The sequence below is a fragment of the Eublepharis macularius genome, chromosome 2, assembly GCF_028583425.1.
Source record: "Eublepharis macularius isolate TG4126 chromosome 2, MPM_Emac_v1.0, whole genome shotgun sequence".
NCBI classification, from domain to species: Eukaryota; Metazoa; Chordata; class Lepidosauria; order Squamata; family Eublepharidae; genus Eublepharis; species Eublepharis macularius.
Window position 1 is genome coordinate 144,131,651 of NC_072791.1, and position 125,820 is coordinate 144,257,470.

The window sequence follows — 125,820 nt, forward strand, 5'->3', positions numbered from 1 at the left end:
AACTGAGCTTGTATGCAATTCAGAACTATGTTGTCAGCAGGGAATTCCCAGAACACATCTGTTGAAAGTCCATGTGAAGGACATACAGACTTACATATCAACTGAACCACTGCTTGGGAGAGACATCTCAGATGTGTAAAAGTGTGGTCCTTGATATTCACAGCTATGCAAACAGCAATTTCCTTCTGTAGTAAGTCTCCCCTCCACCTCCTACTCCATAATGATTCTTCAGAATGTGCAAAGCAGTAGTGATCAGGAGGGAATTTTTTGTAAAGGAAATAGAACTATAATATAATGAAGCAGTCTAGGAGGTCCCTTTATAAGGGATAGGTTTGTAGTCTATTGCAATGTTTCCCCCCCCCTCCCCCATGTATCACCCTCCTTTTATTGCATTGTTTTCTGCCTTTGTTACTCACTTTCTGTATTATGTTATGCCATATCTGTTTTTCTAAATTGTTGTTTGCATTGTTGTCTCATTCTGTAACCCTAGTCTTCCTGCACTGTTAATTGGCGTTCTCTAATTGTTTTATATTCTCTAATCCACCTTGCGAGCTATAAATAAAGTAAATAGGAATAAAAATAATGTTATTGAGTGAGTGGGTTCCACAAAGGCTGGCTGCCATTGCTTCAGAGAACAATAGTTTGAACACACTTTTAAAGCGTCCTCCCTTTAGGTTGCATCAAGCAGATGTACCATGAGGGGGCTCCAAAGCATGAAGAAAGATGGTTGTAGCAGGAAATATGAGGATTAACTGTACATTTTCACTCACATTGCAGCATACATAACACCAGGAGAGGATGAATTAATAAAAGCATTTTCCTGATGACCAGAACACACCAGGTTGTGCTCCAAAGGAACAGGAATGTGCTGTACATACAGCTTAAGTGGTTTTAATATTTTCCATTAGATGCCTTTCAATTTCTCGGTCTTCCTTTCCTTAATGCTGCGGGTGATATTATCTGCACCCTGTATCTACCCCCCTGAAGTCAGTTGTGCATTCTCTCCAAGATGTAGACAAAAGCATCTTAAGGCCATAAGTCTGGAAGATCTCCCCACACCCTTTTGAACTTCCAACAGAGTTCTGAAGAACTCAAAAGCTTGCACATTTTGTGGTGTTACTTTGCTTGGACTTAATTAAAGGTATTACATGGCTTTTAATTTTATTTATTTTGCTAAGGACTGTGTGGTTACCTGTGATTTTGTATGATGCTGCCGCTTTCAGGTTAGCTTTCTTCCTTGGTGAGGTGCTGGTGCTGGGACAAGATGAAAGGACGGGAGGGGAACAACATCTCCCCCTTCAAATTTTGCCATGTCTTCTTGCTTTGTTGGATTCCAAGCTCTGGAAGGAAGCTTTGTAAGTAGGATATTTATGTGAGAAACATGGTACTTCAAAAAGAACAACTTCCTCAATAAGCCAGAATGTCCAGAGAATGCTCCTCCAACCTGTATCATAGCTTTTTTGAAGACTGAAATAAGTACCTGAAAATCTGGCAGCATTGTGTAGTGGTCAGACTGCTGAACTAGGAGCTTGGTCAGAGGGCCGGATGTGAAGCTGCGCTCTGACATGGAAGCTTGCTGGGCGACCTGAGCCAGCCACTTCCTTTCTCAGTGTAACCTGCCTCACAGAGTGATTGTTGTGAGGACAAATGGGGGCTGAGAGAACATCACGGGTCCCCAGTGGGAAGAAAAGCAAACATCTAAATACATCTCATATGGGGGCCAGGACTGACACAGCTTTGAAAACCTATAGATGTCATTTTACATGGTCTAGTTTCACACACTAGCCATTAAAAAAAACCTTTTAAGCTAAAAACTGCTCATAGCTTAACACTCGTGGCTATATGAAAGCACAGACCACCCAGCATTACCATTATTCTTTTTAAAAATCTCTCTACATTCTTTGAGGAGATTATTTGTTTTCCCAAATAAGCTTTCCCTTATATAGGGGACAGAGGAAACATCCAAAATGGCCTTTTCCCATCTGAATGATGAAGTGATACAGATTTAGGAGATCTGCACTATGTGATATTTCTGAACATGCCTTCTAATAATAAATAATTGCTGCAATGCTGTTTTCTCCATGAGCTTCATGCTGTGCAGAGGGGCTCAGCAAACAAACACCTCGCTGATCAGAGGCAGTTGTCCCTTCCTCTGGACATACTAAGACAGTGGGCTGAGGAGATAAGGATCCTCCCATGTAAATTCCTTTTCTGCCCTGAGACTCACTGGGTAGCCTTGAGTTATCTTACAATCAGTTACCTTGCTATAAATTCTAGAGAAGCAACCATGTTAGCTTGTTGCAGCAAAACCAAGAAAAAATTGTTTATTGTGGAATAATTGTTGGTTATACAGCCTACTTTCATCAGTCACATGAAGAATTATCCTCAGTTAGTACACACACTGCGCATAGAGAGGGGGAAAAGGAGGACTATGGTCAGAAAGCCACAAAATGAAAGAAGTTCTGTCTGTGACATTTCTGTGCACAGAACTACCTCCAGTTATGCCTCTTACATTTTACATCCTCTTGGCTACTATGCTGACAACTTTTTTCTCTGTACAGGGCTGTTTCACTACCCAAGCAATCCAGGGGGCCCTGCAGCTCCATGAAACGTGTGGTTGGATCCTGCCTTGGTCTCAGCTACAGGAAGGGTGGAAAGAGGTGGTGAGTATGGCTGTCTCCTGTCATTGCCACCCAGACTCATGTGGCCACCTCCAGGTTCAAAGCTGGACTGCAGAGGTCCTGGCAGCTCATCTTGCTCCAAGATGATTATGGTGTGGCAGCTGGGAGGTAGCAGTGACATGGCTTGCAGGCATCTGTTATCACCCACACTACTTGGGAGGGCAAAATTCCTTGAGCTGGCCTTCTTCCTATATGTCTATCCCATAGGAGGCACTCCAGGCATCTGATAAAATGGACCCTAATCAACAGAAACTTATATATCACAAAACAGTGCGATCTTAAAGAGTTACACCCTTCTAAGTCCATTGCCCTCAACAGAAAAGTGTAGCTCTGCTTAGGTCTGTAGTGTAAATCTGTTTACTGTTAAGGGGCCACATGACTCAAGTTGAAAAGTGGCTGAGAAAAAGGCATTCAAGACAACGGCCTGGTGGATTAGTTTAAGAAATCCAGAAATCATTGTCAATGTCAGACTCTACCTAATTTCCATCCAGATCTTCCAAAGTTATATTTATTTGGGTGTTTCTTATTCAGTTTCATTTACATATTTAAGAAAATAAGTAGAAAAAATACAGCTACATCTGTGTCTAAATAAGCTCTCAGATGGCATGATGCAAGCCATATTACTGGAAAGGAGCCCTTCAGGAAAACTTTTGTGTATTCTCACAAGATATACAATTACCTCCTTTTCTCCTGCCCACCAATGCCCTGAAAGAGCCATTCACTGTCTTGCACTCTACCTTGGTTAACCAGGTGAGTGAAAGACTTCTACCTGATAGGAAATGCTTCACATGGTTAATTGTAGTATTTCAGGCTGCTGGTAAAAGGCTCATGACAAGTAATGAAAGCTGGCAAAATCCAAGCTAACTTTGAATTTGGCACTATGGCCAAAAAAAACCCCAATCAAGGTCAGGGATGGTATCATAACACCCCCCCCCCCAAACCCAAACACTGAAGATGGAATTAGAGAACCTTATTGCTGTTTTTTTTAATAAAGTTTCAAAAACATGCAAACCCTGTTTGACCAGAGGTAAAGGGAATGTATATGCACACTAATGATGAAGATGCCTCTGTCAAACTACCTTCTACTCCTTAAAAGCTGTCCTCTCTTGCTAGCCCCCAACTCACCATTTCCCCTCCCCTCTTCCCAACCAGATCTGCACGATCAGATTAAACCATGGCCAATCTGTTTTTGCATTTCACCTTCTTCCCCCCTCCCTAGTTCCAGCCAGTCCCTTTTCCTGTATTTCTTTTGTAGTGAAAGTAAATTCTTTCATGCTGACTATGATATAATATTGTATTCCTTTCCTTATAGCCCCCCTTTGAAACTGGAGATCTTTAGATTCAGGGATCCCTTGAGGATTCTCAGTTAAAACATTCAAACCAGTTGTGCAAACATTCCACACAGCTGAATGAGGGGAACATGTGGGCGGTAGGAGCCTATGTTTCCAAGATCCTTGTTTTTGTTCTCTCTTTCTCTTTTTTGGCAGTTGTGCCTTTGTGAGATTTTAAGTTTGGGGAGACAATCTGCATCTCCTGACCCAAATCAGATGCTCTGCACTTCCAGGATCCACACAACATTCCTGCATTGTTTGAGCCTCAAGCCTCGATATGAGAGGGTCATGATTGCAATACGGCAGGAAAAAAACATAGTAGGTTCTGCAGGCCAAGCTTTGCCTGGCTTCGGATCAGTGGCTGATGTGTCACGCAATATGTCCTGGCTCAGCACAGGGTCTCTGGTTGTCTTCTCCAGCAAGTAATAGATTCTGCTGCTCTGTCTCATCCGAGTTGGATGGCTCATGCTGTGTTACAGAGAAATTGGAGCAAGCACATTTTATAAACACAGGCTTCAGACTTGTGCGTATGATATTTCAGAGCTAAAATCTGGAACATGAGAAGAAAGAACTCAGAAGGTGCCAAGATTCTGTTTTCCATCAGCTGTTTCCACACCTTGCATGGGTATGTGTGTGCATGCACAGCCTCCAAAAGCTGAACTGCTCATGCTGAGGTGAGCCCTGGTTCCTAATCCTATCAGAACCTCATAAGGCTGATGAGGGGACAATGGGTGCTCAATCTTCCCCCTGTTGATGCTTCCCTGCAAATGTTCTCCAGGCTGCTTTGGGCCTGCTTTCTCCCCAGCTGAACTCCTGCTGTACAGGGAGGGAACAGATGCGAAATGGCCTGGAGGTATTTTCTGGGGAGAATCATCATCCTTAGAATGGGGTAGGTAATGTCCTTCTGCACATCAATTCTCCCCTGCCTTCTGCTCTGCTGAGTTTACTCAGCAAACACATGTTTGGGAATGTGTGAGAGACAATAGGTAGGACCCCCAAGTTTGATAAGTGAAACGTTTAAGAACATAAGAACATAAGCAAAGCCATGTTGGATCAGGCCAGTGGCCCATCCAGTCCAACATTCTGTCACACACAGTGGCTAGAAATCCAGTGCCATCTAAAGGACTGTCAGTGAGACTGTCAGTTTCCCTCTCCCCATCCTGCTGTATCTTGTTTGTGGTCCCCAAAATGCAGAGAGAGAGTGTGAGTGTGTGTGTGTGTATGCTTGGAGACAGTGTAGATGCCACAGAACATGAGGGTCTGTAATGAGAGGGAGAAATTGCCAGAAATCCCCTCCCCTCACACAAGTAGAAATGTGACTTGCATTAACTGAAGAGGAGTTAGGATTCAATCCAATGTTTAGTCCCATTGTCCTCACAACAATCTTGCTTTTCTCAGAGTCAAAACAGACATGACTAAGATCATGGATCTCCATTCCTCATTAAAAGGTAAATTACAGGTTTAAAGCCCACCCATCCTTTCAGATCAGGGCAACATGGGGGAGGAATAGGGCATTAAACACTTCAACCCTGCCTGGTTCACTAATCAGAATCAGCCCTTCTCCTTTGTGCTGTTATTGGCACTTTTAACCCTCCCTTTTCTTCTTGAAAGTACTAATAGTATAGAGGGAAGGAATGTTTTTATTAGTAAAAACAATGTGGGGCCTGAAGGGTTAAATTCCCCCTCCTTTCCTGTGTGGCTGTAGTGTGCATCTGAAACTCACCCTTAAAAGGTATCTGTGATTTTCAGCATATTTATTTGTGCTAACGTGCATTAATAAAGCCAAGTCGAGTATGTGTGTCTGTGCAGTCATGTTTTTGTAGTTGTGTTGACCTTTTTAAAAAAAATCCTCTCTGAATGTAGTAAGCCAGCACATCATGGAGAAATGCTTATTACAGTAGTTTATTATTTGGAGGTTGGTAAAGTTTTTGTTGGCATGGGGGAGCATTCAAAAATATGCCCCCCACCAGCAGACTAAAAAGGTCCAGTCTGAAATTCTTCCAATGTATTCTCATTAATGCACAGAAAAGCTCTGAAAGCCATGCCTGGTGTTTACTGCAGTGGGGTGAGAGTAGCAGTGACAGAGCGACTTGTTTCCTCCCCTCAGAATATTACTTTGGAACATCCAAAGCGACTCTCTGATTCAGAGACATTATTTTGCCCAGGCCAGGCCACAGTGAGTCCAAGAATGGGATCAGAACTCATTTCTGCTCATTCTAAACCTAACACTCTCTCTCTGACTGTGGCTTTGAGACTATAGCCAGATTACTCTGTTTCTCATTTTCCACAAAGCAAACGTAATCCACCCACTTTATGTACAATTGGCTTCTTATCCTTCTCCTGTGAGCAGTCATTGCTAATATCATAAGCACATGGGGATGTAGTGAAGGGGGGAGGCTGAACCTATTGACTTTCTTCCTGCCATGCAGCTATTCCTTCCTTCCATTTTTATCCTTCCTCCAAGGAGCTCAAAGTGGCGTACATGGTTCTCCCCTTCTCCATTTCATCCTTACAACAACATTGTGAGGTAATGGCAGAGAGCTTCTGTCAGGGAAAAAAGAGACTGCAACCCAAATGCAAACCCAAGTTATGCTTTTGTTAACATTTGCATTTTACTTGCAGGTGTGGGAAGCCACTTGGATTATCTATAAATAATCAGTGGCCAGGACAATATTGTTCAGTCTTTTCTTGAGTACTGCAATACATTGAATACCAGATCTGTCCTATGGGCCTCCCACCAAATTCACTTGGATGCCAGTACTTTCATAATGTATCCATTCCACATCCTTCATCCATGCACTTTGGGGCCTTGGTGGTCACCAGTGTTTCAGGACTGCAGTATCGCTAATACTATAACACAGTCTCTCACTCTCCTCTTTTTGCAAATACTTAATTTTCCACATTCTTAAGTCCCAGGATCCTCCACTATGATAGCTAAGTTCTGGGAGTTAATTATTACATAGGAGTAATAAGTTACAGGATTGCTTTCTGTGGTGCTGATTCATTTCCCTTCTTTTCCACGGGTACTTGAAAAGTAGTCTGGAGTCATGTGCTGCAATTAGGGTTGCCAGGTATCTATACCCTCCCAGCAGGAGGGGTGGGGACCCAGCATTTACCTGCAGGTCTCTCTTCACACGTGGGCCAATTCAGTCCGTTTGGGGCCAAAATTGTTCCCTGTGGAGCATGGAATCATGCTTGCTGGCAGTGCAATAACATCACTTGAGGAAGCGATGTTGTTGTGCCTTGTCAGGACAGAAGCACACCCACTACATGCTTGCCTGGGTTACCTGTTAGTGGCAGGTGATCACCAGGGGGTTTGCCACCTCTTGCCAATTGCCAGTGATCAATGGGCAACGGGGCAAATCCCCGGGAGATTGCCTGCCACCAGCGGGCACCAGTGGAGAACTGAGAATCAGTGAGGAACTGGGAACCAGCAGGCTATTGGGAATCCTAGCTGCAATCCACCCAGGAAAACATGCAAGACAATAGGCTTAACTGTGTGCACTTGATACAGATGCATGTTTAAATGCCCATCAACATCATGATGCTCATCTGTGCCTCACTGGACCTAGATACAACTTTTGATGCAGATGGAGATTTGAATCTCTTTTCAAGGCTAATCACTACTGAATGAATAAAGCCGATCAGAGGCACAGGTTCTCAGCAAATAGGCCAATGCTTTCTGTCTATCCTATTTTGTCTGCTCTACCCTTCTCCCAAGGAACTTAGAGTTATGTACTTGGTTCTCCCTCACTTCATTTTATCCTCACAACAATCCTATGAGGTAAGTTAGACTGAAAGAGGGACTGCACCAAGACCACCCTGTATCCCAATCTACTCATTTGTCAAAATTTAGATTGCAAACAAGCGCAGTCTTCATGATTCTGGGGTCCTTGGGTCCTCATTCAAAGATGGGGCCTCAGAATCTCATGGGGGGCATGCCCCCTACACTGCAAAGCCACAAAAGGGGGGGCTGCACACTCTGAGGCATGCTCCTTCTCCTCCCCACCAGGCCCCCTGCCAAGCAGCTGGAAAGGGACGAACACTTGCTGGCTCCGCTCCCTGTTTTCTTGGCTTGGGCTGCATCTCCACTGTGTCAGGGTGCCAGAGGAGGTAGAGGCAGTGGTGAAGAAGTGGAGGTGTGTTGCGTGCTTGAGGAGCTGCTTTCTTCTCCCTCAAGGCCCTTTACTAGATGGAAAACAAATGAGGCCTTGGAAAGACCCCCCATCCCACCCGCATCTGCAACAGAGGGGGAGAAGGAAGAAAAGCAGGCTTCCCACCAATGGCTAATTCACCAATGGTAGCCACTCTACCTCGCACCCAGCCTGCATGATCATTTGTCACCAGGATGGCTGATCTCCTGCCCAGCCAGCTAGCTGGCTCACCAGCACAGTGGCTGCTTTCCCACTCAACCAGCCAGCCAGCCTATCCATCACCACAGCCCCATGTCTCTGGGGAGGAGCACTCTCCACCCCCACCCATATTATTATCTGGTGAACAGCAGCGCGTTTCAGATAAGCTGCAGAGCGTCCTGAGAGACTGAAACAAAATCCTACTGATTTCTGAATGCTGCCATGTTTATGTCCCATTCATGCCATTTACTATTTTATCCAGAGACTGATCTACTTGTCCTATGTGGACAGGATAGCAGAAAGCCATTGCTGGCAGGTGGTGGCATATATCACATTGTAGGGAAAGCATGTGAATGAGTCTAGCTGATGGTACAGCTGATGCTATTAGGTCCTGTATTATATTGTCCAAGTGGATATAGGGACACAGTTGGCATCTGAGTTTACTGCAGAGATTCCTGGGTTTATGTCTTTACTAGATGGTTTATTATTGCTGCTGGGTAGTTGTTTTAAATTTGAAAGTTACCTATAAGCAAAGATGGACCTACTAGCCAAGGCCAGTGACAGAAAGATGTGCCTCTACCTTTACCATAAGGGGCTATGCCAAATGAGATGTTGGGAGTCCCATGAGTGGAGTTCCTAAATTTAATTTTTAAATAACAATTATACAGTGCCCTGATTTGGATCAAGCCCATAGCACGAAGGTGTTTTTTTTAGCCTTCTCTTCCACATAGATTTTATGATCTGAAATGGCATCAGAGTTTGCCCTCATGCAGGTACTTGCAAATTTGCTCCACTGGGGCAAACAGTGACTCCCCATGGCAGGTTCAAGTTGGAAAAATGGTGCAGAGGGAAGACTTAACCTCTCTCTTTTTGTTCTATGATACAATCCAAATTGGATCCCCGCACACCTGCTATTTAAAGGAAAAAATGTTGGAAGCTCCTTTCACAGAATTCCCTGTACCGAAACTAGCTTTATCTTTAGAATGCAATTTGGTCCTCCTTTCCTTTAATAACTAACACCCTACAAACATGCTGGAAGTTGAGAGAATTTCCCAGCTGCAGCTGAAGTTATCAAGTTGTAAGTTTATCACATCTCAGCCTGTCTTGTCTTAGTCGCTATTGTGTCTAAATGATAAGGCCCCTCTAGTGATGATAACTGATCTTTGGCAGCCAGTTTCATATAAGCCACCAGAATTGTAGCTAGCTTACCCATAGCTATAGGTTTAGGTGGAACTAAACCCATCCCAATTAATTGGTATAGGGGGAAGAAATGTCATAACTTGAGAGTTCTCCTCTCTCACACTCATTCACTCACTCATGCACACATACATTGTTCTGACTCTAAAAACAGGTTTCTGTAATTGAAAACTGTTATGTCACAAATTTAAACTTTTGTTTTGTTTTCAGTCTTACATGGGACAAAACAGATGGGATAGCACACCCTCTAGCCATAACCTGACTATCATCCTGCCAAGTTTGGTTGCTGTCAAGTTGTTATTGTCTCACAACCAACGTTAGGCTGAGAATCAATGCCCATCAAGAAATATCATTATGTATGTTTTCTGGTAAAAGTAAATGACGCATACATCACAAAAGGTTGCAGTCACTCCATTGGCTACTTATTAGTTACCGTGCTCAGTTCAAGGTATTGGTTATCTCTTACAAAGCTCTTTATGACCTTGGTCCGGCATACCTACGGGGCCACCTCCCTCCCTATGTTCCTCCACGGAAGCTTTGCTCATCTGAACAGGGTCTCCTGCAGGTACCATCCTGCACATGGGCGAAATCAACAGCAGCCTGTACATGAGCTTTCTCTGTGGTGGCCCCTACCTACTCTGTGGAACTGCCTGCCTGATGAGATCAGGAGAGCCCTCATTCTCCTGACTTTCTGAAAACAATGCAAAACTGAATTATTCAAAAAGGTTTTTTACTCAGATAGGAGGGCTGTATTGTAGCGAGAGGGTCTCAGATGCTTCACTAATGAGTTAGGAACCATAGACTTCACCACTATGTTGTACTGGATTCCTGCTAATGCTATGTCTTTGTGAACCTGTATCCATTTACTCTATAGCATTGTTTATGGAAATGTTCTTGATAATAACTGTACTAATCTCCACCTTAAGTCTCCACCTTAAGTCTCAGTGAGAAAGGCAGACTATAAATGACATAAATAAATACAGAAACACGTTTATTTCCACTGATAAATTTCAGGAGCCATATGGTTAGCAGTTCTAGATTTCTACAGAGGCTAGCTTAGAAATGAAGCAATGCAAGCTTTCTAGGTTTCTATAAAGTCTCAATTGTCCAGAGCGTTTCAATTCATGACCACCTAACTTTTAAGCCTCCTTATGAATATTCAGGTTTCACCCCTGTGCATTATCCAAACTCCAGTCTTTCCCGCTGAACCTGTTCAAGCTGTCTCAGCACCAGGCTGAGGGGATCCTACATTCCAGTTGTGATGTATTCATGTGTGCATTGGGGGAGGGGCTGCACTATGTGATGCCCATTTAAGTCCCTAGCCATATGTTATTGCAATAGATTGCCTCCTCCAGCTATGTTTTAACTGCTCTGGCTGGCTTCTGCAAAGCTGTTTCCTGAATAAAAGACCCTTCCCTTTTCCCTTCAGATTTTTGGCCACTGAAAAAAGGCTTCTTTCTTTAACTAATACACCTTCCTCTGAACTGTCACCTCTTGGTTTTCTGGCTTAGAGAAATTTTGTTTATTGTGTTAAGTTATATAGTTTTAGTGTTTTACTGAAATGTTTTGGGGGTTATTATTAAGCTACTAGCCATGGTGATGGAAGACAGCCTCCATCTGCAGAGGCAGAAAACTTCTTAATACTAGGCAAATTTACACTGTACCATTGCCAATGGTCTTACCACTGTTTCTCACTTTTAAATAAAGCATTGTATGGCAAATCTTGTCATTTCTCCAAGTGAAGTGTGTGCATGACTGCCCAGCAGGAGTAGCAATCAAAAACATAACTGAAGTCTGAATGTACTAGAATTACAGTGCAATCCTATGCAGAATAAATCCAATATAAACCCATTGGTCATATATACCGAACGGCTAGATTTACCACGATGTGAAGTGACACTCACACGCCCCATCTTTGCTTTTTCCTTGACTAGTCAGCTTATGGTAGCTTGAACTGCCATTGCACAATTCCTAAGGTACACTCAGTGGTAAAAAGGCCTTATCTGGCATGTGATGTTCGGTTCCAAAAATTACAATTCAAGAAGGATGTTGACAAATCGGAAAGGACTGTAGGCAGAACTGTGAGGCTAATAAAAGGTTTAAGAGACAAATCAAATGAATAAACATTGCACAAACATGGTATGTTCAAGGGGTTTGACAGTTTTCCAGATGTCCATAAGTATGTCAAGGGGGAAACAGTTGATAAGAAGCAATGCCCCTAATCCAGAGAGGTGTGTGGGATGGATCTATAAACTACGTGAAGCTTTCTTCCTCCCCACTACCATAATCTAAACAGTATCTTAAACTCCTGGAAGAAAACTGTTTGGAAAAAAAAGATCGGCTTTGCATTCACATATACCCATCTGTGGACATAAAAGGGCTCTCTAATTTGCGGTTATTATGGTTTAAATCACAAGCAAACAGACATGGCTCATATCCTATACATACTTACTTGGAAGTAAGTTCCTCTAAATTTCCTTCTAAGATTTCCTTCTAAGAACAGATGTCCGGTTTGATTATCAGGCTTTAATTCTATGCATGGTTATTTGGGAATAATCTCCACTGAACTCAGTGGGATTTATTTCTGAGTGAACAAGCATGAGATTTTGCTATACATCCCTCATCTCTGTTTACCAGTATATGAGTCCAGAAAGGTTGAAGACACAGTAAAACTGCAAAAAAGGGGCAGGAAATCATGTGATATTGGAGTCATAGGAAGGGAGAGGCACTGGTATCAAGCCCCAGAACCATGGCCAGCAGACCAAAGTAGATGGGGGACAGGAAACCCAAGCCAAGAACTAGAAGGTGTACCATAGTGAGGAATAAGCCACAGGTAAGAGCCATGGAAAAATACTCTCCATCAGCCAGTGACCTGCTGCTCTTGTTTGAATGATTGCAGAGAGGCAGAAAGCATGACACCCTTGCTCTCTAGGCAGCAGGTCCTTCAAAAAGGCATCAACTTTGGCAACACTACTAATGCCCATGAGCCAGCAAAAAGGACTTCCTTACTCACTTGAGGCTCCTGCCCATGAGTTGAAGAAGAGCCAGTTTGGTGTAGTGGTTAAGAGCAGCAGAACTCCAATCTGGAGAACAGGGTTTGATCCCCCATTCCTCCACTTGAAGCCAGCTGGGTGACCTTGAGTCAGTCACAGCTTTCTCAGAGCTCTCTCGGCTCCACCTACCTCACAGGGTGTTGTTGTGGGGATTAAATTTGCAGAATATACTAAATTGGGACGAATACCAAATATGGTAGAAGACAGAGTCAAGATACAAGATGATCTTGACAGGCTGGCAAACTGGGCTAAAACAAATAAAATTAATTTAAACAGAATTGAAATGTAAAGTTCTGCATTTAGGTAGAAAAAAAGGAAATGCATAATTCTAAAATGGGAGAGACTTGTCTTGGCAGTACTATGTGCGAAAAAGATCTAGGGGTCTTAGTAGACCATACACTGAACACGAGTCAGCAGTGTGATGTGATAGCTAAAAAGGCAAATGCAATTTTGGGCTGTATCAACAGAAGCATAGTGTTAACAGATCAACAGAAGCATAGTGTCCAGATCACGAGAAGTTATGGTATTGCTCTACTCTGTTCTGGTTAGACCTCACCTCGAGTATTGTGTTCATCTTTGGGCACCACAATTTAAGAAGGATATAGACAAGCTGGAACGTGTCCAGAGGAGAGCAATGAAGATGGTGAGGGGACTGGAGACCAAGTCCTATGACGAAAGGTTGAAGGAGCTCAGTATGTTTAGCCTGGAGAGGAGACAACTGAGAGGTGATATGATAACCATCTTGAAGTACTTGAAGGGCTGTCATATAGAGGATGGCAGAAAGTTGTTTTCCGTTACCCCAGAAAGTCGAACAGAAGCAACAGGTTGAAATTAAATCAAAAAAGTTTTCAGCTAAACATCAGGATCCTGTTTTTAGCTAAACATCAGGGATCCTGACAGTGTTTTGCCATCTTCTGGGCATGGAGCAGGGGTCACAGGGTGGGTGTGGAGGGGAAGGTAGTTGTGAATTTCATGCATTACGCAGGGGGTTAGACTAGATAACCCTGGAGATCCCTTCCAACCCTATGATTCTATGATGATAATAACATACTTTGTAAACTGCTGAGTGGGCATTGTTGTCCTGAAGGGCGGTATATAAATCAAATGTTGTTGTTGTTAATATTATTATAAGACCACTGTGACAGGGACTGCTTTATGGGCAAGAAATTGAACTACATGACAAGCTGGAGTCCCTCCAATTCTGTAATGTTATCATTAGTATGATTTGAGAGAAAGAACTCTGGCAGTTCTGTACTAGAAAGGACATATGGCTTACAGAGAAATCCTGTGCAGCATTACTCCAGGCTAAGCCTCTTGATTTCACTGCATAAATATATGTTTATTATTACCAAAAACCTTAATACCAGCTCCTCACTGAGATGTTAAAGGAGCTCTGAGACAGTTTAGAATTTAATAAAGATTGGAATAACTGTGGATAGGATTCTAGTATTTGGGTGCAATTCTATGCACACTTACATGGAACTAAGCACCACTGACCATTATCAAACTTACTTTTGCACATACATGTTATGATTACACTGTTAGTCAGCAATCCTACCCAGACCTGCCTCACATATATTTCTGAGCAATCTTGCATATAATTGTGCTGCATATGTTTAACAAAGTCCATTCAGAGGGGGAAAAATATTTACTGCTATGTATAGTTGCCAAAAAGCTTGGAGAAAAAAATGTCCTGTACTTTTAATAGAGGATTAATATGATGTTATTTGCTCTGATCTGGATAGCCCAGGTGAACCTCATCTTGTCAGATCTCAGAAGTTATGCAGGGTTGGCCTTGGTTAGTAATTGGAGACATCCAATGAAGACCAGGGCTGTAGAAGTAGGCAATGGCAAACCACCTGTTAGTCTCTTGCCATGAAAGCCCTGCCAGGGGTCGCCATAAATCAGCTGTGACTTGAGGTTACTCTCTGCCATATGATGTTATTTATCTCCATGCCATGAAAACTGCCCATTTCAATTTCATGGGCTTCAACTACCCATTTCTACACACAATGCCCTTGTTAATGGGACACGGCATTTCCCCCCAACCCCCCAGCTGGCAACCCTAGCTAGTGATCTCTGGTTCTATTTCCATCCTTGCTATATAAGAGATTGGCTGGCCTTGGCTTTGTTCATGCATCCTATAAAATAGCAACCTAAGCCTTGGTTTGATCAGAGTGTGAATTTAACAAATGAGAGACATGACATTTATTATCAACTGAATCATGCCTAAAACTTGTCCAGCAGGAGTTAATGAAAATGTGGGCAAGGAGCCACTGGAATCAGCTCTGAGCTAAATGAGGGAGGAGGGAGAAACTGTCCATTGCATTAAAAGCCTGATGTTTTCACCTGCAGATGTTTTCTCCCTCAACATCTGAACAAAACAAATCTGCCTTAAACTACCTTCAAGGACATCTTGAAATGCTAAAGCCAGTCTATGGCTTACATAGCATGCATGTCCCACTGCGTTTCTCACTACTTGCTACTCTTTATTTTCACAGTTCTCCAGGGCAACAAAAGCAGTGCTCTTGGTGTTGATGCTGGGCAGGATAGGAAAATAGGCTTTGTAGTAAAGGCTTGCCAAAAGAAAAGCATGAGCAGTGTTTTTGCTACAACAGCAAAACCAGCATATCCTGATTCTAAATTTCCAAATGGTAGCTACAAAAGTCTGCTGCAGCAAGAAAAAACAAGAGTCCAATGGCTCCTGAAAGACTAACAAATTAATTCTAGTACTTCAAAAGGAGTAGCCATTTTACTTTGTTGCATCAAAATAAATAGGATTCCTATTTACATTCTTTGTAATGAGGTTTGGCAGATATGTATCAGCTTCATCCAATGCCTCTTTCTCCACTGGGTGTCCCAAGGTTTTATATGACCGGGATAATTTCTCCAGGTCTATCGGTGATCCTAGGTACAATTCAGAATACACCCTTGAAGATGGCTTCTGTACAATATTAATTCAATGGACACTTACTTGGGAGTAAGCCCCACTGATGTAAGTGGAGCTTACTTCTAAGTAAACATGCACATGGTTTAATTGTTCATCTCTATTCTTGAAAGTTCAGGATCTTTGAACACCTAAAAATGGTATTTTAAAAATATATCCAGCACTGAACGATAATCCATTGATACCAAATGCCTAGCCAGTTTGGTGTAGTGGTTAAGAGCGTGGGACTCTAATCTGGAGAGCCAGGTTTGATTCCCCACTCCTCCACTTAAAGCCAGCTGGGTGACCTTGGGCTAGTCACAGCTCTCGGGAGCTCTCTCAGCCCCACCCACCTCACAGGGTGTTTTGTTGTGGGGATAATAATGGCATAGTTTGTAAAATGCTCTGAGTGAGCATTAAGTTGTCCTGAAGGATGGTATATATATCGAATGTTGTTGTTGTTGTTATTATTATTATTATCCAGTGTTTTAAGATGGTTTCAGCTGCACAGAAGCAGAGCTAAAGAATGGAGAGGCTCCAAATTCATTGCTATGATACATCTTTTGACATATCAAAAACAAAATAGAAATGTTTTCTTTCACAATTGTATGTATAAGATGCAATTAGTTTTCAGGAAGCCATGCTGGTCTATCTGAAGCTTATGCTACAATAAAATTGGTTAGTCTTAAAGGTGCTACTGGACTCTTTTTGGTTTTGCTACCACAGACTAACAGGGCTAACTCCTCTGCATATCTGAAGAAGTGTATCTGAAAAAGGGAGGTTTGACTCTCGAAAGCCTTTACCCTGAAAATCTTGTTGATCTCTAAAGTGCCGCTAGACTCACATCCTGAGATGGGAGTTGTGAACGTAGAGAGAACAGTATTCCAAGTCTGAACTGGGCTCAGATAAGTGATGCTCTAGCCCTGCACAGAAAGGCGCAACCCAGTGGTGCAGTGGCTTAGCCTCATGTTCAAATCCCCAGTCATAAAGCTGCTTTCCATCAGTCAATGTCTCTCAACCTAACCGACCTAGGTGGGCCATTCTGAGAATCACATGGAGAGACGATAGCCAGGATTGCCTTCCAGCGCTCCCCCTCCCGCAGAGTGGGATAAAAATGTACCAGATATTCAGAGCTTCCTGACAGCGTGCCGCATCTTTTCCTCGAGTCGCTACACTAAGTGAAACGGGAACCCTGAAGGAGAACTAGAGGATACGGTCGGAGCGTGCGCATGCAAGGAAGAGCTGGCGTAGCTGCGAAGCCAAGAGATGCGGCCCAACGTCTTGGAGCCCGCAGAAATCAGCAACACCCTCCGCAGCCGGGCGCAGAACGGGAGCGAATGGGACGTCACGTGACTAGCCGCTGCGCCGGGTGTGCACGTGCATCCCTAAGGGGGGGGGGGAGGAGACGAGGCTTCCGAGAGGTCACGTGACCCCTTGGGCTCCCTTTCCCTTCCAGCTGCGGAGGGAGACGGGCAGCTGGCTGGAAGGCTTTCCAGCGAATGCCGCAGCAGAGCTCGGGAGGAAAGGGAAGGAGAGGAGAAGACAAGACAGGCGGGCGGGCTGCTTGGATCCACCACTGCTGCCAAGCCTTGCTTGTGGGAGATCGATGGCTGCACCGTCCTCCTCCTAAGGGCTGCCCGAACCTTTCTGGGTGACGTCCTTGGAACTGCAGAGGAGCCAGCATGTGGGGGTAGGTCGCCTCTCCGGAATGAAGTTTCCGCGGGGTGGTCACCCTTCCGAGGGGAGGGGCGCGTGCCATTGTCCTGCCTTTTGTTTTATTTCGCTTTACGCTGCTTCTCTTGTAGCCCGATCATGTGCACTGCTGCCTACCTGGTCAGTCCCATTTAACTTTAGCGAGCTGCTCCCAAGTAAGTGCGCCCAGGATTGCCGCAGAGCTAGAACTGGCTGGCCGGCGTGACGCCCCTTCTTTTCCGTGTGCCTTTACCCTGTGCTTTGCATGCCTTCGCTCTCCCCATCACGCATCAGCCCGACCCACAAACTTTCTGCAGGGCTTGTGATGCTGCTGGCCAGAAAACAAGGGGGCGGGGAGCCGGCACGGGGTTGAAAAAGCGAAATGCTATTGATGTGCCATTGCCTTCTAGTGCCAGGACACCATTAGGAAGTAAGTATTAATCGTTCAGTTTTCCAGAAGCTCAAATATCTCCCTACAACCTTGTGAGATGGGCTACTATTCCCCCCATTTTATAGAGAACTATGTAGCTGAGAGAAAGATGACTATCCAAGTGGAGCCTTGTTTGAGCTGAAGACCCAGTGACTGTTCATTTGTCGATGCTGTGGAAAAGATCAGAAGTTTTAGCTTAAACTACAGGGAGATACAGCATTAAGGAGAAAATCTTCATAATGAGAACAGTAATGGAATATGGTTCCCAGGGAAAATGGAGAAATTCCAGGTCTCTGCCCCAAGAAGCTTGCAATCTTACTCTCAACAGTGGGGGTGGAGAGAAGGGAGAATTAAGGCTCCTAAGGCACCTGTGTGGGCAAATGTAGTTGTATGCACTTTCGTTTCATGTCAACAGTAGATGAGGTGATGGTGGGGTTACAGCTCAGTTGTAAAGCATCTTGTTGGCATGCAGAAGGTTCCAGGTTCAGTTTCCAGCATCCTGGGTCAATCAAGAAGTAGGTGATACAAATAACTGTATCTTGATACCCTGGAGAGCCACCTCCACTCAGCATGGACAATACTCATCTCAGTGGACCTGTGTCTGACTCAATATAAGCCTGTTTCCTGTGTATGTATTCATGAATACTGAGGGGTTGACCAGATCTTAAGCATTCCCAGGGTCTGCTGTGAAGTGTGTACTTTTAATAAAGAACTAACAGGCATGTGTCAGGCAATGAAGTATATGGAGACAGCTTAAAGATTACAAACTTATTATTGCATACACTTTGATAGGCAAGAGGCCACTTCAGAAGTTTATGGCAGAGAACACCTGCTAGGCGTAAGGTGCTATGAGTAAAGATTTAAATGTTGAGGGGGGGTGGGGACTAAACCAGATGACTTTTTCTGCTGGTTTTTTTCCTGAGTCTTTGCCCTATTTTTCCAATGGGAAAACTGGAATTAGGGAATCATTGAAAAATAAAACTACAATAACATATTTTTTTTCTTGGGGTGAGTGAAATTCTGTTAAATACTAGCTTTTATTAATTAAAATGTATATCATGAAGATTTTGTATGTAAAACAATCTGCAGCATTAGAAAATGAATGATAAATTTCTATATAAAGTAGATGCAATAAGTATATCCTTGACAATATGTTGTACATTCATATGTGACTAATTTTGTCCACAGTTATTTATTACAGTGCATGTGATGAAGAGTTCAATGCTAGAAAGTTTAACAATATCCAGGAAGGTTGCCAGTCCTATTATGACTGTATGTGTCTGTATCTGTCCAAATAAAGTAAAACACTTTCTTCTCTTTATACACAACATGTGTTTTCTATTTAAACTTTTATTTTCCCCTACCACCTCTGTAGCAGAGATACACAAGCTAAGGTAGCACATTCTCTGTGGTATTGATTATATTAACAGTTTTGCTTATGGAAAATAAAGGCATTTATACTTTTAAATTTCATAAATATGCCAAATATTGCAATTTTATATATTATGATATAAAATATGCATACTATGTTTTTAAAGTAGTAAAATAAGTTTGATAAGAGTGTACGAGTGCATACATTTCAGTTACTCCCCCAATTTCCACTCCTACCCCATGAACTAATTTCCCCCCCACAGAATTTTCCTTCTCTGCTTACTAGACTTGTTGTTGTTGCAACAGACTTTGTAAGCTGTCATTGTAGGTAAAGGGCATCTTGTCATGTCTGGTCTTCAATTGCCCAACCTGAAGTGGTAGGTTGTATCAGGAATGTTGTCATCATTTCCTTTTTGTCTTTTTAAAATGGTGATATTCTTTTTGGGAAACAAAGAAAATGGGAAAATCAAATGGAGAAACAGGGGTTTTGATTAAAGATGATCCACAGCCTGGAAAGGTTGGTGTCTTATTAGGCAAACCAGTCCAAGGAGCCTCTCATGTTCTAGTGCCTCAGGTTTATAACCACACGCTGGACAATATTGGCTCTCAAGTTGTTCTAGGCCGTAGCTTTGAAGAAATGGATTATCTTTGATCCAAGACTGTTTGATCATGTTAGCAGTTTTGCTCAAAGGCATTTTCATACATTTTTGCATTTTAAAAGCCATTGCCAAGTATTAGAGTGTCACCCTAGGACTGTAGAGACTGTCATTCAAATCTACTCAGTTATGAAGCTTGCGGCTTGATTTTGAACCAGTCATTTCCCCTCATCCTAAATGACCTCTCAGGTTTGTTGGGAGGCTGAAATGGAGGAAAGGCAGAAAAGGATTGCTGTGTATACTTCCCAAGAAGGTTTTAAATAGGAAAGAGCCTCAGGTTTGCTGTAGAAAAATCAGCAGCAGTGTTCAGGCCATATCTTGGGTAAAAAGGTCACCATGAGGTGACCTGAGTTTGTCACCATGCTTCTGAAGTTACTGGAACATCTGAGGTGACTACCTCTCTTGTAATAACCAGATACTGGTGGCTCTGCCTCTGAGAAATAGGGAATTTATTTCTGGAAACCTATGAAAGAGACTCAAGTATGGTAAATTGCTATTTATAAGTGTGGGGACCCTATATTTTTTAAAATGGGTCGCACTTAAGTACTTGAGAAATATGTGGACATTTTTAAAGAAAAGTAGACGTGAATTGTGGCGAGTATGTGTGTTGGTGAGGGATTCAATTCACTGTAACCATTCATTCTGCAATTGCAGAGGGTTGTCAAAGGATTCCCTTTCTAAACCTGTTGTTTTATAGTTTTTAGTTAAATAATGATTTGGGAATGTGTATAATAAATTTGCTGAAGAGTCTGTGAATGTGTAAGAGCAATAATCTTGATAGTAATTAGATTACTATTTAGCCTGATAAAAGGACAGAAAATACCATGGAAATATATCAATGTAAGCATTCCTACAGAACATAGCCAATAGAAGTCTGACCTTAAAAGTCAGCTCATTAGTAGGGGTGTGTATCTAGAAAAATTTTGTTCTGGTTTTGTATCCAGGGCTGTTGAGTGAAATGTTTAATGTAATTGGGTAGTTTTCTGTAGAGGCATTGCCAGGTTGGGGTCAAAATTCATCATTTCCCCCCCATTCTCTTAATTTTCGTGGCCATTCTTTTCAATTGGGAAGGTGAAAGGGGACCAAATGGAGGCTCTGGGGCAGCTGTTTTTGCACTTAATGGCACCAAAATCACACAGAACACAGTTCCCCCTCTGCATTGATTTAATTTCCCTACTCTTACAGTGACTGACAATATTTTTTTAACCTTTCCATTGAAAACTCTGCATTTGTCTTCCTTCCTTGTGTTTTTTTGTTTGTTACTTTTCAGAAAGCGAGGAAGGTTTCTCTTGCAGGACACCCCCCTCCCCCAACACCTTGCGCTTTCATTATTCCTTATGGGGGACTTCCCAGGCAGAAATGGAGTTGTTGTTTCTTAACCAAATGTCACCAAAATTGCAGTGGAATGTCTTCTGCCTCTCCTTCAAAGAACCCCCTTCAAGCAAATGGGGCAAAGCATTCCTGTTCTATGGACTTCTGAATAAGTAGCCCTCCTCATTGTACTTCCATTATTTCTTATGGGAGACTTTGGGGGTGGGGGGTTTGGACTTGTTGTTTTTCAACCAAATGCCACCAAAGTTGCAGTGGGGTGACTGTCCCCCAAAGAACTCCCAAGTTCTTTGTACATTGGCAAAGTGTTTGAATTCTAAGGGCTCTTGAGCAAGCCCCCCAACAATCAATGAACTGTCATTATTCTTTATGAGGGACTTTGGTGGGGGGATGCCAAATGTTACCAAAATTGCAATGGAGTGTCTTCTGCCTGTCCTTCAAAGAACTGCCAAGTTTCAAGTAAATTGGGCAAAGTGAATTCTATGGGCCCCTGAGCAAGCCTCCTCCAGCCATCAGGCTTTTCTACTTACACAAGAAAAAAAGTCTCTCTTCAGCCCACAAGGAAGGGGGAAGGGGGAAAGGAGAATGGCAGCTTTCTTTAGGATTGGCTGGGAGTGCTCTTTGCTCTTCCCTTGCAACGATCTGATTGGAAGGAAGACATTCAGGACAGATTCAAAGTGAAATGTGAGCTCATGCTGCATTGCTGGTAAATGCTGGAACTTGGAAAAAAAACCCTGTTGATTTTGTGATGGGGGGAGTGGTATAAAATTCCCAGTTGCCCTCCAGTTTGCTCCGTTGCCCACCCATCATTGGCAATCTGTGAGAGGTGGCACGCTCCCCTGTTTTGTAGGGGCCAATTTTGGCCCCAAATGGGCTGAACTGGCCCCACACGAATTTCGGGAGTATCCCTGCTGATGGCACGATGATGTCACTTCCCGGAGGATACCAGGAAGTAACATAAGTTGGGAGAATCTCACAAAAACATGCTGAAATGAATACATTTTTTTGCAGGGTTCAGGACTCAGCAGGTACCAATTCCCTACCCACATCAGGATCCTAGTGGTGGGTGGGAGGGACGGGAAAAGGTGATCATTGTACCACCATGTGCTGGCTGTGGAAGGAGATCTTTAATGGTCTGGAAAATTGGAACTGTTTCTTCTTTCTCTGTAATTTGACAGGAGTATCCCTTGGGTGTTTAGAATCCTTGATAATTTCATCTCAGTTGGATGAGGTATGAGTGAGAGTTAGAGTCCAAACTGTTATCTTCCATTGCATCTAGATCTGGAGGAAAGATGCTGTGGTTGAAGTATACAGTCCCTAAGATTCTCTCAAATTGGGGAGGGTGGATTTATCTGGCAGAAATGTGTTTTCAGTTCAGATCAGTGGGAATGATCAATCTGAATTTGTCTTTATGCACTTAAAGAATCAAACAAAATTACTGATCTGATCTCAAATAAAATTTCTATATATATCACTAGGAACCATTATTCTTCTAAAATGATGTTTTGTTACTCTAATACCGTCTATATTCAGAGAACTTCTATTAATGTTGGAGAGTTTGGGTAAGAAAGATGATGGTTCTGTCCTAGCTAATAACTGTCTCTGCAGGTAAATGGAAAACGGAGAGCTTATGTAGCTGAAAACTAAGAACAACTATTATTAAAATGAGTAGCAACAGAGCCTATTTTTTAAAAAACAGGCTCTATAAAATGAAGTGCAGGAACCCTGCTGGGGCAGTGTGACAGGCCCTGGAGTGCTCCTGTGCTTCACAGCGGGCCCCAAATGGGCCAGATTCAGCCTCAAACAGGCCGAAATCGAGCTGCTGCAGAGTGCAGGAGCACTCCACATCTCATCACACCGCGCCAGCAGCGCTCCTATGCTCTGCAGTGGCCCGATTGAGACTGAATTAGGCCCATTTGGACCTGGAGGGATACACAGCCTTGCCTGCCTTTCCCATCACGGTGGCCTCTGGAGGTCATGTTGCCGACAACTCAGTATTTATCTTGGTGTGCCAGCACAGGTGCACCAGGATAAAAAGTGAGTTGTCGGCAACACAGTTTGCCTTTTATATAATAGAATAATAAACAGAAGGATATTTAAATAAAACTGTAAAGCTAGGAATATAGGTATATCATTTACCTATATGATTTAGATGTGTTTAGGATTATAAATGACTTAGATGATTACTGATGATTGAAGTAGTTGATGATTGTAGAAACAGGATCTGGATGATTGTATGAAGTAGTTATGTTTATTGTGTATATGTATGATTTTATCTGAAATTAATAAATAAACTAATATTTTTTAAAAGGAAAATGGAGAGCAGCTGTGTTGATTGCATCAGTTGTTCTGGGTGCGACTTCTAGCAAAATTGCAAAAATAGGTTTGTTTCTCACATCACTGTGAATGTTTCTTTTCTTGAACCTGCAATGCTGATGTGGATTCTAGGCAGATTTCTGGGGAAATGATGAGGTTGAAGCATTCTTTGTTCTGCACATTCCCCACAGTTCTGCTGAAAGAGACCCACAGGCATTTCATACAGGAAACAGCCTTGTCAAATTGGCTTCACAGGAAATTGGCAGGGTCTGCTGGTAAAAGTGCAGATCCTGCACATTTTTCTCCTTTTGTGGCAGGATCTGATTTTTAAAAAATAATCTAGCTAACATGTCCCTTTGCAAAGAACTTTTATATTTCATTCTGGTTTCCTTAACTAGATTTGGAGAATTTGGTTGCTACAAGCAGTTTCCTTGTATGCTATCTGTTGAGGCTTTTCAGAGTGTGTCAGGATGGGAGGAGGTAACTGATTTTTCTTGTTGTGGAACATATGGGAAGTTTTCCACTCTCTTAAGACACAAATAGCAACTGACAAATTCTAACAGAGGAGAGTTTTCACATCAGTGGAAAGGCAACCATGTTCTGAACACTAACACCACTGCAATGAATATGCTTTTGCTCTCATATATTTTATTGCAGGATTTGAGTCCAGTGACACCTTAGAGACTAACAAGATTTTCATGGTAGAAGCTTTCAAGAGCCAAACTTCCCTTCTTCAGATACCTGAAGAATCTGAGTATCTGAAAAAGGGAGTTTTGACTCTCAAAAGCTTATATCCTGAAAATCTTGTTCATTTCTAAGGTGCCACTGGACTCAAATCCCTTGGCTACCCACCTGAAAATATATTTTATTGGTGCTCCAAATTTCCAGAGGATAATGTGGTCTTTGCAGGAGATGTAAGGCTAAAGGAGTGGGGAGGGCAGAGTAAAAGGAATATCATGGCTACCAGCTTGAACATCTCAAAGATGCACTTTTTCCTGCTTTTCCTGTTTAAACTTGGGCATGGTCAGAGGCACAAGCCCTTGGGCAGGAGCCAAAGTGCTCTTGGTTCTTGGCTCTTAGCCCATAGCTCTTGCCATGTGATTTTGAATGAACTTACCCATGGACTCAAGAGCAGTCGATGTTATAGTTGGCTACTTTCTGTTTGTTTTATTTAAATTATGTGCTTTTCTATTGTGTTTTATTAATGTTGTGAGCCACTTTCCATCCCTCTGAAGAAAAAAGAAGAAATACATACACTAAGTAAATAAGTGAAGGTAGAAAAGCAGGGAGGAAAAATGGGGAGGCTTGCGAGAGGGAAAGAAGGAAAAATGTATTTCTGATGGCAAAGAAATAGGCCGGCTTGGCTGGAGTCTGTATGAATTGTGGATAAGCACTGCCATTGTGAGAGTGAATCCATAGCTTGCAGTACATGTGCTGCTGCTGCTGCTAAGCATTCCAACCAATTAAGCTTATGTGACCCATCTGCAGTTTGCAAGGGAAGGTGCTCATGGTAATGCTGTGTGGGCTTGGCTAACTGCTCGCATGCAATTGCAGGGTTAGTGAGATCTAGGCAATTGGAAATAATTTGAGAAAGTCAGTGTTTGCTTTGGTCGTTCCCATGCTGTCTTTCATTGGGATCTTTTCAAGTCCCTCTTGGCCTGCTTTAGTTATGGGTACTTTCTCATTTTCAGATTAGAACTTTGACTTGATGCCTTGGACCTAGAAACTTCCGATACTGACTAAGAATGCTGAGTGACACCTACAGGTTACCATCATGTCTTAAAATGACAAGAGACTCTGCCTGATGTAAATAGTGTTAGGTCTAGTTAAAACTTTTTTGTTTACATTTATGATAAAATATTCTCTGTAATTGTGTAATGTTTCTTTGATCCTTGGCTTCAGCCTAAACCAGTGCTCAGATTGGTTTGGTCCAGCAACCTTTGTAACTTCTGTGAAGACTCAGTAGAGCTGACTGTCAGCTAATGTCAGGTAAAGTTAGAGGCTTGTTTCCCCAGCTTCTGAGCTAGGACAAGTTTGGAAGAAGTGGTGGTAGTACTACCAGTGCCGAGTTCCGTGGTATTCATTGAGGATTGGATCGCTGATTCTACTGACTCACCCTCTGAACCAGTGGGCTTGTTTTCTTTACTGGGCATTTCTTCACATTATCACTAGGGCTGCTCCTAATTGCATAAAAAGCTTCTATTTCCCTGTGGAAGTCACACTTCTGTGTTTATGGTGTAAACAAATTAATGGAACTAAGGTTAAATATTCAACACCACAATGATAATAATAGAATTCTTAGTGTTCTTTGTAACCCTTGTGTAAAAACTTAGATTTTGCCCCTTAACTTGAAAGATGCTGCCTGTTTTCTACTTTTGCAACACTGGTCAGACAGACCAGTTGCTAAGAAAAGTCCATCCTCTGTATATTTGCAATGCATCACCTGATTTCCATTTGCAAGAATGGATGTATGTATGAAAGACAGTCAAATTGCTGTTGAGATAGAAGGGAGGCTTTCAGCATGAGCTGTATATTCCCAAGCTTGCCCTAGCCCTCAGCTACTTTGCTCAGCTGGCAGTGCTGTGCAGAAAGCTGTTGCTGAATGACTCTTAAGCTAGTTTAAGACAGTTACTATGTTGCCATTCTAATTTCTTTTTGAGTAAGTGATCATGCTGGCTGTGCTTTTGTGTCTAGGAAAGATAGCAGGTATAGGTTTCAAGGCTAAATTAGCTTTAAGCATTTCCTTGCCTAGTTTGGATCACTTACTATTGTGCCTGAAGTTTCTTATTTATTTATTTATTTAATTTATATCATATTTGTATTCCGCCCTCCCCGCAAGCGGGCTCAGGATGGATAACAACCTCAAAATCATGATATACAGAACAGGGAGTGGCAGTCAGTCTTGGCAACTTGAGCCCTTAATTAGGAATCAACTCCCTACAGGATCTTTGCCATATGCGATTGAAGAATGAAATCTGATGTACTTGTTTTGGTTCTGTACCTGTCACTGGTAAGAGGGGTCATGGGGAGCTTGTCTACCATGGGTATTCCTCTATGGGTCCTTTAGTCCCTCCTCCACACCCCTCTTCCAGGGGTTGCCAGGTACCCATCACCTCCCGTCAGGAGGGTGGAGTCCCTGGCACTTACCTTGTGTGGAGCATGAGGTCTTCTTTTGCATGCGTGAGAAGTGCATGCGTGCCCCAGACCCAGCATGATGACAGCACTTCCGGAAGGAACATCCCCACACCAGCTGCACAAGTTCTCCTGCGCTCCACACGGGGCCAATTCGGCCCATTTGGAGCCCAATTGGGCCCAAACAAAGCGCAGGAACACTCCTGCTGGCGGTGTGGTGGCATCACTTCTGGAAGTGACGTTGCTGTGCTGGTTGGGAGCACGCGCACAGTACACGCTCCTGAGGTGCCTGCTGGTGGGGGGGAAGCTCAAGGAGCTTGCTCCCTACCACTGATCACTGGGTGATTGGTGGAGAAGGGGGCAAATCCCTGGGAGTTTGCCTGCCAATGGCAGGCACCTGGGAACCCTATCTCTTCCTCCTGCTCCCTTCAGCCCTGAGGCAGGCAAGGGCCTTATGGCTGCCACCACTCTGGACTGGGAGTTCAACTAGGGATGGCTTAAGAGCACCCCACCATTCCCTTCACCCTTCCTAACAATGCCCTTCTACTGACGAGGGCATTGCCAGGATCCTGGTCAAGCTTGAGAAAGTAAGGCAGTGTTAAATAGATACAATTGCTAAACAGGTGGGGAAAAAAACACTTGGGAGAAACAGTTTAATGGGATACATTTACAACAAGCAGGGCAAAATGAACACATAATAGAGATGGCAGAAAACAATTAACCCTCCTAAAGTGGCTACCTAACTGGTCCCTACAATACCTGGTCCTTCCTAGGTCCAGCCAGAAAATAAAAATAAAGCAAGCTTCATCCTCTGAATTTATTGGCTTGGATCCAAAGGAATGCTTCCTTGGGGAGAAGAATTTAGTCATACAGCATGAATTTCTTGTCTACCTTCTCTAGCTGCAGCTCAAAGTTCTTTGTGTGTTCTGGGGGCAGTATTTTGCACGGCAGAGAGGTGTGTGTGCATGTGTGTGAAACAGAAAATCCCACTCCACCGATGGAAATCCTTCCATTTCCATAAACTTCCATTGGATCCAAGCCATTATTTGGGCAATAAGAGTTCTTGAATTTCTCAAACGTATAACTGGGCCATAAGTAAATTTGTAAAACAATAAAAGTTTAATGTATTGTCGAAGGCTTTCACGGCCGGAGAACGATGGTTGTTGTGGGTTTTCCGGGCTGTATTGCTGTGGTCTTGGCATTGTAGTTCCTGACGTTTCGCCAGCAGCTGTGGCTGGCATCTTCAGAGGTGTAGCACCAAAAGACAGAGATCTCTTTATGCTGAGAGATCTCTGTCTTTTGGTGCTACATCTCTGAAGATGCCAGCCACAGCTCCTGGCGAAACATCAGGAACTACAATGCCAAGACCACGGCAATACAACCCGGAAAACCCACAACAACCAATAAAAGTTTACTCTTCCAGGGGAGGGGATGAACCATTGGCAAGTTAGTTAACTTTCCTTTGTGGTATTTGGTATAAACATGCCTTATTTCCACAGGGACCAATTTTGTCTTACTCATTCTACATTTTCCTATATAAACATCTTGAGTTTTTTTTTAATTTTAGTTTTCAGCTAAAATGTCCATCGTTTCATAAAAACTTACATTTTGACAAAAACACACAAAATTGATAAAATATCAAAGGTCTGATCTAGAATATGACTGTATGCTATTTAATGATACTCTGCAAACCTTACCAGATCCCATTCTTTTCCAGGTTTTCTGTATATGTTAGGATGCTGGAATGGAAAGACTCCCAAACTTACATCTACTGATCCTTGGCTTTGGGAATCATATTTAGTTTCCAGTTTCTGGTTAGAATACACTATCCTCCCAATATTGGCCAAACATTCAATTCTGTCAATTATATTTCAAAGGATCCTAATTGTTGATCAGAATTCGAACTAGTGGAGGACTGAAGTCAGTAGAGAAATATCTGGACTACAGAAACTGTAGCATTTGTCTCATACTTTTCTAAACTGAGATGCAGTTAACTTTCCTGTATTTCCTGTTGAAACACAGAGCTTCCTAATAATGCTTTTAGTGTCTTGTTGTTCTGATCTGTATCGAGGGTTTTCTTTACTCACTTCGGATTGGGTGTTGAACCAAACTATTGGATTTATAAACCAGCATAAAGTTTAGGACATTTTATCCTCAGTTACACTTGGTCTGATAATTTTTTCCTGTCTGAATGTTCCTGTCTTACAAAGTGATATGTTTGCTATTTTCCTCCACCCTTTTATCAAAGACATTAATCAAACGAGGAAGGGAAGAGTTCTTTTTATAATGCCTTGGGTGATCACAATTAGACTTCTGATCCCTGTCATCAAAGTCATTCAAGCAACCAAGAGATGAATGGGAAGTTATAATGTGCAAGGTGTGTTTGCTACCCAACCAAAAGAACCACTACTTCCCTTGTTTAGGAGACTATGATGATTCTTTGTCCTAGTTCTCACAAAGTGTGTCTGGGGTGTATCATTTCATGCAAGGTCTCACCAACTGATGGACAGAATATGCCTCCATAGAAAAGGGGAGGAGAGGGGATATTCTTCATGACGAAAATTGGCAGGTCATGGAGTTCTAGCCTGGTCATCCTCCAGAAATGCTAATTTTCTATGTACAGTGATTGGGGGGTCTGGACAAACTGTTATGTGGGCCCGTTCCTGCCTCACAGACACAAATGTTGCCACCTCATGAAAACTGGGTCTTTGAATTCAGCTCTAAATGCTCTTCCAATGACTCCAGATGTGTACAGTTTAATACTCTCTTTATGCCTGATCTAAAACATGCTGTCCAAATATCTGACTTCTCTCTATGTTTGGATTAGTCTTCCTCAGTGATATTAGCTTTTATTCTTCCTGGCAAACGAGATGTTTGTTTCTTGGCCATTCGTCCCTGATTTCCTTCTTTCTTTGGCTGATGGTTTCAACAGTTTCCAATTTTGTTTAGTTTGCAGAGAGAGAGAGAGTACAAATGGGCTTATTGGCAGTGGTCAGCTGTTTTTGTCCCAGATTCTTAGATCAAGTTGTGCTTTTGAAGATGAGTTAGCCAAAGGTGAGAGCAAGATGGAAGACTGTTATGTAGGAATGCATCAACTTGGAGATGAAAAAAAGGTGGGAGGGAAATAAGAGAAGAGGAAGTCTATCCATTTGCCACTCCAGTTGTTATTAGAAACAGCTAAACTTCCTTATATGGAGATTTCTTGTAGTTTCTACCACTTAATTTATCAAATGGGTTTTACAAAAAAGTCATCAAATGCCAAAGGAGTATCCATGTTTATCAGCAAATACAATTGGGAATTCCGTGGTGCCCTAAAGGTTAATATTTTTATTCCAGTGTAAGTTTTGGGGAACTAGTCCATAAAAGCTTAAATAAAAATAAACATTTCTAGTTTTTAAGGCCACAGGACTGGAGGAAAGAGTATTGCTAACGGATGGTCCTGTGACCACCCAGACTAATGCTTCTCCCTTACATAAAGCTGCCTTCTACTGAATCAGATCATTGGTCTATCAAAGCCACTATTGCCTGCTCTGACTGGCAGTGGCTCTCCATGGCCTCAAGTTGCAGTCTTTCTTGTCACCTGCTGCCTGTTCCTTTGAGCTGCAGATTCCCAGGATTCAATCTGGGACCTTCTGTATGCAAAGCAGATATTCTGCCACTGAATCACAGCCCCTCCAGCTTTGCAAAAGGATCCAAGTATTGCTAGCTTGAGAGAATCTTATAGTGCATTCCTAAACATAGCTAGACCCTTCGTGGTCTCAAAGAGTTGATGTATCATATGTAATCTCACTTTCACTACAAACTCACAAAGTGGCCTTTGGTATTCCACTCTTTCTATCTGCCTCAGCACCCCCCTCCGCACACATTAACTGGGAGAGAGCAGAGTAAGAACAGGGTACCACATATCTTTCTGGTCGTCGTCGTCGACATCATCATCATCATCATCATCATCATCATCATCATCATCATCATCATCATCATCATCATGTCAATTGTGGCCCTCAGGCTCAGAGCAGATCACATCCAGTTAAAACACATACAATATACAATATAGACAATATGGACAATTAAAACTGTAGCATTAAAAGAGCAGTTGCACAGCTTACCCTCAGCAGCGCATATTGCACAATTCTGCATGTAGTCATTTGGGCCCATGGTGGCCGATGGTAAACAACAAATAAAAACAAGCCAGGAGGGGGTACTCCCCTCCAGGTAGGAGGCCGGGGAGTAGGGATCCCAGACCCCCGGTGGGGGCGGGGGATCCTCCACCCCCGCTCCCCACACCCCGCCCCCACTTACCTGAGCAGTGGGGGGGCGCACCTTCCTTGTGTGCTCCCCTGCGGCACGGCGCACTCCCGTGTGCCGCAGCTGTCGGGACTGGGCCCGTTTTGGCCTGGATCGGGGCTGCTGTGCAGTGCAGGAGCGCTCCTGCGCTTTGCAACACTCAAAACGGGCCCGATCCATGGCAAACTGGGCCCGTTTTCAGCAGCTGCAGAGCACAGGAGTGCTCCTGTGTGCTGGGGTGCCCCCAAATGGGCCTGTTTCGGTGCGGATTGGGCCCGTTTTGAGGTGCGCAGGAATGCTACTGCGCTCTGCAGCGCCCAAAGCGAGCCCGTTCTGCCACGGATTGGGCTCATTTTGAGGCGCTGCAGAGTGCAGGAATGTTCCTGTGCTCTGCAGCGCCACAAAAATGGGCCCGATCTGTGGCAGAACGGTCTGTTTCCGGCGCTGCAGAGTGCAGGATTGCTCTGCAGTGCCTGAAAATGGGCCTGCCCAGGGGCCGCACGATGATGTCTCTCCTGAAGTGATGCCATTGCGCCTGTGGGGGCGCGTGTGCGTGCTCTGCGCACACTCATCCCTCTCGCCCCAAAGTAAGTGCCAGGCCCCTGTCCCCTGCCAGGAGGTTGAGGGAGCCTGGCAACCCTTCCGGGGAGGAAGCCCACTCACCTCAAACACTAAAGGCCTGACAGAACATCTCTGTCTTGCAGGCCCGGTGGAATGATGATAAATTCTGCAGGGCCCAGGTTGTGTCAGACAGAGAGTTCCACCAGGTTGGGACCAGGGCTGAAAAGGCCTGGGCCCTGGTCAAGGCAAGATGAACCTCCTTGGGGCCAGGGACCACCAGTAGATGTTTTCCTGTGAAATGGAGTGCTCTCCAGGGAATATAGGGTGAGAGGTGGTTCCACAAGTATGCTGGTCCCAGTCTGCTAAGGACTTTAAAGGTCAGAACCAAAACCTTGAACCTGATTCGGAACTCCACTGGGAGCCAGTGCAGCTGGGCAGAACAGGTGTCACATGTGACTGCAATGGAGTCCTGGTCAAAAGATGCACTGCTGCGTTCTGGACTCAGCTTAAGGGCAGCCAAGCATAAAGTGAGTTACAGTAGTCTAACCTGGAGGTGACCATTGCATGGATCACTGTTGCTAGGCCACAGGGTGAACAGTAGGGGGTAAGCTGCCTGAACTGATAAAGATAGTAAAACGCCGATCTGGCAACTGCCGTGACCTTAGGCCTCCATCAATAAGGAGGCATCCAAGACCACACCCAGACTCCTTACCAATGAAACAGGCACAAGTGGCACCCGATTGAGGGATGAGAGCCGTGTCCCCATACCCGACAGCCCATGACCCAAATACAGGACCTCTGTCTTCATTGGATTTAATTTCAGTCTGCTCTGCTTTAACCATCCAGTCATGGCCTCCAAAACCCTGGCCAGATTGTCTGGGGTGGTATCTTACTGGCCTTCCATCAGCAGATAAAGCTGGGTGTCATCCGCACCCATGAGGAAGACGTTCTTTTTCCCTCAGGTTATATTTATTTTTGCTAGATGTTGTTAATGATGTCTAAATTATTTATTTATACCCCACTTTTCTTGCTGAGACTCAAGGCAGTTTACAAACCTCCCCACAATATTCTAATGCGGCATAAGGTATCCAATGAACAATTCAATAGTATAGAATTAAAACACAATGCAAATTGCCTAAAGCAAGATATGATGTAGACAATGCAGCAAGTGAAGTTGCAAAGACAGAAGAGAATGTGTTAAAGGCAAGGTAACACCTACTTACTATTATAGACTACAATCCTCTTCCATTATAAAACTGTCCTCCTGGACTGTCCCATTCTGCTACAGTTCTAACCGCTTTGTAAAAATGGCTTCCTGAATGTATGCCTTTTGCACCTGCTGCAGAATGGTGTAAGTGTGGGAGCCTTCCTGACCTTAGGCAGGCCATCCCAGAAGGAGAGGCCACAACAGAGAATGCACACATATGGGCCATTACTAACTTTACCCATTTGCAGGATGGCACCTTCAGAAGGCTTTGCTCAGGTAAGTGAAGCTGTTCTGGGGGAACATAGCAGGAGAAGCAGTATGTGGGTCCAAGGCCATGAAGGGCTTTGTAGGTGATCACCAGTACCTTGAACTGAACCCGTTAACAGATGAGTAACCAATGGAGTGACTGCAGAATTATTCCACCCCAAAGTGGAATCAGCAAAGACAATACCTATGTGAGTCATGTGGATTAATATTTGGTATCTAATGTATGGTTGCCTGCTTAACAAGTGTTCTTAACATGGCAACGAATCCTTATTGAGGTTTGTATGTGTATGAGCATGCCTGGATAGCTTTCTGTGGTTAATGGTGCTATCAATGTGATCCATTAACTGCAGTGAAGAGGATAGTAGGAATATGCTCTGGAAAGGTGAGGGGCCTGTAGGGAAAAGACAGCATGAGTCTGCTGTAGGTCTGGGGATTGCTCCTATTATATTTGACTGAGTGCCAAGATATTGATGTTTAGGGCTAATATTCATCTGTATGTTAGATGTAGTGATCTCCCTCTCATTTGCTAATAAGCTGCATGCTGCAAAGTAAACTTTTTGGTGTGATTTGGTAAGTTTCCACTCATTTTCTTTGGCTGTCTTGATGCTATTTTATTTGGAATTGAAGTTAGATTTGTAGAGCAACAATGGCCATAATATGTATTGTCGAAGGCTTTCACGGCCGGAGAACGATGGTTGTTGTGGGTTTTCTGGGCTGTATTGCCGTGGTCTTGGCATTGTAGTTCCTACAATGGAACTACAATGCCAAGACCACGGCAATACAGCCCGGAAAACCCACAACAACCAATGGCCATAATAATCTTCCTCCTCCTCCTCCTCCTTTTTTGTCCTCCTCCTAATGGTTATTTGTCTCCCTACAGTGCAGTTCAGTTCATATCTCCCAAACCTGCCACTTGTCCTCTCAGGTATTTATTTACTGCTTAATCATCTGTTTCAGGGAACTGAGGCTGATGATCTTTTGAACGTCTTAAAAAAAAACAGACCATGTGAATCTGAATCCGAAGCTAAATCAAAGAGATGCTCTGCTGCTTGCTGTTTGAGTGTGTGTGTGAGGGAGAGGGGAAGGTATATATCACACTCCAGATATACATAATAACATTTTTTGTGCTTTGTACTATTCTTGTCCACACCATGCCTCTTTTAAAGAAACTGCTCTTTGGTTAGTAAAGTTAACAGTGCAATCCTATGAAGAGTTACTCCAGTCTTAACCCGTTGAAATCAATAGCCTTAGACTGGAGTAGCTCTTCATAGGATTCCACTGAAAGTAAAGTAAAGCCTGAGCTTTCTTATAGTTACTTAATGAATGGCTTACATCCTATAGGTATCACTGCAGCTTAACTGTACAAATGCTTCTCTGGATCACAGCCATTCCCTCTTCTTGCTCTCCGGTTCTCTTTCCTGAGGGACTTCTCCTCTCCCCCTGCTGCTAAATATTTCCTTAGCAATAAGTGTATTGCTGTTAATTATTTATGCATCTCTCTTAACAAAGAGCTTTAAAGCCTTTGCATACATCATGTGAGAGAGACCACGGTTATGCCTCTTCTGTACTTCGAAATCTGAGGCAGAGAGAAGCTGTCCTTCAGGATGGAATTTCATTTCAGATCTCTCTAGCCAAGTTCAGTATTCCATCTCTGCCTCTTTGGTTCATAGCTCATTTTTTGTTTTCTTCATTCAGACAAAGGATTGTTATTGTTATTTATGCATAAAATACACACCCAGAAAGGAATCAGTGTGTTCTTTCAGGAGTTGATAGAAGCAAGGTCAGGCTTTGCATGTCCAAAGTTTGCTTCCCTCACTTGAAACTTATTTTTGTATTTTGACAACCTTTTTATCTTCTGCTCACAAATCAGGCAAAGGCATGTGTTAATCACATGCCTCTGTTTTTTCCCCTTTCCCCATCTCTGTACTGCACATGTTCTGTATTTTTTTCTTAGAAAGTAGGCTTCAGGTTAGCTGTTTATCAGCTCGTGCAACTTTCAGAGCTATTTGGGCCTTTCTCATTCTGTCTCTTCTACTTTCTCACCCATATTTTTCTGCATGTTTGTGGTAAGCTATTTTTTCTTCCATCTAGTCCATTCTTTCTAAAGCTCTGCTGAAGTTGTATAGCAAGGTCTCTCAAACAGGGTGGTGGGATGGTAAATTGGAATTGTACCACTGACTGTCAGTAGGAGCCATAGGTCTGAATTTTCCTCCATATTAAAAAAAAAGTCGTTTCATACAGAAAACTAGCATGTCAAGGGTATAACGTTTAATATTCTAGTCTTCATAAAGGTACTACACTTGATATTCTTGTTTTCTTTTTGTATGGAGGAGCATTCAGATATATGAAGCCTTACTGTTCTCAGTGAATAAAATTTTCCTTGGATTTGACTGTGTGTGGTGGTACAGCTGCAGATACAATTGCTTTTTGTGAGAATTTGCAAGCAATTGGAGCTGACATAGCAGTAACAGTTTTACAATTCAGGTATCAAAGGGCTTTTGCTTTAAATTTCCCCCCACTACAATGAGGAATACAAGGAAAGGGCAGAGATCCTTCCCAGTTCTGGAATGCATACTGTCAGTCAGTGCTGCTGCTGCCAGTCACTGTGCAACCTTTCTTCCATACACTGCTTGTGATCTTTGAGCACCCATCCTGTTGGGATAACTTCATGCAGTCCAATTCAATGCATATTTATTCACTGAGGTCAATAAACATGCAGGTAAGTGCATCTGAAGCCCACTTGGGCCACTACTGTCCTGCTTGTTGGACAGCTGAGATATTTATCCCAGACAATGGACTAAGTAATACTGAATATTGTCCAGTGATTCACTTCTGCTTGGCTTGCATTGGTCTCCCTTTCTGCAGCTTAGACTTAGACGTCCTCTTTTTACCTTTCTAACTACACAGCATTTTGGGATAGAATCCCATATTCCCTAGAAAGGAGGAAGTGGTATCTCCACCCAATTTGTTGTCCTTCCAGGGTTTGTTAATATGCTTTAGTCCTATTTGGAGTTGCAGACTCTCCCAGATTTGGAACATTGCCTGAATAAAGCAATGAAAAGCTGCCAAGGAACCACCCATCCTGTCCAGCTGTGTGTGCATGTGTAGAACACTTCCAATACAAAGTTTTCCAGTGTTAGGCTGCACTATTCTCAGTTTAGGGGGAAGTAGTGTTTTTTATGGTATGGTTCTTAAAGATAGACATGTCGTTTGCAGCTGCTGTCTCCTGGAAACAATCTATACGGTGAGAAATAATTTGACTTACTAACAATCTCTATTGTGAGAAACCATGTGCATCTAGTGACACTGTGGCTAGGTACACAGGTATTCAGCGTATGTATCATCTATAGTATAAAATCTAAAAACCAGATTGGAATTTGACTTCCTCATTTTTATGGAGTGATTTCTTCTCCATGATAGTAGAAGGTCAGTTTTTCATAACGGTAGTGTAACACTGTACAAATCAAAGGGGGTGACAGCTTTCTGCTGTGGAGACAGTCCTGCCAAGCATGGAGGAGGGGACTGGTGGAAGAAGGGCAGATGAACAAGTAACCATGCTTAAGCTAGATGTATCTAGCTCTGACCAATACCTGATGGGAAGCCACCTAGTGGTGCTGCTGGGGAAGAATAGCCTTGAAATACTTGGTTTTTCAAGAGCTTCTCTTTTTGCTGATAAAGCATCTCACATACAAAAAGAAGAATGTTTTATTGTCTGTCTAATCTGTACAACTCTTATATATCATCTCTTTCTTTCGGGGGTAAATTCCCAACCTTCCTAATTTCTGGGATTGGTTTGAAAACAGTACAGGTAGGAACCTCAGAAAGCCAGTATGGTGGTTCATCAAGGGAAAGAACTTCTTTGACCAGCACAACTTTCTAATTTGTCTTCCTTCCCTGTTGTGTACACCCTTACAGTGTGCCTCACCTCACTTCTGCCCTTGGCCATTTCTGAACTCATCTTGTAAAATCAAGTGTTTAAAATTGGTGTGAAATGAAATCACACAAGTAGAGAAATCTATAGGACTTGAATGCAGCATCAAGTGGAGAAAGTGGGAACACATTCTCTATGTTTGATGGATATTTTCTACAGCCAGGCCCAGTTTGAGGAGACCAGGCATCAAGTCCAAAAGCAGGCAGTGGTGGGACAATGGAGGCCACTTGCAACAGCCACCAGAGGACAGGAGCTGCAGCAGCCAGAGCCTGCTGCCAAGGACTGTGTCAGTATGGATGAGAACCAATCCATTGCTCAACTGAACGTCTCCCGCTTGCGCAGTTCCTCTGTGGAGATCCGTGAGAAGGGGTCAGAGTTCCTGAAAGAGGAGCTTCGCAGAGCTCAGAAGGTACATTTTTGCAAAGTGAGAACAACAAAAGTTGTGAGTAGAGTCATGTGTGCTCTCATACCTATGGCTGCGTGATTCTGTATGAGCTGCTTCTGAATTGCTCATCAATAAGTGTTTTGAGTATACCTTAGGAAACTGCTCTTTGGGGCCACTGAAATGTTGTTGCCTTCCAGTTTTTGAGATCTGCATTGATTATCCTCTGTTAAGCTAATGTCTATTAATGAATAAGGCACTGAGTGTGGAAGAAACCAGAAACCCACTGGAGAGACAAGCCATACAAACCATCTTTTAGTATTTAGTGCATTTAAGTTTCCTTTAACATATTATTGCACAGTATTTTATGAGTTTATAAGCTTTATGTGAGCTGTTTACTTGGAAGTGCATTTTATGCCTCTAATAACTGGTGGGTCATTTCCACACGTCCTGGCATAGCACTATACTCATGCAACGAAGGCACCTTCCTAGCATGATTTCTGTTTTTGTGGCATGATGACATCAGGAATCACGCCAGGAAGGCACTTTCGTTGCATGAATTTAGCGATATGCCAGGATGTGTGGAAACGACCGTGGTCTTGGATTTTATACTCATGACAAATGTGTATAATTAATCTTTCTGAGTATTTCTTTAATTACTTCTTGTTTAAAAAGTGTGGTTGATATATCAATACAACTATTTTTCATGTGTTTGATGCTTAATAAAGATTGAGATAAGTCTATGTTCCCTTAATACTTATTAGTTATTACAAAAATGAAACCTCTAAATTCAGAGGCAGAATACTTCTGACTTACAGATGACTGGGACATAAATGTTTGCTTCTGGGCAAAATTCAGAGTACTAGTTTTTACCTTGATAATTTTATGGTTGGTTTTATTATTTTATTGTATTAGTTATGTATTTATTTAAGAGATTTCTATGTTGCATCATCAGAATCCTGCTTGAGGCATCTTGCAATTCAAATAATAAATTAACAATATAAAAACAAGCTAGTAAAACAAGTCCAGGGGCATAAAATAGCATACAATAGACCTCAGACCTGAAGCCGTTCATTTTAAAGCTGAAAAGATTGAACCGCTAATTAAAAATCTAGGTAAAAGGATACATTTTGGCCTTGCAGCTGAAGTAGGTGTCATGTGAACCTCAAGGGGGACAGCATTCCAAAGGTCAGGTGCTACTACAGAAAATACTCTCACACACACCTTTTTATTTTGTGAGCTGCCTCAAGAAGGTCTCTGAAGTGGAAAAATATTAAATTTCCTAGTAGGTATGTGTATACTGCCATGATGCCCTTCTTGTGTCTTTTCCCAGAGAATCTGCTTGGGTTGAGACTGAATTAGACAGGTGGCCCTTGGTCTCATTCTGCAAGAGTGGCCTTATTATGCTTTTATCCTAATAGACCATGACATTGGTAGTTAGTTCATTCTGAGACCCAAAGCAGCTTACATTGTTCACCCAGGAAGATTCCATGACAAAGTGAGGATTTGAACCTGGATCTCCCAGATCCTAGTCTGACACTCTAACCACTACACTACACTATCATAAACATAGGCTGGCAAGAGATCTGTAGTTTTCAAGGTGTGACAGACCTCCCTAAGGAGTTACGAGATGCACTAGAAGAGAGGTGAGCTCTGAGCTAACTTTCCTACTTCCCCATCTAGATGTACCTCAGGGCCAAGCTACAAGTGATGAATGACACAGGTTGGACACTTGCCAGCTTCCCTCAAGTTTTGATGGGAAATGTAGGCAGCTTGGCAGAATGTTGGACAAGTGACAGTTGAAAAGTCCATTGGACAGCAGTCAGAGAGCCAAGCTGCAAGACCAGGATGCCTACGTTTCCCATCAAAACTTGAGGGAAGCTGACAAGTGTCCAACCTGTGTAATTCGTAGCTTGGCCCTCAGTCTGCTTCCAGTCCCTGTTATGATCGGTCATTCTCTAGGCCCATTAACACGGCTAGCTGAACATATTTTTGTGTGGTGTACTTTCTTCTTGGTTTCAGGAAGCTCAGATTATGACTCCTACCACCTCCACTTTCATAATATATTCTGAGAATCTTAGAATCTGGAGAATCAGTAGCCGTAGGGAATGGGGCTGTAGCTCATTGGTAGAGTTCTAGGTTGTATCCCTGGTTTCTCCTGTTAAAAGGATCTCCAAGTATCAGGGATGTGAAAAACCTTTGGCCTTTGAAAATATTGTTGCTTGTTAGTTAAGATAATACTGGCATAGGTGGGCAACTGGTATAAGGGAACTCCTTACATGAGAGTGTCTGTGGGGGAGTTCTACATCCTTATGGTTATATGGGGGGAGGTCCTTGCCGTATGCATGCAGTTTTGGTTTCTCATGTTTTGCCCTCTGCAGGAGTTGAAGTTGAAAGATGAAGAATGTGAAAGACTTTCAAAAGTGAGAGAACAGCTGGAACAGGAACTGGAAGAGTTAACAGCAAGTTTGTTTGAGGTATTGCCCCATTCTTAATCTGAGATCAGAACCTCAAAGGATGTTACTAATCTTGCAGAACCAAATTTAAGACCTCTTTTAAATGACCAGTATACACATGAAGTTTGTGAATATATGCATACGTATGTACATGCACCTATACAGAGCACTTCTCATTCTCCAGCTGTGCTGGAACTGACTGCAGAGAACCAAATTTATACAAATAGCCAGATTACATGTGTGAGACAAGCTATACTACTTCAGACTGTAGGTAAGAGGGTGGCATGTTTGGGTACTCATAGAATAAATTCCCTGCAGTGAGAAAACCAGTATGTTAGAGTGAATAGTTCTTGCCTAGCCTCCTCCTTGGTACAATAATTTTCTGTGTTCAGACAGTTGTTAATTGGGGAACACTGAAGTGAGTGATTTCCCCCGAAAGGCATAGAACCAAGGGCCACAAGAATTGTAATTGTCCTGATAGCACAGCTCGGTTCTGAAGAAGGTCCATCTTCTACAGATGTTACTGTGTGATCTGCTGTGTGTGTGTGCGTGCATGCATGTGTGTGTGTGTGTGTGTAGCACATACAGTAGAGAGACTGTAGCTCACCTTAGCTTAATGTTGCTGATACTTATATAGCATGGTAACTTCGGATCTTCCACATTGGTGAAAGTTTTAAAATTGAAAAAATGCCTTAGACTTAATCAGACTTGCTCTGTTTTTTAAAAAATGGTTGTATATGACTGTACGTAGTATGATTGGGGCTGTGCATTGCATTACATTGAATACCTGACTGCATTATTTACTGACATAATTCTTCATATTTCTTCACTCTTTGCTACAGGAAGCACATAAGATGGTTCGGGAAGCAAACACCAAACAAGCAGCATCAGAGAAACAGCTGAGGGAGGCACGAGGGAAGGTGGGTTCTATCTGTCTTAGAATAGCTACATGTGGTCCCTTTCTCTTCTAAAAAATTATAAATATAGTAGTCAGTATAAAAATCATATAAGATCTTAGAAAAATATATTACGTTTTCTTCAATGAGCTCAGGGCAGTATATATTGTTCACTCCTCCTCTATTTTATCTTCACAACAACCTTTTGAGGTAGCTTTGACTAGGAGAGAATGACTGACCCACTGAATTTCACAGCATGGGATCTGAACCTGGACCTCTGCCCCCAGATTCTAGTCCTCACTCACACCACTGCACCATACTGACTCTCTAACACAGTCACATCATGGAAACAGCATAATGTCAGCCCTTGTTTGTTTAGCATTTCGTAGCATTCTAATTTCTAAATGAATTCCAGTTTTCTCTACAGTTGCTAATGCTTTGATGGTCTTCCATAGCCTGGAGACAAGAGCCATTTTTTCCCATTGTAGCAAATTTTAACACCCCATGCAGGAAGCCTGGGGGTCTCAGGGGGCCTCCACTGTTTGGAATAGGTTAACCTTCCTGCAACAAGTATTTCCTGCTTCCTGGGGACAGTTCCTTCTTGTAGATTGCCAACGAATGGTACGTCTGGTTTTAAGACAGCTAATAGCTGAGTCCATTATCTGAGTCCCAAGTCACTTAGCTTTCCTAACAACATCAATATTTCTAACACCTTGGCCTATAATTTCTTATTTTGAATAGCCCTGGTGTTAAATATCATTGTGCAGGTATCATTCTTATTGAACTAGGTCTAGTTCTTAACAAAACAAAACCAACTGTACAAAGCTTCTTCCTAGGTACTATTTTAAAATAACTCTGTTTATGTAATAGATTGACAAAGTGTTGATATTCATCATAAATTGTGTGTGTGTATCTGCGTGTTTGTGTGTGTGAGAGAGAGACCAAAATAGCACAACAAAAATGCAATTTCAGGTTTATCTGTGACTGAACCACTCTGAACCTTTCCAGGTCCTGTGCCTTTTCCTTGACTGGCTGTTCCCTATTCCACCCACCCCCCTCACAGAAAGGAAAGGGGGACTTGGAGGGCTGCCTTTTGGGATTGGAACTTACAGCTTCCAGTCAGGCAAATTCAACTTGGGTCATCCATCATCCTTTGAGATGATGCAAACTCCTCTATCTGAGGCCTGGGATTAGGAAATCAATCTTTTTTGAGGCTTTGTGGATAAGTACAGAATTGCAGAGTACATGAATGTTTCATTAAATCAATGTCCCAAGTGGCTTTTAGGAAATAAGGACTCTAATAAATGCATAGCAAAGTCAATAAAAGAGGTATTTGATTCTAACTGAAATTTACAGAACTCTTCTAAGGCTGAGAACAGGTAAGGCATTTTTCTGGTGGTTTGCCAAAATGGAGATCATTGAACAATGCAGCAGATTATTGGAGGATGCTACAGGCTGCTGCAGTGCAGTCCCACTCTAAAAATTATGAAGGATCACTGTTGAACTGTTCTTCATATAGCTATGGGCCTAATTAACAAGGGAACAGGATGGTAGAAGTCTTGATCAACCAGTCTGTGAATAAGAAGGGGGGACATTGAGGACACTATTGACTAGGTGTTATAGTTTCAGCAGTTGGTAGAACCAGTTTATCCAGCATCTCTGCTATAACCAATACCCAGAAGAAATGCCTAAAGGCTTTTGAAAGGAACCCACAGATAGTTGTTGAGAAATGTAGGCAGATGATCCTATTGTTTGTGGCTGCAGCACCATCTATTGGCAGGGTGAAAGCAAAACACCAAAGATTTTCTGTCTCTTTATGCAGTTGGCGCCTTGAGTGTATGCAGTTGGTAATCCAGCCAAATGAAGTAGAAATGCTGAATTTATGGTCCAGGGATTTTTACATTTTAGCTTTTCCAGCTCTGACTGTGAGACAAATAAGGGGGAGGGGAAGAACAAGGATTAGCTGGCCAGAAATGTATTAACACCCCTGCCTTGCCAAAGAATTTCTGCTATTATTACTGAAAACCTTTGCTTCTCTCAAATTTCATGTGTTGGTTTCCCTGTGTAATATCACCACAAAAGTTTGTTTTAAAATTGTCAAAAATGGATTCTCTCTTTAATTTTGGGCCAAGTAAATTTTGCCCACTGTTTGGATACTTTCTTTACCACTCTTTGACTTCTACAAAGTTAGCCAGCACAGCTTGTCTAGAAACCTGCATTATTTGTCAGTCCCCTATGCAGGAAACCCCCTATTTATTTATTTATTTATTTATTTAATCATATTTATATTCCGCCCTCCTCGCGGAATAGCCTGGGTATAAATCAAATAATAGTTTTCTGTAAGCAAAACTACAAATATACCCAATACTGCTAAGAGCGTGCTGCAAAGAGATGCACCTCATCCTGCTTTGGAACATGTATTTCAGCTACCTGAGAGGCAGGAAAAGGATAAAGGTTTAAAATATTAAAAAAAACAAGTTTTGTAGTAAATAAAGTGTATTTGGATAGAAACAGTCTCACAAAGTCATAATAGGACTAGCCGTCCATTTGGATATCAGATTAAACTTTGTAATGCTGGAATCACTGGCTCTTTAATAATATCAAACACATTATAGCATATAAATTGTTGCCAAAATTATTCACATTTTAACAATAAACACATCCTTTAAAATGTTGTATATGTTTTTAGTACACATAGGAATTATCATTATCTAATGTTGCAGGTTTTTGAATAAAACTTTTTATGCTAAACACTTTAAGCCAGTAAAACTTTGCCTTTCACTCATCTAAAAAGGAAATATTTTAAGGGATTTCTGTTAGTATGCCCCCAAATTTTCCATTTTTTTTCTGTTGGGAAACTGAAAACAAGTCATTCAAAAGAAGGGGGAAAGGGTTTTTTTTTTAACGTTTGTCTGGTCCTTCGTTTCTGTACAATAGTGAATCTAAAACATCTTGAAACACTTTGTGACCCCTCTAGAATTTTCAAAAGCTAATGGAGTTGAATGGGGTTGAGTGAACTACTAAATATTCCCCAAGACCAGACAGTGGCCCCATACTACCTGGATTTTGGGCAGGACATCTGCTTCCTTTGTAGGAACTTGTCCTTTGCTGACCAGAGAGGACAATGTTGGACTCCTAACCTTTCTATTCTGACACCCAGATTGACATGCTGCAGGCAGAAGTGACAGCCTTGAAGACTTTGGTAATAACATCCACTCCTTCCTCTCCAAACCGGGAGCTGCACCCCCAGCTCCAAAGCCCTTCAAAAACAACCTTCAGGAAAGGGCACGGACGCAACAGAAGCACCAGCAGCGCTGTTGTCACTGCCACAAGCCAGAGCACACCGTTGGAGCCAGTTAGCAGTGAGTTCAAAGAGGTGCGTCCACTTTATTTGCCAGCTTCACAGCTTGGGGTGAGGTATAGGGGTTGCTACTAAGCCTGGAGAAAAATGTCCTGTCCCTTTTAATAGAGGATTAATGGGTGATGTGGTTTACCTCTATGCCATTAAAAATCTACAACCCATGTCCACACACTAAGCCTCTATTAGAGAGATAGGACAGTTTTTGCTAATCCTCTTGGCAACCGTAGTAAGGTACTGGTTACTGCATACTTTCCACAGGGGTGATATGATCAGGGGTCCGAGGAAAGGTCTTTTGTCTTGAGAATCTTTCTTTGTTCCATTAAAGCAGGGGATCAAGTAACCTGCACTGATTGTGTGAGCCTGGGCAGGTTCTCAAGCTGCACCAGGCCAAGCTCAATAATAAAAGGCTGCTAGGGGTGTGTGTTGGGGTTCTTTAAATCCAAGCATAGGTCAACACTTGAAAGATCTCCTTAGATGCTGGGGAAAGATCTCCTTAGATGCTGGGGATGCCTGATGTTTCTTGAGGGGCACTCAGCACCTTTATGAGTAGGGTCTTTCTCTCCTTCTCACATCATTTTGCTTTCTCTCTTTGTCTTTCTGTCTATCCATCTGTCTGACTGTCTCATTCCTTAAAGTCTGGGGTGCCCACTCTTCTCTCCCTGCTTCTCTGTATCGTCCCTGCGAAGGCGATCCACATCACTTATGAGCCAGGCTGGCAGTCCCTGGCAACAGACTCTTCCTTCTCTTCTTCTCCCTCATGGCAGGTAATCTCTCTCAACTTGGGGCAGTAGTAGGGTGACCCCAATGCATAGGAGGACCAGTCTTCTGTAGTAGGTGGGGGAGGGAATGGTCACTTTGGCAGGTAAATCTTCTTATGCAAGTATGAGAAAACCTACTCTTATTGAAAATCCTTGTTTGCAAATATAATAGACCAGGGGCCTGGTTCTGCTTCACATTGGGTCACCCTAAATGTTAACAAAGGTACTGAGGTTGAGGAAAGACAGTAAAGTTTGGGCACAATAGCCTCTTACACCTCCCACGTTTGGGTTCTTTTTTTTCATACTAACACCCATTTTTTGTTTTATTTCTCTTAATTGTTTTTCCATATTGTGGCTCTGAAGTTGTCTCCTTGCATCAGGTGAGCAGCATCTGTAGCATAGTGCTTCCATACTGTCCACTCAGACTTTTCTTTGGGGGTTGGGCATCTTTATTCACTTCTTATGTTCTTCTCATGTCTGTGTCTGTTTTCTTTATCAAATATTTGGGTTTAATAATAATGGCAGGGAGGAGCAAAAATAATTATCTAAATATGCACTTTTGGGATCTGCTTCTTCCTTAAAGATCCACACAGACTTGGAACAGCTCAGTTGCTTCTGCTGTTCAGCAGTGTGCCTCATATTTGAGGTATTCTGGGATTTCCTAAGCCTGAAGGGCATGCTGGGAATAGTTGGGGTTGCAGGATAGTGGAACAGAGAGAAACTGGAGTACCCTCTGGATTTTGGAACTGAACCCAAGCTTTCACAAAGAGTCTTTTGCCTCTGAACTTTACAGTTCTGCTGGTGAAGACCTAAGGTTCCTGGAAACTGGAAAATGAATGCAGAGAGAAGTTCCTCTACAGGAGGGCAAGCAAGAACGTCTTATCTGCTTAAAGAGGGACTCCTTGCATCCTCCTTTTTTCTCCCAGCATGCTTAGTTGCATATATGCTCCATAATCTTCAGGATTCCAAATCTTCTGATTCTGGTCCAAAAAGCATCAGAGCAGATACTGAAATTATTTTTCTTGAATTTGTCTCTCCCCCCATGGATTTTGAAGGTCCTTGCCAGGATGGGAATTGGATTTTCTCTGCAGTAGTGGGGTAACAACTAAGCTCACAATGGACAAATGTTCTCCTTCTTTTCCTGGAATACTAGTGGGATTCACTCACTTTATGGCTCTCTCTCTCTCTCTCTCTGTGTCTCATTAGGGGTTCATTCTGTAGGTAAACAATAGAGGGAGTTAATCTTGCTTGTATCCAGTGGCATGTAGAGTCCCAAAACCTTTGGCTTTTCACAGGCTTATGGTTAAGGGTGCTCTTGCTTGTTTAAGGTGATATGGTTGATGAAAGATGCCCTCTTCTTGGTGTTTCCTTGGCATGCTTCTTTCATCTTTGTGTAGTTACTGCTATGTGTCTGGAGTTTTTAAAAATTCTAAGGCACTCTGGTTCACTTGTCACACATAGTCTGCTTGTTAACCTCATAAGCTGCACAGTGAATACTGTCTATTTTGAGGTAACTTCTTGTATACTAATAACTTGTTGTCTTGTCTGGTGTCCTCTTCTTCTGCCTTCCATTCCATGCATCTCTGTCACTGCAGGTGGATTCCATCTTGTTTACAGAATTCCAGGCTTGGAAGGAGTCTCCATCTTTGGATAAATCATGTCCATTTCTTGAGAGGATATACCAGGAAGATGTAGGGCCTTGTCTGGACTTCACCAAACATGAGGCAAGTTCAAAAAGAGTTTTGCTGATATCACCCCGCCCACCTTGCTCCACTAAGGTTACTTTTAACAATAGCTCCCTATTTGTCATCTTGCCTTGTTGATCTGAATATCCTGCCTTTTGTTTCCTTTGCTGCAGCTGTCAGAACTGGTTCAGGCAGCTGTGGAGCAGAACACTCTTACCATTGAACCAGTGGCTACCCAGGCTCTCCCTGTGGTGAAGGTGTCAGCCATTGAGTGTGGTGGGCCAAAGTAAGGAACTCTTTCAGGTGTCTGTGTTCCTTATCTCCATAGATGCATGGGCACCGATTCCTTCACTGCTGCACCAGCAATTTCTTTTATGGGTCAGATCCTTCTGCTTACCTGTCCATGGAATTCCACTCTTTTCAGTCACTGTGTCATGAGTCTGTCAACTTTGATCACTAAAACCATAATAATGACCTTGAACAACCTAAGTAGTTAAAATGGTGGTGAAATCAGCAATGACATAAGCCCAGCACATTTCAAAGTAAATCTTCACTAGCTTTCTAAAAGCCCATAGTGAATACGCCTGGCAAGCTTCACCAGGGAGGAAATTCCAAAGAGAAATCTCTGCTCTGAGAAATCTCTGCTCTGTCAGTAGCAGAAGTCAAGTCCTGTAAGTTGATCAGTAAGCACTGGGACCTTGTATGGGAGAAGAAATCCCTTCTCTCTCAGGCCTTTGGTCTCCAGACACACTTTGAATGGAAACCAGCTGCACTGAATGTAACTGCAGTTAAGGAAAAATATGTACAAGTCTTGTACCTTGCTCCTCCCCCCTCCCTTTTTGCCTGGTGAATCACAATTTAACACAAATTCTGATTACCCCTGATAGAAAAATGCAGGTGTATGGGCTTAGAACCCCAGTTAGCATGGAGAGAGGTCACTGGTAGCCATATTTAGACAAAATTCTCATTGTGAGAGGGGAAGAGCAAGGGGTGAATGCCTAGGTTTGTGCACACTTTTCCTCGGTTGTGCTTACATGTAACATCCAAAAGAAGCCTTCTTTTGTGTCTGCACCATGCAGCCATTCTTCATTCTCTGTTCACTGACCCTTCAGTAGTTAGGGAAAAGCATCTTTTTCTGGCTACTGTTGCTGTCGAACAGTACCTGCAGATGCACTTTCATTCAGGTGGTCCCAGGTTCAATGCCCAGTATCTTTAGTTAAAAGATCTCCAAATGCCTTGGAGAAGTGTTGACAATCAGAGCAAGCAATGCTGAGCTGAATAGGTCAATGATCTGATTGTATATAAAGCTGCAGCATCTATTCATAAGTGTGGACTGATGCAGAGCAGTGTGATCAGAACAATGGAGACCCTAAATTTGGAACTTCACTGGCAGGGTCTAAACTTGGGGTTTCTTGTTTCTAAGCAATGGTCTATTGCCAGTGAAAAGCCACCTTTCACAGTTTCACAAGGCAGGGCCATGAAAGCAAGCAATTGAGGTTTCTTTTCTCTCCCTCCCCACCCAGTATCCCTCCTTGCTGTTTTCATGCATGTCAACCCCATGTAATGAATTAGTTTTGTATTTTTATCCTGATTTTTGGTTTCCTCCTTTTTTCCTTTGTTTGGTCTCTTCTTCTCACAGTGGGTTCCAGTCCCAAATCGTAACGTAAGTGATTTTTTAAAAGCCAATGATTAACAGATATTTGCTCTGCTAATAAGTTACTAACACCTATTTTCTCTTGAGTTTAATATTGTAGATAGCCAGTAACTTAAAAGAAATCCTGATGGTTACTGCATGGAATGCACACTCTGTAAATTCAGGCTTTATTACTGCCTGGAATTGGTAGCCTGATGTTCTGCAATACTGGGAATAAAAGCCCCAGCAAGGTCTCTGTGGTGGTCCATACTTTTCAAAGCTTTTGTGGAATTGTAAGTTCCCGTAGCTTTCAGAGCTGCTGTTCACTTCTTAACCAAAGCTAATGTTTTACTAGTGTTCTCTACTATCAAGCCTTGACACAGAAAACTGCTCATAAATAGCTTGGAAAGGCTTCCTGTCATTTAATAAAGTTTCTTCTTCTTGGAGAGAAGCAATATTAGTCCAATGTTGCAAAAAAATTAAGAGATGGTGCCAGAATACAGTATATCTTGAATATAAAAAATTACATGTCTACAAATTAGGGTTACTAGCCCCCCTTACCTCTAAAGCAGGGAATGGGGGAGTCACCAGGCAGATGGAGGGGCGCCAATCCTGTTGTCTCTGCATTATTTGGAGACCCCAATGATGTCACTTCCAGTTGAAAACTAGAAGCTATGGGGTCTCAGTAGGACCAAAATTGGCCCCAAATATAGTGTTTTTGCTATGTTTGGGGCTGGTTTGGCCTCGCTGAGACCCCTTTAGCTTCCAGTTTTCAGCCAGTATGTCACTGGGACCTCTGGAGTGTGCATGCACATCTTTTGCTGTGTGCTGTAGTGGCTTCTGCCTGCCTCCCCGTATCTTTCCCCCATTCTGGCCATATGTATAGTGGCAGGGGTGAAAGGCGAAGGGTAGGGCATCCCTGTTCCCAGCGGGGGACTGGCAATCCTACCACAAATCCTCAAAATCACAGTACTAAAATTCTTTACCTGGAAGTTAAGGTCTCTGTTTCTGGTTTAGCTTTTAGCAGCTTGTTTAGCTTGGTGTATTCTTACATTGAAGTACAGGTTTTCACTGAACTGTTGATTTTCCCTTTACAGGAAGTGTGCTCTGAGTGGCCTTTCCCGAGCATGCAGACATCGCATTAAACTGGGGGACTCTGGGAACTATTACTATATTTCTCCTTCCTGCAGGGCCAGGGTAAGTCTCAGTTAGGCTTGACAGGTCCCTAAGGGAACCTGGCACTTACCTTTTTGCCATCGTCATGTGCACACAAAATGAGCGCTCGTGGCGTGATGACATCACTTCAGGAAGTGATGTCATCACACAGGCCCCAGGAGTGCTCCTGGTCTTCATGCCTAGATGGGCCAAATCAACCAATGTGAAGCCTGAGAGCACTCCTGGGGCCTGTGCGATGGCATCACTCCTGGGAATCATGTTGTCATGCCGCTCCAGGAGTGTACCCTGGGAGGCCTGTTCCTGTGCCTTTTCCCTCTACTGGCCAGGTGGGTGGTGGCAGGGGAAGGAGGCTGGGAGCTGAGACCATCTACATGGGGCAGGGGTAGCAGCAGAACTGGATTTCTGCACAAACTAAGGGCCAAGCTACAAGTGACGAATGACACTTGAATGGCAAGTGTATTTCTCCCTGTTCACTTGCTCTCCACTCAATCCACTTGCCGTTCAAGTGTCATTTGTCACTTGTAGCTTGGCCCTAAGTAAACTACAGTTTAGTACCTCAGATTACAGGGCCTCTAAATAATTTTTTTTTAAAAAACCCTTTAAAATGACTAAATTACTATTTTTGGTAATGCTATGGGGCATCATAAACTTCACATAGCCTTGAGCCTCAGCATGCCTTAATCCAGCCTTGGATAGCAACTCCAAAGTGAAACAATCTAATCCTCAACGGGCCCTGCTGAAATCCATATATAAGCCTTGTAAGAATATTTATTTATTATTAAAAGTTTGTGACATGTTTTCATCTACATAGTCCTGACCTGGAAATACTCTTCTCTAGAGGGAGGGGAATTTCTGTGGAGAGGCTGCCATAAGGTGTTGGGAGAAAGAAAACCCTGTTTTAGTATGCCAGAAATTACAGATAAGATGGAAGAACCTGAAAAAATTGCAAGAGGTTTTGGAAGGGAGTCATTCAAGTTACACACGCTCTAAAGCTCCCAACACAAAAGGTGTTCACATGCAGGCCAAATTGGGATTAATAGGACTATGGACAGAGGTCCCTGTGAAGATTGAAGGCCATTGCTGTGATGGATTCATGGTCTCAAATGATAATAATTTTAAAATCCTTTTATGATCAGATGCTGAAGAATTTACCTGTTCAGGCTTTAACAGGATTGGGGTTGTGGTTGTAGCAAAGGAGAATATCCTTATGAAGGTTACATTATACTAAATTTAGAATTTCTTGAAGAGGTTGTTGGAGTAGGAAAAGACCAAAGGGGACTCTGATGTGTCTGTGCTGTTGGGGATAGATTCTTCTTTAGGATGCACAGCTGAGATACTGGTTTACACCCTGAGACTGTTCCACCTGTTTTAGTTAACTATATTATGCTGGAATAGTTCCTAATACCTAGGTTAGATGGTGCTGATTGGCAGGAATCACAACTACAGGATAAAGATATATGTAATATTCTGACTGCAGAACAGGCTAAACAGCGTCCAGCTGTGAGTTTGCTACAAACCTCTGAGGCCAAGCTATTATTGTGAGAGGGGCAAACTTAAACAGGTCAGTGGGGTGTTGCACTGGATCTTGATAGTGCCATTATTTGAGCAAAGGAAACAATGGATCCGGCTCAGGAAACACTGGACTCTTGCTATGAGAGTCTTACATGATGATTTTGAGTATATGGGGTTGGAACATATTTGGACCTCATCAGAAGCAGATTTTATTGATCCTGTATTGCAGAAGATATACGCAAGAAATGTGAGACGCGCTTAGTGCTTTCAGAAGAAAGACTTCATCTGCTAGGTGTGCATATTTGGAAACAATTTCCACCAGCTGATCTTTAAAATTGGTGTGTACAGACTTCCTGTCACTTGAAGTAGATCAGAAGAAAATATGGATCATATTGATCATTTTATTCAACATGCTCAGGTGTATCAGTAAGCACCAGAAGAAAAGTACAATTGCACAAATTTTCTGTTTTTGGGTTGCCAGCAAGAATACATATTGATCAAGGAAGGGACTTTGAAAGTAATCTTTTAGAGGAGGTATTTACAATAGCTGGGATCAAGAAAACCATACTTCTCCTTATCACTCATGGGGAGAACCACAGCCTGAGTGTTTTAATAGAACGCTCCTGAATATGCTGGTCAACATGTTGTGTATCTAGTGCATGCAAAGTGACACAGAATGATACCACTGGAGTCACTCCATATTCTTTGATGTTTGGGTGTGAGCCACACCTAACAATCGATTAATGTTTTGGTGTTTCAGCAGAGGGAGAGAGCCCTCAGAATTGCCATCAGTATGCCAATAAGCTGCATGAAAAATTGCAGGAAGCCTACTGTCTTGCAACAGCAGCTGCTAGAAAGAATATCAACAGGCATAAACACCACTGTCATGGTAGTGTGTGTTCTCAGGAACTTCATCCAAGAGATCGAGTTATGTTGAGGAATGTTGCAGAGAAATGCAAAACAGGAAACTGATGGAAAGCTGTGCTTTACTATGTGATGAAGAAAATGGGGAATTTTTGTCAGTCTATACAATCAAATCTGAAATAGGCTATGGAACCACATAGACAGTACATCTTTGTTACCCATCGAAGAATTAGCATTTCATGTGACCCAAGATGTTCAGCAACAAATTCCAATAAGGAAAAATCCAACAGGACAGCATAGTATACCTGGCTCAGAGAGTGATTCAGATAACGATGAGTCTCTCTACATGAGATGCCTCGGTGCGTGTTTGTCGAGTGTAGGGAGACACAATGTTAGCCAGGAAGCATAGTTTAAAAAGATGGACCCAGTGGGGACTGCTCCTCAGAGGGTTTGTTAATTTCATCGCCTCCCGAAGGCTCTGTCAATTTCATCTCTCCAGTATAAAACTGTGTGGGATTGTGACCAGAAGGCATTGAGGAATGGAAATGGGCTGGAGCTGCCTTCCAGAGCTGGGTTTATAATGGGCTGAAGTTTCCCTTCTGGCATTTCACAGCCCCTTCTCGTGGCTCCAGTGTCTAGCGAAGCCTTTGCCCTGCTGCTGCCTCTGTCTTTTAAAACTACCCTTCCCAGCTAACATTGCATCTCCTGGCATGTGTTCTTCATGTGTCAGATGTCTCATGCAAAGAGACTCTGAGAGAAACCAGTCAGATTTCTGGTTCATTAAACCCAGAAGCAGAGCCATCTGCACTCTTAGCATCTGAACCAGAAAGTCTGATGGATCTAACTCCATCATCAGATATTTTGTCTTATGCGCCTAACAGCCCTGGTGAGGGACAGTATCTTCTTAATCCAGAGGAGTTAGCTGTGTTAGTCTGTAGTTGCACCTTTAAGACGAACCAACTTTATTGTAGCATAAGCTTTTGAAAACTACAGCTCTCTTCGCCAGATGCATCTGATGAAAAGAGCTGTAGTTCTCGAAGGCTTATGCTGCAATAAAATTGGTTACTTTTAAAAGTGCTACTGGACTCTTTACTATCTTCTTAATGAGTCATAGGTAGATAATGAAAATATTGTCTTAGGTAATGAACAGAATTCCACTGTAGTTCACCCTCATGAGATAAAGAAACAACTACCTAGCAGAACTGAGGCATCCAGTCTTAATAGAAGGGTCAGGGAGATTAAATCTGTGCAATGTTTGACTTGAGCTCCAGGAGTAGTACGTGAGCGGCCCACTCTCATAGCTTATAGGCTAGTGAGTGTCTTGGCCAACTTCTGCACATTCAGAAGGGAGAGAGTGTGAGTAATACAATGGGTATAAAATAGAGGTACTATAGAAATGTGTTGGGATGATAAATGTTTAACTGGGGAGACAATGTAAGCCTTGTAAAATTATTTATTATTGAAAGGTTTGTGACATGGAGCCAGAGTGAATGGTTGCCTGGCACCAGGACAGGAGAAAGGCGGGGGGCAGGGGAGACTCCCAAGGGACAAGCAGGGAAGAAGCTGAGGCTTTTTTCTCCAGAGGAAGTGGAGAATTTTTGAAAAGTAGTTTGAGAAGAAAAATGTGTGGGGGTGGAGAAAGGAAGCTGGCAGAAGAGTGGCCATCTTCTGGTGTGGGTGTTTAATCCCGAGTGTTTATGGGACTTCTGTGGCAATTGTGAGGAAAAATGGCTTCTCAGAGCTTTTGGAGAGACCTCACCAAGTGTGCATTGCAACCTATCTGCAGTTTGAGAGCTCAGAGACTAAAGAGACTTCCTTCTCTTTTCACTAGGCTTGCTATCCCCCTGCCTGATGTGGGGGAAACTTTGCACCCCCTTTGCCAGCCTGCCTGACTTCAGCTTTAAAGGACCTTCAGGGAATCTGCAGGAGCCTGCTATGTGGAAGGAGGGGGGTATACCTCACCCTCACACCCTGTCCATCCACTTGCAGGTCCCTTCAACCTGACATTGTCCCAGCTGCCTTGCATGACAGCTGTCCGTGCCCAGCTGTCGGTCTTCCTCTCCGTTGTTCTCTCATTCCTTCTTCCTCTCTCCTCCACCACATCACACTCCTATACAACCCACCATGCCCTGTGGGTGGACTTCCTTTAGATCATGTCCCTCATTCCAGGCTCCACCTGCCAGGCCACACCCCTCTTTTGCCTCCTAGCATTGGCTGCCTCAAGCAGTTGCACCTGGGGAGGTTGCGTTGGACAGCTACAGCTGTGCTCTCTTGGCTGGCTGCCAAGCTTCCTCTGCTCTGACCTTCCAGCAGCCTCAGCTGGTCTCTATTACTCCCTTCCTCCCTGTTTGCAGCTTGGGGCATGGCCCTGTGCTGCTTCTGCTGTCCTGCCGGTAAAGTGGCTGGCTGGCTGTCCCTATTTCTTGTGACTTCTCCCTCTGCCCTGGCTGCCTCTTGGCTGCCCTTATTTCCCCTATCAGGACTCTTCGTCTCCCACTGGAGGGTGGGGCTGGCTAGTTTCCACCTGCTCCTTCTGATCCTCTGGGGCTTGGGAGCTGCTCCACCTTCCTGTGGCTGGGTTGCCTCTTTCTCCCCCTCTATTGTTGATCCATGCTGGCCCAGGGTGTCTGTTGGGGAGGCTGGGTAGTGGTCCTTCAACTGTCTCCCACCCCTGCTTCTTGGTAAGTCCGGGGGATGAGCCTCAGACTCCGGACACCACTCACCTGGCTGGTGGGAGGGTACAGTGTTGGGAGAAGCATGTGCTGCCATGCTCTCCCATTGTTCGGGTGATGGAGGAATTGTGGTGGACACTGAAGCCAAATGCTGTGAAATCCATCCCTCTGGTTTGCTCTGTCAGTACTGGCTTCTGGCTCTGGGTCAGCCCTGGTGGGGCTGTCTGGATTGAACTGTGGGAGGGACTTTGGTATGGGTGGCAGAGCTTCTTCCCTTTTAGGCTTCCCCATGCAAAGACTAGCAGTATGTTCATTTCTTTATTTTTTAAAAAAATTCTGCCCGTGTAGCAATGTAAGTGTGCACAAAAAATTAAATTGGGGTAGGGTATCATAATGTCACTAATGATGACAGCACTCTTGCTTGAGAATCCTGATTATTTAAGGCATGTGAGGAAGAAAATAAACCAACTCTACAACTGGCAAAATGCAGAGGGAGGACAGACATGCAGAAGAACAGTCCCCAAACTGATTTCAACTGATCAACTGCTAAGAAAATCAGGAATACATCAAGTGTGCGGGAAAGCTCTTATTATGCTGCACATATAGACCAAGCCTATGTAACTGGGTGACAGAGGCAAAATGGGACTTGTTAAATCTTAGAAAGTTTTTATTTCATTTAGATTACAGCAGTTTGCAACTTCTTCACCTACATTCGCTATATCCAGCAGGGACTGGTAAGGCAAGATGGTAGGTAACCATTTTTCTTCTCTACCATTCCTCCTCCCCTTACATGTGGAGGCCTTGCTGCTCCCTGTTGGTCAGGCTATTTAACCAGCCTATTTGTTGTAATGGGATCAGTTGAATTAGCCCTGAGCATGACCCTAGCAGGGAATCACTTTCCCTTTATAAATCCCGCTAGAAGGTGGCTTGGGATGTGTGATGTTCCTTTCTATCTGAATGAATAACTGTGGGTTGGGGGAGCACATTTTGTGCATTGGGGGATGAGTGGGTAGAATCAGGTCAAAATGCTAGAGAAGCAAGTGGAGGTTTGTCTGGTTAGAAGTCTGGGTTCAACTGCAATATTTGAATCGGGGCCACTTTCAGCCAAGGACATATTGGACAAAAAATACATTGGGGTGATTCACTATACAGATCAGTCCAAGAACAGGTGAGGTGCATGAGAAAGGCGGACTCAGGAAAGTGGAGAGAAGACAGAAGTCTGTGTGGTCAGTGGGTTAGACTAGGTTTGGGAGGGGGGACTGGTTCAAACCCCTGCCACATACTGGGTGACCTTGGACTTGTCATTCTCTCAGCCTAACCTACGTCACAGTATAGGTCTTTCGGCTTATGAGCCCAAAGTTGCACATCTGTTGCAACTGGCTGAATGATAGGGAGCAATCTCTCTTGGCCATTCTGGATGTAACTGTACCTTACATTAGCTTGTTGAAAATGGGCTTGCTCTAGAAAGGAAGGCAGGATTGTCATCCTCCCGTCTTCCAAAGCTATGTAGTAGGAAAGGATTTTGACAGATGCTGCTTCCCATGTTCTGTAGGGGGAGTTCTGTAGATGGAGAAGGCTAGCTGAGCTGCTTGCCTGCCCTGTACTCTTCTAGGCTAAAGAACGCTGGACCCCAAGATGGCATTTCTGGAGTGGGATGCAGAACAAGCTGTATAGACTTCTTACTTGCTTCTCCTTTTGCTTTTGCCTTGCAGCGGAACTGATGTACTGGGAAATCATGCGGCTCCGGAAGGAAATGTCCCTCACCAAATTGGGATTCTATTCCAGTGAAATGTAGATTGTCATTGCCCATTGTTACCATACATATATACCACCTGGCAGACAGATGGCTTGGTGTAGCCATCTGTTAGGAATGGAAACTAGCAAATGCAACCAGAAGTCTGAAGGAGCACCAGTTTTCTCTGTGAAATCATTTGCTGCTTTCTGAGTGCACCTACAAAATGCAGATTTGCTCAGCAACCTCTCGATCTTCGGCACAATCAAGTGAGATTACTCACAGAATTGTTTTTCTATGCCTTCTGCAACCAGCTTATGTCTAGTATATTCTTGAACTATTTGCTTCAGCAAGTCCTCAGAGCCCTACATTGAACCAGGCTGTCCTTGACCCTGCTTGTTGCTTGGAGTTACGAATGTACCTGGGCAATCTCACCTAAGAGAAAGATTTGAGCTATAATTCCATTTGTCACGCCAGCTGTTGCCAGGGCGGGATGTGTGTGTGTGTGTGCTTTTCAAATGCTAGCACTACACAATAACCTTGCTTGATAGACGCCAAGTGGGTGTTATGCCAGTGCTTCCCAGGCCTCTGTCCTCTGAGGAGCCTGCGAGATTCAGGCTGGAGAGACAAGAGTCACAAAGAATGCTTTTGATTCTGTTTATAACTCAGGGTTTGCCATTTGGGTTGTATAACAGACCCCATACTTGACCCTGTGAAGGCAGGCATGTATTCTAGGCCAAACTTCTGACTGGAGCCTCAGTCACGATGCAAGAATGAGGAAATTGCATAACAGTGGGTGTCTTACAACTATGTGGAGGTCAGTAGCTTGAGGCTGCAGATGTTTTTCTCCACAGTCCAGTGGGGGGGGGGACTTGGCTACCATATTGGTTTTCCAAGGAGTGGCTCCTGTCTACTTACATCACCATGTGTCTCACTTAGATTCCTTCACTGTACTCTGTTACCATCTAAACACCAGCTGGAGGTTCACTTCCACTCTGTTACTGCAGAATCTTGTGTAAGGCAATTTGCCACTGCTCAAAATCCCCACCAGACAGCTGTATCTGTCAGAGAATTATCCCATGCATTACTTTTTGTGCTCTATTAATGTTAAAGGTAAAATTAATTTGTACCATAAAAAATAGAGTTCATATTGACCTCAGCTCTTGAATTTTCTAGAAAGATTGTTGGTTTGTATCAATTCTCTGTTTTCTTTTTTCTTAAGGAATAGGTGGATGGATATGACAGATTTCAGTTAGTTATGACAGTTAGTTTTGGCTTTCTAAATGGCAAGCAGACTTGATTTTGAATTTGAAAACCACCGAGATGGAAGGCCTGTTAAATGCTAGCAAAGCAGAAAGTCTCTCCTAGCTTTTGGTATGGATGCTAAATCATGAGACTTCTCTTGAGGGCATGGTGCTTAATTTTCAAGACCAGCATTGCTGGCACTATCTTCTCTCTGCAGGTTATATCCTCTTCCCTGAAGGCCTTTCTACTTGTTCTCAGAATTAAGGGGGCTGTTCAATGGTTTATTCATTGGAGAAGGCATTCAGCACATGTTCAAAAGTGCTCATTTTTTCTACATTCCATTGATGGTCTCTGACATTGAGAATGGAGATTCAAGGTTAAACACTGACACTTATTAACCCCCAAGTATGCTGCTGTATTGATGTCCATAACCTACAGTGAAATGAATGTTTGGTTGCCTGGAATTAAATCATTTCGTCTGCCATAGTGCTTGGTTGTATCATCTCAGACATTATGGGGCATAAAGACCCTGCTGGTAGTGAAGTGCTTTGAATACAGTACTGCTGCCCCTTGTCTCTTGATGCCCATCATGTCTGCCTAATTATGTGTCATCTCTGGTACTCTCAGTGTCTCTCCCTGGTGGAGCAGCATTGTATGAACTTTGGAAGGAAATAATTGCCCATCTTTGGTACTACATTGGGACTGTGTGCAATGGAGAAAGTTGTTTGGTTTTATTGACAGCAATGCCTTTTTAAAGTAATCTTTCCTTAGCATTACAGGTAAGTGAAAGTCCTGTTGGACCTGGTGATGCTTACTGCACAGTGGTCCTGGCAGTCATACCAGTACTTGATATCATCTTGATATTATCTAGTAGCACATGCATGCTAAGGATTATATATATATAATATATATATACGTATATATACACAAAATAAAAGTTCTCCCCAGGGATGTATCTGGGAGAAAATATTAATGGATCTATGCTTCCAAGAGCACAGATTGCAACAACAGTTCTCCAGTGGTCTGAGTGGGGCAGTCATAACCAATGGTAGCTCCTCCTCCTTCTCTTGCGCAGGGTCGGACCAATTTTTTGCGATCCTGTAAGGGGGAGGGGCTCCCAGACTCGACAGTTTTTTCCGGCCCTGCTCAGCAGGAACACGGACCTTTCGCTCTTTAGAGCAGCAATCCTGGAAGAAGATCAAAAGACAAGCAGGCGCGAGGCTAACTTGGGGAAAAAGGAAGGACGCGTTCCTCCCCCCCCCTCAATCCATCAGTAGAAGTGGCAGGAGCCGCACAAATGAGCAGCAGAGCTGACGTTCCTAGAGAGCTAGGGCCCAGCTACTGCAGAGGCTGAAAGGAGCGTGTGTGCACGAACGCAGCAACAGCCGCGAAATCGAGGAGAGCTTTGCACCAAAGCGGCAACAGCCTCTCCAAACGTGCTGGGACGGTGAGTAAAATCAACCTCCCGTGGAAGGGAGGGCGGGGGGAAACCCTTGCCACAATTGATTAGAGCCGAAACGGATGCATTCCGTAATGGGGGGTGATTGCTCTGAGTCTTAGCCTGACCACATTGTAACACTCGCCCCACCACTTTCGTTTTTAGGCAGGAAAAGTTTGCTTGGTGGGAATGGCGGCAAAGGCAGGCCCATCAGAGCCTAAAGTGCCTGAAACAACTCTTAGTGGCATAGAATCCCCAGGATCACCAGTATCCATGCCTTCTGCACTGGGGGATAGGCATGATAGCCAGGACCCTGATCTCTCTGGACAAGAGGCAAAAGCTAACATTTTAGCATGGCTAAAATCTGAAATAGAGAAAGGAATTGCCAATGCTGTGAAGGACCTTAAAGGGCAAGCTGCGCCTCAACAGAAGCCCAAGCAGTCACTAGTTTCTGCAAAAGGGAAAAGGCCTGCAAAATCAACCACCCACAGCAACCCAAAGAGGAAGAGGGTGGAAAATGACAGAGTTTCCAGCGACTCAGAGGAGTCCCAGTGGGTGTCAAACTCATCCCATCAGTCCTCAGACAGTGAGGAAGGGGAGCTCTCTGAGGAAGAGGAGGAAGACATGGGCCAAATTCAAACTAGGCTTTTTCCTCCAGAGGTGTATTCTAAGCTTCTGGCAAAGGTCCTAAGGACCCTAGAAATAACTCAGATGACCAAAGAGGAGTCAGGTCAGTCCTATCCTCAGGGTCTAGAACGAGCACTCCTAAAATGAGTCCCAAAAAGACAGGTGTGCCACTTCCAGCCATTTTCCATGACATTCTTAAGGTAGAATGGGATAACCCGACTAAACCAAAATTGTACCAATCTGTGTTCACCAAATTCTACACTCTGACACCTGATGCATCCAAAAAGATCAAGCTTCCTACAGTGGATGACCCAGTTACTAGCCTGGCTACCACGTCTGTCTTACCCATGGATGCAGAAGGTATGCCAAAAGATCCTTCTGACAAGAAAATTGAACAGGCACTGTGTAGGGATTTTGAAGCCTCAGCAGCATCATTGCGCTCATCAGCAATAGGATCCCTCTTTGCTAGAGCGGCTTACACCTGGGCCTCAGACCTTGCAGCTGCGGGTAGAGAGGTCCCTAAGGAAATTAAGAATGAGGTCAAAAAGATTGCCTTAGCCATAGCTTTTGCTGCAGATGCGACTCTGGACTCTTTTCAGATGTCCTCCAGAGCAACGGGTTTTAACATCACAGCAAGACGAAACACCTGGCTGAGGAACTGGGACGTTGACCCTCCTGCACGTAACAAAGTGGCAGTGATACCCTTTGAGGGCACCAAGCTTTTTGGAGATGCACTAGATAAATACCTAGTGGAGGACCCAGAAAAGAAGAAAGTGCTACCATCAAAGAAAAAGGATCAGAGACCTAAGAGCAAGTTTTCCTTTCGGGACCTTAGAAGGAACTCAAGGCAAGGAACAGACAGGTCATTTAAGAGCCGCTGGCAATCTAGGCCTAGGCATGAGGGCAGATCTTTTCCTTTTAAAAAATCAGCTTACCCGCCAAAGGCCCAAAAGAAAGGTAACCAGACATGACTATCCATGTCAACAAGCAACAATACAAATAGGGGGACGATTGCAGAACTTTTCTGTCCAATGGATGGAGTCAGTGACAGACCACTGGGTGTTGGACACAGTATCAAAGGGTTACTCCTTGGAATTCGAGACCAGACCGACAAAACGCTTCATCCAAGTTTTCAGGAACCCATCACACCTGAAACACCTGAAAATAAAACAGGCCATCAAGCACCTATTAAGAATACGGGCCATAGAACCAGTACCAGCATATCACAAAGGGAAAGGCGTGTACTCAATCTTCTTCATTGTTCCGAAGAACAATGAAGTGCTCACATCGAAGGCCATCCTGGATTTGAAGTGGCTGAATCTCCACATAAGGACCAGAAAGTTCAAGATGGAGACCATGAAGTCCACCATGGAGGCCATTCAACAAGGGGATTTCTTGGCCTCCATAGATCTATCGGAGGCCTATTTACATATCCCAATAAGGCAATCTCACAGACGGTACCTGCGGTTTGCCTACGATGGCAGACATTTTCAATACCGGGCCCTTCCCTTCAGTCTGAAGTCATCACCGAGGGTATTCATGAAAGTGCTGGTCACACTAGTAGCGGTCCTACGAGTTCAAGGAGTAGCCCTGTCGCCCTATCTGGACGATATCCTCATAAAAGCCCCGTCCCTGGATCTGGCCCAGCAGGCAGTGACAATGATGGATATAGATTTGGAGGGTTTTTATATACTTATTTTTATATACTAAACCTATGCTTTTTCAGTATTACATCCTTTGCACTTTTTCTATGCTTAGGAGCCAAAGTAGTACTTGTAATGTAACCTGTAAGAATTTGACACTTGAAACAAGAAGACTTGAAACTCTGTAAGAACTGATATACTGCTTTTAGGGCTGCACTTATATTATATGTTATATTATTCTATAGATTCCAATAGAAATCAGTACCAGAGAGCCTTTTGTAGAAAACTGATTTGATGCAGCAAGCTGGGTTTGGCCACCTGTGGTATTATCTTCCTTAAAGCTGATAAGAAACTGGGGAAAAGGACACGAATAGGAAAACATCCCTTCCTAGCCACCAGATTGAGACTCATTGGCGCCCTTGAAAGTATTATGCCCAGAAGAAAGTAGGTAAAAGGTTAGACAGTGTCCTTCCAAAATGAGGGCAGAGGAAAAAAACTGTGAAAACTGGAATTCCCCCAAATAGAGAGGCCAGCCCAGAATTGCATCTTCAAATCAGAACTGACCCTAGATATGTTACGAGCCAATAAGATATCAAATATTAGAATACTGTAATATTGTTATTATTATCTGAAAGTATTAATTGCCTGTATTTCTATTGTAATTTTGATGAGCTCAGGACACAAGGAGACCACCTACTCCTGTGAAAATGGGCTCCTCCGTTGTTTAAATTAAACAATCATATATTGCTTCATTCTACAGGACTCCGTGGTGTGTGTCTCTTATTGTGATTGGCGAGAGGGACACCTAAGGCACAAGTTTGTGCATAACAAGTGGGGGCTTCGTCCATCTGTGCCCCGGTGGCGCGGGCATCAACATCTTCCCAGAAAGTGCACTCCAGCTCAAACTTTGGCTGGCTGGTGGGAGTTGGTGGCCGGTGAGGGGTCGGTGCCCCAGGGAAAACACAGCGTAATCCGTCAGGAGTCCTGGAGAAAGGAAGCGGAGGAAAGAGTGTGAGCGTGCAGGAGAAATGAGGTAAAAAGGGCCCCCTCCTTGGGCAGGGACATAGAAGACCTTGATAAGTCCCAGTAGGTGGGCAGAGGAATTATTTAACGCGAGGAGGGGAGGTGGGATCCCACATAAATGAGTACAGGAGAGTAACGGGAACTGTGAAACCTAGGTGTGTGTGTGTGGAACATTGGCGCCAATAGATGAGTGTTTGATGGCCAAGGGTTGCCAAGGAAGGCATGGCCAGGAGCTCAGAGGAACTGAGCACAAGGGTTTGCAAGCGCCTCAATGAGAGCGCAACGGGTGTTCTGGCAAGAGAACGCCAAGTGGGTTTGTGCGGGGCTCAGTGGAGACTGCAAGGAGAGACTCATGGAAATGGGTCAGAGGTTTAAGCATGCTCCCGACAAGGCGGGAGCAGGCGGGCTCAAGAGAGTGAGCCAGGAGATGTTTGTGTAGACCGTGGGGAAGGGGCCGCCGCTTCTGTGTGGGGAGAGCCTGAAACATGGGCTTGAATTTACAGAAGCGAGGAAGAGTGAGCGCCTCGCTGGTGTAAAGGGATTTTCAGGGTTAAGCACATCAACTGCCCGAGGGTGTGCCAGACCGGGCAAGGTGGGTCTGGAAGGGAGTAAGCAACTGGGCAGTGTGGTGTTGCACAAAATGCTCCATGTGCATGTGTGTTTTTTTTCTTTTCTTTTTTTCTTTTTCTGAATAAGAAGGTGCTTGCGATAAATTTGTATGTGTTTGTCAGTCCATTCTGTTCATTTTGAATGTATAATAAGCAAATGCAACTGTGTATGAAGGGAAGGATATCCAAGTAGGCTCTTGCACCTCATTGAAGGGCAAGTTGCAAACCAGGTTGGGGAAAAGTCTGAGAGCACCAGACGCCTGGGGGTTTGAAAGTGTGAGCCAGGTTGGGAAATCCATCGTTGCTGCCACAGGAGTAGACCTTCCCAGGGGCTGAAAAGATACCAGTCACCCAGGCCTGAAGGGGCCTCAAAATTGGATGGTGTGAGTGTACTGAGAAACTGTTATTGTCAAATCTGTTTCAAAAGTATCTTTCCTTCCCTTTCTATGTTTGGAGTTGACCTTATCGGTTCTGTGTGTTTGTCAAAACAAACCTTGAGGATCTTTGTGTTTTTGCGAGTGTGCGTATAGGAGAGAAAAGGGGGAGGTGGCACATAAGACCCGAGTCACCGTCCGCCCCAGCTAACTGCATGCCTGGTAAAGAGGTTTTCTTTTGGTTATATTTGTGCATAACAACAATGACCATAGACTGCCTGGAAAAACATGGTTTTGTCTTAAACCGACAGAAGAGCCTTCTCGTTCCGTCGCAGAAGATGGTTCATCTGGGAGTGACCGTGGACACTGTCCAGAACAGGGCTTTTGTGTCGCCAGAGACACAACAGAAGATTACTTCATTGATAAGGCTCATCCAATCAGTACGGAGAGCGGAAATAATGGAACTGGCGAAGCTACAGAGGATGATGGTTTCTTGCCAGGACATTCTTCAGTGGTCCAGGTTCCACACACGACCATTACAACGTTTTCTGCGGCCATACCAGAGGATCATAATGCAAAAACGGGACAAGACAGTAGAGATTCCACAGACCTTATCCAGGGAACTGAATTGGTGGACAAAGATGGACAGATTCTCCCCAGGGTTTCCCCTCAGGGACCCAAAAAGGATCGTATTGACCACAGATGCGAGCCTATCAGGCTGGGGAGCCCACCTCAGGGAGGACATGACTCAAGGAGACTGGAACCAACAGGAGAGGCACCACAGTATAAATTTCCTGGAGTTGCGGGCGATAAAGAATGGTCTCATGCACTTTCAGGAAGGCCTGAGAGGAAAGCATGTTCTAGTACAAACAGACAATGTGATGGCGAAAGCCTATATAAACAGACAAGGGGGAAGCAAGTGCAAAACCCTGAACAGAGAAGCAGAGGAAATCTTCCTTTGGGTGGAAAGACATCTGGAATCCATACGAGCAATTCATGTGGCAGGTCAACAGAATACTCTGGCAGACTGGCTGAGCAGAAACAAGATGAGCCAGTCGGAATGGCAGCTGGAGAAACAGGTGTTCTCACAACTGTGCCAGAGATTTGGTCGCCCAGAGGTCGACCTCTTCGCAGCTACACAGAACAGACAAGTTCCAAAGTTCTTTTCAAGACAAAGGGAACAACTGGCAATAGGCACAGATGCTCTAAGCGAAGACTGGCCCAGGGGACTAATGTACGCCTTCCCACCGATACGAATCACACACAGAGTGCTACAGAAAGTGGTGGAACAGAAGGCAGAGGTAATACTGATAGCTCCTTTTTGGCCCTGAAGACCGTGGTTTCAGGGGCTGATGAGACTGTCACGCACGGAACCATGGAGACTTCCGTACAAGAGGAATCTGTTGACGCAAGGGGAAGTGCTACATCCAAGTTCAGAGTCTCTACAATTGACAGCCTGGAACTTGAGCGCAGTCAGCTCAGAGAGATAGGATACTCAGAGAAAGTGATTGTCATGATGCTAGCATCAAGGAAGGTCTCCACGAATAAGAGTTACAATAGGACATGGCAAGTGTTTGAGAATTGGTGTAGGAAAAGAGGACGGGATCCATTGACTGCATCTGTTAAGCAAATTCTGCTCTTTCTACAAGATGGCCTAGATGCGGGACTTAGTACTAGTACCCTAAAGAGACAAGTGGCAGCAATTTCAGCAATCAGGGGATCTAAGAGAGGCACATCCCTTACAAAACATCCACATGTTCGGAGATTCCTGCGGGATACTATGCTGATAAATCCCCCACAAGTTCATAGATTCCCAACATGGAATCTGAATTTAGTACTCAGGGCTCTCACAAAAGGGCCCTTTGAAGCGATGGCAACCTGCCCACTGAGAGAATTGACCCTCAAGACAGTCTTTTTAGTGGGGCTGACGTCTGCTAGAAGGGTTTCAGAAATTGGAGCCCTGTCAGTGAATAGGGAACTGTGCATTTTTCATTCTGACAGGGTAGTACTGAGATTAGACCCTGTCTTTGTGCCCAAAGTGAACTCACTATTCCATAGGGAGGAAGAGATAGTCTTACCCTCATTCTGTCCTAATCCTAAACATGAAAGGGAAAGGGAGTGGCATAAGTTAGATGTTAGGAGGGCTCTAAGCTTTTATATAGAGAGAACCAAACAAATGAGGAAAGTGGAGAACATGTTTGTTTCTTTTAAAAAGGGTTCTTTGGGTGGGAAAGTGACGTCTGCCACTATAAGTAGGTGGATTAGGGAATGTATTAGCCTAGCCTACAAGTCCAGGAAAGTGACACCACCAGTTGGAATTACGGCACATTCTCTAAGGGGAGCGGCCACGTCAGCTGCATATAGGTCCTTCCCATCCCTAGAAAAGATATGCAAAGCTGCAACGTGGAAGTCTGTTCATACTTTCACGAAACATTACAGGATAGACCGATTGGCCTCTGCAGAAGCAGCCTTCGGTAGGAAGGTTCTGCAGCAAGTATTAGAGGCATGAGGTCAGATAGCCCACCCAAAAGTACACTGCTAGGGATATATCCCATTGGTTACGACTGCCCCACTCAGACCACTGGAGAATGGAAGATTTGTTCACTTACCGTGAAGCTTCCTTTCTTGGTGGTCCAAGAGTGGGGCAGTCCAGAACCCACCCTGACTGAATAAAATGATTAAAGGAAAAGGGTTATATAGTTGGGTTGCCTACGATTCAGGAGGTGTAGTTTTACTGTTGTTTGCTGTTAACTTGTTAGTTTCTCTAGTTGTGTAATACAGAGTGTGGAGAGTACTATTCGAAGAGAAGTTTTGGGGCTTGAACAAGAACTGTCGAGTCTGGGAGCCCCTCTTCCTTACAGGATCGCAAAAAATTGGTCCGACCCTGTGCAAGAGAAGGAGGAGGAGCTACCATTGGTTACGACTGCCCCACTCTTGGACCACCGAGAAAGGAAGCTTCACGGTAAGTGAACAAATCTTCCATTCTCTCTTCCTGCTTTGGGCAAGTCTTGTTTTCAGTAAAAGGGCAAAGGCACCCTAACAGATCCTTTTTGCCTTGCTCCATCCCGGCGCTGTTCCAGTTCCATTCCTTCTGCCTGCAGGGATGGCCAAAGGGCCAAGCCAATTGGTGTCCAACAATCTCCTGAACTGCAACCAGAAGAAAGTTACAGAGGTGACTCTTCCCTTCTCTGGCAGCCCCCTGCAGCATGCAAGAGCCAGTGCTGAGGGTTGGGAGAGCCATATCATATGTAAATCATATGATCTGAATCATATGTAAAATGTTTGTCCACAATAGAATGATTTTCCTTCCCTCCTCCTGCAACCCAAAATGCCTCCCCAAATGCTGCACTGAGGGGAACAGGAGATCCCCCGTCAGCAGCGTGAGGAGAGCAGCCACAGCAGGAGGGGAACTGGCAAAAATCACGTCCCTTGCATGTATAGGACTTTTTGATAGGAAACAGCCCACTGACTTTTCAACAGCCTTGAGCATACTTTTCAACAGCCTTGAGCATACTTAGGGAAGGTAAGGAAGGCCTGTCTCAAATTCCGTACAGTTGTGGCTCATAGGATGCACTCCATAGAAAATCTCCTCTATCTGAATCACCTTGTCTGAATTCAAGAGTGCCTTCAGTTAATTTAACAGGGAAAGTAAATTTTGCTACTTCACAATTGCTTCATTTATAGCCTGACCCTCCTTGCTCAAAAAAATTACACTGTGGCCTGTTCCACACTACTTAACCTTCATCCGGAACACCGCGGAATGTCGCGAAAAAAACACGGAAGATAGCGTCTTCTCATGCGAGTTTTGCATGATGTTGTGCAAAACTCGCACAAGAAGACACCATCTTCTGCGTTTTCTTCGCAACATTCTGCGGCGTTCCAGATGAAGGTGAGTAGTGTGGAAACAGCCTGTGTTTAAAGGCTAAGTGTGCATAGGATTGCAGTACCTATGTCCATATGCTATAATTTCTCTAAAGCTGTGGCTGACGGCTGTCTGCATATAAATAAGCAGTGCAGAAGGCAGATGCACCCCTTGCCCCAACACCATCAAGCAAACTCTTGAAGGATACATTTTGGGGGGTTGGTTTAAAATCGTTATTATAACATAATTGTATGCGAACTTTATGCAGGTTTTGTGTTGGGCTCAAATGAGAGATCTAATTTCTTATTGCAATACTTGCCCTGAAACCCCCTTTTGCCACTTAGATACCTGCAGGCTAGCATAGAACCTCATTCATGGTATCCCATATCATCCATATATAACAGTCTGTTGTTGGAAGAAACCAAAGGAGACTCCTTGGTGAGGATTAACTCTCTCAAAGAAAGCAGAGGAGCTTTGTTTCTGTTGAACAGCTGGCCTACATAGAAGATGGTTGCGTCATAACAGCAAACATTTAAGCCCTTGTAGAATGGGATAATATCCAGTGGCAGAGAATATGAAATCTCTTTCAGTCTAGAATTCTGGTGATTCTAGAAAACATTCCATGTTTGGTAAGGTTAGTGTTTGGGTTCATAATGTAGGATGAAAAGTGCAGTGGGGGTTGTCTTTGGCCTCAGTTTAATGAGTCACCGGCTGTAAACTCAATAAATTATTTTGGGGAAAAAATCTAGATCCTTGCTTTCCTGTAACACACATTCCATCCACCCTCTCCAGACCACTGGGAATCATTGCCTCATGTGGAAGGGGCAATGGTTCATTTTTCTTGGGTGCATTACTATCTCTTCTTACTTATTATGTTCCTATTTTAATAAAATATACTGCTCTATTTAATAAATAGTTTCCAGTACTGAGAATAAAGCTGGTTTTACTGCCTTTAGGCTGTTTTATTCCATTTCAAGCCTGCATGTATTACAGCTGTAAAATAAATAGCACATTTTCAAAGCAGATTTTTTGTGGTTTATTTTTTCCCTTCCATGCAAGGTTTACTTCTTGAATTTAAGTAGAGAGAGAAATTAGCTTCCTGTAGAACTGGCGTATGCCAAGAATGAACTCAAGTACACAGCTCGTGTGTCAGAATTATCTCTCAGCTAGGGCTTGATTTGATTAAACAGTAATTAACCACTGACAGAAACTGTGCTAAACTCAAGCTGTGAAATCAAAGGCATGTGTGTCCAGAGATGGCAAGCCAAGAGATCTGCCTGCCTTGCTTAGTTCATGGTTAGAGAAACTGAAGGAACAAAGTTGAAATTACATGTGAATGCATGTAATGAAGCTTTTCTCTCTCTCTCAAAAATGTTTTTGTAACAGCTTGTTTTAAAATCTCTCTCCAGCATTTTCTGCTCAAAATTACTCCCCCAGTTTCTTTTACTGGCCAGTAAGACCTCACATGTTTATCCTTTAAACTTCTCATTTGATACTCTGAGAAGATAAGGAAGCAACTGGGAGATCATTTTCAGGAGAAAAGCCTTGGCAGGGCCAACAGCCATGGGCATATCAGCCAATGGGATGCTGGGGGAAGATAGACTTAAAAGGGCCCGTATCCCCATCCTTGGCATTTTTGCCAGGATGCTCAGCAGCTGTCCACTTCCTGCGGAGCTGAGAAACTGCAAGCTCAAGCTGAGCAGCTCTCAGTAGCAGCAGCTGGAGTCTGGCCAACAGAACTGAGATCTGCTTCAGTTCACGGCTAGCTTTGGAATCACTCTTATCCTCTCACAGGGGTCCAGGATGGTTCAGGGAGCTTTGCTTTGGAGAACTGACCTCTTTGGGGTCAGAGGAGATTTACCCCTGAGATGAACTGGCAGCTAGGAGGAATGGCAGTGCTACTCCGACAGGTGCTAGGGCTGGACATTGTCCCCACTGCTATGCCTTAGGCAGAAGGGGTGCGGTTTCTAGTGTCCCAACACTAAGCATAATTGAGATATACCAATCTGGAACAGTACGGTATAGTTCTTAGCATGCTGGACTTTGTGGAGAAGCCCAGATTCGTTATCCCAATCAACAGACTGAGTTGTCTCCATACTTCATATGCCATACATCTTGAATATGTTCTACCAGATACTGGCATACACAATCTTGTAAAACAATAACAATAAATAAATATAAATCAACTGTTAAAATATTGCATCAGAATTCCTGTCATTTATGGAAAGTTACAGTGGCTAGGATTCATTAAATGCCTGGGCTGGAGGACTATGTGGTTCAAGTTAAGTTGTGTCAGGCTCCTTGTCTGTGTTGGAGCAGCCCTGAGGACAGCTGGAAATGGACACATTCTTCCTGCTCCAGAAGCATCTAGGAAAAAAGTGCAAAGTCATGCTTGCTGAAGGGGCAGAGTGGGGATGGCTGCTTGACTAGGGTGGGTGCTGGAAGTTAGAGAAATAGGGATGCATCAGTTCAGTTGCTGGCTCATCTGTAGATCTGAGACAGAGTAGCTTGCTGTGAAATGTTTTTCTTCAAGGGAAAGATGACTGTAAAAATTCTGGTCTAGAGAAAGTCTGGTCTAGACAGAAAGTTCATATGTGAAATCTGATGCCCATGCACAGAACTCAGTGAGTGATCCATGTTGAGGTCAGGGCATAATGCTGGACTTAATGGGACAGATTTCCTCTGCACTGTAGCTGGCGTAGGTTGTTTTTCTTTGTGTGTGCTTGCATGCGAGAGAGAGAGAGAGAGAGAGAGAGAGAGAGAGAGAGAGAGAGAGAGGAGGGTTATCATGGAGACAAGTAAGTCTAAGATTGCAATCCTATGTATAATAGTTCTAGAAGAGTAGCCGCATTAGTCTGTTGCAGCAAAATTGAATACAAATCCAGTGCCCCCCCTAAAGACCAACAAATTTAATCCAGTCACTGTTTGTTAATCCTCTATAGGTTACTATGGAATAAGTCCCACTGAACTTAATGGGAGCTGCTGTAGCATAGTGGTTAAGTGGCTGGGTTGTGAATCAGCACTGCGCTGGTTTGAATCTCACTACTACAATGAGCTCAGTAGGTGGCTTTGGGTAAGCCTCTCCTCTCAGTCCCAGCTCCCCAGCTGTATGGAGGGGATAATAACACTGACTTAGTTTACTGCTCTGAGAATGGCACTAATCTATCTAGACGAGCAGTATATAACTACAGTTACTATTATTAATGGAATTTATACCTTTGGACAGGGCTTTTTTTCAGCGGGAATGCGGTGGAATGGAGTTCTGGCACCTCTTAAAAATGGTCACATAGCCAGTGGCCCCACCCCTTGATCTCCAGACAGAGGGGAGTTTAGATTACCCTCCACACCACTGGCGCAGAGGGTAATCTAAACTTCCCTCTGTCTGGAGATCAGGGGGCGGGGCCACCGGACATGTGACTATTTTCGCTGAGGGCGATTTAAACTTTTTAAAACTCTCCCCCTTGTTCCAGCTGACCCAAAGTGACATCATTGTGCGGTCTTGATTTCCACCACCTCTTTTCCCAGAAAAAAAGCCCTGCCCTTAGAGGATTGTAAAGTATTTCATGCTCCTGATGATATACATGGAATATGAAGCTGCCTTATACAACAGACTATTGGTCCCTCTAGTTCAATATTATCTATTCAATAAAACATTTGATGAAAAGGAAATAAACAGATGTCCATGTGAATATTCTCTTTTTAAATTAAAAAAAGGATTTGTGCAAAAGCAAAGAATATTTTCATACCGAACTACAGTCCTTGGTCACATTATGTCATGCAGCTTTAATGAAAGAAGAATAAATGGTTAAGGCCCTCCATGGATAGCATGCTGCAGTGGTACAAAAAGAGTCCATTGTGTCTGAAATAGAACCAGTATAGTAGTTCTGCCAGTCCAGAGACCAAGCAGATCTTCCTGATGTCCCTTAATATGATCTCTAAGGAACATGTGGAAGGTGATGAGCAGAGGTTCCATCAGGGCCAGAACTTGAGGGACGTGGCTGAAGCCCCACATGACAGCTCAGCAGGGGAGGCCAAAATGCAGCCATGCAGCTCCCACCTTGGGTTCTCTCTCTCTGTGTATTATTTTGTGTTAAAATGAGGAGGAGGAGGAGAAAGAGGAGGAAGCAAAACAGGTAGCAGTAGAAAGTAAGAGCACAGAAAGGAGCAAAGAACAGCATGTACAACAGCAGACGCAGGAGGAGTGAGTCAGCTAATAGTTCACCCTGTGCACATTTACTTGGCAGTAAATCTTACTAAACAAAATGCAGTTTACTTTTGAGTAGCTATGTCTAGGTTTGCATTGTAAAGGGGACAGAGAAAGCTGCCTCTGGGGACGAGCAGTAACACACACAGCTCTGTAGCATCCAGCAACATCAACAAACCTGCTTAAATAATATTAACTGTTGAAGGAAAAATTTGGAAATGGGATTCTGGATTACATACACTGGATTACATATACTTTGTGCATCTCAAGAGCACCTGTTTATATTTACAGACAGCAAATATCTGTTTCTCATTGTGTTGCTTTGATTTCTCTCTTGAATCTTCTAATGGTCACAGTTTTCACAGTCAGAGCTATTCTATATATGTTGACTCATAAAAGTCCCTTTAAGTTCAACTGGAATTACTTCAAAGTAAGTGTGCATAGGCTTGTTGACTATAAAACATTAGTCAATTAATGGCTGACTCCTACACTTAGGAGTGCCCCACATAAGATCATCATGTATCCAAAGGCTAAAATGGCTGAACACACTAACCAAATTAAGCCCCATAAAGATCAATATAACTGTATACAGATGAATTGGAAATAAGTTCATAGGTAGCAGCAGTATTACTTGCTTCACACCTGCAAGCAGTTTTGGACCATTCTAAGGAATTCCTTTGTGGAGAATAAGCATCCTCCATCTTTGCATGAAACCCAGGATTGTTGGGCAAGGAAGTGCAAGTTGCTTATGCTTTCTTAAGATGTTTGGATAAAATCAATTTGTTTCCAAGGGAAAGCCACAGAAACAGGATGTATGAGAGAAAGTAAGAGAGAAGACCTTTCTGTGGGTTAATTTAAACATACCTTCTATGGAGTGTCACAGCTACAGTGATGAGAGAAATTGCTCCAGCAATACCTGCTGCTGCTACAGCCAGTGCAGTGGCAGTAGAACCTGGAGCCTCTGGAACAGAAAACAGAGAATTTAGTGTGGATTCCACATACCTTGTACAGGTCCAGAGCATATCAATTCCAGCAAAAAGATCGATGCCTGGAAAAATAAACCCCCAAACTGTACTATTGTATTGCTAGGGCTTTTATGGCTACTGCAGAAAAGACAGTGGAGATGTTGGTTGGGGAAGGACTCTGAACAAAGCTGTCAGTCATTTACAAAGGCATCTTGGGGGTTTATTTGTCCCTGTGTGATACTGTTTGCCACTAAAAGAGATGAATGTGTGGAGCTGGCTAGCATGCCTATTTTTAGCAACACAGTTCTACATAACATCACAGCATGATATGGCCCCCCCACCTGTTTTATGCTGGCACTGTCAACATAAATACGTTGATTTTAAAAAAGATATCTTGGTTTGCAATGTGAATGTGTAAACAACACTAATACTAGGCCCTGTCTCAGCTAAAATAAGATAGCAATTGCTGCAACATAGTTCCTACAAGTTTTCGCTAGAACAGTCAGGGAACAGCTGGCCAGTGATGATCTTATTTTACAGTATATCCCTTTCCTGTGAAATGGTGACATTGTGTATTCTCCCACAAAGAAGAGGCACTTGAATGAGACTCTCAGTGGCCTCTTATGTCACAATAAATTAATCAGCCTTTTGCGGTGACATGGGCTCATTGTTATTTTGTTATTTACTAAGACACCTAGATCCCTTCTAGGGAGAGGAAATTAGGTCATGGATTATACTCCAGCCCACCATTTGCAAAACTTCCAACTTGCCCTCCCCTTTACTTGACCTCACACCTACTGATGCAGGTGGTGCCATCCTGAGACAGACTCATGGATCCCTCACAGGCACATTTGAAGCCCCCTGGTGTGTTCACACAAATCAGCGACGAGGGGCATGGATTCATCCGGCTGGGCTTGCATTCATTGATGTCTAAATGGTATTGGGAATGGCACAAAAAGAGGGGAAAAACCCTTAAAGCATTGCCTACCAATGAAAAGAAAGCCTTCAAGGACAGAGGAGGAGATGGAGGGGAAAAAATCTCCAGATTTCCCAAAATGGCATAGGTTTTCTAGTGCCCTTCTTAAAATTGGTACCAAGACAGAGAAACTGAAGATACCTGACAAGTTTGTTGGTGTTACAAGATAACTATGACTTAGGGCAGGGCTATTTTTCAGCAGGATCTCCCCAGATCTGAGATCCAGCACCTCTGAAAAAAGATCATGCGACTGGTGGCCCCGCCCCCAGTGCCCAAAGTCCCGTGGGCTGTCTCCCTGGGTGGAACTTCTCCCGGGCTGCCTGCTTCCCTGGCCTCTTTTCCAGCCTTTCCCTCCCTCCCTCCCTCCCTCCCTTTCTCTTTGAGATTTCTGGTTCACAGTACTGCACTGCTTAGAGGGAACATTGCAGTGCCAGGTAAGAGGCAGGGAGGTGAGTGGGCCTAAATCGAGGGAGCGGTCTGGGGGGTTGCTGGTGCCCCAGAAGCAAGGTCACTTCCGGGAAGTGATGTCACTTCCAGGAAGTGACATCATCATGAGGTTCCAGCGGCACACATGTAATAATAGAGAGATCCACCACTTCTTTTCCCAGAAAAAAAGTCCTGACTTAGGGAAAAGACAGAACAGCCATGGCAGATGCTATGAAGCTGCCTTATAATATTTATTGAGTTAAAATATTTATACCTCACCTTATTTCCACAATCTCAAGGTGGTTAACAAAACAGCAAAAGCTGCAGGGGTGACTGCTTGCTGGACTTCTTATTCCCCAGATTTCAGTCCTACTAATAGTTTATATCCTGTTCCTTTAGCCCAGTTGGAGAGAAGTCAATACTGGTCAGTATGTGTGCTGGGAGAAGACCAAGTCGTGTGTGTGGGGGGGGGGGAGTCCCTAGAATGTGGGGCAGGAAATAAGTGACTAAGGTAGATTTGTCCCAAAGCAATAATTTTATGGGGGACTAGATCCTGTGGCCTTCCTTGTGTTATTGTGTCATCTCCCCTCAGCAGTGCCAAGACAGTAAGGACAGTAGTGAAGGAAGAGTGATGATGTAAGTACAGCCCTAGAACTGAGGGCAAGCCTGATATTAAAGAAGGGAGTCTGCACATCTTCGAAGCCTGTAGAATAGGAAGAGAATGCCATAGAGTGGTGTGACAATTTCTGCTGCTCTCTGTGTTTGCAATGCCATTGGATGAAAAGGAAACAAGCACCAGCAGCATCAGTTTCAGAAACCAAGCAAGTATTCCTCAAGAGCATCTTACATTTCTGCCCAACTCACTTCTATACACTGAGTGATAGTTATAAACAATGAAATCGGCCACATACTATGCACAAATCATTTTACTCAAAACAAAAATCATTGCTGTTAGACATTGTCAACAACATTGATGTAGCTGTTTTATGAAATACTAAAAACAACAACAAATGCTCTTACAATATACTGAGCACAATGAAATGTAATTAAGATGTGGAGGATATAGGACAGTGAAGTAGTAACAGTACAGGAAAAGGAACATTAGGAAAAAACAGCAAAATGTGACAAGAAGTAAGAGTGAGAGGTTATAAAAGTTTTAAAGGGATGACACGCGTCGCAGGTTGACTCCAAGGTTCCCCTTATTACTGAATCTATGGTAAGTCTCACCTTGGCAAACCGGCAAGATAGTGCTCCATTTTCTCTCTTCAGCGTCACAGGCGATAGAGGAAGGCCCCTCCAGTGTGTAACCTTGCCGGCATTCAAAGAACACCAATAATTTGCAGCGTACAAAGTAGGCACCTTTGACCAGTGGGACTGGACCACATGGTGTATCTGTGGAGATTAAAGAATGCAACAAAGGGATTTACTAGGAAATCAATTGTTTGTGAAGAAAGCCTTGCATTGCAACTAATTCTCAGGTGCAGATTTCACCTTCCAAAACTAAAGAAGAGTATCAAGAGAAAATATAAAGATGGGCCTGATGATGACTTCACAATAAGGTAGTGTGCGTACATTGAGGTGTTTATATTAAGCAGGACACAAAATAGCTGCCTCTCTGTGTGTAGATACGGGGTTTCCTCCTTTCCCCCTCTTCTTTGTCCTTAAATAGCAGAAAGGGCATCAGAAGTGTTTTTAAAATTCAAAAATAACCAACTATTTTTTTAAGAGGGGAAGGTCAGGTGAAATTAGGGGTAGAAAATTTCTGAAGTAGTTCTACATAGATATCTCTGAGGTAAAATCAGTACATGCAGAGACTTTAGTTCACGGCATTCACAGCTATCATTCACTTCACAGATACTTGAATGCTTATGTTTAGAGGCTTTTGTTCTCATGTTTTCCCCAAACACTTTCTTTTAGTGTTCGCTGTCTCTTTTGCGTTTAAGAAGGCTGGTGCTCACTTTCTAATACCTCAATTCCCTTCTCTTTCAACAGTGCTTTCCTTCAGTTTTTTTTTTCTTAACTGAATCTTAAGGTCTCCAAAGGCAGTTTCCAGCCACACCTGACCAGGGATCTCTTCACTCTTCAGAGCTACCTCCTTGTTTAACTGGGTAGGGAAAGTCTCCGCTCTTTGGAAGATCTATCCTCTTTCTTTGGCTATAATGGGAGTCTGCACCTTGCTAACTTTTCCCCAGTTCTCCTGTCAGCGTTAAATTGCTTTCAATTTGGACTCCCTCTCCCAACTGTTTACACTCTGTTCCTCTCAGCTAAGGCTGAAAAACAGATCCTCCTCTTTCCAGCTCATGCTACCCAATCAGATTCCTTGGAGTAACCTGTCACTCAAAGTTCTCCCTGACTGTGAGGAATTAACCCTTAACAGTCATTCACCTGTTTGTACAGCACTTCCAGGCTTTTAAAAAGTGCAGTCCGTCACAGTAGGCAGCAGTAAAAGGATTTTTAAAAGGTTGCTACATACCAAAAATATGTAATACATACAAGATAATATCCTCACCCCAAACTCCTTTGTAAGCTTGAGTGTTGCTGAGAATTGACTTTCCCTCTAGTTCATAAAGTTGCATTTCAGGTTCCAGGGCCAATATCAGGGGTTTCTATAGCCAGACACTTGCTGAGGATCATGATGATCCAATAGAAAGCCCACTTTGACTGGAAATGCTAGATCCATCTCCCATTTCCCAATGGGAAAAGTGTCTGATGGGAGTGGAGAAAGCAGCGCTCAAGAGAACCATGAACTTTGCTACTTCTTCAAGAGCCTCTTCTACCAAGAAATGTGAGATTGGCCCAGAGGCCTCTGCAGCATCATAGGCATATTTAGCATATCTCCCATTTCCTGATGGAAAGAACATTGGGAGAAATGGAACCGTGTCCCCTTTACACTCTTCGGGCACCCATGGAGCTAAAAGGAGTGCAAGAGAGCAGTACTCCACTCTCCCCAGCATAACCACAATTGAAGGAATGAGATAAGGGACCCAGACTGGAGGGAAGAAAAAGCTTCCTATGATTTGTGGGCAAGAAAGAAGCTTTGAAGTAAGGACCATTTCTGTGCACCCTTTGTCCACAAAACGTGCAGACAGCCCTGTCAGGTTCTACCTGTTGGATCTTCTTTCCATGCTGTCAGGTCCACTCTTGAAATCTGGGGGCTTTTGCAGGATACAAAATCATCTGGAAAATGACTACTTGCAAAGGCATCTGTTGGGAAGTAGTGGAGGTGGGTGTTTTGGCAAAGGATCTGGGACAAGGTTACCTTTGCCAGCTGTTCTCTTTGGTGAGGAGTAAACACCCCTTCATTCTCCCACCAGAATCTGTAAAAGCAAAGACATTCTTGGAAACAAGAACCTTTGCATCAATACACAATCATACAGCCAATTCATTTCTCAGGGATTCTCCGTGAGAAAGGAGACCTACAAATGAAAAAAAAAATTACCTGTCACACCAATGCCATGGTTTCTTACTCTATCAGCTTAGCACTGCTGCACTAAAGCAGAAGCAAAAGAAGAGCATAAGGAAGGGACCTCCCTGCACTTGGAAACTGGGAAGCATAGTTTGAGTAGCAAAGGCCTCCATGATCCCCTTTTATGGTGTCGATTGCCTAGATCTGCCAGCAAATGAGAACACTACTAGCAATTGCATGCATGTCCACTGTATCTTTGTGTTCTTTCAGAATCCCCATGCAGATGACACCTACATGTTGAAAAGATCACCATTTCTCTAAAACAGTGACCTTATGAGGGCAGGTAAGTGAGGTATACATTTTGCAAAATAAAATAATAAATAAATTAAAAAGAGGATCAAAAATGCTAATATAGGTAAGCCATTCTGCACAGTCCTTGGTTTGTGTGGATTGCCAGAAATAAACCAGGGACAAAAACAGCACCAGGACTTCGGTATGGTTGGTACTGCATGACAAAGAACTAGAATACTTCTTAATGCTTAATTCCCCAAGCACAATTCTACACATTCTTTCTTATTGCTCCCCACACATGGAACTTCCTCTATGAATCTGTATATAGGTACACACACACACTCACTCTCTCTCTCTCTCCCTCTCTCTCTCTCTCCATGTAGAAAACTAGATGTCATACAAGAGGGTTCTACCTTAGTTTTCCATCTGATATGTTAGTTTTCTGGGTGCTGGGAGCTTTTTTGAATTAAAAAAGGAGCATTTAATCAGATAAACACCCACCTACTCTCTGAAGTGGTGCAGCCCCAAGAAGTTTATCACCTCAGAGTGAATGAGGTTTGCATATTCCCACATTCATCCTCTGCTTCCCTCATCTCTCCCTTCATTCTCTGTACTGCGTTCCCACTGACAGTTTTAGATTGAAGGCTGGGAACTATTGTGGGAGTATGAAACTCTTAAAAGCACCATAAACACTGGTGGGGCAGAATAAAATAAATAACTACAACAATGCCTGTTATTTCATCGAAAGACAAACAATGTGTTTAATACATGTCAACATGTTCTGCCCTGCTGTTGCAAATGCAAGTCATACTTCACTACCCTCTAAGGCTGCTCTCTAAAGAAAACACAAGACACATCCTTTGAACTTAATGCTAATAATTACCCCTTTGAACTTAACCTTAATTTATTCAGAACAAACATCATCCCTAGTTATGTTGCTACTAGTCACAAATATGGTTAAGAGTTCTCACTTTGCCAAGTTTTCAACTATAAATGGTTAATAAAGGACCCCCATACCATTTCAGCCTGATTTATATTTCTGCTTTATTGTAGATTAGTAAGCTTTACCATCAGAAGTTTCGTTTACTTTTAGTATCCAGTTCTGAATATTAGAACATAACTCAGATTTTCAGTAGTGAGCAAAATTAATTCTGGCTACTGAGGCAACATATAAGAAAATATCTTGAAACCTCCTCAGAACAGACTCAAAGTTATTGGGGAGGCTGGTATATCAACATCTAAGCTTGGCTTCAAGAGATCAATGCTTCTTGGACAATATTATGAGCATGACAACATTCTCACCACATATGTATAAAATTTGCACCAGGTTGTTTACAACATCTGCTTGAACATGTCTCATATATTTAACTGTTTTCCCTTTTTCTATCTTCCTCTGTTTGATGCTGATCTGTTTTACTTGTACCAAATAATTTGCAAGTTAAATAAATGAAAAAAGAGGTCCCACTTCACCCAGGATGGTAGTCGTGGGGGGACCTCTCGAGCAACGCTATGTGGTGACTAAAGGTAGCTAAAGAGTAAAGCCTTAGTAAGTAATCTTGAAAATATGAACCTTTAGATATGATGAGGACTGTTTTATTGGAGATGCAGAAAACCAATCCTGACTAAGTCTCTGAAAGGCTTAAAAAGTAGTTATCCCACTTATTTCTATTGAAATGACTTTCTCAGAAGCATTCCTAGACTAAGGATGTTTTCAAATATAAAACTGTGCTTATATACCACTCTTCTAGGCAGACCATGTCTCACTCAGAGCAGTGAACAAGGTCAGTGTTGTTATTATCCTCACAATACAGTTGGGAGCTGAGGCTGACAGGAGTGGCTTCCTCAAGGCCACCGACTGAGCTCATGACAGTAGTGAGCTTCAAACCAGCGGAGTGCTGATTTGCAACCACTTAACTACGATACTACAGCATATCTCCTGTGCTGGCTCCACAATAAAAGAAAACTGATGTGTGTACCAGACTGCTTCAGTTTTAATATGTGCATGCACAAATGCCTGCAGGCCTTTAGCACGTTTCCTTCTACCCCATAGTAACCAAGTGTTTAAGTCATTGTTTTTCCAGTGTTTTTTTTGGATATACTAACTAAACTTCTGTAGCCATGAATGATATCCACTTTTGCTGTCCTCTGCAGTGATAAGGCACATTTTAAAATAACCACTATTGCTTTCAAAGAGAAACAGTATTTGAACACAGCCTTCAGGGAAGGAAGTAACTTGAGGAGAACCATTAAGAGCTGCTGCACTACCCCTCACCGGTCTCCATTGCGGAGGGCTTGGAACTGCCTTCCCAGCAAACAAGCAAGAAGTTCTCCTACTCGGGCATAAGGAAGGAGAGGCTCTGCTATGGCACCGATCCAAATATCAATGTTTTCAGGTGTCTCATATAGCTTGAGTAGTTTGTGAGCCAAGTAGCTGCTGTTGAGGACACGCTGTAAATCAGAGAAAGTGTGAGCCTCTGGAAGACCACAGAATCTCCTCCAGGAGTTGTAACCTGCAAGTAACACCAGAAGATGGCATTTGAATCTCATATCACAGTTTTAAGTGGAGGTGTCCACACTGCATTGATATCATCCCCTCTCAAAAGCCTCAGTGCAATATTACAGACCTAGCAGTCCATGGTCCCGGCCTCTTTGCAGGTTCAGTGCAGCGAGGTCAAGGGACTGTGCCTTTTGGGGGTGAAACAGCTTCTCAGTCAACTCCTCTGGCATCATTTGAGTGGGTGTTTGGAGCTTTGCACAGCTGAATATCTCTCCCCTCAGGATAGGATCAATCCCTCCTAAAGTAGGGGGAAAAAATCGGGTACTTCAAACTCAGTTAAAATAAAACTTCATTATGACAAAGCACTGTAATTTAAGGCAAGGTTGGCCTTTCAGTTTTCACAGATTTTTTATCCTCATACTGATGCCCAAATCCAAAACAAATGTGTGCGCACTTTCAGGCCTTCTCAGAGGTCCAGACTCCAGAGAGGCCCAGGACACCCCTACCAGCTTTGAGGCTCATTACTATAAAGTGGAAAACTATAACACATGATGTGCATTAAAAAAGCTGCAAAACTTGTGAAATACCAAAAAGGGATCAGGTGTCTGAGCCCCTCTTTGAGCTTGAGGCCCAGGCCAAGTGGCCTTTGTGCCATCTGGCATCAGCCCAGTTCTCAGAGGGACAACTGGTGCAAGGAAGAGCTACAGCCTGGCCGCAGTATGGGCTCTTTTCTGAAGGCAGAGCATCTTCAATATTACCTTTGTGGTAATGTCACACTACAGTAACATTACAAGGATCCCTAAGCAGAAGAGCATGCAATAGAAACATATTGCTTGTGAATGACTGTAGCCACCCAGAGAATTCATCATCACACAAGTAGCACAGTGGTAAACTGAATCTGTTCAAATTCTAATGGCTCACATTTCTGAATGTCATCACAGTGGAAATAACTCTTTCTTGGCATTCTCCATGAAATCATAAGTTTGGTATAGCTGTAGTTCAGGACTCATCATTCTGTCATGCTAGGAATCATATACACCAGGTCTTAGCTTGGTCTTTCATCTCCTTAACATCATCAGCAAGAACAGCAGCTTAAGGTATTTCAGGAACAATTTGCTGTTTTTGCTGCAACAGACAAAAAAGTCCACTTTTCTGGGATTCATATATTTGGAAAATTGTTTTACTACACTGCAGTTTCTATGTAACTGACCCTTCATATGTGGGCCGTTTTCACACTGCTTACCAGCCATAGAACATTGCACCAAGCTCCCGGAATGACAGCGTCTTCCTGGTGTGAAATCGCGCCAGGAAGACGCTGTCTTTCTGAGAGCTTGGCATGATGTTCCGTGGCCGGTAAGCAGTGTGAAAATGGCTGTGGTTGGCCTTTGGAGCACAACTAGTTTCCTGGGTAGGTTCTTACAAGCCTTGATGTATAGGGCTTGCTGTGTGTGCATCCTTCTATAAATCCTTAGATATTAGTGATGGAATTATGTCCTTCCCCCTTCCCTCAGAGTTGCTAATTTGTACCTTCCTCAATGATCCTCCATGGAGAGAAGAAAGACTGGTGAAGAGAAATGCTGGGGTGATGGGGATTCTCCTCATAGTTTTCATCCAGGCGGGAAACGAAAGGATTGATGGTGACATGAGCAAAACGAAATGCAGCTGTGGCAAAGACATTGGAAATACTGGGGTCAACAGACTCATTGTAACCAGAGTATGGAGGAAGGTAGGTCTTGGTGGCTTCTGGACCAAGGATCTTTGGGACATAATCCCTCCAGTTTATAATCTACATAAGTCAAACAGAAAGAGGAAAACACATGCCTTAACATTTGCTTCAACACATATATTTTTCCTGGTGGGGTATCATGTGACATCTGAATGTAGCCTTGGAATCTATCATATTTGGTGTAATTGCAATGTGTGTTTGATGAAACATTTTATTGATTATACTTCTGTTCTCCCTCACATTAAGCACCTGCTATTAAGCTCCTGCTATAGCTTCAGTCTCAGTAGAGAGCTCAGGGGTTTTTTTTGCAAGCATTTCCACTTCCTTTGCCAAATGCACTTTAACCCTGGCATTAGCTTGAGGTCCTTGCATATCTTCACAAGAGGCTTCTTGAGACTAGAGCTACTTTTATACAAACATCTCTGTGTGCTAACATGAGTGAATGTTTCCAGTGTTACCAGCTCTTATCTGATAACAGCAGGCTCTATGTAGCAAGGCAGGGCAGCCAAAGGACAATGTAAGCCTCAGCTTTATGATTAGTCAGGCCAAGCCAGATGTCACATATAGTGTTGCTGGCCTCCCTGCAGGTTATGGAGTTCTGTTGGAATTGGACTTACAGAGATCAGTTCTCCTGGAGGAAATGGCACCTTTGAAGGGCAGACTGTACGGAATCATGCTCCCTTCCCCCACAAAACTCTGCCCCTCCCAGGCACTGCCCCCTAATGTCCAGGGATTTCCCAATCCAGAGTAGGCAACCTTACTCACATGTAGCATGCAGTGATGCTTCTCAAAACACTGGTAGTAAGTTTAGCTCTTCCTTCCCATCTGTCAATTGAAGCAGAACTTAGTCTTGTCATGATATTAGATTGTTGTTTTCTCATTGCTGCTTCATATCATGTGCTGCCACTGGTAAAAAGACATCAGTGGCCTGTGATAGCTCCAGGTAGGGTTGCCAACTCTAGGTTGGGAAATTTGAGGAGATTTGGGGGGATGGGGCCTGTGGAAAGCAGCATTGGGGAGGGAAGAGACCTCAGCGGGCTGTAATGCCATATAGTCCACCCTCCAAAGCAGCCATTTGTTTGATCGTGGGTACCATACTAGGTATCAATTCTTTAGCATCATGTGTATGGCCCTTTGTGAAAGGCCACTAGTGCAGGAAAGAGGCCAAGCTAAGCTTGATGTTCTGACCTGGAGGAATGCACCGATGATTTTTCGTGTCTCCTGATACAGAGTCTCCCCACTCCACTGGGGGTTGAGCTTGTGCAGAGTGGCAGCAATTCTGTTGCTCTCCCTCAGAAACACTGTGTGTAGGACTTGCATTCCTAAATGCTCATTGGACCGCGAATCTCCTGGAAACAAAGAGCCTCATTTTAATGCAATTAAGGGGGGAAATACCGTATGTCCCTTGGCAGCTTTAAGCATAAGCCATGCTTCTCAACCTTTTCATTTTTCCTAGCATCCCCTATTGCATTCTGAAGATCCTACGACAGGGCTCCATTGAGGACAAAGCAGAACTCATTCTGGGAAAGAAACACCTCTGGCTAGTAGGTGGTGCTGTTGTACTTATTAGAGAGTCAAAAACACAAGCGCTCTACAACCATTTTATATAGTCAAGGCAGATCCATGCATAGTGAAGGGCCTGTCTTAGTGCTACTTGGCACATGTAGTAAAGCCTTACACAGCCTAGATGCAAAAGAGGAGAGGCTTACATTTTTAATAAATGTGTTGGACTTTGACAAGTGCAGCTTGTCAAGTGGGGATGAGAAAAACTGGACTTTCCAAAATCCCTTCTTCTTCACAACCATGGAAGGACTAGGAGGTTTGTTTCTTTTTTCATCTAACCACTTTGTAATGTGAATGTGTCAAAAATGACACAGATGGCCCTTGCTTACCTGCTAGGAAGCAGGGGATGTCAGATGCATTGACAAGACAGTTCCGTGTTAAGGCACAAGGGTTTGGGAATTTCCTTTCAGCAAAAGGCAAAAGAGGGAGGCCACCATCAGAGAACTCTTGGTTGATGGCTAGCAGACCCAGCTCCTGGGAGAGATTGCGAAGCCTGCTGGCTAGAGAGGCCGTGCTGCCATATATCATGCTGCCATCCACAAAGGAGGTGAGGCTGTTCAGTTGCTCTCGAGGCTGCAGCTTTCCCACAAGGAAGCTGGATTCACCACTACCGCAAGCAGGCGAGGAGCGAATAAAGGGCAGGCACTCCATTGCCCCTTCACCCAGATGCAAGTCACCGGCTGGGATCTGGCAAGGGGAAACACAATGGTGAATGCCTTGTTGTCTATCTGTGCCACGAGATGTTTGCTATAAAACAGGCTGAATATGTTAGGTTGCATTTTTTGGCTCAGGCTTTCCTTGTTTTGTTACCTGGATAGGGAAGCATGGATTCTGGTTGATGCAAGCTCGGGAACAATCTGTTCCATCCATAAATGAGATTGTGCTGGCACTCTGGGGTGTGAGATCCATGTCATGATCGATCCACTGGCCCCATTCCACCAGCATGTGCGTATAGGAAGTGTCCAGAGAGATGTTCTCATTCTGCGTATGCAAGATTTCATGAGATACCCGGCGTACCTTAAAGAACAGAGGTAAGAATGATCAGAAGCCAAGACAATATGTGATGCGCAGTTTGAATACAACTAACAAGTCTCAGCTGTGGCTTTGTGCAAATACAAGTTCAGTGCTTTCTTTCCATTTAAATAATCATGTGCTTGCTTCACTTCAAATGAGTAACAGCAGATTAGGATAATCATTAGAGTGCGAGCATTAGCCTAGGGGAATTTAAAGGGTTCTACTATACAGAGCTGAGCGATTTCTGCCAAGACTGCAGTTCATGTGATAACTGTAAGGTTAACTGAACAGCTTCTGTTGAACTCGCCACAACCAAGAGGGATTCAGTGGGCTGAATGCTGGACTTCTTGCTTAGGATACAATAGGATCACTCCCAAAGAGGCTGTCTGAAGCAGTCTAAGTGGAGCCTCTTGTGTCAACCAGTTTGACATCCAGATTACCCTCACTGGGAAGAGAACCTGCATGCCTGTGGCTGCAAGCCTAAGAATACTTTCCTGGGAGTAAGCCCCATTAAATAAAATGGGTCTTACTCGGGGCTTTTTTTCAGCAGGAACGCGGTGGAATGGAGTTCCGGAACCTCTTGAAAATGGTCACATGGCCGGTGGCCCCTCCCCCTGATCTCCAGACAGAGAGGAGTTTAGATTGCCCTCTGTGCTGCCAAGCGGCATGGAGGGCAATCTAAACTCCCCTCTGTCTGGAGATCAGGGGGTGGGGCCACCAGCCATGTGACCATTTTCTCCGAGGGCAACCCACTGAGTTCTACCACCTCTTTTCCCAGAAAAAAAGCCCTGGTCTTACTTCTAAGTAAACTTGCCATGTGAAGGCAGTCATTCATATGGTGCATCATCCTGCCTGTCCAAGCAGTCATGCAGAGGATGTTTCCTGTGGCTTTGTTGTGGCAGTTGCTATGACTCACACTCATTGTATGATCTGGCGGAAATCTTTTACCTGATCAAATGTTATTGTGTGATCCGATGCGTAACCACATACACATGTGGAGAACCTCCATTCATTTTAATGGAGGAAGAAAAGTTCTGCTGGACAACTTCTTTTGTTGAAATGAATGGAAAAGCCATCCCCTAACTCAGGAGCCCAACGAGATGGCTGGGAAAGAGTATATTACAGCCTCAGTTCTCAGAACGTAAAATGAGACTATGAAGGGCCTACTTTGCAGGATTATTGCAGACATAAGATTGGAGAAGTATAAAGCACTCTGCATAATAGAAAGGATGCATAATAAAGATACCAAATGTTACAAATATAATCATTTTGCACGTACATTATAATAAATTTGTACCTTTCATTAAATGCCTAACCTGTCCTATCCTTTGGTCTTAGGACAGGTAACAAGAACCTAAAACCATGAAAATGTTTTTTGTGTACCAGAATTTACCATAGTTTCTCACATCCTATGCATGGTTATCCAAGGTTTCCATTTATTTGCTCAACCACTTCAATATTTTATACAAATCAACGTTTTGCTTTAATAATCATTCGGAGCAAATACTGGGAAGGAAAGCTTTGAGTTGTAAGACGGGAATAAGGGAAAGATGTGCTTAAAACTGTTTCCTTTTAATTTAAACCCATTAGCACCATTCATAGAAGGCTCCATGGTCACATACCAATGGTAATGGGAAGCCCTTATAGACCTTTAATTTATTCCACCCTTTTGGTACAGAAAACCCATCTTCATAGTCTGCAGGGAGCCAGCGGGCATAGGCTGTGTTTGCTGCTCCCCAAAGAGGGTTCTTCCTGCAGGGGAGAGGGGAGAATACAGTCTTATTACCTAGATCACAAAAATTGGGAAGATGGTAATTTAATTTGCATAAATAGAAGATATGGTAAAACTGTTGCTTGACTATACCACTTGGAAGTAAGGTTGCCAACCTCCAGGTGGAAGCTAGAGTTCTTGTGGAATAACAACTGGCCTCTGGATTTCATAGATCAGTTCCCCTGAAGAAAATGACTGCTTTGGAGGATGGACTCTATGGCAACTCATCCCTGCTAAGCTCCCTTTCTTATCCAAACTGTGCCTCCCGGGCCCCATCCACAAATGTCCAGGAACTTCCCAACTCATCTTAATATAATTGTTTATAAACTTGGTTTCAATGAACTGGTATTACCTCCCTTTAGGCAAGTGTAGAGTCACTGACTTAGGTATCCACTGAACCAAGACATCTCATCAACAACAGCGACAACAATAGTAATAAGCGAATTTTGCCAAGCATGTAATTTTTCCATCTTTCTGGTTCTTTCATTCCTTTTCTTTCTTACAGTTTACATAGGTATTTATGCCGTTCTTATCTAACCATTGCTAGGTTGGAAGGTCTGTGTATTCTAAAACCTGAGAATTTTTATCCAAGAATATTTTTGCTTTTGTATTTTTCCATTTTTGCATGAAAGCCTTACCCCATACTTCAGAATCTAGTGCGAAATTGTTGAAACATCTGGAAATGTTTTTTGCACACATAATTTAGTAGCTGATGACAAACCCATAGTAAGTTTCTTAAGTACCCCATGAAGGGCTGTGTTTACATTTCTCTCTTCTCCATCCCATTTTGCACAGCAATTCTTGGGGATTGTTTTAGGGATCTAAGTACATGCTATTGGTCAATTTGGCCTCATTTTATGCTTGAGCGGAGGTGGGGTGGATTTTGGTGGGGACCAATTCTGGGAGATAGAAAGAGAGATTGAAGGGGGCAGGGCTTGGAAGGTTGTTGCTGTCACTTTGGGGGCCTTCTGCTCCTGCTACTTTAGAAGTATCAATATCTGCTGGACTGCTTGCTCCCCATCACGGTTCATATGTTGGTTAATAAAGAGATATTACAAAAATGCCAGAACTCTTCAGTACTCTCTTTTCAAAGGATTCTACAAAGTGCTCTGACAGGTCATACCACCAGTGGAAAATGGGGTTTTTGAAACAGCTTCTATGCTCAGTTACTGCTCTGCATATCTACTAGATTTGTTGCAAAGGTTGCACAGATCAATATGGATGAGTTTCTCTCCATGGCCAATGCTTTTTGCCAGTTATGTATGTATGTATGTCCGCTACAAGTCTTTGTAGATCTGGGCCAGATTTACCGATTGTTGCAGGTTCCATCTATGGATCTGTACTTATCAGCTAAACAGGAGTCTGAACACTTGATGGGCTGAAGCTGGGCAGCACATCCAGTTACTTTTGCCAAGGTGGAGAGACCACGGCCACTTAGGATCCCTTACAGAAGAAAAGAGAAAGGAGTTACTCCAAAGGGTCATCATGAGTAGGTACCTGAAGAGTTGTCAGGAAAGGAATGGAGCACACACCTGTTATGTTGCTGTTCCGCTTCTCTTGAGTGTAAACAAGCTGCCGAATGAGCTCCACCGCTGTATCCATCAACTCAGCTGCCTGAACTGCCACGTTGGTCTCATCCTCTGGATGCTTAAACAGGCTCAACAGGTCACTGGCACTCAGTGATCCTTTGGCCAGCAGTGCTTTTCCTCTGTGATTATAGAATCAGAGAGATTAAAAGGTAGCTGAAAACTCTCCCAAGGCCTCGTATATACGCTCAGTAGAGTGAATGGGTAAGAAGACAGTATGATGAAACAAGGGCATGAAAGTCCAGCGGCCCTGTCAAGACTAGCAAAAGGTATTCCAGCATAAGCTTTCATCAGCCAGAGCTCACTTTGCACTGGAGAAAATTAAGCAAGTGCTGACTCATAAAAGCTTATGCTGGAACAAATTTTGGTTGTCATTACGGGGCTACTGTTTAATCTTGTTACACAGTTACTCTTCTGGGATTCTTAGGTAGGGGTCAGGAATAGAAAAGAACTAGTTCATAGTTGCTTGGCTCCCAGGATGCTGGTACCTGTTTCTAGAGCGGTAGTAAGCCAAAGAGACTAGTTGCTTTGCCCGTTCTAGGGCCTCCTTCACTAGTGGACTTTCAGGGTGGCTGCCATTTTCTGAGGATGAGTAAAAAACAGTAATCAACAGAATGAAAAGAAATATAAGGATCTATATCCTAGTTTGCAGAGTTATCAACCATCTAAATATACAGGTAAATTGACATAAGCATTTGAAGAAAGTATGAGACTTTGGCTTTGGGTGAAAATTAACATATCACTCTGGCATCTGTTGGTGACTTTTGGTATTGCTAGTGACCAGAACAACCTCCGGCACAGCCCAGGGAAGTGATTTTCAAGGTGTGTTCCAGAAAACACAGCAATTCCTTGGAAGACCATCAGGACCTCCTCAGTGATAACATCAGTCATAATACAATCCAAACACAAAAGCTATGAAATGCCTTTGTTAAGGCCAACAAAACACAAGAAATAAGCAAGTTTCAATAACAGTAGATAAGCATCCCTGAAAATGATCTTCCCCATTTCAGGTCCTTGGATCTGATTACTCACTGGATAGGAAGTCTTTAGTGTGTTCTACAGGATGCTCTTCAAAGTAGACAAGATGCTTCATATCTGCTTTGCTTGTCCCCCTTTTCTCCCCTTCTTTTCTGTACCTTATTTTTGCTTTAATAAAATAAAAAGTAAAAAAAAAAGTAGACAAGATGCAGTATTATCCTTCATTGATTCTTCCCAGTGTTTTTTTTTAAAGTAAAAGGTAGCCGTGCTTGGTCCCAATTCATATCTGTGCCATACAAGGAGGGAGAGGGTTTTAGTCCCAACACTGTGCCATTTCATCTATCAAAACTGACCCCCCCCAACCCCACCCACTGTTATTAGCCTTGGAAGAAAAAAGGATGGGCAAAAAATGGTTATATGTCAGGAGTGGATTAGAAGTGAAAATGGTCCTAGAATAGGCCAAGCTGAGTGGATTATGGCACTGCAGGGGCTACTCAGCTCAGCAGTGCAAACAATAGGTATTAGCTCACCCATTGCTTCCTCCTGGCAACTGATAGCAGAGGGGGGAAAGATGACTGGAGAACAGACACCAATTACCATCACTGATAAAGAGTCCAAACCAAGGCTCTGGCAGAATTACTAGAGCTTGGTTATGCTGGCTGCTAGCTAACAGTGGACCTTGAGGGCAATGGCTCACTGGGAAATTTCCTTGGCCAATCCATCCCTGTTATCTGTCTTTCTGCACTTCGAGGGTTTATTTATTTGTTTATTAAAGTATCTATACCCCAACTTGGCTCAGTAATAATAATACTGTGTATGCAGATGTGTGTGTGTGTTTTGAAAACTGAAAATGTGAGCAGGAAGGATTAAACTCCCTTTCCCCCTCCTCAGTCAGCCTGATCTGAACTGGGGCTGCACATAGCTGCATTTTACTTTTTCAAATAACTGAGACGATCCAATCATGGATCGCCTAGCTTCTTGTCTAGCTGGATCCTCATTTCCTAGCGGGTTGTGGTGAGGCCCATAAGGTTGTCCCATGCCAAGTCTGAACTTGGAGTGTATCCTAGAACTTTCCTCAAAAACCTCTATAATATACCATGGCAGATGAGCAGATGCTTTGGGACAGGAAGGGAGAAAGTTTTAAAAAATATATACCTGGTGCAGGGGAAGTTCCAAGGTTGCTTTTAAATAATTTCATATTGGAGCCTCCAGTATACAATAGAAGCCCTACCAGTGCCTATAAGAAAATGACTGGGCCACTCCTCTATGCTGCTTCCTACCAAAATCCTTCTGCACCAGGCTGGTTTTTCACTAGCCAGTCATGTCATTCAAAAGTTCCAGAATATTGTTCAGGGGAAATATTTCTCCTTCTTCAAACATGATATCAAAGAGCTCAGCTGGTGCAATAATGCAGCGTGTAGGTTACCTGCAAAGGTGAGATGGGCATGAGAAGAGAACAGTAATATAAGTAAGATTGGTAGAAGTCCAGATACCATTACTTGGATGGGGAAAGCCAATTTGAAGTGCTGTGAATGGAACACAATGAGAATTAATAATTACATCTGCAAATAAAAAAATAACAAAATCATTGATATGGGATTTGGTTGGAATCATAGAATCATAGAGTTGGAAGGGGCCATACAGACCATCTAGTCCAACCCCCTGCCCAGTGCAGGATCAGCCTAAAGCATCTCTGACAAGTATTCATCCACCCTCTTCTTGAAAACTGCTCACCACCTCCCTAGGCAGCTGATTCCACTTTTGAACTACTCTGACCATGAAAAAGTGTTTCCTAATATCCAGCTGGTACCTTTGTGCATGTAGTTTTAGCCCATTGCTTCGTGTCCTACCCTCTGCTGCCAACTGGAACAGCTCTTTGCCCTCCTCCAAATGACAGCCTTACAAATATTTAAAGAGAGCAATCATGTCCCCCCTCAACCTCCTCTTCTCCAAACTAAACATTCCCAAGGCCCTCAGCCTTTCCTCGTAGGGCTCAGTCTCCAGACCCCTGATCATTCTTGTTGCTCTCCTCTGCACCCTGTCGATTTTGTCCACAACCTTTTTTGAAGTGAGGCCTCCAGAACTGCACACAATACTCCAGATGTGGCCTGACCAAGGCAGTATAGAGAGGGGCTATGACCTCCTGCGATTTCAATGCTATGGCCCCTTTGATACAACCCAGGATTGAATTAGCCTTTTTGCCACCGCATCACACTGACTGCTCATATTCAGTTTACAGTCCACTCTTACCCCAAGATCCCTTTCACATATACTACTGCCCAGAAGTGTATCCCCCATCCAGTATTTGTGCTTCCCATTTTTGTGGCCCAGATGTAATACTGTGCACTTGTCTTTGTTGAATTGCATCCTATTCACAGCTGCCCACTTCTCCAGAGTATTCAGGTCTTGTTGAATTTTAATTCTATCTTCTTGGGTGTTTGCTACCGCTCCCAATTTGGTATCATCAGCAAATTTAATGAGCATCCCTTCCACTCCATTCAGATCATTGATAAAAATATTGAAAAGTACCGGGCCAAAAACCGAGCCCTGCGGCACCCCACTGGACACCTCCCTCCAATCTGATGTAACGCCATTGACCACCACTCTTTGAGTGCGGTCCTCCAACCAGTTCCCTATCCACCAAACTGTCCTATAGTCTACTCCACAGTCTTCCAGTTTGCCCATCAGAATGTCATGGGGGACCTTATCAAAAGCTTTACTGAAATCCAGATAAATCACGTCAACAGAGTTCCCCCGATCTAGTAAGCTGGTCACTCGATCAAAGAAGGAAACCAGGTTGGTCTGGCAAGATCTGTTAGGAACAAAACCATGCTGACTTCCCCGGATCACTGAGTGGTCCTTCAGATGCTTACAGATTGATCCCTTTAAAATCTGTTCTAATATCTTCCCAGCAACAGAAGTCAGACTGACCGGCCTGTAGTTTTCCGGGTCATCCTTCCTCCCTTTCTTAAAGATTGGGATAACATTCGCTCTTCTCCAGTCTTGTGGCACATCCCCAGTCCCCCAGTTGTTTTAAATTAAATTTTAGATGCATTAAAAGAAGAGGAACAATACAGACCACAGAATAAACTAATGATATATAATAAATATACACAAACTTATTCCAAAGAAAGTATACTTGAGGACAATATCTAGAAGGAAACAATGTGAAGAAGGGCAAACACAACAAAACAAGAGTCATGATGAAGGATGTCACTTATCATTCAGAAATTAAAATTATTGTGTCTGCTTCAAGCTTTAGGGATGAGATAGGACTATGTCAGAATCACACTAGCTTTTTAGGGTTCTACCCTTCCTGCAAATATTGGACATCTTCTCCCAGGAATGTATTTTGTACCACTCTGATACAAGTATATATGGTTTTATATTACTGTTCTGGGCAACTATTGGATAATGCTGGATGACACACACACACACACACACACACACACACACAGTGCCTACACAGGTTTGGTGTTTTTTTTGTATGCACGTTTAGCACATCTGATCTTGGTTGATCCTCATGCAGACTCAAGAACTGAAATTAGGATAGTGCCCAAAGAAGCCATTTTGCTGCTCCTTGCACCAATGAATGTGCCTACAGTTTGGATCAAAATGATTTCCCCTGACACTGTGAAATCAGTAAGACTACTAGTTGTGCGTGGGCACCCACTACAGGCTGCTGGCCTGGGGATGGTATGATCAGAACATGGCAAGTGATGTTCAGAAAGATGAACACAGAGGAAAGATACAGCCTGACTCTTCTTTCCTTTTCTCTGCCTCCTTTCTCAAAGATTAAATACCACAACAGGGGTCTCAGTCCCTCTCATGGCTAAACTCAACAATTCAATCAGCCATATAACAACAAAAACAACAACATTCAATTTATATATCACCCTTCAGGACAACTTAGCACCCATTCAGAGTGGTTTACAAAGTAAGTTAGTATTATCCTCACAACAATCACCCTGTGAGGTGGGTGGGGCTGAGAGAGCTCTAGAGAGCTCTCAGACCTGGTTCTCCAGATTAGAGTCACACATCGCTCTTAACCACTACACCAAACAGGCTCTCGGATGGAATATATCGGATGGAATTTCAAAACTATATAATTGCGCAATGAAATTAAAGTGCTCATGTGCAATAATCACTGTTATTCCTCAACAAGATATACCCTTCCCTAGAAGGTTCTTATCTTCTCGTAAATATCTTATTAGGCATTCATAAATACAATAAATAATATTTCATAAATACAATAAATACATCAATTAAATACAGTAGAAAATATCCATCCAGCACTGAAAACTGGTGGCCATAAAATCCAGTACTAATTAGTCCTGTTTTCTCCTCTTCAACAGATAGAGAGAACCATGCCAGCTTCCACAATCCTCCCAAGTTTAATGGTAAGTATATGCAATTGGTTGTTCATATCAAAAGTTAATACATGTTCTTTGTGTTTTCCAGATGCACAAAGTCCTTGAGAATCTGGTTAAATAAACCCAATGAGTTGCTAGTTTGAACACTCATTTAGTTCCCCTTTATCAAGGGTGTCTTAGATTGCCATGGGACCCAACCGACCAATTCTCTATTTTGGAACATGTAGACCACCTCTGAAGTTATGGCCGTCCACTTACCAGGCTTTACCCTGTTGAGTGATCACCTCTATAGCATGTCTCCCAGCTAAAAGTACTGGCTCCAGTCTAAAGAAGCCTATAGGAAGGGCAGAAGACTGGACATCTGCCACCATTGATGTATCCTCAAAGATATAAGGGCTGAAGACTCCCCCACAATGCCAATCAGCATGCCAAAGGGCAGAAGGAAGAAGCCCCCCTCTTCATCTCCTGCCTAATCTGGCAGCTAATAAATGGTAGAAGCAGATTAGAAGACTTTTAAATACAAATATGTTATTTGGATAGCTGGTGATAGTGGAATCCTCAACAGACTGATAGACTGGTAGTGCAGTACTAAACGGAGGTACACCATTCTCAATCCATTGGAGTTAATGGGCCTAGAAGGATCATGTAACTCTTCATGTGCTTGCACTGGAAGCCACCTAGACAGTTATACCTACTGTACATTGCCAGTTGCTCAATTGGCAGCTGGATTTTGCACACTTTACAAGCCGGATACATATACAGAACTTGCTCCCACATGCAGATGGCTATTGGGGGACTGAGAAGAATGAATATCAGATATTTGAGATGTTTAGTCTGCATTTAATCTTAGCTTTTCCACTGTTTTTAAAATCTTAATTGTCTGAGAAATTCACAGCTCCAATCTCTTCATTCTCTTTCTAACCTGTAACCTTTAGAAACTGTTCATGGCCCCAGTTTCCCTTTCAGTAATGCTTACCTATCTGTTATCTCATGGACAATTTGCTGGGATAGATTATACCAATGAGAGTGCATTCAGAGATTCCAACGCGACACTCATGAAATGCAAAATTAACTCATCTTGTTTTTTTTTTTTTTATTATAGCATCTGTTTCCAAGTTGCTCAGATAATAGTGATCCCTTATCAATGGCAGTCCCTGATTAAAGGCACCATACTTAAGAAATTAAGATAGCAAATGAGCTGAGTTGAGAGAGTGAGCTGGCCTCCAGGGCAAAGGAGACAGGCATAAGAATTCACGCAAGTCTTATCCAGCCAGTGACTGTTTTTCAGCATTAACTCACTTCAGACACAAGACTTACTTTGATAGGTTAATCTAAGGACAACTTAACTGAACAGCAGATCAATAGCAACAAATTCCTGTTAAAGAACTTTCCTCCTTTTCCTCAATGGAGATTACTGTTTATTTCAAGTAGCCTGGGAGACAAGCAGTGTCCGGCATACAGCCAAATCCACAGCTTATATACCATACCTCACCTTTCAATGCCTGTCCATCTAAGGCTGCATTGAGAAGACCCAGTTCAGTAACACTGCCTGGCTCCAAGAGAGTCCCCTCAACATTTCTTTCTTGAGATTCGTTTTCGTTTTCGCGGCCATGTCGGACGCTCCTCTTCGCAGGTCCGAGAGGAAACATCCCAGCAGCCTGACCGGGCGGCTGATCTGCAAAGATTAGCCCCCAGGACTCCCAGGGGGGGAGTCAGGGTCTGGGACGCTGCGGGAAGAGCCCTCTGGCAAATCGAGGCAGGGGGTAAATTGCCCGTTTGTCCCCATGGAGGCCGGCAGACGTGCGCGGCACCCTGTTTGCTGCCGGGCCAAGGAAAACGGCAAAGAACAGGACTAGGCGGAAGCCTGTAAGTAAGCAAATCCCTTCTGTTATTACAAGCGTATGTGAAGGAGTGGTGGGATCTGAAGTTAAGAAGACTCGGATTTCTTCCCCCTCGCTGAGTTTCAGAAGGTTGGCGGTCCCCCCCCCCTAAAATGGCAGCGAAAAAGCAGAGTCCCGCTTTGGGCAAGTCAATTTCGGCTGCCCTGCAGGGGAAAGCGGAGTCGCTCAAGGAATTGGTGAAAAGATCGGTCATCGAAGCCATAAAACCCTTTGTTGACAAGCTGAATGAAACAGATCAAAGGGTGGGCTTAATTGAGAGCGATGTGAAAGCCATTAAGGAAGCAGTGGGGGGGGCAGAGAAGTCTGCTCGGGAAAATGCGTCACTCATGAGAGCAACGAACAAGGAGCTAAAGCTGGTGGAAAACCAGCTGATCGGGCTGCAAGTGGAACGAACACAGACTGTTTTGCGTCTCCAGAATGTTAAAGAGGAGGAAAACGAGGATTTAAGGGAGCTTGCCTCGGAATTATTGGCGACACCCGCGAGGGCAACTAAGGAAGAGGTGAAAAGCGCCATTTTGGAAGTCCACCGGGCTTCTTCAAAATATGCAATGAAGCGGCAGCTGCCTCGCGAGATTTTTATTGAGTTTTCATCCAGGAAGGTCCGAGACACTATCCTATTTAACTCATATAATGCGGACTTGGACTTTCTGGGAAGTAAAGTCAAGATACTGAAGGACATTCCATTTCTAGTTCAGAAAAGAAGATTTAAGTACAAAAAGCTCACAGCTCTCCTGAGGGAACAAGGGATAAAGTATAAATGGCTATTTCCGGAAGGAATTTGGTTTAATTATAAAGATCAAGCCTACAAGATAAACTCAGAGGATCAGCTAAGGGATTTTGTGGACAAAAATCAAGAATTCGGGCAAGATACCATGCAAAATGAAGAAGACTCGAAGCCTGAAGGGAGGGGGGAGGCAGTGAGCGCAGTGGCTGTAGCTGCTCAGAGAGAACTGCGTCCGAGGCCCGGGGGAGGGGGAAAGAAAATTTAATATGAGTTGTATTTTGTATTTTGCAAGGTCAACCACTCCATCATTACTTTATGAAGGCTTAAATTTTTAACCATGGCAGTATGAAGGGAAAACATTGTAGTGTAGTGTTTATTGTTTGTATGTAACCCCCCTTTTTTCCAGCCCTCCTTCCCTTTTTCTTTCTTCTTTCCCTTTTCCCCTTTCCTAGTACTTTTGTAGTTTTTTTTGTAGATTTCTGTTTTAGATATTAAAAATAATTTTTTTTTAAAAAAAACATTTCTTTCTTGAGTCAGTCAGCTGTAAGGGGCTAGCTTAAATAAACATCCCATCACCTTTTGGATGGCTCAGGGTCCTTGCCTTGAAACCCTTACACTTTCACTCTCAGCCCACACAGTTCCTGCCAAATGAAGGATTAAGAAGCACTCCTCTCCATGGGCAGCACAGAACCCGTTGAATAAAGGTCTTACTCAAGGAATGGAGTTGGAAAACCTCCTGATCAACCCTGAGGCAATCAGCTAGTCCTGCACTAGGGGCGGGGGTGGGGTGGGGAATGCTGCCACATAAAAAGTCTGTGGTATGATGGTGAGGCATGCCTAAATTCAATGTCCTCTCTCTTTCCCCATTGGCTGGGGTGAAGAAGGCTTTCTGGCTCAGCAACATATCTCTGGAGTTTTATTCTTCCTTCCTCATAAAGAAGCAAGGGCAAAACCACTCCAGCTCATATGTGTAGGCTGGAGAGAGAGTATTTCCTATTGAAAGGGTTCTTACATGGTATACCAGTGCTTATTGTTGAGGGGGAGGGGTTTTAGAAACGTACTCTGCAGATAGTTCCAGGTGGGTCACTGTGTTAGTCTGTAGTCAGAGAACAAAATTCAAGTCCTGTAGTATCTTAGAGACCCTGGATAGCCCAGGCAAGCCTGATCTTATCAAATCTCAGAAGCTACATAGGGTCTACTTTGATTAGTAAGTGGATGGGAGACCAGCTCCAACGAAGACCAGAGTTGTAGAGGCAGGCAATGGCAAACCACCTCTGTTAGTCTCTTGCCATGAAAACCCCACCAGGGGGTCCCATAAGTCAGCTATGACCTGATGGCATTCACCACCTCCAGTATCTTAGAGACCAACAACGTTTTCCAGCTTTTGTGAGTTAAAGCTCACTTCATCAGATACTCAGTCAGCACACATTCGCTAAGTGAGCTTTTATTTATGTAAGCTTATACTCAAAATATTGGTCTCTAAGGAGCTACTGGACTTGAATATTCTGCTTCTCTATAGATACATTCCCATTCACCAGCAGATTTAATAAGAGATGAAGGCTCTTGGAAATCTCTGTTATTCACCTCCTGTGGTAAGGAATAACCATCTTGGATGCAATGAAATAGCTGAGGAAAATGTTGGGCAGGGGGAAATAAGTATGAGGCACCCTCTGGAGATATCCCATCTGTTTGGGGTTGCAAGTTAATAAAAGAATACAGAGAGAGAGAGAGAGAGAGAGAGAGGGAGAGAGAGAGCATTTAGGAGAAGACAATAATAATATTAAGTATATGCTAACTTCAGATCTCAACAGGAAAATAAATCCAAACAAAAGGAGAAAGCTAAAGAAAAAGTATCCAAAGGAGACAAAGATATAGAAAATAACATGTAAAATGATCAATATGCCTACAAGGAAGGAAAAGATCAGAGGAAAATAAAATGGAAGCAAAGAAGAAATAAACAGAAAAAACATGGAGGTGGATGTATTTAATAACAACATCTGAACTTGAATACAGAAGAAAGAGTATCAGCAAAGAAATGACATGATAGGCCTCAATAACTAACAATGCAATCCTGTTCAGATTTACACTTTTTTAAGTCCGCTTAGGAACGCACTATAAGATAAGCAGAAGAATGAAAGGCAGAAATAAGAGGGTAAAGATGAGATCAGGCAAATCAACAGGAAAATAATCGTTCATGACTGTCCTGCTGAGGGGAAACCCCCCCCCCAAAAGAACCATTTAAGGAACAGGAAATACCAATGGAATGAAAAAACTTCAGAAATGTAGATCAAAACTAAATGTTGTGCGTAATATCTTTCATGAGCTTTCTAAAAAACCAAAAGCAGCCTTAGGAAGTAGAATATTAGAAATGGCAAGAGGTGAGGGTTACCGAACCCTTTCCTCTGGATGTGTTTTCTTCAGAGGGGAACAGTTCGGCCAAGTGGTTTTGAATGGGAAAGTGTTGAAAAGGATAGCAGTTTCCCCATGCCATTTCCGAGCTCAAACTTGCAGCTGTCTTAGGGTAATTTTCAAAATATACACACACTTGTGGGAGCAAGGTTCATGGAACTGTGCGTCATGTCGATTGCATTAGATAACCAAGAGAAAAGAGATGAAAGACAAGTACAAAGATTAGAAAAGGCTGTGCAAATGAGATCAGGAAAAATATAATAAAATGTCACTAACATAGACAAGATATTTAACACCAAAATAACCAAGAGGAGAACTGAACTTTGAGGAATTAAGGCCAAATCAGAACTCTACGCACAGTTCAGATACTAAACATCAGTATGCAAATTTCCTATGCTTCCTATTGTTAGTTAGGGCTCCACAGGACCATCCCAGTGGGGCCAGTTTTTTTAAAACTTACCATAGAGTTGAGTCCTGTCATCCATAAGTGCCCCAAAGCCTCTGAAGGCCTTGCAAGGTCTGAGGCTTTCTCCCAGCTGCCTTTCTTTTATTTGTTGGATTCTAAGGAGGCATTATAAGAATGTTATCACCCTGCCAGAAGAAAACCCTTTCAAGGTGACTTCAAAGAGACTTAATTAATTTCATAGAGGTTGGAGATATTCCATCTTCTTGCATTCACCCCCCCCCTCGCCCCCTTCCAAGCAAGAATAGATCTCGTTGAATAAAACAAGACAAGATCAGATAGGATGTCCTGGAAAGAGCCAGATACTTGGAAACACCAGTGAGTAGTGGAGGCCAGCAGGGGGAGCTTTAGTCAGTGTGAGAATGTGATGATGTACCAACCACATCACTGTTTCCCAAATATATTAAGACTGCTTCTCAGAAATGGATTTAACCATTTAATACATTCTTAACTAAACAATGGAAAATCTGTGACCAGAGCTTTCCCAGAACTTTAAAAATAGAAATAACAGCTGTACAAGGCACTACTTCAGGAGGAGGAAAGGGGTTTAATTCTTTTACCCCTGCATGGTGTTCCCTATTGAAATTGACTCCCCCAACACACACATTGTTAGAATTGGGTGGGAAACAAGATAGGCAAAAGATGCCATTGCCAACATAGTTCGGATCATCTATACCATGTTATCTTGTCCCTGGTTTTTACTTTCAATCAGTTTTTCTTTTTATCCCTTCAGTGGCTGAGGGGAACACTGAGTGCTTGGACCCCTTTGAAATCCCTTTTGCTTAAAAGGCCAACAGCAACTTGTCTTATGCAGAGCCCATTGCAATCTTGTACTTACTGTGAAGAGGCAATAATAGGGTCACCGTGCTTGTGCAGCTGGCCCTGTTCAGCGACCCAACAGGCTGCAATGTCAGCAAGTGAAATCTGCCCCACTGCTTCACCTCCAAACCAACAAAAGCTTCACATGCTACACTTCTGTGCATTGGGATACAGTAAAAGGCACAGAAGCAGAACCAATTGAAAAGCTGTCAAACCTTGGCAAAAATGCTCCTAAAATGTACAATTTATTTAACTGTATGCATGCCTCTGGACATTGCTCAACCTCTCCCCACCTCAAAATCTAAAATGATATCCCTGCCATCCAAGGCCAAAGAGCAGAACTCCTTCCCCTCAATTATGCTGTTCTATTGATACTGGATTGTAATTTATCAGAATATCACACTGATACTGGACAGTTGGGAATAAAGCCCATTGAACTTGTATTGTCGAAGGCTTTCACGGCCGGAGAACGATGGTTGTTGTGGGTTTTCCAGGCTGTATTGCCATGGTCTTGGCATTGTAGTTCCTGATGTTTCACCAGCAGCTGTGGCTGGCATCTTCAGAGGTGTAGCACCAAAAGACAGAGATCTCTCAGTGTCACAGTGTGGAAAAGATGTTGGCAGGTCATTTGTATCTACTCAGGAGGGGTGGGGTTGAGCTGAGTCATCCTGTAAGAGTTTCCCAGGGTGTGGAATGCTAATGGCGGGAGGCTTCACTGTATCCTGAGGAGGTTCTTTTGCATTTGGATTGGTGCTTGATGTGCTAATCTTCTCTGCAGGGCTATTGTCGAGTATAGGGTGTTTTGTTAGCCTGGTGTTTTTCAGAACTGGCACCCATGCTCGGTTCATTCTTAAGGTTTCTTCTTTCCTGTTGAAGTTTTGCTTATGCTTGTGAATTTCAATGGCTTCCCTGTGCAGTCTGACAAAGTAGTTGGAAGTGTTGTCCAGTATTTTGGTGTCCTGGAATAAGATACTGTGCCCTGTTTGAGTTAGGCTATGTTCAGCCACTGCTGATTTTTCAGGTTGTCCAAGTCTGCAGTGTCTTTCATGTTCTTTTATTCTTGTCTGGATGCTACGCTTTGTGGTCCCGATGTAAACTTGTCCACAGCTGCAGGGTATACGGCATACTCCTGCAGAGGTGAGGGGGTCTCTACTGTCTTTTGCTGATCGTAGCATCTGTTGTATTTTTCGGGTGGGTCTGAATACTGCTTGAAGGTTATGCTTTTCCAGAAGCTTTCCCATCTGATCAGTAATTCCTTTGATATATGGCAAAAACACTTTTCCTGTAGGAGACTGTTTTTCCTTGGTTGTTTGATTCATCCTGGGTTTGATTGCTCTTCGGATTTCATTTCTGGAGTAGCCATTTGCCTGAAGTGCATGGTTTAGATGATTAATTTCCTCATTGAGAAAGTGCGGCTCACATATCCGTCTTACGCGATCCACTAATGTTTTCATTATGCCTCTTTTCTGTCAGGGGTGGTGATTTTCTCACAACAAAAAGAATCTTCAAAACCACACAGGCGAACTGCATTTATGACCGTCTAGAACAGGCCCTCTTACGTGAGAGAATCCACACTACCCGCAGAGAACTTGCTGCCACAGACAAGGAGCTATTTTGCTTGCATATCAACACCAGCCATAAAATGAGAAGTCAGGATTGGGACAAGGTCGATAATCTCACCTACAGGAAGATGGAACAAGTTTTTACCAACCACCCATCCAGACAGAAGCAGAAGTTTAACAAACTACAGGAAAAAAGACAGACAAGCCCAATGCTCGACAATGCACGCATTGTCATCAATCTGACAGACCGTCAACTCTCACCAGAAGAAACCTCCATCCTGGCAAAGGGAGGAAACTTTGCAGTCACCCCCACCAGAATTCTTGTGGAAGACATCATTGCAAATGTAGAAGCTGCCATTCGGCATCTACCTGAAGAGGAAGCTGAGGAAATAAGAGGAGAGACAGCCAGGATTCTACGAAAGGCAAAGCTTCCCACCAGCAATATAACACGCAAGGAGAGAAATGCCATCAAGACCCTCAATGCAGATCCAGACATCATCATTCTACCAGCTGATAAAGGCAATGCTACAGTGATCATGAAAACAGAGGAATACAAAAAGAAGATTAAGGAACTCCTGGACCCCTCCACCTACAAAAAACTAAAACAAGATCCCACCTGCAAAATCACCAGGCTAACAAATGCGCTGATCAAGAATTCCTTACTACATCCTGACACGCACAGAAAACTATGCAAGACAGAAGCACAGCCACCCAGACTATATGGACTCCCTAAAATACATAAGGATTCAGTCCCACTCCGACCCATTGTGAGTGCCATTGGTTCACCGACATATGAATTAGCTAGACATCTGGCCGATCTCCTGCAGGACCACATCGGGAAAACCTCGTCTTACATCAAAGATTCAGCAGATTTCATCAACAAAATCAGCTCTCTGAAACTCAATCCACAAGACATACTTGTCAGTTTTGATGTTGTATCCCTGTTTACCAAGGTTCCAGTAAAAGACACTATTGCACTTATTAATCAGATTTTCCCAGAGGATGTAACAGCCTTATTCCATCATTGTCTGACAACCAGTTACTTCCAATGGGATAATGAATTCTATGAACAGATGGATGGGGTGGCCATGGGAAGCCCTCTCAGCCCAGTTATAGCAAACTTCTACATGGAACATTTTGAAAAAACAGCTCTAGAATCAGCACCCCACAAACCTAGTGTATGGTTCCGGTTTGTGGATGATACATTTATCATTTGGAGCCATGGGGAGGAAGAATTGATAGGGTTTTTGAATCATCTCAACAACATCCACCGGAACATACAATTCACAATGGAGAAAGAAATTGAGGGAAAACTCCCATTTCTGGATACCTTGGTCATCCGCAAAGCAAACTTTCAGTTAGGTCACAAGGTCTACAGGAAACCAACTCACACTGATCGGTACTTACACAAAAACTCCAATCACCACCCCCGACAGAAAAGAGGCATAATGAAAACATTAGTGGATCGCACAAGACGGATATGTGAGCCGCACTTTCTCAATGAGGAAATTAATCATCTAAACCACGCACTTCAGGCAAATGGCTACTCCAGAAATGAAATCCGAAGAGCAATCAAACCCAGGAGGAATCAAACAACCAAGGAAAAACAGTCTCCTACAGGAAAAGTGTTTTTGCCATATATCAAAGGAATTACTGATCAGATGGGAAAGCTTATGAAAAAGCATAACCTTCAAGCAGTACTCAGACCCACCCGAAAAATACAACAGATGCTACGATCAGCAAAAGACAGCAGAGACCCCCTCACCTCTGCAGGAGTATACCGTATACCCTGCAGCCGTGGACAAGTTTACATCGGGACCACAAAGCGTAGCATCCAGACAAGAATAAAAGAACATGAAAGACACTGCAGACTTGGACAACCTGAAAAATCAGCAGTGGCTGAACATAGCCTAACTCAAACAGGGCACAGTATCTTATTCCAGGACACCAAAATACTGGACAACACTTCCAACTACTTTGTCAGACTGCACAGGGAAGCCATTGAAATTCACAAGCATAAGCAAAACTTCAACAGGAAAGAAGAAACCTTAAGAATGAACAGAGCATGGTTTCCAGTTCTGAAAAACACCAGGCTAACAAAACACTATACTCGATAATAGCCCTGCAGAGAAGATTAGCACATCAAACACCAATCCAAATGCAAAAGAACCTCCTCAGGATACAGTGAAGCCTCCCGCTATTAGCATTCCACACCCTGGGAAACTCTTACAGGATGACTCAGCTCAACCCCACCCCTCCTGAGTAGATACAAATGACCTGCCAACATCTTTTCCACACTGTGACACCGAGAGATCTCTGTCTTTTGGTGCTACACCTCTGAAGATGCCAGCCACAGCTGCTGGCGAAACGTCGGGAACTACAATGCCAAGACCACGGCAATACAGCCCGGAAAACCCACAACAACCACCCATTGAACTTAATGGGACATTTCTGCCTAAACAAGCACACAGGACTGATCTGCAAGAATGCAATCCTAAACACTCTTGGTTAGAGGTAAACCTCAGGGGGACTTGGTAGGATTTACTTCTGAGCAATCATGCAAATAATCAGGCTCAAAGGATAAAACAATGGGACTTACCTCTGAGCAAATATGCACAGAGGATGGAGTGGCAATGGATATCTGAAATGGCTGTCTGAAAATAGCTGACGGCAAGTCACTAGGAGGAAGTCTACTTGATACAATAAAAACAGCTCTGGGGGATTCTTCATTAACAAGGAGGATTCCCCCTGCCATGCCAGATACTCTTCATGCAAAATGTTTGCTACGTGGAGGAAACAGATACAGAATGCAAAACTGGAGCCTCTTTGGAAGCTAGAATAATGGTCATATTTCATTGAGCCCAGAGCTCCATTCCAGAAAACAGAACCTCAATGGACAGTCTGAAAGCCAAGGGAAAAATGACTAATTACAAGTGCTGACAACTTTGCGTGGGACAGCATATTTGCAAGACAGCAAACCTGCTCATAAAGCATTCCTAAAATGTGTGGGCTGGATTAGAGTCATTGGCACAGCTTCATTGAACAGAAAGCCAAAGAAACAGGTGCTGTGACCTACAGTAACCCCAGATACATTCCTCTTTTCCAGGACCAACAGGGGGGTTTATTATGAGAGTGTATCTGGTAGGTACTCAGCAAAAAAGACTGTTGGGAAAAGGATTGCTGCAGCAACAACTGGGCTGTGTTAGAGATCAGAAGCAACAGTTCAATCATGGGCTCATCCCCACTTTGTGCTTCAGTGTTCTTTTCACTTCACATCCAGGAAGTCCTACTAAGTTTAATGGATCTTACTCCCAAGAGAAATATGTACAGAGCTGCAGCCCTAGCAAGAATTCCCGACTGCCTTTTTAAAAAAAAAGGAATAAGTGGCTCAGAATTTTTAAATTACTATTTACACAAGTGTTTAGTATTTTTATTATTATTATTATGTCATTTATAGTCTGCCTTTCTCACTGAGACTCAAGGCGGATTGCACAGTGTAGGATTAGTACAGTCAGTTTCATGGACATTTCCATAAACAATGCCCTAGGGTAAATAGACCCAATTTTACAAAGACATAACATTAGTAAGAATCCAATACAGAGTTGGAGAAATGCTGAAACAGAACATAAGCAATTCTAGGGCTGACATTAGACCACATGAAGTACAAGTAGCTCATAGGAGTACATATTTAAGACAACATGTAGTTTAACGAAGCATCACCCCTCCCTACAATACAAAAGCCTTTTTGAATAATTTGGTTTTGCATCGTTTGTGGAAAGCTAGGAGTCCTCAGTATAATCTGATCCTATTCATTAAGCTTAATGGAAAGATCTACAATCAAGTAAATATGCATAGGACTGTAGTCACACAACAGTTGAAGGGAATTATAATATTTACAAGCAATGAACCCACAAGGGCTTGCAGGGGTATTTCGTTCTCCCCTGTATTGCCTTCCCCACTATATCCTCTTCCCCTTCACTGGCAGCCCCTGTAGCCTCTCCTTTGTCCCTGCTTCTCCCTCTCCCATGACTAGCACACATTTATCTGGCCCCCTGTCTTCAGCTTTCCCTCCTTCTCTCCTCTGAGCAGTCTCCCATCTGAAAAAGACTGGCTGAGTTGCACGGGGGCTACCCACCCACCAGGCCTAGATGAGTTGGGCAACCTGTCCCCAGCAAGCATTCCTTCATTGGAGACTCAACAGCAGAGGAGAAGGGGAACTTTTCCAGAGCTGTTTTGGCCTCCAAGCCTGCTCCTGCTCCCCACCCCCACCCCCAGTTTTGCTTCATAGAAAACAAATCCTGGAAGTCTGGGCAATATTGCCAAGCAAACCTGAAAGTGTTTTTTAGAGGTTTTAATCCTCTACTTTTTTAAAAAGAATTCAATTTTTTCTGCAAACCTGGGGTTGCCTTACAGTTTGTGGAAAAATCTGTCCCTGGCTGCATTTTGTGGATTTTTTTGACCCATGCCCTGTGGCCCAGTTCTGAATTTGACAAGGCTTCACATAATTAGATGTATGGTTTAAAAGGCTGGAATACTATCAGCATTGCAACTTTATGTTCACATGTCGTCCTCAGGGTTGATATTAGATCAATTCAGGCCACTCTCCCTGGAGGAGGTAGGCAGGGTCCTGCATGCTGTGAAACCTACCACATGCCCACTGGACCCGTGCCCATCATGGCTGGTGAAAACTGGCGGTGATGGGATTCGGGCACCATTAGCTGACATCATTAATCTTTCTCTGAGTTCTGGGTTTTTTCCAGACTCACTGAAGGAGGCAGTCGTGCGGCCCTTATTAAAGAAACCATCACTGGATCCTGTTGATCCAGCCAATTGCCACCCCGTTTTGAATCTTCCGTTCCTGGGCAAGGTAATTGAGAGGGCGGTAGCAGAACAGCTGCAGGTATATCCTGGATCCATTCCAGTCTGGCTTTAGGCCTGGCCATGGTACAGAGATGGCTCTGGTTGCCCTCACAGATGATCTGCGGCGACACCTGGACTGGGGCAGGTCGGCACTGCTGATACTTTTAGATCTTACAGCAGCGTTCGACATGGTCGATCATTATCTTCTGACCCACCGCCTTGCTGATGTGGGGATTCGTGGGACAGCTCTGCAATGGCTGAACTCCTTCCTTCACAATCGGGGAGAGAGGGTGGCACTCGGGGAACAGATGTCCGCTTGCCATTCTTTGGTATGCAGCGTCGCTCAGGGGGCAATTCTTTCCCCGATGCTATTTAACATCTATATGTGCCCCCTCGCCCGGTTAGCCCGTAGCTTTGGGCTGGGTTGTCACCAGTATGCGGATGACACTCAGCTCTATCTGCTGATGGATGGCCAGTCTGATCTCACTCCGGATTCCTTGGCCAAGGGTCTTGAGGCTGTGATGGTATGGTTACATCAGAGTTGCCTGAAATTGAATCCCATGAAGACGGAGGTTCTGTGTCTGGGTCGTGGGGCGATTGAGCTGGGGACCCTGTTCCCAGCCCTCAATGGGGTACAATTGAAACTTTCACTGATGGTGAGGCGCCTGGGTGTGAACTTGGATGCCACACTTTCAATGGAGGCCCAGGTCACAACCATTGCCAGGTCTGCCTTTCCTCATCTTCGACAGGCCAGGCAACTGGCTCCCTATCTTTCGCCCTGGGACCTGGCCACAGTAATCCATTCAATGGTCAACTCCAGGCTAGACTACTGCAACTCACTCTACTCTGGGCTGCCCTTGGGCCTGACCCAGAAGTTACAGCTAGTCTAGAATGCAGCGGCATGCATCCTTACTGGGATGCCAATCCGAGCACACATTCATCCTGTGCTGTGCCAGCTGCACTGGCTCCCAGTGGAGTTCCAGATCTGGTTCAAGGTGTTAACCTTGGTGTTTAAAGCCCTTCACGGACTGAAACCTGCATACCTGTGGGACCGCCTCTTCCATTACGTCCCCTGCAGGGTGTTGAGCTCTGCAGACAAGCAACTCCTGGTGGTCCCCAACCCAAAGGACATCCGTCTGGCCTCAACCAGGGCGAGGGCTTTTTCTGCCATGGCCTCGGCCTGGTGGAACGCTCTCCTGCTGGAGATCCGCGCCCTGAGGGACCTGTTACAGTTCCTCAGGGCCTGTAAAACGGAGATGTTCTGCTGGGCCTCTGGCTGAGTGCCAGCAGGTGTCCTCCTTCTTCCATCTAAGACCACCACTTTTTCTGGGACTGTCCTTGGCCATCTGCTATGGCCATATACGGACTCCCAATATTTGTTTAAATAGCCTGTGCCTGGACTATTTTAATGACTTTTTAAAGATTATTACTGATTTTATGGTTTTGTGACTTTTAATGTATTTTTTGAATGTTGTTAGCTGCCCTGAGCCCATCTGTGGGGAGGGCGGGGTATAAATCAAATAAATAAATAAATAAATGTGATGGCTGAAATGACTTCTGATGGTAATTAAAGCTACTAAGGACTTAAACAGCAACGGATATAGTAAGGCTTAATTCCAACTAAGGCACAGGATTGTAGTGCATGGCAGCTTTAATCAACAGTCTTGGTGACAGTCCCAGCAATCAAGCATCAGGAAAACAAGGCTCTCGATGCACCCAATCTTCAAGTAAAGCCTAAAGGAAGATGCTGTACAGAACTGTTGGTATAACAGCTAAACAGCCACATTTATAAACTTATCTGAATTTGGGGAGGGGGGCGCCACTGTGGTTGTGCATAGAGTTATCAACACTTCCAGTTGGGGCCTGGAGTTCTCACTGAATTACAACTGACCTCTAGTGATCAGTTCCTCTGGAGGATATGGCAGCTTTGAGTAGCTCTTATGACATCACCTCACCCTTAAGTTCAGTCCCCAAACTCCACCCTCCTAGGTGCTCCTCCAAATCTCCAGGCATTCCCCAAGCCACAGTTGGCATTTCTAGTTGTGCTAATTTGCATCACAATGTTTTCAACTTTTTGATATGGACTCCTCATTTAACATCAACCTTCCAAACTTCTCCCAACATCCTGATGCCAGTAATTACCCAAACGTGTGCTGGAGCTGACTACCATGCTGTAAGAAAACTGCTAGTGTGCTTTGAGAAATTACATGGTGGGTAAAGCTGCAATCTTCTGTACATTATACCTCTGATCAATACAATGGGGCTTCTACTGATTATAGGACTAAGGCTATGAAAGCTCCTGTGCATTAAAATGCTTCTTTCCACAGAAGAGGCTGCTCACTCCTTCTCAATGTGAGTCACAGTTGTGACTCTGCCTTTTTTTGAGCCTCTGCCACATCTCTGAATTCACTGGATTGTTAAAACTCTTTTGATGCAGAGATGTAGCATAGTCAAATTATCTGTCCTTGTAGGGGACCTGCTCAGAATAATGACATCCATAGAACAAGAATTGAGCCTCCCTACAGACCACTAAGTTTTACATTTATGTCACTAGTATAACAGGGGTCTGGCTCAGTCATGTGAAAGAAGTCTGTTTTTATTGGCAGGAATGCACAAAGGGAGAATGAGGAATGTTTCCAATTCCCATGACATTCCTCATTACAATTTAACTGCCCCCCCATGCTTTTTCTTCTGAGATGAGCTCTGCCTAGGGAACTGCACTTATCTTGAAGGGCAGACTTCATGGTATATCATAGATTCTAGGTGAAAACCTTCCCCAAATTACCCTCTCCACAGGCACCTTCTTCAAATCTCCAGAGATTTCTCAGGCCAGAATTGGCAACCCTAAGTGGGAGGTTCTGCAATCTTCATCTGCATACACTTGCAGTTAAAAACAGCCACCACACCACTCTACTTCCACTTTTCTACTGTAGATGTATATTTAAACACACTTATCTACGTAAAGACATCAAGCCTACTTTGACCCTAAAACCATCCTCTTGGGATGTAAGAGTAAAGTGTGTCTTAGTTTAATTGAGAAAAGAACATGTACCAGGGACATTAGAAGTTTGGAAAGTACTCTAGTTTTTGTTTACTTTGATCAGCAGCCATCAGGCAAAACCAACGGATACAGCTGCTTTGTTTTCCTCAGCTTTAGTACACTAATCCTCTCTCTCTGCCATAAAGAACATTCTTATCAAGATTTCTCATTAAGATTGGGCTTATTGCTTTCTATAAATCAGGTCTTCTACTACCTGTACTTTCCAGCACAGAACCTCTTAAAGAGAAAACGAATGATATGATTTTAATAATTGACGTATTCCCTCTTTTCTTCTTGATAGCAGCTTTGATATGCCTCTATACAGAAATTACAGGTCTTTTTATGAGGACCACAGTGAGCAGATGTTCAAAAGGATGGGGGCCCATGTACCTGTAATAAAGATACACAATCAGACATTTTCCAATGGAGATTTGATCAGAATTTCACTTTTAATAATATCTGTTCAGTATTGTTTCTTTTTTAAAAAGTCATTATCATGTCTTTTTGCTGATCTGTTATTTTAATGCTATCGTTTAAGATTCTTTCTAAGGTTGTTTCAGCTTAGGGAAACAGTCCCTGTTTCCTACTCACTGCCACCACAAATACAAAAGAATCTGCAATGGTGCCTCTGTATGGAGGTGTGGCATCAAGTCCTTGTTGAGACTGAGGGCCAAGCTACAAGTGACGAATGACACAGGTTGGACACTTGTCAGCTTCCTTCAAGTTTTGATGGGAAATATAGGCATCCTATAGGACAGCAGCTTGGCTCTCTGACTGCTGTCCAATGGACTTCTCAACTGTCACGTCCAACATTCCGCCAAGCTGCCTACATTTCTCATCAAAACTTGAGGGAAGCTGACAAGTGTCCAACCTGTGTCATTGGTCACTTGTAGTTTGGCCCTAAGGGCTTTCCACACACTCAATTTATCTCTGATCTTCTTAGCAGTCAATCCTCGAGCATTGGTATTGGTTTGGATGTGGTTATTCCGCACGTCTGCCCTCCCTTTGCATTTTTACAGTTGTGGAGTTGGTTTATTTGGTTCTGCATGTGCCTTAAATATTGAGGATTTTCAAGTGAGGGTGCTGTCATTATCGGTGATATCACAGAACTCCCTCACTTTGATTTTTTGCTCATGCTTATGTTGATAGATTATGTTGATATAAGGGCTGATTTTTTTAAAAAGGTTGAAAATGAACACATGGGGGAGTCTTTGCATGGCGAAGCCTAAAAGGGAAGCCGCTCTGCCAACCACACCTAAGCCGCCCCCTCTAGTCCAAACTAGAGAGCCCTTCTTGAGCTGACCAGAACCAGGAGGTGGAGGCCAGCACCATTGGGGCAAACCAACCTCTGTTGGGGCAGAGCCCAGAGCAGCAGTATCTATGTGTTTTTCAAACTGTGCTGCTTTTTCTGGCACAAGAAGCGGCTCCCCCCCCCCCCCCCCCGCCCTGCTCTCTTGGACCACCAGGGCTATGGCATTATTTTTTTAAAATTGTCAACTTCACATTGATAGATCAACCTTATATTGTAATAAAAAATGCAGCAGGTTCTCTGAATTCCCAGCTTCCATTAAAAGAAAGTAAGTTTCTAGCCCTTTCCCCTTGCGGAGATATGCTTTTTTCTTTATATCTCTGCATTTTTAAAAAACAAAAGTTGGGAATTAAGAGAACCTGCTACACTTTTTATTACATTAGGTTGTTTATTGATATGGAATTGACAATTTTAAAAGATCAAAACAAAACTAGGAAGAGGGGAAAGAAAGGGGAGAGGAGTGGTTCAATTATAATGAACATCCAGTTATCAAAAAGTGGGTTGGAGGTGGGTGGGAACGAGTGGAACAAACACAACCAAAAGCAGCGTTATGCATGAGGAAAAAATAGACTCAAAATTAGCTTCTAGATCAGAGTAAAAGTTGTCTCAAAAGAACCAGAAAAAAATAGGGGGAAACCAGAAAAACTTAAAATGAAAACTAAAGGCAAAAAAATGCATGTAGAACTTGGGATAAATTGAATCAGTATGGGGCCAGAAAGCAGAAAAAGTCTGTAGTGTGGAAATCTGCACCTTCCATTGCACACTTTGTGAACCCAGTGTGGATTCAATCTCTAAAGAAAGATTGTACCAAAGTAGTAGCAAAGCTGGGTAAAAACCAAAAGGTTCTGGAAGCCCAACTGTGTCACATGGAAGGCAAACCAAAAACCACTGCAATTGGAGGCAGGGAGGGGAGACACAGAGCAAAAGCTCTGCACAGAAGCAACCTAGATCTCTAAGCTGCCTGAGGAGCTATTTTTAGAAGAAATGTCTAAATATAAAGGCAGGGCAGGATCTAGGATTGCCAGTGCCCAGGCAACTTCCGTGACATCATCACGCAGGGCAGAGCGCACCACCCGCGTGGCAATCCAGCTGCACCGGTGCACCGCGGAGCTGGCGGTGGCAGCGCAGGGGGCTGGGAGGCCACCCGTGCCACTCGCCTGCCCCACTGAGGGGCGGCCAGCTTGCCATGTGCTGCCTGTCCTGTGGGGCAGGCGAATGGTGCGGGTGGCCTCACAGCCACCCGCACTGCCGCCGCCAGCTCCGCGGCATGCTGGGGCAGCTGGCTTGCTGTGCAGGCGGCATGCTGATGGGGCGGCAGGCTTGCTGTGTGCCCCCTGCCCTCGGGGCAGGTGAATAGCATGGGTGGGCTCCCAGCCCTCTGCTCAGCCACCTGTGCACTCCTGGTGGCTGACAGCTGCGCCTGGCGCCCCCTCTTTGATGGTGCTGGGGGCCGACTACCCCCTGCCCCCCTGTCGATCCAGCCCTGTATTAAGGTAGCAGAGGAGGAGGAATAAGGGATTGTCCAGAGGCCTCTTAGAAAATGATGTCACAGAAGCAGGAGGCCCTGGAGTGGGATGAATTACAGGGTCCCTTCTAGGGGTAACCAACTGCTCTTCTCTCACAGTACCTTTTCTGTTTCCTCCCCCCCCCCATGTAACTACTTGGCAGCTGGGGACTGTCACTACCACCAACCTGCATTAGGAGGATTTCGGGGGCAGGTTACTGTCGCATGAATATTTTGGGGAGACCCGACCTCCTCGGGCCCCACGACTCCCCTGGTCCGTGCTCAGATTGCCCCTTATCAAGGCACGTGTGTTATGACTAAACTGAACTCCCTAACTGTCCCTATCTAGAAAAAGTGCACTCTGTACAAAAGGAAAATGCTTAACCAAGTCTAAGGCATTACTGAATATACGGCAAAGGTTATAATTCAAACCACAAAAGAACAACAACTCTACAGACTTAATGTATAGGATAAAGGCTAAGACTAAGCACAACAATATAATTTCTCCTCCTCCCTCCTTAATCGAGAGCTCTCAGGCTACAGTGCGAACAGCAGAGGACTTTTACAAGCCCCTCTGCTAATTAGCAAGTGTAGCCCCGAAAGCTTTCTGCCAACCCTTTTTATACCCTATAGTCAGAAGATTTCTCAAGTAATGTTATCTATCAGTTCACTTTGTTCTTTTCAAAAGTACAAGTAGACCCATAAATTAAAAACATCTACAAATTACAGAAAGGAATTTCACACGTTGCCAGCCCAGGCTCTTCTTGGATATTATCAAAAGAGATAAGCGGCAGCCTCGAAGCCCCTTATTTAAATGACCTGCTGTAATTTACAGGCAAGGGGTGAAACCCTTGCAAATGCTTTATGTCACTTAGTATTGAGTAACTTAATGTTCTTCCCGTTGAGAAAATGAAACTTCGGCCAGCCTGCAGGAGAACCAAACTTGTCCTCTGAGGCTTTTGGAAGCTTCTTTAAGGAGCCTGTGCTGGTTCCATGTTGCAATGGCCTAGTCTCTGACCCAAACCCCTAAATTTTTTCCACAGTTACTTTTCCTTTCACGCTTCAGTTCTATTGGCAGAGCCCCTTTATGTTGCAAGGAGAAGTGGCCTGGCTCAGCTACCAAACCTGAGGCACATCAAAAAAAGGGAACAAAATAGTAACAGGGTCGCCAACTCCAAGTTGGGAAAGTGCTGGAGGTTTGGGAGTGGAGTAGACTTGCTCGTCCCCAGGTGGGGGCGTGGGATGACCAGCCCCCAGTCTCCATTCCCTCACCCCCTCTGACCAGCTGGCAGGAGGGAAAAGGTGTAGGAAGGCAGCAGTGGGGGAGAAGCATGCATCCGTGCACTCTGGAGCATCCATGCATCACAGAAGTGACAGGTCATGCCAGAGACTGACTGAGTTAAAATCTGCCTATAATTTCGTGTTTGAGGTCAATTTTTACTCAATCACCCCACATCCCAGCATGACCTATTACTTCTGCCTCAAGCCAGGAATGATGTCATTCCTAGTGCAATGCGGGGTACTCCAGAGTGCCCCCTGGATGATTGCCCCCACAACCTCCCACTCAGGGCCAGCACCTCCATTGAGGCAGGTCCAGCAGCTGCCTCCAGCACTGAGGCGCTGGAGGGGGTGCTGGGGGCTGGGATGCACGCCACAGAGCTGGCGGTGGCAGCGTGCAGGCGGCTGAGCAGGAGGGATGGGAAGCCGCCCACGCACCGCCCCGGCCACCTGCTATGCCTGGCCTGCAGCTACTGCAGCCTCCCAGCCCTCCCGTGCTGCCGCCACTGCCACCACATGCCACCAGCCGGGAGCAGCAGCTGCGGGCCAGGCATGGCAGGTGTCCGGGGCAGCACACAGAGCAACAGCGCAGGAGGGCTGGGAGTACACACGCATGCCTCCCCAGCCACCCGGCATGCCTGGCAGGGAGTGCACACCAGAGGCAGCAGTGTGGGGCAGTCTGAGCGAGCAGCCTCTCACCCAGCTGCCCCACAGTCTGGGAGCGCACCCGCGCTCTGCATGCATGTGAGGGGGCAGGAGCAGATCTGAAGCCGCCCCCGGCCTCAGGTGCCAGAAACCCTGGCACTGGCTCTGCTCCCACTCCCCACTTCAACCCCCAAGGGGACCTGGCACCCTTTGAGTGAAGCATGGGGAGAGCAGGGCTTGAGGAGAGGAGACACCTCAGTAGGATATAATATCATAGAGTCCACCATCCAAAGCAGCCATTTTCTCCAGGGAACTGATCTCCATCATCTGAAGATCATCTATAATTCTGGGAGGTCTCCAGACCTTGCCTGGAGGTTGACAATTTTACCCAGTAAGGTTCACACAACTTTTATTAACGGATTACATTTAAAATAGAGAAAGTCAAACATACAAAAGAAACAAGCACTCTACCAAACAAAGGTAAACAAATGCAAGTTCTCTAACATATGAGAACTTAACTGTCCTTTACTAAAATAAGCTGCCATGACATTTGCAGCAGCCACCCTGCTTACCAGTCCCAGGAACGTATGCACAGGGCCCTAGGGAGGGATGGTTTTATTTGTTTCTCTCCAGTACCTGCCCCGGACTCAGGATTGGCTGCCAGTCTAGCATCCTCCTGACTCCCCTAAAGCTCTGGGCAGCAACAGGAGGGCTAAATCCTCATAATTCAAAGGGGAGGGATTCTGTTTAACTATTAAAAAACCTACCCTGAGACCTAGTAGGGCCACCGGAGCAGAAAAATAACAAGATGGGGAAAATGACAATGAACATGTGGCCTACAGGACCACAGTTCATTACAAATGGATTCTGAGAAGGACTGTGAAGAAAGATAATTTTAAAATGTTCGATAAAAGGAGAGTGGATAGGAGATTCTCACACTATGAACAAAAACCTGACAAAAACTTCTCATAGGTATATTCATGATTGGAGATGTAACTGGGGCACAGCTAAGTGATAGACTAGACAGCATAAACTGACAAGGTGTTAAGTGCTGCTGCTGAGCAAAAATCTGAACTGATTTGGGATTTAAGGTGCTTCCCATTCTGGATGGCGTTGGATTCCCCTCAAAGGACTAGGTCTGCAATTTGGGGGTGCTCTTGGACCCAGGCCTACTGCTGGGTTAGCAGGTGGCAACTTTAGCCAGGCGTGCTTTTTACCAGCTAAAGCTAGTTAGCCAGCTGCAGCCTTTCCTGGGTAGGAAAGATCTGGCCACTCTGGTACACGCCCTGATTTCACCTAGATTAATTTACTGCAATTCACTTTACATGGGCAGAAAGACAGGGTATACATTTTGTTAAATAAATATAATAAATATTTCAAATAGAGAATGTCCACAATCAAGTCCTTGGAATCTCTTGTTGATGGATCTTGTTGGGGCAGTGGCAGCTGGGGAAGGGTGGCAGCAGAGAGACTGTTACCTGAGATCTTTCAGCTAGGGTTGTCAAGTATCTATTTTTTACTCAGACAGTCTGGTATTGGGGGGCTGTCTGGGGAAAATATCTCCCAAATACTGGATACCTGGCTGTCCCTTCCCCTCAGTGGCAGCTCAGCCTCCATAGCTCAGCCCAGCAGGACTCCTGTTGTTGAACTGCACCTCCTAGGAATGGCCAGCCAGCCATTGCTCCTGGCCAGCCTCTTGTGGCTGTGAGGCACCAGTAGGAGTGGCCTGCCAGCCTGGGTGCCAGGCTGGCCTCTTGTGGCTGCATGGAGCCGCCAGGGATTGGCTGGCTGCCCATTCTGGAAGTGGGATGGTGTGAGGATGTCACTCTGACATCATCACGAGGGGGGTGGGTGGAAGCATGCACACTTTGCACGCGTGCTACTACTTTTTAAGAGGTGAGTGTCACCCCTTTCCTTGGAATCTGATTTTTTCTAGTCCTCATCTGACAACTCTACTTTCAGTGTTGCTGCTAGTCAGAATACAAAGCAAAAGAGAACAGTGGTTTCACTCCATATAAGGCAGGCTCTTGTGTACATTTCAAACTCATTTAGTTTATTCTTACTTAATGTATGTTTACGCAGGATAATATATGATTGACTTTGAATTGTTCATAATGTTGTGCTTGAGTAATTTCTGATACTTCATCTGTTTAAAAATTCAATTTTTATTTTGAAATAAATAAGAGGCAGATTATCCATCCCTGACCCTTTCAACAGCCTTTTCTGAATTGACCAAGTCAGATACTTAAAATTTTAGTACTTTTCTCACTGAAAGCTGATGTAAATCTTGAGATTTGTTATTGAAAGATGAGAGCTGAATTTTAGCACTAAAACTGTTAATCATACATTATATTGCAGGCTACATTTGTAACCTGTTAAACTCTTTCAGCCCTGACCTGGATGGCCCAGGTTTGATCTTGGAAGCTAAGCAGGGTCAGCTGTGATTGTGAATCCCACAAGTAAATTACTTTTTAAATGAACAAGTTCTTCCTTTTGTCTGTCCTGAATTGCTGGCAAGCTCTAGGATTATGAGAGAGGGAAGAAAAGGTTCTCTGTGTTTTCTTTCTCCACCTTTCTAGTAGTTATCTGGCTGCCCTCATTATGGGTAATGAAAGCAAAAATAACTGGGTTACTGACAAAGAAGGGGTCTTAACATATTTGGGAACTTCCTAGGTATGAAGAAAATATTACTTTATAAATAACCAAAAGAAAATGCCTTCACAACAGGTCTGGGCCTAATGATGCCATAGAATGTTAAGAGTCAGTTAAGGGAAGAAATAGGAGGAGGCGGCGGCGGAGAAATGGATAAGGGAATATTTGTAGGGGGTGTTCCCATCCGTTGTCCCCCCTCCCCCGTGTACATTCTGTTATTTTTTTTTATAGCCACTGCTCAGTTGCTGCTGGTGTGTGTCACGTCCATGCAGTAAATTTCTGTTCTGCTTCTCATGCCCCCCTCTTCCTTTCCCCCAGGAGCTGATTAGTCTGTCTGGCGGTAACCATTCCCACCCTCCTCAGCTCTCTGAATTCTTTCCCCACCATTTTTATTAGTAAAGTGAGGTAAGGGTCATAAGGCTGCTTCTTCATTTGCTTCCGTCCTCCTGGGTATGTAAACACTCTCCTATTTTTTTTTCAAAGCCAGGAACAAGTCCTAACGCTGCTTATTCCCTGCTGGCTTTAAAAGCCAGGAAAAGGTTAAATGGCTGCTTTCCCCTTCCTTCCTCAGGGGTATACGCACACTCTCTCTTTTTTTTCAAAGCCAGGAATATGTTGTAATGTTCCTGCACATTCATCCCCTCCCTCCTGGCTGTTTCAGGCTTCTCCTAATGCCAAAGGGGAAAAAAAGCAAGAATTTTGCACAGCTGTTTGGAAATGAAGCGGCAGGGAAGTTGCCAGGAGAGAATGAAACAGCAGCATTTTAACCCTCCTGGCTTGGTTTTTAAAAAATACATGAGAGTGGAACAAGCACAAAAAGTACATGTTTTCCTCCAGAACTCCACCACCAATTGTCTCTCTAGTGGGCATAGGACAGCACAATCAGCAAATACAGGAGGGGGGTGGGCTCCAACATTACAATGTTACCACACATGCAATTTTTTTAAAAAAATTGTCAGCTCCAGCCCCCACAAAATTTGGCTCCAAACAGACACATCTCAACTCATCAGCAGACACCAAATCATCTCGATGTCATGCAGTTCAGAATGATGGGACCACAAGCCATTTCAGCACTGATTGGCATGAATGCTCAGCATTGCCGGCTTAAAGTGTACCATGAAGAATGGGCCAAAGAATCATTGTTCCTTTCCTTAGTATATGCTTAAATGAGCATGTGGCAGGACAGCCCTCCTGACCTGTGAACACTGCTCCTTCTTGCCCTCTGGGGTGTCTGGGGTGCACCACAAACCCTCAGATGAGCTTCTGATCCTTCTCTCTTGTACCCACTGCCACCACTTGGCCTTTGTGGGAATTGCCCAAAGGAAGGCCAAGACTTTCCACTCCCCTGTGCATGCTTGCCACTCTGAACCCTGCCTTGTTCCCAGTCTCCTGTTACCTAGTGCTTGGTTAGTGCAAGGACTACTTGCTGCATATTGCTCCCAGCTGCCATCCCACGGCCCTGCTCACCTGGCCAGTGGGGGAGGGTCATGGGCATGGGGAGAAGGACGTGCATGTACTCCCCCTTCTTCTTCCAAGTAAAACAAAAATAGACCCTTCTCCCTGTGCCAGAAAATTTTATTCTCTCCCTTTGCCCATCCACTGGGCATGTCAAAGAGGCGGGTCAGAGAAAACTTTTCCTGAGGCCTCCCAGAAAAAACCTCTCTGGCACTTTTGTCCTCCAAATCTCTGTTCTACCCACCTGTGTAACTAAAGATCCTAGGTGTGGCATTTGGTTCCCTGCCCCTGTCATCAAAGAAGGAGGAGGAAACACTTTTTCAAAATACAGGTTTGAAAATTTTGAAACAGTCCAAACTTACAAATAAAAGCATTTTTCCACAGACCTTGATTGACCAATGGTCTAATTCAGTCTACAGCTGCTTCACGTGTCCATGTACACCTTTAATAATTATATTTTTATGGAACACAACAGAAGTGGAATTTCAGGTCTGGAATTAGTAGCTGGTAGCTGACACTAATCCTCTAGAATAGTCTTAGCTGCCCAGGCCACTTCCGTTCAATGATGCTGAAGATTTGAATAGATTCTAAAGCAGGCAAGCTTTATAAAATAGGTCAGGTTGCCCCTGGAGATCAGAGATTTGTCTTACAGGAAAGCTTGGGATTTAGCATGCAGTCTGAATACTCAGAAAGAGGAATGGGCCCTTTCAATGACAGTATTCAGCATTTACTGATACTAAGAATGAAAGCCGTGTGGTACATTTGTTTTAAACCTTGAAAAATCAATAACTCTTGCATTAACGGTACAATCCTGTGCAAAGTCACAATATTCAATATATTTAGATAGTTATTAACTGCTTAGGATTTAGTTGAGTAATTCTAATTTAGAACTTAAATAGGTGACTGTAGAGAGCCTAAAATGTGATGCTTGTTTTCGCTAGACAGACATATGAAGCAGGAATGTCCAGCTTCATGAACTACTGTTTTCTCAAAAGAGAAGTGCTCCCTGGAACCTGAAGTATCTTGAGGTAATTGTATAGTATGCACAATACGCAAAGACTGGTCACAACTAGAGATGGGTACGAATTGAAATACGAAACAAAATTCAGCACGAACTGGGTCGGTTCATGGTTCACGAACCAGTGGTTCACCAGAGCCCATTTCTGACCAACCGCCACAAAGTTTAGGCTGGTTTGCTTGGTTCATTTTTTCGTTTGTCACTGCAGACAGCTTGGCACCGATCAATCAGTTTCCTAGGTAACAGGGGATGGACTTTCTGCAGACCTTCTCCTGGCCTGGAAGTGACCTTCTGCTGACCTGGAAGTGATGGTTTGCTGACCTGGATGTGATGTTTTCATGAACCAAATGAACCAGTTTGTGAACCGGGGCAGGTTCATGAAAGTTAATGGTTCGTGAAATGAAATGAACCACGAACCACATGGTTCATTTTTTTTTCTGGTTTGTGCCCATCTCTAGTCACAACTTAAAAAATGTTTTTTCTTTCTTTCACCATGCAAAAAAGAAATTTGACCATATTACATATGAGTATATTATGGACAAGCAAGGAAAAATAAAATCTTGGCAAGTGGTTCAAGAAGGAAAAAATATTTTGTGGTTGTAATATCATCAAATGGTGTCAAAACTGAAAGAACAAATAGCTAAAGAAGGGGAATGACTAAGAAAGAAAACCACCTATGAACAATCATTGGATATTTAAGACACCTATTTGGAAGAATTTATAAAATGTTATTGCAACATGACCCTGAAACAGAAGAAGTAAAAAACTGTATGATAAAATGGATGCAAAACTTTGGAGAAAACATATACCTGAGTCAGTGGGAAATTTTATGGACAAAAGAAATTAGGTTTATTGGATGTCAAATATTAAGGGAGAGCTGGTACAAAATGTTTTTAGATGGTATATTACCCCTAAAGATATATCAGAAACAAAGACTATTATGAGAAGTGTTGGAAATGTCAGAATATGCAACAGATGCAACATTTTATCACATGTGGTAGACATGAAAGGAAGCAAGAAAATATTGGACAGAAATACGCAAAGAAATGCAAAAGATTAAAATGCAAGTCTCTGATGGATCAAAAATGCTATTAGATATTTTATGAAGAAAAATTGCAAAAATACACAGTGAACTATTAAAGTATATGGTGACAGCAGCAAGAGTAATATTTGCAGCAAAATGGAAAGTGGTGAAATGCCCAGACTTGAAGGAATGAAAGAATAAATTAAATGGGTATGTGACAATGGCAAAATTAACTTATTTTATACATAAATGACCAACTTTAGAATTTCAAGATGAATGGAAAGCTTTTTAAAATTATATAGCTGAAAATTAAGAATAAAATTAAATTATTAAAGAGAATGATAAAAAGAAATAGATAATACATGCTTATAAATATGTTATTAGTTGATAAAATGTTATTAGATATGAAGAAAGATGGTAAAGATAGAATAAGATATTTAAACTGAAGTGAAATATCTTAAGTAGATTTAAGTAAGTTCCACTTAAATGTATGTTTGCAGGTTTTATTTTAGGTATAGGATTATAGTGTATAATTTGTTTGTGTCTTTGGAAATTGAAATTATATATATATATATATATATATATATATATATATATATATATATATATATATATATATATATATATATATATATATGGTATACCATATATATATGGTATATTTAAAAAGTTTTTTCTTTGATTGGATCATAGGCAAAATTTTAACATGCCTAGTTTCAAATCTGATAGGGTCACTAGGTCAAGATGAACATAAACTAGAGATCCTGCCCATGGACTGTCCACAGGTGATCCCCTGATGTAGAAAGGCTGACTCAGTTTTTATTCTAGGACCAATGGTGAGAAATGCAAGTTTTTCTTTTTGTGGGAATACTGAAAACTATGAACTAACTACCGATGGAAAGCCAAAAAGTGATGCAATAGATGCATGTAGTAACTGTCACCATGTATGAAAAATAAGTTAGCAACTTGGATTTGCATTAACAATACTGTGCTTTAAAAGGAAAGTTGAAGAGCAATCAGCACTCCAGTTGTAAACAGAGTTATACCTTCTATGTCCATTGGGATTAGAAAGGTATAATTCTATCTAGGTTTGCACTGTAAATTAGCTCATTATGTTACCCAAATAGGCAGTTTCCTAATTAGTTGGGGAATTAGCTTTAAGGAGACGAGAGTGAGGGGGTAATTGGGATTCTCCACCTATGTTTACAGGGATTATTCCTTTATTCTCAAATAAATCAGGCAGATGTTCACTGGAAAGGTTTTTTTATTAAAGGAGAAATTAAAAAGGCAAACTTATAGAACCACATGCAGCATACATACAAGGCTAACTAAGAAAATCAGGGAGGAAAGGGGGAGAAAGCAGTTTAAGGAGGGCGATAATTACCAGTCCTGAAGATAGAGGTCCACAAAGACAGCAGCAAAACAACCAATGTTCCACAAAGAAAAGAAGCCCTATCTGATTTGGGGGTGTATGGACGTGTCCCAAGACCTACACATTCACTGGTGACTAGGGAGTACAATTATAGGGCAAAATGATCCCTGGGGCAAGCTGACATCTTCGTGACTAAAACAATAACTTAACGGATTGTCTGTAGGTTAGACAATAAGTTGGGAGAGATTTGATGGTTCCTATCTGAGGTAGATTATAAGTGAAAAAATGTTTGATGACCCTATAAGCACTGGATGGGAAAAGCTATCATGTTTACTGAATAACTTTGATTAGGATAGGTAGGTGCAGGATAGTCAGATTGGGCTTTGATGAGGTAAGTCAGGAGTTTCCTGGAAGCCTCATCGTCCTAAGTTATGCATCTTCCTCCAAGGCGTGGAGAGGCACCAGTCAGTCAACCGTTCTGGCTCACACTCTGGTAGTTTTCCAGGCTCCTGCCAGCTGCCAGCTGCTGTGGGCCAGGCATTGCCTTGAACTTATGATATACGAGGAAGGGGTGTTTATGATATTCCAACCATAAACTGCCCTCATAGCATGAGAAGCCTGACTGCTAACAACATGCTCTAGGCTGTTGATGAGAAAGGAAGTAGTAAACAGGGCTTTTTTTCTGGGAAAAGAGGTGGTGGAACTCAGGCCTGCACAATGACATCACTTTGGGTCAGCTGGAACAAGGGGGGAGTTTTTTAAAGTTTAAATCACCCTCAGTGAAAATGGTCACATGGCCAGTGGCACCGTCCCCTGATCTCCGGACAGAGGGGAGTTTAGATTGCCCTGCGTGTTGCAGTAGATTGCAATGGTGTGTTGTGACCTCAGACAAGGATATTTCCAAAGGATGAATTGTGGCCAGATGATGGAAAGTCCTTATTAGTCATTTTGCTTGTATTAGAGGGATAGACTGGAAGCACATTACAGTTGCCTAGTAACCAGGAAGGACATGATTGCCTGGTAAATCTGGAAATGCCTATGAATGTGCTTTGTTTTTGTTACACTAGAGTTTCCTCCATCTTATAATAGTGAAGATGCACTTTCTTCTGAACTAAAATGGAAGGTTACTTCATTGTCCCACTTTTGCAGTGTCATCCTAAGCAGAGTTACCTCTTTCTAAGACCACCAACGTGGGCTTCAAAGGGTATAAATCTGTTTAGGATGGCAGTTCAGAATATGAAAGTCTAAGCATTACTGACATTTGGAGGAGTCCACCCAATAGGTTTGTATTAGGGTTGCCAAGTCTGGGTTGAGAAATTCATGGAGATTTGGGGATGAAGCCTGAGGAGGATCCTCAGCTGGGTGTAATGCCACAGAGTCCACCCTCAAAAAGCAGCCATTTTCTCTTTTTCTCTTTTTATTTTTTAAACAATAAACAATGAATAAAACATTTAAAAAACAAACAGGATACACAAAAAATACAAGCAAAAAAAAAGAGAAAATATCAGATTAAGGAAACTACATATTTCCCCTCTGCTCCCATACATGCTTAAGATACTTTACATACAGCCTTTTATAGTTTACATTTTATCCTCAACATTATATTCAGTTTTATTATGTTCAGCATATTAGCATGCTAACTTAACTGTTAAGCTTAACAGTTGATCCATTTTAATATTACTTATATTTAATTCTCCTTAGTTTGCAGCTACATATTTAAAAAAAAACTTTGTTTTTCCTGAAATTCTTGATTTGGTCTATTATGCATATAAGAAGTTAATTTTGCCAATGATGCATATTCAAACAGTTTATTCATCCAATCAGTCACGTCTGGACAAGATTCCTCCTTCCATTTTGTTGCATATACTACTCTCGCCACTGTCACCATATATTTGAAAAGTTCACTATGCTCTTTTATTATATTACTTGGTAAAGCATTTAATAACATATTTTTAGGTTCCAGTACAAAGCAAAACTTCAGTATCTTTTGCATCTCCTCATGTATTTTTATCCAGTATCTTCTTGCCATCTTACATGTCCACCACATATGATTGGAGGATCCTTGTGTCTGGGAGACTGCAACAGAGAGGGTGCAGAATTACCCTTTGTCCTGCACTAGTAGAGAAAGATTGGTTCCAAACTCTTGCTTTGCATGGTAGGATCTAACGCAGCATCTATTGCAGCAATTTGAACAGCTCTGGGGCAGCTACAGAGTATGGTACAACAGCAGTATTTCCCCTCTCAGTCATGCAGTGGTCCTTTCCCCTAAGAGCCATTGCAAACAGAACTCTTGTTTTATTCCACAGGGGGTGAGGGAGAAAGGCAGGACTGCTACGGGAGTGCCTGAATTGTTCGAACAGTGGGTATATCATGGAGCAGCATATTGACTCCTCTTCACCAGGTAAAGAAGCAGGTGAGGAGGAGGCTAAGGTCCTGCAACAACCCCTGAAGGAAGCATCCAAGGTTCCTCCAGAAGACCCATTTGATGTTCAGGAGGAATTCTCCTAAGAGGCACTGTTAGGTTTCTTGCACTGGGATACAGCTCTACCTTCCTCCCTGGACTCAAATTCTGAACCCTCAGATAGGGTTATCAGTGCTGAGTTGGAAAGTCCTTGGAGATTTTAGGGTGGAGTTTGGGGAGAGGAGGGAACTCAGAAGAAACGTGATGCCATATAGAGTCCACAAGCCAAATCTGCCATTGTTTTGGGGACCTCAGTCTCAAGCAGGACAGGGCACTGTCTCCAGGACAGTACTTGATTCAGATGACCAGGCTAGGGGACTATGAGGGACATAGGCTACTCTTGACAGCAATAGCATGGAGAAGGCGAAAGGTTGCAAGCTCCAGTCTGGAAAATTCCTAGAGATTTTGGGAGTGAAGCCTGTGGAGGGTGGGGTTTGAGGAGGGACCTCAGTGAGATGTAATGCCAGCTTCCAAACCATCCATTTTCTCTGTAGTCTGGAGAGCCACTGTAATTCCAGGAGATATCCAGGCTCCACCTGGAGGTTGGCAACCCTACACTTGATCTTAGCCAAAAGGCTGAGAAGTGAGGCCAGGCAGGTACAAGTCCAGGCCATGGCCAAAATGTTCCTGTGGTATTGTCCCTTATGCCACCATCTGCTGAAGAAAGTTATCTTTGTGATTAAACATGTTTTCTGTTGTTAGGTATTTAAACAAGAGCTATTGAGTTATTTATCTAGTTGATAAGCCTGATAAAAAACTACCCAAATGGAGAGGTCACCCTAACTATTCGGCAGCTGGACTTTGGGCTGTCACATAATAATTCTCTAAAAGGACAGAGGGTTAAAGTTGAACAGAGATTTATGTAAATGTGTAGTCACTCCACCAAAACCAGCCAACAACATCCTTGGGAGGGAAAAAGAACCTTGAGCCACAGTAACCTTCACATCAAGATAATCTTACATTGCTGCAAATAACCCACCCATCTGAAAGGAGCAGGACCATGTAAGAGGTGCAGACAAAGGAGTGAAGAAGCAGAGCCTAGGCCAGATTGCAGATGGCAGTGAATCTTTCTTTACTCTTGCGTTCTCCATAAGGGAGAACAAGGCCAGCAAGGTCAGCAAAGCACTCTCCTGTTGTTCCACAGAATGCGTAAAACAGAATTGTTTAAGAGGCACTTTTATAAAATGACTAAGGTTAGAGCTAATGTCTGTGAACTTTCAATCCAGCTTTGTTGTAAATATGCTGCATTTATTGCATCTTATATACTAATAGCCAAGTTACCTTGATCTGAGGACACTTGAATCCAGTGACTGGAGCCATGAATGGACAAGACAGATTTTCCTACACACCTGAAAAATGCCCCAGGTTTGCAGAAAAAAATGTTTTAAAAAACCAAATGATAGAAAGAACTCCTTTTATCCTGTTTCAGATGCCCTCAGTGGCTGATACTAAGCAATCATAACAGCTTAGCCAGTATTCCAGACTTGATTTCTGTCAATAAAAAGCAAGGGCGGGGGCATGAACTTTTCCGGGGCTGTTTTGATCCTTGAAGGAGTATTCATTGGGGCCAGGCTCAGAAGCAACTACAAGGCAACATAAAACCTAATTCTGGGTTATATTTCCTGTAGATCTTATATGCCTCCACGCTACAGTTGCCAGCTTCAGGTTGGGAAATTTCTGCAGATTTGGGGAGTGGATTCTGAGGAAGGTGGGATTTGAGGATGGGCGGGACCTCTGCGGGGTATAAACCCACTTGGTTGGGGAGGGCGGACTATAAATTTAAGTTTATAAATAAATTAACAATGTGATAGAGTCCACTCTCCCAAACAGCTGTTTTCTATAGAGGAACTGATCTTTATGCAGATTTCTAGCAATCACCTGGAGACTGTCAACACTACTCCAAGCCACTTGTGCTCTAAACCTCCTTCCTGAAAGGCCAGTTAGGCACAGTCTTCTTTGTCTTTCAATTCCCTTCTTTATAGTGAGATAATCTTTCTGCCTTAATCATATTACCATGTTAACACTGAGATTCCTTTTCAATGGAAATGTCAGTTAAGATTTTGCCAAGCTCTGCCTCACTCCATCAGGACAAGTACAGCCACTGTTTCTGACAGGGTTAAGGGCAAAGGATGAACTATATCAACAATTAAGCTTAATACAATTGTTGTGTATATATGTTGCAATAGTTTGGATGTGTTTTTGGCATAGATACAATTTAAGGTTTTGTATATTGGAAATATTGTAACTAATAATGAAAGCCAGTGGCTGGAAATAAGGGTTTAATTGACATAAGTGTCAAAACACCCCTCGACTGTCACAGAATTTGAAATTTTGGTAGAGTTTCAAGTATAGTAGAAACTCTGTATGTGGGCATAAAGGTAGCTTATGATTTATTGCCAGAGCTACATGAACTATTGATCTCCACAAAAAATCCTATGAGGTAGGTCAGTGGGAAAAGCAGGTATAATTTCTTGGGCCTGCCTTCTAGTATCCACTGTCATGTGTTGGTTATGACATGTCCTTTGACTCTGCAGCAGCCAACAGAAAGTACCACAAAAGTAAGGAGAGGCCCATGATAACTGTAAAGATGTGGAAATTGTGACTGAGCAAGCCAGAAGTACACGCCTGGTGAGTGGGTATTCCTCTTTCACTATTCCTGAGCTGTGACTTACTAAAGCTGATATTAAAATCAATGTTGTTTAGTCTTTAAAGTGTTACTGGACTTTTATTCTGCTATAAGTCTGAACTCATTTTAATATTATATAAAAGTGGTAAATCATCTGCCAGGGATTTCAATATGCTTGGACAGGAGTAATTTTGCATACAGTTGTTCTGTAAGAGCATTTTTTATATACCAACAATTAAAAAAAAGATCTAATGCAAGA

General features: G+C 43.5%; 2 protein-coding genes across 4 annotated transcripts; one reads left to right on the forward strand and one right to left on the reverse strand.

Moving 5' to 3' along the window:
* The first annotated feature begins 17,005 nt into the window (after positions 1-17,005).
* LOC129324702 (guanine nucleotide exchange factor for Rab-3A-like) lies at positions 17,006-57,570 on the forward strand. 3 transcript variants are annotated; one of them, XM_054972074.1, is made up of 11 exons: positions 17,006-17,230; positions 36,876-37,125; positions 39,480-39,575; positions 40,397-40,474; positions 43,611-43,826; positions 46,165-46,293; positions 46,428-46,540; positions 47,894-47,917; positions 48,985-49,084; positions 54,792-54,858; positions 55,824-57,570. In XM_054972074.1, exons 1-11 carry the CDS (start codon positions 17,223-17,225, stop codon positions 55,904-55,906), a joined length of 1,164 nt encoding a protein of 387 aa, XP_054828049.1. In that variant the 5' UTR covers positions 17,006-17,222; the 3' UTR covers positions 55,907-57,570. The 3 variants fall into 3 exon arrangements, 2 of the variants coding, with proteins under 2 accessions (XP_054828049.1, XP_054828050.1); XM_054972075.1 differs by lacking the exon at positions 47,894-47,917; XR_008596554.1 differs by lacking the exons at positions 54,792-54,858; positions 55,824-57,570 and having other exon boundaries at positions 47,894-48,180; positions 48,985-49,072.
* Positions 57,571-65,510: 7,940 nt separating this feature from the next.
* LOC129323482 (eosinophil peroxidase-like) lies at positions 65,511-88,181 on the reverse strand. The gene is made up of 16 exons (XM_054970021.1): positions 88,121-88,181; positions 87,577-87,670; positions 87,035-87,210; positions 86,813-86,945; positions 85,354-85,483; positions 83,528-83,734; positions 83,047-83,404; positions 82,343-82,503; positions 80,956-81,214; positions 79,556-79,726; positions 79,204-79,441; positions 76,340-76,551; positions 74,462-74,626; positions 72,631-72,762; positions 71,732-71,828; positions 65,511-65,685 (listed from the first exon to the last, which is right to left on the reverse strand). Exons 1-16 carry the CDS (start codon positions 88,179-88,181, stop codon positions 65,511-65,513), a joined length of 2,769 nt encoding a protein of 922 aa, XP_054825996.1.
* Between the last annotated feature and the right edge of the window lie 37,639 nt (positions 88,182-125,820).

What these genes read in the sequence shown, in the direction of transcription:
- LOC129323482 (XM_054970021.1), bottom strand. Translation starts at nt 88,181, where the DNA reads ATGAAGCATCTTGTCTACTTTGAAGAGCATCCTGTAGAACACACTAAA. An exon ending in GCGGAACAGCAACATAACAG is followed by an intron (nt 86,946 to 87,034) that starts GTGTGTGCTCCA and finishes TTCTTCTGTAAG; the next exon opens with GGATCCTAAGTGGCCGTGGT. An exon ending in CCGGGACCATGGACTGCTAG is followed by an intron (nt 79,442 to 79,555) that starts GTCTGTAATATT and finishes TGTTACTTGCAG; the next exon opens with GTTACAACTCCTGGAGGAGA.
- LOC129324702 (XM_054972074.1), top strand. An exon ending in TTAGCAGTGAGTTCAAAGAG is followed by an intron (nt 43,827 to 46,164) that starts GTGCGTCCACTT and finishes CTGTCACTGCAG; the next exon opens with GTGGATTCCATCTTGTTTAC. An exon ending in CTCCTTCCTGCAGGGCCAGG is followed by an intron (nt 49,085 to 54,791) that starts GTAAGTCTCAGT and finishes TATTTCATTTAG; the next exon opens with ATTACAGCAGTTTGCAACTT.